At 40.5% G+C, this 141777-nt stretch overlaps 8 protein-coding genes and 1 pseudogene across 16 annotated transcripts; 2 read left to right on the top strand and 7 right to left on the bottom strand.

Moving 5' to 3' along the window:
* Positions 1 to 54792: 54792 nt before the first annotated feature.
* On the top strand, positions 54793 to 68407 carry LOC146572470 (calcium uniporter protein, mitochondrial-like). Of its 2 annotated transcripts, none has more exons than XM_085276672.1 (8): positions 54793 to 55119; positions 65033 to 65102; positions 65287 to 65454; positions 66413 to 66517; positions 66668 to 66828; positions 66976 to 67179; positions 67772 to 67888; positions 68117 to 68407. In XM_085276672.1, the coding sequence occupies exons 1-8, from the start codon at positions 55012 to 55014 to the stop codon at positions 68192 to 68194; spliced, it is 1011 nt and encodes a 336-aa protein (XP_085132798.1). In that variant the 5' UTR covers positions 54793 to 55011; the 3' UTR covers positions 68195 to 68407. The 2 variants fall into 2 exon arrangements, with proteins under 2 accessions (XP_085132798.1, XP_085132797.1); XM_085276671.1 differs by having other exon boundaries at positions 54794 to 55119; positions 65284 to 65454.
* A 125-nt stretch (positions 68408 to 68532) lies between these two features.
* On the bottom strand, positions 68533 to 75130 carry LOC146572469 (caspase-6-like). Its single transcript, XM_085276673.1, has 8 exons — positions 75037 to 75130; positions 74717 to 74761; positions 73109 to 73151; positions 72869 to 73012; positions 72190 to 72266; positions 71831 to 72006; positions 71272 to 71413; positions 68533 to 70797 (listed from the first exon to the last, which is right to left on the bottom strand). The coding sequence occupies exons 1-8, from the start codon at positions 75065 to 75067 to the stop codon at positions 70562 to 70564; spliced, it is 894 nt and encodes a 297-aa protein (XP_085132799.1). The 5' UTR covers positions 75068 to 75130; the 3' UTR covers positions 68533 to 70561.
* A 2172-nt stretch (positions 75131 to 77302) lies between these two features.
* On the bottom strand, positions 77303 to 81636 carry LOC146572468 (caspase-6-like; annotated as a pseudogene).
* Positions 81637 to 83718: 2082 nt separating this feature from the next.
* Positions 83719 to 89751, bottom strand: LOC146572467 (caspase-6-like). Its single transcript, XM_085276670.1, has 8 exons — positions 89504 to 89751; positions 89294 to 89336; positions 88517 to 88550; positions 88278 to 88421; positions 87593 to 87669; positions 87242 to 87417; positions 86667 to 86814; positions 83719 to 86233 (listed from the first exon to the last, which is right to left on the bottom strand). The coding sequence occupies exons 2-8, from the start codon at positions 89298 to 89300 to the stop codon at positions 85998 to 86000; spliced, it is 822 nt and encodes a 273-aa protein (XP_085132796.1). The 5' UTR covers positions 89301 to 89336; positions 89504 to 89751; the 3' UTR covers positions 83719 to 85997.
* A 2107-nt stretch (positions 89752 to 91858) lies between these two features.
* On the bottom strand, positions 91859 to 97994 carry pla2g12a (phospholipase A2, group XIIA). The gene is made up of 4 exons (XM_085276669.1): positions 97328 to 97994; positions 95528 to 95604; positions 94619 to 94784; positions 91859 to 92861 (listed from the first exon to the last, which is right to left on the bottom strand). The coding sequence occupies exons 1-4, from the start codon at positions 97545 to 97547 to the stop codon at positions 92743 to 92745; spliced, it is 582 nt and encodes a 193-aa protein (XP_085132795.1). The 5' UTR covers positions 97548 to 97994; the 3' UTR covers positions 91859 to 92742.
* A 1676-nt stretch (positions 97995 to 99670) lies between these two features.
* On the bottom strand, positions 99671 to 109017 carry dnajb14 (DnaJ heat shock protein family (Hsp40) member B14). The gene is made up of 8 exons (XM_085276668.1): positions 108836 to 109017; positions 105834 to 106008; positions 103249 to 103394; positions 102283 to 102471; positions 101943 to 102028; positions 101696 to 101805; positions 100959 to 101131; positions 99671 to 100871 (listed from the first exon to the last, which is right to left on the bottom strand). The coding sequence occupies exons 1-8, from the start codon at positions 108966 to 108968 to the stop codon at positions 100747 to 100749; spliced, it is 1137 nt and encodes a 378-aa protein (XP_085132794.1). The 5' UTR covers positions 108969 to 109017; the 3' UTR covers positions 99671 to 100746.
* A 1391-nt stretch (positions 109018 to 110408) lies between these two features.
* On the bottom strand, positions 110409 to 116895 carry LOC146572464 (tetratricopeptide repeat protein 39B-like). Of its 5 annotated transcripts, none has more exons than XM_085276665.1 (19): positions 116850 to 116895; positions 115817 to 115852; positions 115416 to 115447; positions 115129 to 115161; positions 114849 to 114980; positions 114682 to 114758; positions 113926 to 114055; positions 113702 to 113807; positions 113538 to 113603; positions 113262 to 113370; positions 113074 to 113141; positions 112926 to 112985; positions 112695 to 112856; positions 112506 to 112597; positions 112111 to 112231; positions 111912 to 112023; positions 111719 to 111836; positions 111012 to 111128; positions 110409 to 110710 (listed from the first exon to the last, which is right to left on the bottom strand). In XM_085276665.1, exons 1-19 carry the CDS (start codon positions 116850 to 116852, stop codon positions 110596 to 110598), a joined length of 1689 nt encoding a protein of 562 aa, XP_085132791.1. In that variant the 5' UTR covers positions 116853 to 116895; the 3' UTR covers positions 110409 to 110595. The 5 variants fall into 5 exon arrangements, with proteins under 5 accessions (XP_085132791.1, XP_085132788.1, XP_085132789.1 ...); XM_085276662.1 differs by having other exon boundaries at positions 115129 to 115245; positions 116850 to 116891; XM_085276663.1 differs by having other exon boundaries at positions 115129 to 115245; positions 115817 to 115887; positions 116850 to 116889.
* Positions 116896 to 118150: 1255 nt separating this feature from the next.
* On the top strand, positions 118151 to 126710 carry snapc3 (small nuclear RNA activating complex, polypeptide 3). The gene is made up of 9 exons (XM_085276661.1): positions 118151 to 118451; positions 119478 to 119561; positions 119659 to 119740; positions 119919 to 120023; positions 120134 to 120283; positions 120444 to 120526; positions 123836 to 123994; positions 125469 to 125576; positions 125676 to 126710. The coding sequence occupies exons 1-9, from the start codon at positions 118219 to 118221 to the stop codon at positions 125821 to 125823; spliced, it is 1152 nt and encodes a 383-aa protein (XP_085132787.1). The 5' UTR covers positions 118151 to 118218; the 3' UTR covers positions 125824 to 126710.
* Positions 126711 to 128268: 1558 nt separating this feature from the next.
* On the bottom strand, positions 128269 to 139644 carry psip1a (PC4 and SFRS1 interacting protein 1a). Of its 4 annotated transcripts, none has more exons than XM_085276659.1 (17): positions 139600 to 139644; positions 138866 to 138955; positions 138657 to 138733; positions 138166 to 138304; positions 137695 to 137784; positions 137254 to 137352; positions 136245 to 136304; positions 136047 to 136107; positions 135680 to 135773; positions 135299 to 135470; positions 135118 to 135197; positions 134964 to 135019; positions 134706 to 134776; positions 134079 to 134180; positions 133786 to 133987; positions 131066 to 131162; positions 128269 to 129208 (listed from the first exon to the last, which is right to left on the bottom strand). In XM_085276659.1, the coding sequence occupies exons 2-17, from the start codon at positions 138935 to 138937 to the stop codon at positions 129178 to 129180; spliced, it is 1503 nt and encodes a 500-aa protein (XP_085132785.1). In that variant the 5' UTR covers positions 138938 to 138955; positions 139600 to 139644; the 3' UTR covers positions 128269 to 129177. The 4 variants fall into 4 exon arrangements, with proteins under 4 accessions (XP_085132785.1, XP_085132784.1, XP_085132783.1 ...); XM_085276658.1 differs by lacking the exon at positions 139600 to 139644 and adding an exon at positions 139402 to 139514; XM_085276657.1 differs by lacking the exon at positions 139600 to 139644 and adding an exon at positions 139310 to 139468.
* Positions 139645 to 141777: the final 2133 nt, after the last annotated feature.

Below are 141777 nucleotides of genomic sequence, written 5' to 3'. Positions count from 1 at the left end.
TTTCTCTATAATGCCCTCCGCTATCTTGGTTTGATTGGTCACATGACTGCATCACATGACTAAAGTGTGTCATCGTTTTCGAAAAGTCTCCGGGTTCGCTGTCCAAACCGCGAATGTATCCGTTTTGGAGAGTGTTTTCAAAACGTTGCATTTTCCTTGACCGAAAACGCCATCTCAGGCTACGTCCACACGTACACGGGTATTTTTGAAAACGAAGATTTTCCGTTTTCGTTTATAAAAAAATCCCGTCCACACATAAAAGCCAAAAACGAAGGAAAACGCTGCTAGGAACATGCCAAAGCAACAGGTGGCGCTATATACCTAACCGTGCAGAAATGTTGGCCAATCAGAAGTCTAGAAACCTGGGTGGGAAAGCGTAAACAAAGATGGCACATAGAAGCAGAACTGAGTCGTATGTGTGGAGGGATGGTAACTGTGTGTATATATGTAAGCATTTAAACACTGCAGAGAGTAAAATTAACAGTATTTTGTCTAAGTCCGCCATTGTAGAAATTCATTTCACCGAAACAATAACGTGGCGCACAGTGTGACGTCAAAAAATGCGCACACCTTTGACACTGGGTTTTCTCCGTTTTCCTCGTCCACACATAAAAGCAAAAACTGAGTTTTTGAAAATATCCACCCTGGCAGGAGTTTTTAAAAATCTCCATTTTCAGTGACCGAAAACGCTGTTTAGGTGTGGACGAAAGGCGCAAATGCATAGAAAAATCTGCGTTTTCAAAAATACCCAGGTACGTGTGGTGGAGTGTGGACGTAGCCTCAGTGTGGACGGAAGGCCAAAACGGAGAGAAAAAGATGCGTTTTCAAACGAAAGCGTATTAGTGTGGACATGGCCTGAAGACGACCAAAATCTGGTGACTGTGCAGTCATCACTTCTAATCACCCCTGTTGTGCAAGCCAGGGCTGGTATGAGTAGAACCACTAGATAAATGTGAATTAAATAGTGTAAAATATGCAGTAAAGTATTTTCCCCTTTCCTGATTTCTTTCTTTTTCAGTTTCTTTTCTTTTCTTTTTTTTTTTTTTTTTGCATATTTGGCACACTTAAATATTTCAGAGCACAAAACAAATGCTAATGTTAGAAAAAGATAGCTTGAGTAAATACAAAATGCAATTTTTAAATGATGATTTCATTTATTACGTGGAAAAAATCTATTCAAACCTACCTGGCTCTATGTGAAAATATAAATTTGAATTAACCCATTTTAGATTATGAATTAACTGTGATTAACTACATTGTTTTGGAAAGGTGAATTAGAGTGGGATGCAAACGTTTGGGAAACCTTGTTAATAGTCATTATTTTCCTGTATAAATCGTTGGTTGTTACAATAAAAAAATGACAGTTAAATATATCATATAGGAGACACATACAGTGATATTTGAGAAGTGAAATGAAGTTTATTGGATTTACAGAAACTGTGCAATAATTGTTTAAACAAAATCACGCAGGTGCATAAATTTGGGCACCACAAAAAAAGAAATAAAATCAATATCTAGTAGATCCGCCTTTTGCAGAAGTTACAGCCTCTAAACGCTTCCTGTAGGGTCCAATGACAGTCTGGATTGAGGTTGAAGGTATTTTGGGCCATTCCTCTTTACAAAACATCTCTAGTTCATTCAGGTTTGATGGCTTCTGAGCATGGACAGCTCTCTTTAACTCACACCACAGATTTTCAATAATATTCAGGTCTGGGGACTGAGATTCCAGAACATTGTACTTGTTCTTCTGCATGAATGCCTTAGTGGATTTTGAGCAGTGTTTCGGGTCGTTGTCTTGTTGAAAGATCCAGCCCCGGCGCAGCTTCAGCTTTGTCACTGATTCCTGGACATTGGTCTCCAGAATCTGCAGATACTGAGTGGAATCCATGTGTCCCTCAACTTTGACAAGATTCCCAGTCCCTGCACTGGCCACGCAGCCCCACAGCATGATGGAACCACCACCATATTTTACTGTAGGTATCTACAGTGACTCCATCTGCTGCAAGATGATGTTGTAGGTCTTTGGTGCTGGTCTGTGGGTTGACTCTGACTTTTCTCACCATTTGTCGCTTCTGTCTATCCGAGATTTTTCTTGGTCTGCCACTTCGAGCCTTAACTTGAACTGAGCCTGTGGTCTTCCATTTTCTCAATATGTTCCTAACTGTGGAAACAGACAGCTTGAATCTCTGAGACAGCTTTCTGTATCCTTCCCCTAAACCATGATGGTGAACAATCTTTGTCTTCAGGTCATTTGAGAGTTGTTTTGAGACCCCCATGTTGCTACTCTTCAGAGAAAATTAAAAGAGGAGGGAAATTTACAATTAACCCCCTTAAATACTCTTTCTCATTATTGGATTCACCTGTGTTGGTAGGTAGGTCAGGGGTCACTGAGCTTACCAAGCCAATTTGGGTTCCAATAATTAGTTCTAAAGGTTTTGGAATCAATAAAATGACAACAGTGCCCAAATGTATGCACCTGCCTGATTTTGTTTAAACAATTATTGCACACTTTCTGTAAATCCAATAAACTTCATTTCACTTCTCAAATATCACTGTGTGTGTCTCCTATATGATATATTTAACTGACATTTTTTATTGTAACAACCAACAATTTATACAGGAAAATAATGACTATTAACAAGGTTGCCCAAACTTTTGCATCCCACTGTAAGTTTCAGTCCCTCAGGCCTAATTCCAGATGTGCTGAATAAAGACATCCTTAAATAGAACCAGTCTGGCAAAGTGAAATAGGTTAAAACATCTCAAAAAACAGCACATCGTGGCAACACCATTTCTAAGGCTTTGGGACTCCAGCGAATCACGAGGAGACCACTACCCACAAATGGAGGAAACTTTGAACAGTGGTGAACCTTCTCAGAAGCGGCCGGCCTACCAAATTTACTCCAACAGTGAGCACATTGACAATGCATCCAAGAGGTCACAAAAAACCCCAGAACAACATGTAAAGAACTGCAGGCCTCACTTCAGTTAAGGTCAGCCAACGAGAATGAGAATTAACAAAGACGGCCCTGATGGGAGAGTTCCAAGAAGAAGAAAAAATCGTCTGACTAAAAAGAACAAAAAGGCTTACTACAGTTACCAAGGCTTGTGATTAATTTGGTCACTTGCAGATTTTTATCTGAATGGGTGCCAATTTGTCTGCCATCACTTGCCAACTACTTCCACGTGTTGTGAAACTTGGAAAAAGTGCAACGCACATAGGAAAGGGCGACTGTTTACCTTCGAGGTAAAAGTGGTGCCTTTTTGAAATGTGTTGGTTGCAGTCGTAGGGCACCACTTTTTCTTTGAAGGTGAACAGTCTCCATTTCTAATAAAGAAAGTGTGGAAATTGGCCAGTTTGGAAACTGGCAGAAAGTGATTGCACACAAGTCAGCGTCTTCTATGCAAACTATACAAACTATAGGTGCGTGTGGCTACCTGCTAGTGGCCAAAGCAGTCACAGGGAAGTTTTTGGTGCAACACCATCTTTACCTTTGATTTCACCCCAGTGACAGCCAGCAACCACTTTCTAAATGGTTGGTAACATATTTTTCAAGCAACCCATGGTTACCAAGGAGGTTACTGACCAATCTCTAGACACGTGTGACTGATGGGAAAGAAGCAAAAGCATTTGCAGTATAGGGATGTTCCATAAACCAAGTGAGTAATGCTGTGTTCTCAAAGTGTATTAATTATTTTAAAAGCTCATATATTTAGTTGTTTGTTACCACTGTGACAGCTACCATTGCGGGCGATCGTGGCTCAACAGTTGGCAGTTCGTCTTGTAATCAGAAGGTTGCCGGTTTGAGCCCCGGCTCCGACAGTCTCGGTCCTTGTGTCCTTGGGCAAGACACTTCACCCGTTGCTTACTGGTGGTGGTCAGAGGGCCCGGTGGCGCCAGTGTCCGGCACCTCTGTCAGTGCGCCCCAGGGCAGCTGTGGCTACAATGTAGCATGCCATTACCAGTGTGTGAATGAATGGGTGAATGACTGAATGTAGTGCAAAGCACTTTGGGGTCCTTAGGGACTGAATAAACCGCTATACAAATACAGGCCATTTACCATATTGGTAACACAGTCTAGTTTCACCGTGTAGTATCAGTCACTTGTACTTTATATGTGCACTTGAATCAAATAGGAGTTGCTTGCAGCATCTGTCTGTTAAAATTTCCCATGAGGCTGTTTTCTAAGTGGTGTAAATATGCTGGTCAGTTAGCAACAAAGTAAAAACCAAGCCCAAATAAAGCTCCCGGTGGAAACACAATTTCCTAAAGGCTTAAGCGTCAACCCATACCCAAAGTCCTGCACCGTGATATTATCTGCTCTTACTGCAACCAAGATGACAGGTCTTTGATTTTAGCGTGAATGAGCTCTTCACTTGAGACATCAAACAGAACATAAAGCAATGGGGATTTGAGAGTGATAGAAACCCCATTGATCTTCCGCTTTCTTCTTAATTTATATTTAACCATTGGCTTGGCACCAAAAAAGATTGTGTTTATGGCCTCCTAAAATCCATCATTAATTTCTTAGTACTAAACCCAGGCCAAACAATGTCATAAATAATGTTAATCGCACATGAAACTGCATGATTTCACCGTCAACATTTCTTCAAACAGCACTGTATTTACCCCTGCTCCCGCAACAAGCTGTTGAGCCTTAAAGTCTTGCAAGTACACTGCATGTAGGAGAAGTAAGTGTCTGCATTGAATTGCATGAGCTTAAAATGGGAACTTGCTCAGATGCGTTTGGAAACTAATTGGTAGACAGAAAAACAGCAAACAGCTCTGGTGCAGGGAGCCGGGTCAAAGTAAATTCACACAACACAAACTCTGTTAAATAATATAGACTGCATATTCAGACGAGATGGTGTGTGTATGTGTGCGCGCGCACAATGGTAGTGGTAAATGAATTCATTAATTAAACAGTCTAGTCAAACAGAATTTTTCCTCAGACAGGAGGAAGAACGTGACTTTGAACTAAGTAAAGCCTCAAAAACTGTTGGCAGTATTTGGCTTTTTTTTCTCTCTGACTAAAAAAGGGTAGAACATGATTTGTTTATTTTAAAAATATATTATAATTTTCTTTAATTGAATATGCAAAGTGGCTAATAACATAGAACACAACAACAAACTTTGTTGCTCACTTTTTTAGGAGCTGGACAACTTTGAAGTACATTTCATTTTTATGAACTTGATAATATGCCCTGAAGTCTGGAGATCGAGCCCTCGTGGTTTCACCTGGATAAAAGTTTGTGATCACGGGTGATTGAGCCGACACGATGTCACTCTTCTCATGCTAAACTCATTTATTCTCTCACTTCTTTATATCTGTTTTGAAGCATTTCACTTTGTCAAAGCTTTTGAGGGTGTTTTGGATTTATTTATAGATTTTTTAAAAGAAATCCTATGTATTTGATGTATTTTATGATGCTGTCTTTACCTTCTCTGAAAACCACATCCTTTGGCCTTTCTTTCATGCTGCCTGTATTTTAGTTTGAACCCTATCTCGGGTGCCGACAAATGACAATTCGACATACTAACCTATTGTTTGCAGCATGAAGCAAAGAGAGGCTTATAGCTATGCTTTAGTTCTTTCTGTCTTTTAAAAATGATTTAAATACAATTATTTCTATCCCGTTTTTATGGCCTTTTAACCAAACCATTAAAAACAGCTCCAAACACTTTAAATGTGGTCAGATGGCAAGCTAGTTTATTATGAGGATGCTTCCACTTTTAGACTCTTGCCCTTGCACTCTAATGTATTTTGTGCATGTGTGTGTGTGTGTGTGTGTGTGTGTGTGTGTGTGTGTGTGTTTGTGTGTGCCTCTGTGCCTGTGCGAGATGTCAGATGTGTTAAATGAAGGGCAGCGAGTGAACCAAATCTGATGCGCCTGCTCTATAGATTTCCCAGTTTGGGAGCGGATTAGAAGTTGGAGAGCTGCACATCCACCCTTCTATCTCTGTCTAATTGGCATGTCATAATTGTAAGTCCACAAAGCCCTGTGATGTCTGGACATCGAATGTGTAAAACCAGGTGTCTTTACATCCCACTCTCTCCCAGTGATGAAATGTGCTGTTTGAGGCCTGCAATTTTAGTAGCTCTGGAAACCGAAAAACCTCAGATCAGGGTTACAATTCAACATAATCGATGACTATCATCACCCAGTAGCTCACTTTTTCCTTTTCCTTGAACTACAAGTGCTATGTACATGCAAAAAGATCTGAAGAAAAACCAACTGCAGGACTACAAACAAGCAGCAGAAGTGCAAAAAAAGTGGTATATGACTATAAAGGGTGCAACAAAACTTTCCAGGGAGTTTATGCTAGTTTCACATAAGTCATATTTTAGCTTGGTCTCAAGTGTAGCTTCATGAACATGATGAAATGGCCTTTTAAAGTACTCTCAGAGGACCCAACACTTCAAGGGCTTCTTAGAACCCGCACCACTGCCTTGTATCACCCCGGGAGAGGGAGAGAAAAGAGGGCCAAAGAGAAATAGAAAGAGAGCGCAAGAGACAGCGAGCAAGGAGGGAGAATACTCTAAAACCGAAATGCAAAAGAGTCAGAGGGGCTGAGATGAGCAGAGAAACGCTCACAGAGAAAAAGAAACTCGAAATGAAAGAGCACACAGCCCAAAAAACTTTTACTCTGAGCTGATCCTCAGATCAGATGAGATAAGAGCACAGTAAGTTCACTCTCTGCTTGCAGCTGAGTTCAGGCATTTCTTTTTCCAACTAACTGAATGTAGGACTAAAAGGAGGACCAGAGGAAGAAGAAGGCAAGAGCACTATGAGCGTGCCCACTAGCTTTTAGTCAGGAAGCCTAATGAGTTCCTGTGGGATGTGGGCTGCCTGTCAATCATCCTCATTCTTCTCCCAACACTTTGCCGTGTTGTGTCCTGCACATGCAGAACCAAGGGGCATGAAATAATTAAAGATGGCCAGCCAGCCGCAGTGTGACTTGGTTGTCTGGCAGGGGAAGGAAGTCACAGCGAGACTCGCTCGGGCGTGGGGAGGACATTTGAATTAGTTGGATTAAAGGTTCGGAAAACACTGTACCCGCTTTCACGACGATGACTCTTAAATGTGACAATGAGGTAATAGTGTTTCAGCATATTGCATAATGTCGCCGTGATCCCTCACTTATTGTGAAGGTGATGAAAGAAAAAAGTGGTGAGCAATGGATTCGGCGAATGATGAAAGGGAGCCCCCGCTGATAGGGCAGCTGTGAGCCTTTTTTTAAAGACAGGATTGAAGAAAATGAGAAGGAAAGGAGGCAGAAATGGATAGTGATTTTTTTTTTCCTAAAATAGGCCGTGAATCAAATTTTATGTCCTTAATGAAATATTTATCACTCTTCATCTATACAGTAAGCAAACATGTGCAGGGAGGGGTTGATTGCAGACCATGTAGTCAATTAACATTTCTGTACCATCTACATCTGGGTTTAACCTCCTTCTTCTTTTGGCTATAAATGGAAATAAAGAAACGCATAAATAGGAGAAGAGGGTACTGTGGGAGTGGGGAGCCAAAACAAAATGAGCCGTCCCTGAAACAAAACAAGAGGAGGATTTAGTATCATCTGCATGTGAATAGATCCTGCCTAACATAGGGAGCAGCAGTAAGGGCTTTATGTAATTGCAGATGAACAATGTCACAGAACCGGCAGATTGGGGGAGGGACAGCAGAGAGGGTTGCGTGATGTGAAACATCTTTATATTGGAAGCAGAGATGCAGCTGTATGACTCTGCAAATCTAAATTCAACTGTAATACCTTTAATATGGTCAAGGTGAAAGAAAACTGTGTGTATGGGCTGTAATAGAAAGGTTTGCAAGACTTAATTCATATTCATATTTGTCCATGCCCTCCAAATTAAAAGCCAGCAGTACAGCAAATTTTGTCCACATCTTACCAAAACTGTTAAAAATCTGTTTTCAAAATTAAAGCAAATATATGATCTTAAAAATCTGTCTGCTTTTGGAAAGTTAGAGCCTCTGTGTCCAAGCTTCTACTTTGCTTTCTCTGGCTCTCATCTTTTAACATGCTTCAGTCCCGTGTCATCGGAATTCATCTAAAAAAAAAAAAACCTGATTCCACAACACCGTTATTTTAACACTTTATAAAAGATGAATCTTTGTCTCGAATACAACAATTTTTATATTTAGATGAATCTTACAATAAAGTTTCAATTCAAATTCAGTCCAGACCCTGTAATAACATATTAACTGTTAACTTCATGTCACGGATGGTGCTTGCATGTGCACTTGCAGGTGTTGACGGACTTCACTGGCTGACTCTCAAAGAGGACTTTCATTGGGTTGTGATTTAGCAGATGCCGATGCTCTCCACAAGAGTTAGTGATAGTTACAAAGAAGATATTAACCCTCAATGATACAGTTCAAGAGACCAGTTAGCAGCCCTCTGGCAACCTCCAGTTGCTAGAGGAAAAAATATGTATTCTTGGAACAGGTGGTGAGTCAGTGCTGGTTGTGTGATGGGTGGATGGGTGAAATTTGTTGCAAAGAGGTTGCTGTACCGAAAAATTCCCTTGTGAGTGCTTGGTCATTACAGATTACCTCTGTCGCTCATTGGTTGGATGGAGGCTGCCAACTTGTCTGCAAACACTGGCCAACTACTCATCTAGTGGTAATGAAATGTGAAAACGTGCAATGCAAACCGAAATGGAGAATGTTTGCCTTCAAAGTAAAAGTCGCGCTTCACTGCTGTAACCAACACATGTCAAAAGGGACAACCTTTACTCTGTAGGGGAAAGTTCTCTGTTTCAAGTTTGTGTCATTCATTTTATAGTTTCATTACAGCTCGGCGAGTGTTTTCAGAAACTCCGTATCAGACATACAAAACATGGGCAGCTGTGTTAAAGGCGCAGCGACCAAGGAAACTGCAGGACAGTTCAACATTTTCTCCTTCTTTGCAGCCAGTTACACCTTGGAATTGCCAGCAGCCTCCAGCAACCATTGAGAAACAGATATTTTTCCAGAGTAACCTGTGGTTGTTAGAGTGCTCATTGATCAGTCTTTTGGCCTCTGTCTTGGAGCTTTAGCTATTGATCTCACAGCAACTGCCATCTACCACTAGCAACCACTGCCAACGATCAAGAAACACAGATTTCTCCCAGGTGTTGCTGGGGGTTGCCAGCTGGTTTCTAGGAATGCAACTGGGACCATAGTCTTCTCAGAGATTACAAGGTAAACATTAGAAGATTAATTTTATAAAGCAATTCACTACATATATGTTATTGTGAATATAGCATCCTATCCTAAAAACTCCCTGAAAAGCCTTCAGTACTGAAAGGGACATATTTTTCTGGACTCTCTTCATTGGCTCCTTGTTAAATCCATAACTGAATTTAAAATCTTTCTCCTCACATACAAGGTATTGAATAATCAGGCCCCATCTTAAGTTATAGACCTCATAGTGCTGTATCACCCCAATAGAGCACTTCATTCTCAGACTTCAGGCTTACTTGTGATTCCCAGGGTAACTAAAAGTAGAATGGGAGCCAGAGTCTTCAGCTTTCAGGGCCCTCTTCTGTGGAACCAGCTCCCAGTTCGGGTTTGTGAGACATTCCCCCTCTCTACTTTTAAGATTAGGCTTAAAACTTTCTTTTTGATAAATAATATAGTTAGGGCTGGATCATGTGACCCTGAATACTCCCGTAGTTATGCTGCAATAGGCCCAGGCTGCTGAGGGCCTCCCATGGTGCACGTTTCCTTTTCACTTAATTCTTTTTACCCGCTGCAGCACCCTGCATTAAATCATTAGTTATTATTAATCTTTGTCTCTCTTCCACAAAGAGAGTCTGTCCTGTCTTCCTCACCCTAACTGGTCGCCGCAGATGGCTCCTCCTCCCTGAGCCTGCTTGTGCCGGAGCTTTCTTCCTGTTAAAGAGAGTTTATCCTTCCCACTGTCACTAAGTGCTTGCTTATAGAGGGTTGTCTGATTGTTGAGGTTTACAGTATTATTTTAGGGTCTGTACCTTACAATATAAAGTGCCTTGAGGCAAATGTTGTTGTGATTTGGCTATATATAAATAAAACTGAATATGTGAGTAAGGCATATGTATGTGCATTATAAAATATATATTTTTAACAGCAGTGTGAGAATATTGGGGCACCCTGAACACGTGGGAGCAATAACGGAGTTTGTAAAGGGAACAGTCAGAAACAAGCAGAGATGCTTTGTTAGTTTAAGTTAGTCTTTTGGTGCACCACCAATCCACCCCAAACTCCTCCCTCTGTGAACTTAGTATCTCTACAACAGCATCATTCTGTTTCCTCCTTTACTTCAGAAGAATTCCTATACCCACTCGAGGGCCTTCTGAAGCAATGTGAATGTAAGCAAATTCTGAGACATTTCCTGAAAAACACGCTCTCATTTTACTGGTCCAAGGTGACATTTTCTTATTTTGTCCAAACAACAGCACAAAACAGTCACACAGGAGGGAGAATTTGAGCAACCCTTACAATCAAAGAGCAGGAATTAGTAGATGTTTGATATGTTTGCTTTACAAATAACTAAACAAGATATTTGTCCGATTGATTTTCTATCAGCGGCATAATTACTGCAGCCCAAAGTATAAACACACATAACTTTAGTCATGCTGTTTGCCTTGTAGCTTATTGTGATTAATCCACAAGCCTAGGCTTTGTGAACAGCCAGTGAGCCACCAAGGTTAATGGATGGCATTTTTTTTATTATTATTAATTTATTCCCCTTGCTAAAATTCCCAGCTGTTTGCTAACCTGCAGTTCATACCTCTTCAGGAGCCTTCACACAGAGTAAAAACACACACAATCCAAGGTTAATTGTTTGTCCATCTCTTGATAAAAACACTGTATTGTATCCTCTTTGGTTTGTGTAAAAAGCTGGCAGGGAAAGGAAGAGCTGTTTGTGCCAGGGGTGATAGGATGGGCACCGGCTCAGGGGACGGAGTGTGAGGGTGTAGAGTGCAGCCAAGGTTGACCTACGAGGCGGGGCAGGAGAATTGGCCCGGGATCTGAGGCTGTGGTGTGAGGACACTGGGGAGCCACTCTATCTGTGGGCATCGAGCCAGCTGTGATCTACTGCATTTCCCTGCCTGACAGGCCAGTGACTCTGCCGAGAGGAGAGAATATGAAGCTAACAACAACAAGTTAACAACGAGGAAAGAGGCAAAGAACAAGAGTTAGAATTTTTAAAAACCTTTTTCTGCCTTTAAAACTGAAATTTTCTGTTACTTCTATGTATCACACTTTTTCTAAATAATAATGATTCTTTAAAATGAAGAATTAAATCACTGGAATATTTTTAACCTCACTCCTTAAACATTTTAAAATCAAAATGAGCAGATTTTGGTGCTTGCAGGTTGATTGAATTGCCATATTGTACAAATATAATAGTTCACCCTCTTATAAGGTTCAGGGCAATTGATTTCTATAACCTGCTTGAAAGTAACCAGACAAACAGGTTGAAATATTGTGGAGTGAGTAGGTGGTCCGTACTTTGCCTTTGCAGGGTTTAAATCAGACTCTTTGACCATGACCTGAGGCCTAAAGACCGACTACCCAGTTTTTCCACCAACCTCTCCAAATGTTGTATGCCTTGCTAATCAGGATCAAGATAACTGCCACAGCTAGACCTTTTGTGCAGCAAATCTGCAGCAAATGTCTGTGGTTGTCCCTTCGTTCTTAAGCCACAGCTTTTTCCCTTTGTTTTCCAGTTGGTTTGTGGCGTTTTTCCTCTCCTGAATCAAAGGCATGGAGATAGTTGGGTGTTTGCGGCGTGATTTCAGCCTAAATAACTTTTCTTCATATCGCAAAAAAGAAAATGCTTTCAGTTGTTTGTTAACTAGCCTTATGCTTTTTGTGATACTGAAAGATTTGGGCTCTATTACGTGGCATGAGGGCATAACTTGTATAAAAACTGAGAATTTGGTTTTAAAAAAATCAAAAAAAAAGTTTTTCTTTTCTTTTTTCTATTTTGTCCACACAAGATGAAAGAAAACTGTTTCTACGTGTTAATATTTCATCCTTTGGTCGTCATTTTTAGCTGCATGACTATAGTGATCACAGTCATCATTCTTATATCCTTTTTTCCTTTTTTTTCTATTACGAAATCAAACTGCTACTGTAAACTCTCCATCCTTATAGAGAGAGCAGCATGATGAGTTAATGCAGCATGTTGTGTCCAGGCTCCTTGAGGCCGGGACATAACAGTATCGTCTACACTTTGTCTCTGTCACCCAAAGGAGTAGCTCTTAAATGCACTCCCAGTTACTGCAGCTCACATTATCAGTTCTGCTCAACCACCATCTGCCTTCTATTTTTCCCCTCCTTTTCTCCACTTTTCTCTCACTTTCCAATTTCCCCTCTCGGCTCTTTTGCCTTCTCTTCTCCCGTCATTTCCCCCCCCCGTTTCTCTATTTCTCTTCCCTTTCTCCTCGGCCTCTGCTGTCCCCAGGGGGTATGAGACAGGCTGGGAGATTCGCTGTATGTGCCGCTGTCATGGCCTGAGCTCCCTAGTTGAGGAGCCTTTGATGGTGTTGGGGATTATTCATCCTGCTCGTTGGGCCGTATTCGACTGTCACACAGCAGCAGCAGTAGCACATGCATGTACAGACATACATATAAAAATAACTGCAGCAATACTTCCTACTCAGGAATATTTACTTTTTCCATTGGTGCACTTTGATGTTGGCACTGCTGTTGTTAGTCATATATTTATAAAGTTATGATGTTGACTCTGAGCTCATGAAGTCAGTGCAGGCATCATTTACTTGGCGTTAAAGGTTAAACGATGGAAGCAAATGATTTATTTGTTTAAATTTCCTTTTTTTAAAGTAAAAAAACCAAACATTGTAAAAAATCTGGCAAATGCAAAATTAATTAACTGAAGCGGCACACTCTCATTTTAAAAGCAGTCCTAAACTGCACATGCTGCAAAACATCGTACATGTTCGTTATTTGCAAACCAGCATCTTATCACTTTGTAAAATTCAGTCACAGAGAGCGAGCTGCCAACTGCAAATGGGAGTCAAACTGACCCTCAGGTGAGCTGGAAATTATGCAGAAATCTCAGGCTAATGAGTACAATTATGATCGTGGGAAGAAAAACAAGGTGACATACTCTTTTAAAAAACAAATAACCTGTATCCATCTGCACTAGGTTGAATATTAAACGATACTTCTACCTTAAATCTAGACATGAGTATTAACAAAGTGTCTACATCCCAGTAGGTCTGCATATACTGTGAATGCGCTATGCTTTTAAGGTGCGGGTGGGAGGTGCTCCTTCAATGTGAGGAAAAAGAGAATAGTGACATTTTGCAGGATTAAAACTATTTATATTTAATGATGCGAAGCAACTGATGCACCACTGTGTGTGGTTAGGACTGTTGCCTCAGAGCAAGAAGGTTGTGGGTTCAAATCTACCCTGTGTGTGGAGTTCGGATGTTTTCCCTGTGCTTAGGTGGGTTCTTTGCGGGTATGGCTATCTGTTAGCTGGAGAACCTAAATTGGCCTTGTGAAGAGTGAATGGTCATCTGTCTCTGTTAGCCCTGCAACAGTATAGTGACCTGTCAAAGGTGTAAGCTTCCTTGCACCCTATGACGCCTCCAGCCCCTCAGATGGATATTCTGACATCTTTTGGACACAAATTAATCGAATAGATCCTATTACTTGCACTACATTGCCAAATGAAGAATCACACATGTCGCATTCATGTTTGCACAAATCTCGTGAAAATAAAAAAAAGTAAAGTTGCATTCAAATCCTGCGGGTTCTTGTCTAAACAGAATCTGCATCAGTACCTGCTGATTAAACCTGTTGCTTTTCTTTAGAATGATCATCTGTCAAGATGCTGCTCGTGTGAGGACTTTACAAAGAAAACAGGTGTGGTTGTTTTGACACACTTGGCTACGCTGCTTTGAGAAATGAATAGATCCTGATCACAAACTTTGCCGCACGCTGCCTTCAGTTGTTTGTCGGTGAGGGGAACCAAGCTAAGATTAACTTAATGTGCTGCCGCTCACGAAAAGGAGGGAGTTCAAATGTCAAGCGTGTGTCTGTGATTTGCTTTCTCTAATCCTTCCTTGAAATGTTTCGGGTGGTGCCTGCTCCTGTCTTGATGGTCACGTTACCTCTGAGTGTTGGTCAGAGGTTAATTTGCGCTGTGTGAACAGGTATGTACTGGTTTGAAGATGTGACTGTAACCAGAGCAAAATTCTCACCTCAACCAAACTCATGTGTGCCAATCTGAGTCTTTCTTTCTTTCTTTCTTTCTTTCTTTCTTTCTTTCTGGGTCCCTAGAGGAATTTGAGAGCATCTCCTTAATGATCCTGAATGGTGCTGCAGTGGCAGTATGTGGGCTGCTTGTGTGTGTAGGCGAAGGGAGATGGAGCAGCAGAGCTCCACAGCACCTCATTAGGCCCAGGACTCTCAAGCTGGAGCCACATTAAAGAGAAGCCATGCCTTTTAACATGTGCCGGCTGGTCTCCTCAGCTTGAGCAGCCCCCATCACATTTCAAATGCATCCATACATATACAAAATGTAATGGGAAGAGGGGCTCATTTAGTGCAGTTTGGGGAAATGGTGAGCTATCATTGCTGTTGTGACTTTTGTATTGCTGTGAGCTATTCATTAACACCATCACCAACACTGGTGGAAGGTTTCAGTCATCCTTGTTTTCAGTTTTACACAGTACTGTGCAAGTCTTGAGCCACCCCTCATTTCTTTATATTTTGCTAGGAAAATTGAAAGTATTTGCAGAGATTTACTGAAACATGTAACATAAATGGCACTTTGTTAAAAAAGTTTCTACATTTCCTCAGGAATCATTCTCCAGGCTTCTTAAAGGTTTTTAAAGCTCTTCTTTGGACTTTGGTTGCCTTTTAACCTGTTCTCTGTCACACCCTGTTGATGTCCAGGATCCGGAGAGGCTTGTCAATGTTCCACTGTGTGTGTTTTTTATTCAGGTATGCTTTTACTACACTGGCATTGTGTTTGGGCTCATTGTCGTGCTAAAAAAATGAGGTTTTTGCCAGACAGATGCTTTCTAGATGGTACTGCATGGTCGATTAACTCTGGTGGTTGTTTTCTGTGTTCATAATTCCATCAGTTTTTACAAGATTTCCAACACCGCTGGCTAAAATGCTGCTCGAAACCATAACAGAGCCTCTGCCGTGTTTTACAGATGGGTGTAGACACTCACAGATGTTTGGATTTATCACTCCATAAGACCTACTATCACTGATATTCAGTCCAGTTCTTATGTAACGTGGCGTACCTCAGCCTTGCCTGTTTTCCTTCTAAAGAATCATTTTCTGACATCCATCCTTGCACTGAGGCTATTTCTGATGAGGCTTGAACTGCCAGATGATCACGTCCAGTGTCAGGTCTTTGCTGTAGTTCTTTCTATTTCTTAAAGACGTGACATTGGGATACTGTTTGGAGCAGATACGTTTTTAGGCCTGCCACTTCATGTGTGGTCCTCCACTTGTCCTATTTCCTCACTTTTTTAAAGGATGCACTGTACACCATGCACATGTCAGCTAACAGATCTTTGGGAACCACCTTATTTTCGCAAACTTATTATTTTATGCCTGTCAAACTGTGTTTTCTTTGGCTTTTTCTTGTCAATTAAACTAAAGAAATCAGAACAAAAATGAGTGAAAATGAGTGAAAACTCTGGAAATGTCCAATGAAAAATGTTGAAGGACCTGGAGAACTATTGATCAAGACCACCTAAAAATTACAAGTCAGGCTCAATGAAAGCAAAATATAAAGTGAAGAGAAAACAAAAGCTCTTCTCTTTTTTCTGATTTACTGATATCTCGAGGAGCGGGTGTCTTCAATGATCTGTGACTGTGATCAAAGATATTCAGTGTCTGATGAGCTCAGAATAATCATTTTATTTCAAAATGTATTAAAACAAGAAGAAAAAGAAGAAGAAGTGTCACCAGGAAAACAATGATGGCAGCGATGGATCATCCTCAGATCTTGATTTTCAGCACAGACGCTCCCTTCACCAGCCAGGCAGGGATCACAAAAATCCACTAAAGCCCTCCACCTTTTCCCACACTTGACAGAAGCAGGGGAAGGTCCTTCTGTCTCTGTGAAGTTGGACTTTTGGAGGCTTCACCGGGTCAGCCTCTTTGTTATCGCTGTCATATTGATGAAGCACTCAGCTCGCAATTGGTTTCGCAGCCCGCCCATATTTTAAGTGGAAAACCCAGCTAAGAGGAGAGAGATTAAGTTGCTCTTAACTGCACAGAAAGAGTAAAAAGACTGTTTGCTAAGGATTGGTTTCCAAATTGCTGTGGGATTTTTTTTTTCCGCAATGCATGTGTTTGTTATCTGTGTTTACGATTCAGGCTGGCTTTGCTGTAAACAAGCAACCATGAAAGACAGCGAGAGAGACGCTTGGATGATATGATAAAATGCACATCTCTTTTAAGTGGTGGAATCAATATCCCGTATAATCACAAGCATGAGGGCATTAGAGAGCGATGTTCATCTCTGGTCGGTGAGGACGTACAGTGTGTCATGTTAATGCAGTTTAATTCAATTAGCACTCGCAGGGCGTGCCACAGAATCCCACGGGGAAATTTTGGTGATGGTGTGAAAAGTGAGTAGAGAGGAAGGATCACCAGTTTGAACATGATGACACGATGGTGAGCGTTCGGTGCCATAACAAAGCAACAAACTGAAAACTTTTAATTAAGAGTAAAACAAGGCTGGAGCGAAGAGTGAGAGCAGGCCTGAAAAATGCTTCTTCTTCTTCTTCTTTTTCTTTAGATGGGAGTAATAATTAATATCAGACTTGCAGCGTGTATGTGTTTTTCCCTGGCTGTCAAACAAAGGGCTCATTTTAAAGTTGAAGCTCAAGCAAATTTTGAAAAAAAAAGAAAAAAAAGCAGCTATTGTCGCCAGCCGACACGTTACAAAAATAAAAGCGTGCCACAAAGGAGCGCCCAAAGGTTCTCCCTCTCGAGCGAGTCCCCCCGTCACGAGTGACACAGGCAGTTATTTTCCTATTTTTACTGTATTTCATTTAAATTTCCACTCTGTGTCTTGGAAATGAATATTTGATCTTTTCCCCCTGAACCTGTCACTGATGGGCCTTTGAAGCTGGGAGACACTGCATTGTGTTTGTGACACTGCGGGATATACAGGAGAAAAAGATCAAACTCCTCTGCACAGAGAGAACATGAAAAGGTAAACACTGTGTCCTGGTGGTTTACCTGTTTAGAGACCCTCTTTGTTTCAAATGTTCTGACCACAAATGTTTGGGGGCAACAGTCTTGTTCAGTGTTTGCTTTTCTGGAAATGACTGTCTGCTTTAATGTTTTTTTTTCTTTTTTTTCTTCTTGTTTGGATTGTGTTTGTTCTGCGAATGCTGCTGCAGTTTGCAGAAAAAAAACTTTCCCTGTGTATTCTGTTCACTTTCTTAAGCTTAAGTTTTTCGTGCTTTTAAGGGCACGCGCATGCATGTTTGTGCTTGCATGTGTGTCTGTGTGGTGGCAGTAGCAGTAGCACTGGAGGTCTGTTGCAGGAGCAACTTTTGGAATTCCCCCTTACCTGAGATCAAATAGAAATAAAGATATATGGGCTCTCGCTGCTTTCCAATTAATACTTAACCTGAGATGAAACGTGTCAACAGCAGAGATGGGAACCAGCCAGAGGTTGAAAGAAAGTGTCAAAGACAGAGGGGGGGGGGGGGGGGGGGGGGTCTGGAATTAGCTGCGTTAGAAATCTGTGGATAGGCTCTCACGCCCATCGGGAACCAATGTAACAAAGTGCGGAGGAAATACAGAAGGTGTGCAGGAAAATTCTGGATTCTATGCTCCTAATTATAGGCCTATGTGGGGGAAAAAGAGAGAGGGAAAACATGATGAGCACGGTCTCATAGAAAAAGTGGAAATTGAGCAGCCTAGTTAGTCATAATTGGCTAATTTTGTTTGTAAGGTCATGATAGCACTTAAAGCCTCTCTGGATCCCTTCCCGCAGAAATGCAACATGCAACACAGGCAGCCCTTTTGTGTGCCAGCGAGCACTGATGTGCTTTCTGTTTCCATGCCAACTCACTTTCATCTTTCATCTTTCTTACCAGCTCATCCTACGCTTCAGATGAATTAGGTTTGTTACAAATTCTTTTGAAGTGCACAGACACACACGCACGTGCAGGCACGCACACACACACACACAACACCCCCTATACCACCCCACTTCAGCGAAACAAAACAAAAACACTGAGGAGCTACAAATGTAAGCCAGTAATCTTGCTCGTTTCGGCTCCTTGGCTAACCAATGGCACCACGGACAGGATATTTCCACTTCATTTCAATTTGGAATACGTCCCTTGCTCCTTCTACCTCTTGGCTTCCATTTTCTGCTGTTGTGAGCTGCTCTGTGCCACACAATTCATTTCCATTATGGAGACAGTCGCTGAGAGGGTTGCATTGTGGGTTAGTAATGATCTTCAATTACACTGATGCCAGTACCTAAGGGGTAAAAAGGAAGGTGGGGGTCTCTTAAGGATCAAAGGTTTGGACCTGAAGAGGACTTCTGTGTCCTTGCAGATGCATTTTCTCAAAATGCTCCGGTGAATTCTGCCTGCGGTCACAGAAAGGCAATTTCCAGGCCCTGGGCTGTATGTGTGTGTGTGTGTGTCAGGGAAAGAGGCGATGGAAAATCTGGTATCAGCTGGAGCCCCGGCCTTTGAGATATCAATGAGAAAATCATCAACTTTCCTTTCTTCTGCTCCTTGATTTTTAACCCTAATCTTGACCTCAGGTTGATTATTATCAAAGCCGCGTTCATTATTTTTTTATCTGCACAACGGATGTACTGACTGCACGAAAAGTGAAAGTAGGCGAGCAAGCAAGATGAAGCACTTTACACAGAGGATCACAAAGATTAAAGAGATGAATCAATAAATAACACAATTTATACACAAACTGACAAACAGATATATACTTGTCTGACTTTAAAGTCCACAGAATCAGGAAACATCAGGTGAGCAGGAAAAGTACTTTACCTCAAAAGCACCAATGCCATTACGACAAAAGTACAGTGACAAAGTTCAACGGAGCATTTTAATGCCTTTCAATTTGTTGTTTTAATCTTATAGGTCATATTTTTATTCGGCAACACTTTACACATCCTAAAATTGCAAGATTGTAATGCTTCTATAATAATTAGAAGTCTTTTAAAAAGGAACAGTGAATTTGATGGTTTTTTATCAACAGATATTAACCCATGCTTTATCCGAAGGCTTGTTTTTACACTTGTTAAAGTGCATATTTGCTCTGTATGCTACCTATCCAGCACCAAAGACAAAGCGGGAACTGAACCGAGTTAGATAGTGCTTTGCTCAGTATATTGTAGCGCTAAAGTTACTGCAAATATTAGATATTTATTAGATTGCCAGAAACACAACTTCAAATAAATATTAATGTTGCCCCACTAGATCTATAAAGCCGAACAACTTGCTTGCAGTTTTCCTGCAACTAACTTCAATCAATGGCAATGTTTTGTTCACATGTTTTGTCACCATAGTCAAGCAGACACATTAAATACTGTGTTAACATTAAAAACAATACTTCTCAAGTCACTTTATGATTATTGAAGACCCCATTTGGAGTAATTAGAGGGTACTTGTTGCTGTAGATTTACAGCACCATACCAGCAAATTCAGATACAACTGATCAAAAGTTCCTTTGAAACAGAGAAGTCATGGATAACAACTACATCAGCAATTAGAAGCCACATAACCAGGAACTTTATTTTGTGGTAATACACACAGGAAATGTCTCACGGTCCACTTTCCCACAATCATCGTTTTAATGTCAGTCTTTACTGTACACATCGATGTAATTTCTGACTACGACCATTTACACAGGACCAGAGCGGATATCCTATTTATCCTATTTATTGGATATTTCTTGAATCAAAACTAATTCTAAAAACAATCCTCGATATACCGTTTATGATACTGCGCAAAATTCTCACACCGTCCTTCTTTTCTTTGTATTTTGTGAGGAAAATGAAAAATACACGGAACCATTTATTAAAACACCTGCAAGCACAAGTGGAAATATAGTATATAAGACAAAAACAAGATGGTGCAAATTTAACAAGACTGCCTTCATTCGTCAATGCAGCCTGAACTCTCTTAATCAAGCTTTCTATTTCTTTAAGTAGTCTTCAGGAATATTTCTCCAGGCTTCTTGAAGGACATTCAAAGCTTTTCTTTGGGTGCTTCTGCCTTTTGTTCCATTTTCTGTCCAGGTGATCCCACACTGGTTCAGTAATGTTGAGGTTTGGGCTCTGGGGAGGCCGATCCATGACTGACAGTGTTCCTTCTTATGTTTTTCTATGCAGGTATAATTCTACTGCCTCTGCAGTGTGTTTGAGATCATTGTCATTCTAAAAAAAAAAATGAAGCTTTTACTAATCAGAGGCTTTCCAGATGGTATTACATGCAGTCTTGACAACATCCCTAATACTACAGCTCCAAACCATGACAGAGCCTCACTCCCTGTTGTCCATATCGTCTCACCACCTTCATACATACTGAGGACAGCCTGAACCAAAAATGTAAAACTTTTCCAAATGATTCTTCTCTCTGTAGCTGGGTTTTCAAGCCTGCCCCTTCACCTTTTGTCCTGCACTTCAGCAGCAACCTCAGATTTTTTAAGCACTCAGTTTACAGTTCTTTAGGAATCACCTGAGCCGTGCAAAAATACTCTTTTATATCTGTCAAAATGTGTTATCTTTGGCATGTTTTTTCTAGATTCAGCTAAAGAAACTGGAACAAAGCATATCTTTTTGCAAATGTCTAAGAATTTAAAAATTTGTCCTGTCTTCTTCCCCTCATTGCCAACTGGTTCTGAGGTTTCTTCCTATTAAAAGGGAGTTTTTCCTTCCCACTAAGTCCTTGCTCATATGGAGTCATCTGATCGCTGGGATTTTCTCTCTATTATCGTAGGCTCTTTACCTTGTAATATACAGCATGGTGAGTTGACTTTTGCTTTGATTTGGTGCTATATAAATAAAATGGAACATTGATTTTGTTCTCATGAAACTATCTATAGACACAACACTGGTTTGCCCTTTGAGTGACATATTTTCTTATGCTTAATGAATCATAAATCAGTATGAAGTGGTTTAGCAACAAAAAAATATTCCCCCAAAAATGCTCAGGTACAAGGTCTGGACCAGTGTCTAAGGAAAAGGAAAAAAATCTGAACGCCTATTTTGCAAGACCACTTTTTAAAATGACATGTCTGGTTTCTTGGAACCAAAATACAAAGACATTAGGGACAACTCAGGATTTTTGCATAGTAATATGTATAGTAAGCCCTTTCACCCTTTTTTCTCACATACTGAGCTTTTCCCCTTGCCTTCTCCCAACCTCAGCATCATGCTTCACACAGTTCATTTGAAGTTTTTTGACTCCAGAAAAGACGAAGAAATAAGGATTTTAAGACTGTTCAGATTTCTGTTCCTCACAGAGCAAAGAAGGTTCAAGCTTTGAGTTTTTCAGATCATTGCTAGGGCTAATTTCTTAATGAGCACAACGTGGGGAAATAAAGCAACTGAAGGAGAACGGATCAACAAACATTTCTACACTAAGAAAAAAACCCTCCGTCATTAACTTCATCAATCTGAAAGCAAACACTGCCATAACAGTGTGAATCCTGGTTGGGCTTATCGGCCTGAAATGCTTTTATGTGATTTCACTCTACCCATAATTCTCTGCATTTTAGCCTCTAATTATTTTTTGATTTAGAGCATACAGCCAACAAACGGACATGAGGGTAAATCATAAACGCGACAAAGGATAGATTAAAAAAACAAAAGCAAAAAGTCACAATGAAGCCACTGCCAAAGTACATCAAAACACACACAAAGAAGATGCGTGTAAACCAGAAAAATGCATGTAGACCCGGACCGACATCGTCTCATTTAACGCTCAATTATGCGTGGCAGTTTGTGACAAAAATTAGAGACACTAAAATTCCTTGGTCAGCCTTTCAAAACTGGGATGCTGTGGTAATTTACTTGATTGGAATACAATTTTGAGGTTCAATTAATTCCAAGCTGATTTGGAATACATTACGGGAAGACTGATTTATTTAGGTTAAGCTTCCATTGGTGCCTGGCGGAAGAGCAAGGAAGCTTTAACAGAATGATATTTCATAGTACACAAGTGAAAAATATTCAAGCCCCCTTGAAAAGGCGTTAAAGGAGCATGAAAGGAGCCAAGGGTGATACTACACCCCTACAACATTTGGTTAATTGGAGATTGGTCACGGGCTGTAATATTTGACTGTAATCTGAAAGGCCTGTGAAAGCAGGAGTGTGCAGTAAAAGAGAGAGAGAGCAAAAGAGAGAGAGAGAGAGAGATCAGCACAAGCTGTAAGAAGCAGCCAGTGATAAGATTAAACCCATTCACATCGTATAATGGAAAATGAGCAGCCCTGGCTCCTTTTTATCAGCCTCATTTCTTACGTCGTCTCTCCTCTGGGTTGTTTTCATGTAAATAACTAAATAAGAGAGTCGACAACACATGTGCAACAATACCCGTCCCCTTGCATAACACGCAGTAACACACGTTCACTATGGTTGGGACTACCAGGAGGAATCAGAGGTGGAGAAATAGCACATGAATATCAGCCCTGGCCTTATTTTCGCCCTGTTCCTCTGCGTAACCAAACTGACTCATTATGAACTTCAAAGACACAGATAGGAGTTTTAATTAAGAGAAATGCTAGGGAGCAGTGGAGATAAGTAACACCCCCACCCGCCCGCCCCCTACCCCCGATTCCCCCTTGCTCCCCATCCTTCCCTCCCCTTTCCCCCCACCTCTCCATGCAACCCACATCCCCACCTCTCAGCGCTCAGACATCATCATTAGGACGGTACAGAGGCTGCCGGTGCGCAGCAGCCAGCCATCATCCCACCGCATGAAACCAAAAGCGCCGTGTGGCTTCTGTGTGGTAATCCTCACATCACAGGTCCTTTGTACTAATGTGGAGTGACACTGTGCATGTTTCAGTGTGCGCATGCAAACATAAACACGGGATTATCTGGCACAAGCAGAAGCAGCAGCACCGGTGCTTTCACTGGAGTCAGTTGTGCTGTAAGTAGAACAGAACCAAGAGGTTTGGAAAAGTATGAAAGTGTGCACGTTCTATCTTTCTATTTTTTGTTGTTTTTTTGCCTTTTTCAGATTATATAACACTGGGAAGGTTATAGATCATCTGTAAAGCCTTTAACCGCAGAGAAATGCTGAGATCAGATCACATCTATTATTCAATATTAGTATCACAGGCTGGTCAACGTCCAACTGGATCACAGAGCTAAAACTACTGGCCTGTCACACATGAAGAAGTAATTGGAATTTCCCACTTCCAGCTTTTTAAATGTAAATATTTTATTGCGTATTGTCCCCAAAACCCTGTTTCTTTTCTTCAGAGTGTCACAGGGAGTCTGGAACCTTCACGCTGAACAGGTCACAGAGTCTGTCAAAGGTCTAACACAGTCCCAACAACCACACAAGCACTAGGAGAACGTACGACCATGCTATGCTATGAAGCGATGGTCATAACCACCAGGCCTTCCTTCATGGACCATCCATCCATCCATTCTCTGCCGCTTATCCTTTTCAGGGTCGCGGGGGGACACCCAGCTCTCTCAGGGCGAGAGGCAGGGTACACCCTGGACAGATCGCCAGTCTGTCTCAGAGCTAACACACAGACACACACAACCATTCACACCTACATTCACACCTATGGGCAATTTAGAGTTTCCAGTTAACCTATCCCCACTAACTGCATCTCTTTGGACTGTGTGAAGAAGCAAGAGTACCTGGAGAGAACCCACGCAAACATGGGGAGAACATGCAAACTCCACACAGAAACCCTGCCTGATGGTGGACCTGAACTCAGGACCTTCTTGCTGTGAGGCAACAGTGCTAACCACAAACAATTAATAAAAAAGATTAGCAGGTTAGAAGATTGCACGAATTACAATAATAATTACAATAGCCATCAATAATAATAATCACACAATACTCAGCCAAAAGTACAGCCTGTATGCAAAACAGCAGTATTTATTTTAGAGACTTTCAATGTTAATGATTTTTACAAAGTGATTAAGTGGCTTTGGACCAAACTAATTTAATATAATGATTTTGTTATAAAAGCTCCTGGTGCTGTTTCATCCTCTGGGAGCAGAAATCCAATGCAGAACTGCAGTTCCTTGAATGGCCACTTGAGGCTGGCTCAAATAGTGAGTCAATCCCCATAGTGAACGTTAACACAACCTGGCACAAAAAAGAAGAGAAAAGATCAACACTCTTGGTCTCTAAAGCTGTTTTTAAAAAAATAAAATTATTTCAGATTTATATATTGATCATACTGTGGTTTAAAGTTTACATTACTCACTGGTGGGAATAGCTAGACTTCACTTCTTTTTTTAATTGGACCTCTCAAACATGTGCGACATCTCAGTGACTCAAATGAGCTGAGGTTAAGCCAAGCGTACAGCTTCACGTTTCACCATCCACTCATCCCTGCTAGCAGCCAAACCCCTAAAAATGCACGACCTTAAAGCATACAACTGTACAACTGTACAGTGATTAGCATTCAGCTACAGATACCAAGGTTTTTTCTGACAAGTTGGCCATTTTAACATGGCAGTCTTTGGAGATTTTGGTGTCACTTCTTCAAACTGTAGTTTGTTTATATTCATTTTTTCAGCAAGACTTGTTTTGTGGATTCTGTCCCTTCACAGGTTCATTTTAAAAAAGTCAGTGAGTGAAACTATTACTCACTTGACAGATTAGTTGAGCGAGAACATAGTGAACCAGGTAACCATCCATGCAATTATCACTTTTTTTCCCTGTTTATCCAATTCACTGTTGCAGAGAGGCTGGAGCCTTTCCCAGCTTTCATAGGGTGAAAGGTGGGGTACAGCCTGGACAGAACGCCAGTCTATCTCAGGGCCAACAGCGAGACAGACATTCATTCACACTTACATCAACCATGAGGTCTGTACTTTAGGTTCTGTTGTGAGACATTTGTTGTTCAAACTTTCTGGCCATTCTTCTTAAGCTAAACGTTAAGGCGCCATCACAATCTGGAGGGGCTCATCAAAGCCCTTTCAAAACCCAGTGGATAATGTCAAGATGCATTGTCATCAAAGTAAAACTGAGGCAGTCTGACTGAGATAACCCTCAAAAAAACAACAACAAAAAACAGTAATCGCATTTTATAAAGTGACAGACTTTCCAACTTTTCAACAATGGATAGATGTGTATTTGCACTTTACGAGCAAAACTTTTTCCTGACCAACTAGGTCTGCTAAAACACAGCAGTCAGTAGGGAGGGAAATTAAAGTGCCATGACATTACTTGAAGTGTGTTATTACACTTAATTTGCAGATATTTAAAACTAATCACATCGCACTATCTACTATCTGCCCAGACAGGTGAGTGCTGCAATTGCTTATGTCTCTCCCAGGTGTATCCCCTCCTTGCTTGAGTAGACAGGGTGAGCTCTCAAGCCTCCCCCCCTCCCCAGGCCCGCTCTGTGGGGGAGATCAGTAGCAGCAGAGAGAAATCTGCTTCCCCGGGGGAAGGCCTGATGTTGGAGAGATTAATTGCAGACTACGGAGCTGCAGCATGCTGGGAGCACACATTGCTCGGAGGCTCAAATATATTCATCTCCATACACACAAACACAGACACACACACACACACACACACAAGCCCAGTCTCCCTGTCCTCCTCGCAGGCAGCATCCATCAGCATGTTGAATCCCAGATGAACATCAACCCTGCCCTCCTCCACCACCACCCCCGAGAGGCGCTGCTCCTTTGTCTCCAGGTAGCTCTGCTTGGCATTCGGCCCACTGCCTCCCGCTTTCATGTGGCCAAGGGAATTATCCTCCCTTTTGTGTGTGTTGGCGTGTATGGTTTGCACTAGAGTGTGACGCCTTCACAGGTACTAGCTTTCATATCTGTTTTCTGTTCTGGCAACAGGCCAGCAAGCCACCTGTGAGGTTGTTTTCCCAGAGGCCCCTAAGCAAGGCAGCGCCGTGGCTGAGTCTGCAGCCAGCCAACGATTACGAGAAGAGCAGTCAGAGGAGGGACACAACCCTTAGACTCTAGTTAGTGGTAAAGGGTTAGGAAGTGGTTTGCCATGTGTGTGCACTATGTGCATGTGCAAGTACAGTAAATCACAGAGATTTTTTTTATGTGTGCCCCTGAATCAAAACAAGTTTCCCCGTCTGCTCGTGCACGGCCGTGCGTTCGTGCTTCCCTCAAGTTTAGTTTTATTTGTACAAGGAGAAAAACTGAAGGTACAAACCCGCAGTGTGCTGCGCTGCTTATTTTGGGGAAACATAACAACTGGTATTTCCCACTCTTCAAAGAAAGCTGTATAATACTTGCTTCTGCTGTCTACTGAGTGTGCTTTGCGGAGATCCCCACCGTGAATCCAGCTTAAATGCTTTTCCATCCCGCAAACTCCTCGCTGAGTACTGCGGCTGAACAAACCTTGAAGATGGCTCTAGAGTCTCAGCTAACTTTTTACAACAGAGATCACCGATGGCTTTGTTGTGCAGTAGGATATGTGTGCTCATGCTTGTGTGTGTGTGTCAATAGTCTCTGATCAGGTGCATTTACTAACTAACTAACTGACTGACTGACTGACTGACTGACTGACTGACTGACTGACTGACTGTACACCATCTGCACCTGTTGGCCTGAAGAACTGATTCTGTGCTGTGTGTCTGCGCACATTTACAGCCTCTCCTTAATGGGCCAGTCCCGAAGCAGTGCAGGTATGTTTACGCTACAGCAGAATGAGCCTGCAGGATACACAGCAGGTGGCCTCCGTCTAGCAACTACAGCTGCATCCCACTTGTTGATACTAGGCCAGGGGTATTCCTCCGCTCTCACTCTAGACTCTCAAACTCCACAACCCTCCAAAGTGCGTGTGTCTACAGGAATAAATGCTGCCCCTAATGTGATGTGCAAAACTTAGATAAACAAAGACTAAATCTGTGCGTAGCTGAGATACAGCTGCATATCGTTTTTTTTTTTTGTTTTTATGTTAAATATATAAGCTTATTAGTACAGTAATTAGCCCTGTATGCGTCCTGTACAATTATATAACACCATGTTACTTTAATATTATCCTCCAAAAGGCACAAAACACCAATACAGTTGTTTTTTTGTACCAGACAGCTTTCCTTGAAAAAGTTGGGGATTTTAACATGGCATGCCTTACTAGTACTGGATTGGACTCCCATTTTTACCTTCAGGACTGCTTAAATTCCTCGTGACATAGGTAGAAGAAGGTGGTGGAAACATTCCTCACAGGTTTTGGTGGTATGATAGTCTCACACAGTTGTTACAGACTTGCTGGCTGCACGTACATATTGAACCTCCCATTCCACCACATTCCAAAGTAGAGTTCTGGTGACTTTGGAAGCCTTTTGAGTACAGTGAAGTCATCGTCATGTTCCAGAAACCAGTTTGAGTGATCTGAAGTGTGTGGCACGGCGTGTTATCCTTTTGGAAGCAGCCATCAGGAGAGATCATGAAGGGATGGACATAGTCTACATTCATACTCCAGTAGGCTGTGGTGTTTAAATGATGTTAATATTGGTACTAAGATCCCCAAAGGGCGCAAAAATAATATCCCCCACACCATTACACCACCAATAGCAGCCTCAGATGTTGATGTGAGGCTGAATGGATCCATGCTTCCATGTTATTTATGCCAAATTCTGACTCTATCATCTAAACGTTGGAGCAAATATCAAAACTCATCACAACATTTTTCCTGTTTTGGTAAGTCCATGTAAATTATAGCCACAATTTCTTGTCCTCAGCTGACAGGAGTGGCACACGTCATCAGAGTCCATCTGCTCCAAGGTTCCATGTGTGGTACATTCAGAGATACTCTTCTGCTTGCCTTGTTTGAAACAAATGGTTATTTGAGTAATTCTTGCCTTCATACCAGTTTGGAACAGTCTGGTCTTTCTCCTCTGACCTCGGGCATCAACAAGACATTTTCTGCAAGAAAACCACCGCTCAATAGATATTTTCTCTTATTCAGACCATTCTCTATAAACACTAGAGATGGTTGTGTGGGAAAATCCTAGAAAAGCCTGTCTGGCATCAACAACCATGCCACATTAAAGAAATCACCTTTCTTCTCCATTCTGATGCTCAGTTTGAACTTCGGCAGGTCATCCTGACCGTGTCTATATTCCTAACAAAAACAAACAGATTTGAAAGCATCAGTCTGGGTGTTTACATTATTTCCGATTCTGAACCGCTCCAGCGATACACACGCAAACTTATGTAATAATCCACAACATCTACACACATCTTTCACATCTGTCTGAACAAAGCAGAGTGGACTGCTTTTTTTAAATGAATATAGAAGACAAAATGAACAGGATCATAACCATCTGAGACGATTAAGATAAATTAAGCAAAACAATACTAAACGGATCAACACAGCACCTACTTCACAATATTTTATAATAGTTTGATTTAAAGAGGGGGGAAAATAATCAATTTTTAGATTCTGTAACCTCACATAGGATACGAAAAACTGGATACTTCATCACCTCAGTGCCTAAAGTCAATATTTCTTCCAAAATAGAAATCCATTCTCCCACCTACCCCTCCACCCCAAGCTCCCTTTGATGTGTGGGTGTCTGGGTCTTACATCAGACATCAGGGTCAAAGCCTGAAAAGGCAAGTCAATTTGCAGACAGACATCAGAAGGAGAGGCTTCTCCTGCACAGGTAGGGCCAAGAGAGCCAGAGCAGCAGCAGCAGCGCCGCAGCCTCCTCATCTGTCAAATTTGAATGGAACAGACAGCTTGGATAGCTCGGCTAAAACAGGTTCATTGTTGGGTTCGTTACACACATCGATTTTGCGAGCTAGAGTGCAAACAGTTCAGCGCACAGTCAGGAAGCAGTGGGCTGACTAAGGTGGTGTGTCCAGCAGCAGCCATAAAGGTTCACATGTCGGTACATCAAAGCACCTGGAGAGCGTGCTCCGACAGCCTGTAAACTGCTTCACGGTATTAGAAATTTGCCCGTGCACCTTTATCTTCACGGCTCTTAAAAAACATGGAGCTCATTCAGAGAGACGTGAGAAGGATGACAGGAAACGAGAGCTCACTCCACCAACAGCGGTTGGTCCAGAGTGACCGATTTCGAACTTGATGTACCGTATTACACAAATAAAGCAAATCTTGTTTACATGCCGGCGGGTGTATTGGAATTTGAGTTTGACCAAAGTTAAGATTGAACTTTTCTGTTTTGATCTGCATGAGGAGTATTCAAACCACTGTAAGCGGGGGGGAAAGAGAAGAAGAAAAAACACATATTTTACTTTGAATCGCAGTGAAGTCAGATGTAATATATGTCTTTGCATGAGGAGTTGTCAGACATCAAATAAATGTAGCAACTGGTAAAAAAAAAGACTTTGTTTTCAAATCAGCTTCAGTAGAGCGTTTTAATGTGAACCCCACAGGAGAGGTGGCTGCTTCGGAGAATGAATTGCTCCGACTGTTAAAGAATATTTAATTTCTTGACCAAAATGTGAAATGTGCACGCGCGGAAATCTCTGAGATGTTTGGCGAGATCAGATTTCTGTGCACAAGGAAAGCCAATTACACAGCACCAGTTAAACAGACCACATTTCTTATGGCTGCGTTCTTTCCAAACTCTGATTTGTCAACACACCCAAACTAACACTTGACAGACTGCCTGCATACATGTCTCATGTTTTTCTTCGTCGTGCCCAAGAAGCATTGATTTTATCGATCACAGCAAACTTCTTTCTTTTCTTTTTTTATGGCATTTTTTCCTCTGTGTAACCCAGATTACGCTATATTACAGGACAGAGCGATGCATCTACTTCCACTACTACTCTCCCTGCAACATTAAGGTCTGGCAGATTCCCATCAAATGCAAACACGGATGAAAGACGGAGGTGAAACACCTCGAACACAGGTCCTGTATTTGCCATTACATGCAGCAGAGTTCATTAAGCTGAGTATGTGAGGAGAGATAAAGGCTCCTGCGTTGGGGGATTTCCCCAAGCTCGCATACTGTCTGAACATGACTTCCAGGGTCTTTGAATGCTGTACAAATGCATGGCTGAGGGCGTACTCTCATCAGGCCTTAGATCCCAGATCCTGTCGTCTTTCCACACACAGATGGAAGTTAGTTCTCTTTTCTGTCTAGCTTTTTTTTTACTAGCATGCTAGTTAAATAGTACATACAGAGATTGAAATATGCCTTTGATAGGGATGAAAAATTGATTTATGGCCATACTTTTATCACCGCTCACTCATAGCCGACTGCCCCGAGCACTCTATCCTGTGGAGAGGTTTTTGGGGAGGAAACCACCTGCTTTGATTTATAACCCCCATGGATTGAAAGTTGTAGTCTGGAGTGAAGTGTGTGAAATCCCTGACATCTCTTCTAGGTTCAGTCACACTGCTGGACTCTGAGCAGTGCAGACCTGATGGTCTAAATTAGAGGTTATACTTGAGTATGGACTTGAATATGGAAAAATAATCTACAGCAGAGACACCTGGCAAGAGTTAAATGCAATATGCATGATCGACAGTAACATGGGGAAGATTGGGACCAGTGACATGCAACCAATACCCACAACCTGCATGACAAATTACCTTAAAGTCTACCGAATCACTGCTTTCATGTTTACGCCTGACTGTCGTTGCACTTTCCCCCACCCTGTTCACAAATATAATATGGCAGCAGAAATACAATGGCTCCATGCTTTATGCTTTATTAAGTCAACAGTTTGTAACAGAGAGCTGCACACTTCCTCCAGTTAAGCGCGCTGGCAATATCCCGACTGGCACTTCCGATACTCTGAGATCTGCATTGGAAATGCAGCTCGTCTCCTAGGGCCAGAGGCCCTCCTCCATTGTTTCACGGCTATCTTGACACCCACTCACCAGTATGGAGGCATGCCGCAATGAACCCTGGGATCTGTGATCCTGCCACCGATAGGCACAGCAGTGCCACAGATTCCATTAAGCTCCAAATTAAAGCAGGCACATCAAAGGGCCTGTGAGGAGGCAGCATGGAGATGTGACAGGGAGAGGGGGAACAAAAATGAGTGAGGGGAGAAAAAAGAAAAAAAAGAAGAAGAAGAAGAAGAAGAAGAAGCCTCATTTACGCAATCCCCGAACGTGACAGAGCCTAATCCAAATCAATATCTGTGAGTGGTGGAGTGTTGTTACAATGCTAGTGTGGAACATATTAGCGGAAGATGAAAGCATCGAAGTGGTTAGCTAGATAAAATTATGTCTTTTATATCATGAGAAATAATTGGAAAAATCTGGGAGAGCTGGCATACTTTTTTTTTCTTGCTAACATGCAAATGTTCTTATATGGGGAAGTAGAAGTAGTATCTTTCGTTGTCCCGGGAGTCATTTAACCTGACTGACAGCTATAAGAAGACTGTTTTCCCACTGCGTCCATCAAAATAAATCAACAGCATGTCAAACAGCATCAGTGGAAATCACTTGACTTGGAGACACACCCACGCTGTTTTTGACGGCTGGCAGAAACATTTATGCAACATTTCAAAGCTTTGTTGAGGACCTATAATGTAAATGTGACAGCTTTACTGTACATGTTTCCCATATCAGAAGCCTTTTCTTATTTTTTATTCCCAGTCTATATCTGAGAGGCTTTATCTGTGTCCTCATGCAGATGGCAGCATAAGGAAGACCACTGGGATCACACTGTCTCTACAGATAATCTCTATTTATTTTTCTGTCCAGGGTGGAAAATTTGCTACAAATCCCTCGGGTTTCTGTAAGTGTTTTATCACTGAGAGATTCTCCAGGAGATGGTACTGATGATTGGGAAGCGGTAAAAACTCTATGTGATGCCTTCCGCATAATTCCCAAGGCTTCTCCTGAGCCTCGACTGCTCAAACAAGGAGCCTCAGAGCTTGCTGTGAGCATCCCTCTGTAAGGTTCGAAAAGCAGAGGGGTGAAGAGGGGTTTTGGACAGCGGCGGTGGGGGTGGTGTTTGCGGCCCTACAGCAGTCTGCCTGATTACATCGCCACACAAGCGTGCCTTCAAAGCCTTCCCCTCCCCACCGCCCAGTTTGACCAGATAAGGGCCCCCTCACGCTGTGGTTCGGCTAGGGGACAGGAAGACACACGAAGGGGTCAACAGTAGTGCCATCTGCTCCTCGTGTACAGCAAATACTACACATCGACATCTGCACACCGCTGTACTGTCCAGACACGTACCCCACCCCACGATATGGCCTGACTCCTCAGAGTATAGCCTCGGTCACTAAATAGGCTTTATATTGAGGCCTGTACTTAGTAATACAAGTTTCACGAGGACACTGATTGAGACGGCATGTTGCTTCCATCATTTTATGCCTCACTCAAAAAGCAGAAGGCTGGGAGGCCCCGGCAGCAGCCTGGCGCATGCAGTGTTAATGATCTGTGTTAACGGTATGCTGATATGGGTCAGCTCCCATTCCTGTGTCACTAACAACAAGTGCCATGACAGTCACTGACAGCGGGCGCGGCACGCTGAGACGTCTCGTTGGGGTGCAATTTAATCTGCAAGCAACAATCCTAAAAATGGAGGATGGTGTATCATTTGCCTTGTGGCATTCTGGGAGAAGCATGCCAACCGCGACCCCACACAAAAACCGAGCACGCTGCCAGCCATAGCTCCCGACTGGTTCCACAACCTCTGTCTACACATCAAGCAGCATCAGCAGCTGTCACGGAGACCATATCGGGTTGCATGCAGGCAGCCAAGCCACTGCCTCCAGGTCTACTACTCTTTAAGGTGCCTTTTATAACAGCTTTTCATCTTTTTTTGTGTGCGTTTGTGTGTCTTTTCCTTCTATTCACTCTAGCATTCCTTTGTGTCATGAACAGGACGCTCACTCCCGGTGCTAACACATTATCAAGCCAATCAGGAGATAATGACTATCATCTGGATCTATGTTTAATTAAGCACTTTCCAGTGTGTTCTAACAGAAGCCTCCTATTTCTCCTACCCTCATCTTGCCACCACAAAAAAAAAGCAACTGTCTAATGACTTCACCTGAAAAGGTGTTTTCCACTGTTTGGTAGGTAAGACCTGAGGGAGTTAACAGCCAGGGCCCCCCACAATCAGAGATCGTTCTAAAAACTTCAATTACATCTGTGGCTCGAGCCATTTGACAAATGAACGGTTTACTTGCCAAGACAACAAAGGAGGGAGCGCTGGATACAGTCACCACGCTGGGTAATAAAACCGGGGAATATCAAAGTCTTTAGTCAGTTTAAAGACGAGCACGAATCTCTGCAGTGAGTGAAACTGCCATGTAGGGACTTGAAAGGGAGCCAATGAAAACAGAATCAGCTTTGCATAAAGAGAAAAGTTACACAATGGAGCCCGTAATACCTGGTCAAACAATCCTGTGACTGATGCTCTCGAGACAATGGAATAGTTCAAGAGAGAACCATGAGAAACATGGGACTCTGACCGAGCAGTCTATAGATGGAAGAGGGCTGCAGGCAGCGAGTGATTCACTCACTGGTAACCATGTTTTATTTGGAGAAAGGCTGGTTTATATTACAACTAATAGGAAACAAATTGCTTGAACATATAGTTCCCTAAAACTCTGGTATTCCCTACTCAAATACCCTTAGAGCGCATAACCTTTTCTGTTTGGTTTGGCAGGGAGAGATAATGACAAGCAAGATCGAGGGTTACTGGGCCCGTCTTCTCCTGACGTGGGCATGGGAACCTCCCCCCCCACCACCACCACCACCAAAATAATGAAGAAGTGACATAATAATCCACGAAACCACAAGGACACGAAGATGAAGAAGCACTAAACAGGGCCAGGCATATGGCTGCAAGAGAGAAGCGAGGGGACTGGAGGAGGAAAATCTTAGAGAAAAGACTGAGAGACTACAAACAGGCAGAGCAGAACAATGAGGCTCTTTCACTCTGCCTTAATGACGAAGGGAAGATGAGAGGGAAGAGGACAGATGAGGGTGAAGTGTCAACGTAGCTTCCACGGGCTCAAATTGTGGCGAGATGACTGAATCACAGTCAGACGTACATTTGTACAGGTTGTGTTGCATATCTTTGGATGTGGCTGCACCATGTAATGTGGCCGTGGACTAAAACGTAAGGCTCGACGACAAAGTTATAAGTGTGTATAAACGTACACACATGAGTACGTATGTCTGCGAGGGAGCATGTGTGTGCGTGCATATGGTGTAAGGGTGGGGCATTGAACAGAGGCCCCTCTAGTCCAGACTTGAAAAGGCATTCTTTCATCATTGCTAATCTCCCAAACATAAACATGAGAGCATCCACACAGTCTCTCTCTCAGGGCCAAAAGGGGTGACCCTCCCATGACTGGAGATGAGGGACTGCACGAGCGCAGGGCTGTGCGTGCTTCTGTCTGCCGGACTGTTTGTTTTAGGGGGAGATGCAGCCACTGTATCAATCAACATATCAGATTCATAACGGTTGTTTGTGAGCAGATTCTAAGAGCGTTTCTGCGTACGTGTGCGCTCCTGGGCGAATCAGACTCCAAACCACGTGAGACAGTTTCATCAACAAAACCATGTAGAACATAATTGCATGTGATTTCAACAGGAAAATTATGTCCAAAAGCATGTAATTCTCAGATATGGGGACACACAAAAAAAGGGAGAGATCTGATATCAGTGCCCGGCAATCCAGAAACCATATTCCAAGAAGCAGATTTGCCACTGAGCACGGACCAAAGAGGAAGAATCGGAAACTGTGTCATCTGGGAATAGCTGCCAGCCTTTCGATGGCACAGGGTCTCTCTCTATAGGGACACTCACTTTTACAGGCCCTGCACTGCTGGCATGAAATAAGCTCACGCGCATACATCCGAGCTTGCGTGCCGCACCGTTCCCCGTGCACATGCCAAATCTGTTTTTGCCGAGCATTTAAGAGATAAGGCCAGTGAGTTAATGCAGACATACTGCCATAATCCAGTTTGCCCCCCCCCCCACTTCTCACTCTCATCCACCCCCCATTCCTTCTCTTCTTTTGCAGCTTCTTTGCACTTCAGCTGCATATCTGTGACAGATTAGGGCAGATCACTGAGGATTACCTCCACCAGACGCAGCCTTCTACACGCTGACCATAGATGCCCCCACAACTGCCCCCCACAGGGAGAGGGTAAGAGTCAGGGAGCCAGAATAAGCTTCAGTGGCAAACGGCTTAATTTATTGATTACATGTTGGTATTTGTAACAAAGAGAGAGTGAGATCTGGTGAACGTTATATTTATTTGAGTCTCACATCCTGTGTGGAGTTAATATATCTGCTAGGAGGGTGCACGATGCCCCGGTACCTGTCATTCCTGTGGGATTCTGCTGTAGAGTGAATATAGGTCAGGCCTCATTTTCTGCTGTTATTTGCCTTTGATTGGTGGATTTTAAAAAAAAAAGGTGTCTGCAGTCCCGTTACTTGCTAATGATCTGCTTTTACTAAAAACACGAGGAGCGCTTAGTACCCAAAGCCAAATATCTGACAGAGGATTCATTACTTTTATTTTCTTTGTTCCATACTCAACAACTTCATTTTTGTGCACCGTATGTCTCAGCAACATCAGGTGGTTCATTTGGGTACTGCACGCTGGGGAGAGGGGGGGGGGGGGGGGGGTGAAGCGGTTTATCGCATGGATTTGATGTGAGCATGAGATAAAATGAAGCTGATATCATAACACTATAAAATGTTGTTTTGGGGGCAATCTTTTTTTAAAACGATCAACTTTTTAAATATGAAAGGCATTTAAAATGAGGGGGGTGGGGGAGGGGGGGGGGGGGGGGGGACTTTCTGCACAACTTTTGCAGTTGATCACTGTTCCAGTCAAGAGAGAATATTTTACCCACTTCCGTTAGAAGAGAGCCTGAGTAAATTAGTATCAGCTTTATCTTTCTCTGCCCGACTACAGCACTTCATGAGATCATCAATCTTGTTTATGATCAATAATATATGGATCTAATCAATATGTATATACATAATTTGTGTATATTATATTAGCTCAGCTTTTTATAATCAGGATTTTAATCATGTTCTTTGTAAAAAAAAAATCTATATTCTCAAAATAACTTCTACTAAATTGGACGAAACAGATCAAAGGGAATATTTCAGTGTTTTAACATTATAGAGGGATAAATTATTTTATGGGTAAAGTCAGATTTGGATTACAAGCACACTCCTCATCAGAGAATGATATTCAATTAGGGGAAAAAAAGAGCTTAAAATGCAAAATAATGAATAAAAAAAACAGTCAATCTCTATTTGCATGAATGAAAAACAAAAAGGTGTGTGTGTGTGTGTGTGTGTGTGTGTGTGTGTGTGTGTGTGTGTTTGGATGATGGAGCAGGTGTGTGCGAGATAGGCAGATAGGGGGGAGGGAGACTATGGTCGGGGTGGGGTGGGGTCGAGGGGGGTACTGAGACTCCACCTGGACTCAGAACAAGCGGGGGACCAACTGGGGACGCGGACACTACACAACACACACACACTACAAAGGGCTGGCGGGGCGAGGTGCACGAACGCCATAACACAGCCAAAGTCCCATTGTTCTATCCCCGTTTCATCTCTCCTCCTTCTCTCCAAATATTTGGAGGAACGCTCTGAATAACATACTGGTGCTGAGAATATTGCACTCTGTATATTGTTGAAAGGAACTCGGGCATTTGGAGTTTTTCGCTCTTCAAAGACGTTTGCTTTGTTTTGTTTGGGTTTTGTTTGCTCCTGTACTTGAATTGTGTACGGCGATTTCGTGGATATCTCATTGTTTCAGGATTTGAGATTGTTGGACAGAGAAGCGCCCACTGGCTCATTTATTTTTATTGCATGATGTGACTCATTGTAATTGCAAGACACTGGGAAGAAGAAGAAGAAGAAGAAGAAGAAAAAAAAGAAGAAGAAAAAAAAGAAAAAGCAGGCAGGAATGATGCAAAAAATAACAACTGGCTCCAGTTTCCCACTGCCACTACTGAGAAGCTGTTTGTGAGAGAAGTTTCATTCTCCTTCATCATTAGAGTTTCAATAAGACCGTTCCTATATAGACTTCCAGGGTGCTCATTTCCATACCCGAGCCAATGGGAAGTCGGTGATTAAAAATACAAGACCGCAGCTTTTGCGTCGAGTTCAAAAACACAGAGTTGAAAAAGTGTGGAGCTGAGCTATTAATCATGTGATCGGCGGGGGATGAGCGCCAATCTTGATGATGCAGGGTTACGGTGCACCGTCTTGTAGGGTTGTTTGATGGCCCTTTCTCGGGGAACCCAACACTGATTGGGCCCTGAGGGTGCCCTATGGCGCTGCCCTGTCGCTGGGGCATGACTGACAGCTCTAATGAAGCCTGCCATCGACGGGCAAGGGACCACTCAAGAGAAGGCTCCGAACTTCAATGGGCCCGTGTGACATCCAAAGAGTTTTGATTTCTCAGCAGTGGTGAGGGGGGTGAAAAAAAGAAGACCCCTTTGGGAGACAGCCAGCCTTGTCCTGCCTTTGAATACTCGTCCGTTTACCGTGTGTCAGTTCTCGGTGCTGGAGACACACAGAAGAGACATGAGGAGTGGGGGGTGGCTGTGGTGAATTTTTCATAAGCAAAGAGAGAGAAAAAATGGAGAAGGGGGCCCACAGTCCCATGAGATCAGATGCTGGATGCTGTCATGTAAATGTCTCTGTGCCAGTTTACAATTACAGAACAAAGTTTTGGTGATGTACTTAAAAAAAGAGAGTCATGTCAGATAGGATAGGAGTTTTTTTACACTTTAGTGAGGACGGATGGAGAAGTTTCGACTATCCGTGCTTCTCCCTCGCACGCAAACACATCCCTACACCCTGGCGATGGAGGGATGAGGAAGAGAAGTGGAACCTCAGAAGACTCATCCTCACTTTGTTCTATTATTCACCATCTCTGGCTTCAGAACTCTCTAGGATCTCCATGGGGTTACACTCTCTATCCTGATGGAAAGACTCCTGTACCGCTGAGAGGCTGTTTACTCTCCGGCTCCCAGCACCACTGCGTGCCGCTGGAGTATACAACCCGGTCCCTTCTCTACCAAGCTCACATCAGAGCCATCAAAAATAAATCAAAAACGGAGTGGCGCGAGCCATTTGTTAATGCGATGTTCGTTGGCGCTTTCTGAAACCACTTGCTGAATCAAGAAGCTTCATTTTAAAGAGTGGCAGCCCACTTTTAATCTCAGAGAGACGATGGCGATGGTGGCGATGATGATGATGATGATGATGATGATGACATCCTGGCAGTCATCGCCGAGACAATTTGCTGTGCTGCACGCTTCCTTTTGTTCCCTTCAATCAGCAGGAATCTTTACATCTTCACTCGCTGTGATACAATGAGATCTCAGAATGCTCATTTGTACCAGCATAAATAGTTATTTGAGAGATAAAAGCAAACATGTTTGTTTTTTTGTTTGTGTTTTCTTTTTTCCCCTCTTTTCAACTCCCCAAAGGCATTTATGAGTACTTTGGTAATAAGGACCAAAGAAGGATTTAGCTGAAGAAGAGGAGCAGAGGATGCTTTGATGTACTCTTAGATTAAGTGAAGGCTACAGCAATGTCTACAGAAATACACGCAGTGTATACACTGTGCTCAGCTAGACAGATTCCTCTCTGCTGGCCCTTCCTCTTTGGTCCCAAACCACCACAGCATGAAAGACAGTCTGTATGCTCAGTGGTAGCGGGAGACTTGTATGGACCTTGTCGACAGCTTCAGATGAACCATTCCCCTAAGAAATGCAAACTGGGGAGATTTTTTTTCCAACAAAAAAACAAACAAAAAACTTTTAAAAGCCTGGGTTCACAGTTGCTTTGATTTTTGATGTATTGCTCAGCTTAAAAGAGATTTAGCAACTAGGCAATGCTCAGAAGGCGAGCAAGCAACTTGACACAGCGCCAGTGTTTGAGTCAGAGGAAGAACGAGAGAGAATGATTTTGTAACCTGTTATGAAACAGTCAGCATCTTCAATTTTAGATACCATCTGCTAATTTAAACATTGGATTCAGTGTGATGAGATAGTCAGCCAGAGGGGCCAAACAGTCCAAATTCTAACCTTTTCATATTTTATATATTCTAATCACTCGCAAACTAGTTAGTAAGCAGAAAGCGAAAAGAACCGGCTGTTGGGGTTTTGGCCAGAGTGTGTGATTCGCAGTAATAATACACAGTAAGCTGGTTTACAAATCAGCAAGCAGACACTTTCTTAAGAAAACATTCCTTGGCACAGTGTGACTGCTATGATTCCCTCTACTGTATGCTGTGCAATTTGTATTTGCTTAGGGTGTTAATGAAAGCTTGCATGAATAATTTAACATAAACAAAGCATGTGATCTCAAATTAACTGCAGCTCTGCAAACAGGAGAAGCAGCAAAGCTGCATGTGGTAATGCTATGGTGATCAGAGGCTGACCTCTACTGGTCGTTTTTGCTGATGAATGCAAGATTATTCAGACAGAGTCAAAAGTAATGTGATGAAGACTGGAATAATGGATGCTGAAGAAAAGTCACACACTGTAAAATTTCGATTGACCGCCTTCGGTTGCAAGCATCATTTTGATAAGTTATGCAACGTCACAACCTGTGTGTAAAATCTTTTGCAGCTCTTCCCAAAGAGACTCAATGGGTTTAAGGTCTGGGTTCTGTGGTGGCCAATCCATAATGTCTCATTGTTCCTGAACCACTGTCACAGTTTGATCTCTGGCATAGTCATCTTACATCCATGCTAAAGGAGAAAAATCCACTGATGGAAAAACGTTATTATTCAGTGTTTTCAGGTAGTCAGCTGACCTCATTTTTTTGGCCATATAATTTTGTTGAACCAACTGACGAAAACCCAGATCACAGCAGTAGCCACTGTAGGCATGATGGACTGATGAAAGCCCTATGACCTGCTCCAGAGTCTAATCTTTAGACTCCTTAGTAAACCAAAGCCCTTTATTCCGTTTAGCCTCCATGAAAGCGCTCTTTTTAAGGCTACGCAGATGTTCCCTTTGTACTATACATGTGGAAAGGTATTTAAATTTACTATTAATGACCCTTCTAAAATGGAGTAATCTATTTTCTGCAACCACGGCATACATCTTCTAGTATAGTTGTTGCTGCTGGTTGTATCCATCCAGCCATCCAGCCATGTTCTTCCTCTTATCCAAGCTGGGATAGCTAGAGCGAGCTAGAGCCAACAGGATCAGAGGCCGGCTACAAGTAGAATACATGTGCTACTCCCTGGTAGATCATCTATCTGCAGTTCTACATTACTTGTTTCGAAGCAATATATCAATGCAAGTCTGTCAGTAAAAACACTTAGAATCTGCTTCTCACAAATTCTGAGGGCTGTTTAGCTAACAAATTCCTCAGTTTACAACAAAGAGTAATACATGCCTAAAAATGTTTATTTCCTTCCTATTATTTGCAAAGTATGCAAAAGTTGAGAACATTTGCAGCCATCCCTTTTGACAACAAAAAACAAACCTTTTTCCTTTTTTGTTGCCCTACAACTTCAGGAAAACCCGCTTCCCATTGCCTCCCTCCACCGTCACCACGCAGACATTTACACACCCGCCAGCACTGCCACCCCACCCCGCTCAATTAACACTGCGGCTCCAAGGGTGTGAATTATTTAGCGATGAATTATTAATAAATAATAACAAAAGGGCCCGGGGGAGACGCAGCCCGGTCAATTAGGGGAGAAGGGAAAAGTGAAGGCAGGCAGCGGGGGGTTGGAAGCAGGGGATCTGCAGCTGATCTGATCTGCGCCTCATCATTATCGCCGCCCGTCAGACGCAATTACCTCACTTCCATGCTCCCCGGCACTTCAAACAACAGCCCGTCCCTCTGACTCTGACAGCCCACCACTTTCTACCGCCTCTGTTCAGCCAACACACACACACACACGCAGATACACACACACAGAGTCCCGAAATGCATCACAAAGTTGAGTATTAGTTATAAGCTGTAACATGGCCACAAAAATGCATGAAAAGCTATAGCTCAACTTTTTAGATCAGTGAGTGTGTAAGGTGAACATTAAACTCACCTAACCCGACTATATTCATTTTTTTTTTTGGACACTTTATTTTAACAAGTACAGTTAAACATTTACAGTTAATGAGGTGCACTTGGACTTTATCCTGTATGACAACAATTAATTCCCAACACTATAAGGACTCTGACTAGGAGTTTGGTCCATACATTTTTGGATAGGTTAGGTTTTTTTGTTTGTAATTTTCCTCCGTACAACCCCACAGTAGACTGCAGACTTCCAGCTTTAATTCATAGGGGTTTAAAAAAAGTATTGCATTAGCTGTTTTGGAATTGCAGACATTTTTAGATGCTAACTGAGGTCTAGAATCCACGGACATCACCAAATTCTGTGTTTCTTTCCTTGGGTTAGAGCAGACTGCTGCATTATTGCTGTTTGTAGGTCTCTCTCTGTCTTCAGAAACTGAAAAGCATCCTCTGTTGGGCTGAGATCAAGTGACTGATTTAGCCACTGAACAATTTCTTTGCCTTGAGAAACTCTTGGGACACTTTTGCAGGATGCTCTGAGTCATTATTCATTTTACTGTGAAGCGCTGTCCAATCAGGTTTGCAGCATTGTGCTGAATCTGAACAGCATAGCTACAGAATTCACCCGGCTGCTTTTAGGAGCAGTCATATTGTCAATAAACACTAATGATCCCACTGTGTTTGATGTGGTTAACATTCCTTTCTTTCACCATACTTTTCTCTTCCCAAGGTTCTGGTACAAGTTAATCTTGTTTTTATCTGACCAAAGATTATTTCTTGCAACTGATCGTCCTCTTTTAGATGCTTTCTGGCAAAGTCTAAGCTGACTTTCCTGCCCTTGAGTGTAACTTTGCACCATGTTTTAAACCCTCTATATTTCTATTCATGATTCTTGATTGTTGACTTTGACAATGATATGCCTGTCTGCTCAAAAGTGTTCTTGACTTGGTTAGATGTTTTAAAGTGGTTTTTCAAAACCAAGGAAAGAATTTTTCAATTAGTTGTCTTCAGTGGTCTTTGAGGCCTTTTGTTGTTGCAGAGCTTAAAAAGGTACCAGACTATTAAGCTCCTAATTTCTCTCTGATAGGTTTATTGGGAGTTTCCAGCCTCATTATGGCATCCTTCATTTGCATTGACATATCTTTGGACCTCATATTGAGAGTTCCAGTGAAAAACTACCAAGTTCAACACTTTGAGTCAACTCAAGATCTTTTATCTGCTTAATTTGTCAAGGAATAATTAAAGAACACGCCTCACCTGGACACGAACCCACTGAAAATGAGGGACTGTGCATAAAAATCTCTGTAGTTCCTAGACTGTTCATGCAAAAGCAAAAAAACTGTACACTAATGTGAAGGTTACTTTCTTGTCTCCCATAGCAGTTCCCCTCCACATGTATATATAGTGTGCGCTTACCTGTGCTCGTCGTCAGTCCATCTGTGTTACCTCCCTACGTCACCCTGTGCTTCCTTCGTGTTTTCCTGTGTATTCCAGTTTCAGTTCTGTGCTGTTAGTTTTCCCAGTTTAGGTTTTTGCTTGGTTCCCATCCTCGCCAACTCCGTTGCTGTTTGTTTCACCAACCTTAAATAAAGCTCACTTGCACCTCAGCCGTGCCTGCACCTTGGGTCCTAATTTCCACACACCACACGGCTTGCCCCAGCAAACTGTGACACAGACAATACCAAACTTTACAATAGAAAATAGCAAATTTGTGTGTGGTCTGCGTATGAAGATGATTTATTTGCAGCTGTTGAAGTTATATAACAAGAATTAGTAGTTCTTGCTGTGTTTCCTATTTACATTGGAGATGGAAATGTATACTGATGTGTGATTTCATTTTTCTGCCAGTTTTATTAGTCGTGGTTGTGGGTCTTTGTCCCAGAGGTTTGGGTTTAGAATTTCAGTTTCTATTATTATGTCATTTTTTCTTTGACTCATAGTTTGTTATTGTTTATACACTTTAGTTTTCCTGGTTGGTTTGCTTATGTCTACATTCTCAGGCCTTTTTACTTTAGTTTAGTTATCTGGGTTCTGTTCCTGGTTATAGTTTCCAGCCTCCACTGTTTTCCTTTTTTCTCATTGTTAAGTCTCCGTCTCTGTGTTTGGAGTTTTCATATTTTGGTAGACTTTGGTGTCTTGTGCTTTGTATTTAATTGTACTTCTCTTGTTTCGCCTACCTCAGGTGTATTTAGTTCTCCAGCTGTGTCTCATTTGCATTCTCCCTCAACGTGTGTGAGTGTGTGTATTTAAAACCAACGGCCAGTGCATGTCTTTACCCGTCCCAGAGTGTTTCCTGTTTCCGTTCTCCTGTCTTCCCTGGACTTTGTTACCATTTAGGACTTGTTATTTGGACTGTTTCAGCCATTATTCATTAAAGATACTCTTTAAGCTTCAGCTCGCCTGCCGAGGTTTAAGTCTGCGTTTGAGATTTGCATCTATACCTCTAAACAACAACTAAACACTGAACTTAAACAAGCAGGACACATCCACACCAGTAGCTGGTGTTTTGCGCCTTTGGTATTCCTTCCATTTCCTTTCTGTGCCCTACTCATGTATTCAGCCATAGCCCCTTGTCTTGATCAAGTGCGGCTTTCCAGTTGTTAAAACCAGTTAAGGTAAAAACTACATCCCTCCCATTAACAGTGCTGCCATATTTCTGACAGGGGAAACAGAAGCATTAAAATTATCGGGGAACACTCCCTTCAAGGGTAACAAGGAAGTTACCCACTGTTTTGGTTTTGTTCAGGCATGTGCAGAGGGGGGGCTAGAGGGGCTTGAGCACCCGCCCCTTTCCTGATGGGTGCCCAAAGTGCCCTTTTGTTGAGGCAACTTTTTTTTTTAAATTATTATTATTATTTTTAATGTGTGTGTGCGTGCGGAGTCCTGTCTGTGCCCCTCAACAATAATATTTAACTATTAATCACAGTTTTGCTAAATAAAAGGATCTGGCTTGCATCAGTCACATGATCACATTTAACCAATGATCGCCCTTGACGGCAGAACGCGCTGGTTACGAGCCGGGAACGAGCTCACAAAGAGCACGCGCATTTGTTGCGGACCGGAGCTGTAGGAGAAACACAAGTTAACTCAGAGACACAGACTGATGCGACAAAACCAGTAAGTAGGTGTACAGCGTACACTGTAGTGTATATTTGAATCCTGTTTTGTACCTGCAGTTGGTTGTCAGACATTTCTCTTCTTAGAGACTGACTGGAAGTCCTCCTTATTCTATGTGCTAAAATAAATTAATATGTGAGTGAAGAAGAGATTTCAAATGAGAATTTGAAAATGACTGGTCTGTATCAGAGTAGATTGTTGCTCACCTGATCCAGCAGAAGACAGTGAGAAGTATTGAAACCAGCAGAGCTGCAGAACCTCCTGCAGCTGCTGGTGTCCATGTCCCTGTGATACTTTGGACAGTGAGAGTCTTTGGAGCAGAGCTGATATCTTTGTTGGTTTTCACAGCACAGGAGTAGCTTCCCGAATTCTCCCTGATAACTCGGTCTAGGATCAGATGTTTGTTCTGGTTCTCTCTCAGGGTCAGAGGTGGACTGTTCAAGTACCAAATGTAGTTTGTGTTGTCAGTCAGAGGACAGCTGGTACTACAATTCAGCGTGACTCTCTGACACTCTGTCACCACTGCAGGACTCATCTTCACTCTCAGCTCTGAAAATTGGTCAAAAAAAATCTTATCTTATGAAAAATCTGCTCTGGCTTGCACATGAAACATCGTTTTTGAAGGATTATTTACAAAACACTTTAATCCTCCTGTTCAGTGGGGAAACACATTTACTAAGAACAATTTGTGTAATATTACTCTGCGCTAATAATTACAATAACAATAAAAATATTTTTTCTGTAATTTTAAATATTTCTTACAATTTGAACCAAAAGTGCTGACAATTTTTTTTCTTTTCCTTTCACTTATTGCAGTAGGAGGACTTTATTCTTAAGTGGTTCGGACTAGCAAAACCCATTCAGTCAGTGTAAAGAAGTTTAACTACACATTTACACTACAATTATGAAATTCAGGTGTTCCAGCAGCAATGTGAAAGGTAGACAGTGCTAAAAATTCACGCTTTAAATCTCATTCTCCCTTGCAGACTCTCTTTCATGCAACCCACTTCTTCTTCATCTCCACATCACCCATGTCACCTAGAGTTGCATCTAAGCCTCGTCTTCATCATCACCAACATCCAGTGTTGGTCAAGTTACTTGAAAAAAGTAATCAGTAACTAACTACTGATTACTTCCCCAAAAAAGTAATCACGTTACTTTACTGATTACTTATTTTCAAAAGTAATTAATTACTTAGTTACTTAGTTACTTTTTAAAAACACGATTTACAACCTGAAGAGGTGATAAAGCGATAGCTCTTTCAGCCCAATTCTACTTTTTCTACATAATCCATCATACAAAATGTAATCAAATGGAAAAGTCTCTTTTTTTAACTTGTTTTATCAGTTTTAATCTTTTAACTTTATGCATCAAGCAAAAATTTAATTATATGCAACATTCTCTGAGTTGAATAAATGAGTTTAACATTTAAACCTATTTTCTGAACATTCCAGCACATAAAATAAAATATTTTTTTTGTTTACACTCACTCTTTCAAATAGATGCAAGTAAAACACAGCAGAACATAAATAAAGTCAAAGACTCAGCGGTCCTGTTGCTCTATTTTCACCTGTAAAGCAGGACTGCGGTAGGCGGAGGTTTACCCTGGTGCAGGTGTGCAGCGGTCAGTGGAAGGATACGGCAGTGTCTCTGCGAGTTTCCCATTACGTCGTTGCGCTCTCGGTGCTTGCTTGGAAGTTTAGGGGTTTTTTTCGCTGTAAAAAGAAGTTTTCTTCCCACTCACGATGGACGCTAATGTTTTTGTCACTTTTTATGGAATCAAACTCAAAGTAAGGTCAGTACTTCCACGCTGCACGCTCATACTCTCTCCCACAATCGAAATGTGATCCATTGTTGATCTGCACACAGCTGTTGTCACTAACGGCGCACTCGCTTACGCCACTGTCGTGAGACATTCTCGCAAAAAATCACGGTTTTAGTAACGCAGTAACGCAGCGTTCCTACGGGAAAGTAACGGTAATCTAATTACCGTTTTTGCAATAGTGTTCCCTTACGTTACTCGTTACTCGAAAAAAGTAATCAGATTACAAGTAACGCGTTACTGCACATCTCTGCCAACATCTAGACTCTGGGTCCTACCTTAAATCCTGTCACCACTGTCTTTTTGTTCTGCCGTGATGGATCATAGGAGACTAATTGCCAAATGGCTTAATTAATTTCTCAATAAATTATCTTCAGTTTTTCCAAATAGTGGCTCCTATAGAGCATGAATTTGTGGAATCTGCTGTATCTGCAACACTGAGTTGAATTCTGCTTTGGTGGCAGTTGTCTCATTTGCAGCTTCACTAAAACAGTAAAAATGTTCACAACTCTGTTATTTTATTGTTAATGTGAAATTACACTTGTTAGTTTTAAATGTGCATCTTGGTTTATTACCACTGAACTCTTCAGAAGAACATTTCATTACCAAACACTTAACAGATCTATACTATTTCAATCTTCTTTTCTAATGAGATCATCATAATTTTGTACTTTAATGAAGTTTAAAAATCTTATCATAGCAAAACAATTGAAAATATATTTTACTAACAGAGCATTTCCTGTTTGTAACTTATACAGCAATAACACTGAAGTCATTGCTTATGAGACAACTATTCGGATAATAAGCATACAATGAAAAGCATTTTGAACAACAAATAGTCAATATGACTTAACATCACATAATTGAGTCAGTGATATTTATTGTGGGTTTTTTGTATGTTGTTAAAAAAGGACACAGAAGGTGTGTCTTGTGGTAGAAAAAGAACATTCAAATGTGTTTTTGTTACACTCACTGCCAGAAGAGAGATAATAGTAATAAATGTAATTTACTTCTAGTCTCCTAATAAATGTAGACTAGAGAAATAGCAAATAATGTGACAGAGAGAGAGAGTGACACAGTAAGGCTCAGTGAAGCACATGTACACATTCTAACAGCTGTCAACAACTGACCATTTTTCTTCTGATTAGGTTGGCTGAGTTTCTGGTGACCTCTTCAGGTTGTACCCTGTCATGACAACCCTGAACTGGATAAGCAGTTGTTGAACACTCTCTCTCAAACTTTCACAGTAGAGTAAGTCTGTAAGTCTGTGTCTTCTGGAGTGACACCAGATGCTCCGTCAGAGCTGAAGCTGACAGCAGCATAATGAGAATACTCCTGTTTTCTAGGATGATTTGACTGTACGGTGGAATAAAGAGGAACCACATGCCTTTTTCTGAAGTGGACCCTGCTGTAGTGGGCTTCATCCTCCTCCTTTGGTTGTGATGGGATGTTTTCATACACAGGACCAGGACTGAGCTGATGAAGACAAACAGCATTGGATTATCCTGTGTCCAGTGTGGAGGAGCTGGACTACTTGGGGGGGAAAAAACTTTTGCACAATCTCACCGACTTGCTCCTGATGCTGCAGAGTCATCTTTCGGATGAAAGAGGAGTAAACAGTTGGTGGGCTTTGGAGGACTCTGTGGTCGGACGCGTAGCAGTTTCCGTACCAGACTGTGATACAGCTGGTAAGGACACTCTCTGTGGTGCCTCTGTAGAAGGTGTTAAGGATTGGTTCACATCACAGGTCCTCTGTGTCCTTGCACCAAAGTGCCAGCCGTTGCACCTCCTCTCTGTATGACTCATCATCATCGTCCCTGATGAGTCCCACCACCGTGGTGTCATCTGCAAACTTGTTAACGTGGTTTCTGTTGTGTGTTGTTCTTTATCAGCACACAGTTAATTTGTAATAAACTTTCAGTCATTCAAGTGTACAATGAACCATTTCCTCCTTGAAGTCACATTTTGATCTGGGCAGGGCAGATCCACTGATTAACCTTTGAGAGCAAAGATCTTGGTGTCTCCTCCGTTGACATCTTCAACACAAACTTTCATTAGCAAACAGATTTATTTTGCTGTTACTGTCTGCCTGATTTTTCATTAATCTGTCATTAATCACAGAAAAATAGAGATGTACTTTACTGTAAGATCTAATTTAAAATCAAAGTAATCTCTAAATTATGCAGTATCAATTTTGTCTATAAAATCATCTCTATTGACTCTTATGTAATATAATAACAAATAATGTAATAATTTTTGTCTCAGTGGTGACAAAGAATCTCCAGGCTGACTCCTGGTTTCTTATCATGTATCGTAATCCGCTGACACCTTTAACAGAAGCTTTCAGAATGGTTTATTGCCTTATTACTTACTACTATCTGCCTTTTTTGACTTTTATGTCCTTAAAAAGCGTTTATGTTGTTCCTATATTTTTTTAGTATGTATGTAGGATTTTATAGTACGGTTTTCTGTGATGGCAGGAGTTTTTCATCTTGTTTCAGTTGTGCAAAAAGGTCAGCTGGCATGACATTACATTTGGCGCCAGTATCCACTTTGAGCTCTATTGGTTTTCCATTGATATGCACAGTGGTGAATATGTAATTCTTGCACAGAAAACAGGGATTCACAGTGTCTATATCGATCCCATTCACAAAGAACATTTCCTCATCGCTGCTGGGCGCTTGCATTTCAATGTGGTTTACGGATCTCTTTTTAAATCCCCTTGTTTGTGATGACTTGCAGCATTTCTGGAAGTGATTCCATTTTTTGCATTTATGACATTGCTGGCCATATGCTGGGCATTGATCTCTTTTTGCCTCGTGGTTGCCCCCACAGTTGTTGCAGTTAGTTATTGTGTGAGCGAACTTTCAATTCAACTCAGTTTTATTTATATAGCGCCAAATCACAACAACAGTCGCCTCAAGGCGCTTTACATTGTAAGGTAGACCCTACAAAAACCCAACAATCAAATGATCCCCTATGAGCAAGCACTTTGGCGACAGTGGGAAGGAAAAACTTGTAACCGGAAGGTTGCCGGTTCAATCCCCAGCTCTGTCTGTCCTGGTCGTTGTGTCCTTGGGCAAGACACTTCACCTACCGCCTACTGGTGATGGCCAGAGGGGCCGATGGCGCGATATGGCAGCCTCGCTTCTGTCAGTCTGCCCCAGGACAGCTGTGGCTACAACTGTAGCTGCCTCCACCAGTGTGTGAATGTGAGAGTGAATGAATTGTAAAGCGCTTTGAGGGTCTCGAAAAGCGCTATATAAATGCAATCCATTATTATTATTAAAAACTCCCTTTTAATAGGAAGAAACCTCCAGCAGAACCAGGCCCAGGGTGGGGCGGCCATCTGCTGCGGGGTGAGAGAAGGAAGACAGGATAGAAGACATGCTGTGGAAGATAGAGATTAATAACAAGTACGATTCTATGCAGAGAGGTCTATTAACACATAGCGAGTGAAAAGGGTGACTGAAAAGGAAAAACTCAATGCATCATGGGACAAACGAGGATGTCTCTGATGAGCTCGTCTTTAAGCTGGCCAAATCCGCAACTGCCTGCCTTATTTTTCACGTCACTCATGTAAGACTATGTTCTTTCATCTGGTCGCTGGTTTCTGGTGTTAAACTTGTGCCTTTCCATAGTTATGTTTGTTTGAGGATTACACAGTTCGTGGAATTTGCGTTTGAGACATTCCGGGACTTCTCTCAATTTTGCTCCAGTCATTAATCGTCTGTGTTCCCCTTCCCCCGCGTACACGAAGGCACGCTCCCACTCGATATCTTCAGAGCTGGCCAGATTTACCAGGATGAACGCTCTAGTTCTGGCATCTTTATAGGAATGGGTAGCGGCTGTGAATATGTCGTATTCTTGCTCAAACACACGCCACTTTTCGGCAACTGAACACCAATGGTTCTGGTCTACGGAATCAGTCCGACATGGTCGTTGATGCTTAATAGCTTTCATTAAAAGAATTTCATCAAATTGATCATCGATTTCAGCCCAGAGCTTGTTGGTAAGCCTCGTGTAGATGGCTACAACTTCTTCCTGACTGATGACTGCGACTGATTTTTTTACCACTCGCTTAACCAGTTCTTCCATACACATTTCCAACAAAAATCTGTAATCTTTTTTCTGTTTTCTTTGTTGTCTATTAGAGTTCCAGGTTCGTCTTTTCGTGTTGTTTTGTGATTTTGTATTAAAATGTTTTTCCTGCCAATACAGCGGTAACAAGTGTGATTATGAATTTCTTCTTCTGTATTCGTCACAGGGCGTCAGGGGCTTTGCATTTTCTTTACGCTGTGAAATAGCAGCTGGCACAGTGATTTGATGCACCCACAAACTGATGCAACTGAATTAAATTCAGCTGTCATTATGATTTTTAAACTTATGGATGTAGGCTGTGTTGGAATTCTGCATGCAGCACAGACTGAGGCAAAACAGTCGGCCTACAGATGAAAAAAACTCACGTATGCAACTTGGTCTCTTGGAGAGAGAAAGAGCACTATATAGTGTATATAGTGTAGTATATAGTGTATATCTGTATAGATTAGCTCACTGTTAGTAAATCACACAAAGAACATCCACGTTTGTTGTTGTTAAAGCAAACGGACCAAAGCACATAGACCCGGGAACATGGTGAGTTGTCTGATGCTTCATCTGTAGTTCTTCAGTTTTAACAGCAGCTGGAGCTGAAAACTCCACTCAGCTGCTGTGTTTAACAAATGGCTCAGTCCTTTTTCCATTTATTCATAGGACTCTTTCCAAAAAATAGTGGAGGCTCAGAGAAGACCCCACTATTTTTATTCAGGAAACCAAACTTTTTATTTTAGGTTTTAAAGGCACAACACATAATGTCACATAATGTGACTACAAACTGCCAGATACTAGTTTAGGCTCTAGTAACTGGAGGGCTAATGTTTGAAACGGTTGTCAAAGGACAACTGTAGCTTATTTTGATAATCTGGTACAAGAGATTGTTGAATATGTTGTTGATATATTACTTTTGAGTCATTATTTTTAATGATCATCAGAACAGATGTTTTAGGTAGCTGATGAAAATAGTCATATTCACACGACTACCTTGATAATAATAATGATAACATAATTAAGTGTACTACTACTACTACTAATAATAATAATAATGATGATAACATTTTAAGAAAACAGCTTGGAAACATTCACTTCATCTTTTAGAAACAAGCTTCACACCATATCAGTGCTGACTGTGAGGATGGGAAACATACTATTCTTATAGTATGTTATATAATATAGGAGTTACTCTAAGCTAAGAACAATTTCCTTGGTGTTAAATTGCAGCTTCACTAAAGGTTAAGGGGGCAGTGCACAGCACTTTAAAATCCTCGGTGGAAACTTGATCTCAGCAAAGCTGCAAAAAAACTTCAAGAGCGAGAAACACAAAGGAGCACTGACTGTCACACACTTTGCTCCTAAATCATCAGACCACCGCCACACTGTTTATGGGGAGTCACACGTTTCATAAATGTCAAATGTTGCAGGAATTACACGAGTGATGCACACACTTCAGCTAAAGTATAAAAGAGAGGTATGCAAAAGCCTCCCCATCCACATCCTGTACATTTTTTACAGATATTAAAATACTTAAACTGACACAACTGTTTATTTTGGACTCGTTTTGGAGTCATTGTTTAAACTCTGAATCTGTCACAAACTCAGAATGCACACAATGTGTGAAAGTGATGTCAACAGACTATCTTACAGTCACAAAGACAGTCTCATTTTGCAGAAATTATGTTCCTTTTAGCGCCCACAAGATGGTGCCAAGTATCCATAAGATACAAACCTTCTGAGGAGTACACCAGTCCTGATATTCCACCTATCCAGGGCCGTGTTGCGGGGGCACCAGCCCAAGCAGAGAAGCCCAGACCTCCCTCTCCCCAGCCACCCCCTCCAGCTAGTCTGGGGGAACACCAAGGCGTTCCCAGGCCAGCCGAGAGATATAATCTCTCCAGTTTATAGCCTTGCTGTTAAAATATCTTCACTCTTCTTTCATCATTCTTCATAGTGGAAAAATGCTTTAAGGAGACAACAGCTCGTAGTTTAGAAGGGCATTCAAACATTAAATGAAGATAAAATGAAAGTCATAAATTACAATGTGTTAATTCCCGCTCGGTGATCACTTGGACTTTCAACGTTTTGTCATCACAGATATGGAATCACTCCATGCATCACCTCGCTATTAAATAATTAACTACTACATAATTCTCTGTGCAAGCAGATTTTGTTATTAAAGTGAAGCTTCTTTCAACGGCCCGAAGCACATTTGCCAACTCATTAGAAAATGAAACCTGGCTCATTTCCCCTGAATAACTTCATTCAGCGAGAGAGCCCTGCTGCAGTCTTAATCCACCAGCGTGTGGCCAAAACGAGAGCATAAATCTAGCAGCAGGTGACGGGTAACAGATGACCAGAAGAACAACAACAACTAAGCAGAAAACTTCACCGTAAACAGCATTCAATTTCACTGTGTGTGCTAATAAGGCAACAATTCCTTGCAGTTTGTCTGCAAAATCTTGGACAAATGCACATTTAAATCAAAGTAATCTGTCAGTAAAACAGCCTCAGTGGCCACAGGAGCATATCGATTTCATCTAGCCTTTCCGTCATGCATCTTCTCTCTGGGAGTATTGATGCCTCTCACCAGTCTTTAAAGACTCACCACTGTGGACTAAAGCAGATTGCATGAAGAAAGAATCTCTGACAAATGAAGAGTGGCTTTTAGGAATCACCCCCCCCCCCCCCCCCCCCCCTCTTAGTATAGAAGAGGGTCCATTGTGTTACTGTTTGATAAAATGCCACATAAATCTAGTAGAGAAGAAGACGCCACAATGTGCAGAACATAATTTTCAACTGTGCGCTCAAAGAAAGTCACTGTTGTCACGCTTCAAGGCCAGCAGGTTAAAAAGACAGCTCACACTGTGCTGATCAAGTGTTTGCCTTAACTATGGTATACTTAAATATTAATGAACAGGCTAATATAAGTGCATTTTTCCAGACTGGCATTTGGTCCAGTGTGTGGGGTACTTTAGAAAAATTAAATGCATACACAGTGGAGGTAAATATTTTAAACTCAGTGGTGATTAATGACAGTAATGTTCCATTGTTCCATTACCTTCAGCATTTATTACAGCTTTTCCCTAACTTAGTGTATTCCACCCCAGAAAAAAAGTTCAGATTCTTCAAGGCATGGAAAGCGAGACCTACAGGGCTGTGCTGAAGTGTGTAGCACTGGGATGTTGCCAGTTCCTGTGGGCTGCAGTGTGAGGTGTCTGTTGGTGGGGCCTGTTCCAGATCTGAGAGCTCAAAGGCTGTTTCATCCATTGTGTTTCGCCTCAGGGTCTCTGGACCTGTTCTCTAAACAGTCGCGCATTGTGGTGGAATGCTGCAGAATTATCCACCACGAATGCCAGGGCCCAAGGTTTCTCAAAAAAACTTTACATTGCCGCTTCACCTGTCAGTGCTTTTAATATTGTGGCTGACTGGAGTATTATAAATCACCGGATGGGAGTGTTCATGACAGATTTATCTGACCTGTCTGCTTTCAAGACCATTTGTCTCGATTATGCTCGCATTTTCTGTGACACAATACACCAGCCGTAGCACATACTTCGCTCTGGGGATGATACACAGAACGCAGTGTGAACATTTTTCATTGTGTGCACAGCTTCCTACTGCTTGCACTGCAGTAGATTATGGTCTATGAGCCCAACCTCACTGGACAGCAGGATACCTCTCTGCACAACACTCAATCTATTATTTTTATTGATTTATTAACTTTACTGGAGCTTCTTTGCATAAGTTCATATCACATCATACCTAATAGATCCATATCAAACCCTGTCCATATCAGGGATATCTACACTCACAGACACAGACTCAAATTGTTTGCCCAGAGCAATCAATTTGAAGTTATTGTCGCAACATTTTGACTAGTTGATTCTAATTTCTGTACAAGTAAACATTTTGGACTTATTACATGTAAATTAATAAAATAATAAGCATACACTTTGACTTACAGATAGCTTTTCCCCCCACAGTGGCAGAAAGAAGCTCGCATACAGAGCCAAACATTTAAAGAGCTGTCTTTAAATGCTTCAGCAGACTGAGGCCTGAATCTTTGGCTTACATGGATTTTGCACACAAATGCTGACCTCATAGATTGAAACTTCTGACATTATCCATCTTTGTATTTGAAAGAACAAAGAATTGCGCATCATTGACCTTTATGTCAGTGACACATATTTGTAAGTGCTCCCCCTGTTGGCTGACAGCTGAAATGCAGTCCTTGCTCATACGTAACACCGTGATTAGAAAGTTCGCTTTATCTCTAAGGGCCTATTTTAATGTGGGATCAGAGGAAATCGATTTGTGGGTGGAATGCTTAAAGTGGAGCTCTTGGCCTAGTTCACCCTTTGAAGTTATGAAGACTTCAAAGTGTAACGTTACAACGGCTCCAGCCCTAATAAGCCTCATATAAATTTGTTATTTTAGCGATCAGACCAACTCGTGATGATTCGTGAGAGGAGAGGGGGTGATGTTTGGGATGTCGGCTTACAGTCCCGTGAGCCTGGCAGGCGCATATGCTTCCCACTTGCTGTTTCACGCAAAACAGACCCAACAGAAAGAAAGAGGAGGGGTGGGGGACAAAGGAAGCGGAGTCTGGCAGAGAGCGCGCGGGTGTAGTCAGGAGGAAATGGTATGCAGCTCAGCCATAAGCCTGCTCTCTTCCTCCTCCTCCGGGTCCCGTAGCGATCCTCCTGTCTGTTGCTATACGCACAGACAGCAGCCCGTTTTAAAGTGAAACACGGAGCTCTGAGGTACTCGTCCTGGACCTCTCTCCTCCCGGCATGCCCCAGCGAGGCGGCTAAAAACGGTTACCGGCTGACGATGGCTTCGGTGCGGGCGGTGTGCAAAGTTGCGACGGGACTCGTGGGAAGTGTTCAGACCCTACGCTGCGGTCTCAGACCCGCTCGCCCGGTTACATTTCTACACCAGGTAAATAAACGCTGTACTCTGAGTCCCTCGTGGGCGTCACAGTGTAAAGTGTGCCGTGGCTTCCTGTTGAAGCACAAGACGCTGTTTTTGTCTCTATTTTGAGCGCTTCTCAAAAACTTTTTTTCGTTTTCCTGTCGTCTCTATGCCTGCGGAGCCTGTACAGAAGATCTGGGAGGATCGATCCAAATATCGAGGCTATCGATACAAAAGTGTCTGATCGATACTAGTGATAGGATCTATACTGTACTACTAGCTTCAGATTTATTGATTTATTAAGTGCTTTAAGGAGAGGTAGATTAAAATTTCAGGCTATTAAAAACTGTTTCAAAATATATGAAAAGCTGTTTTGGTATTTATTGTGGAAAGTAAAAATCACATTGATTTAGTGATCATTAAAATGTGTTCATAATTTGCAAATGGACAATGATTCGTCCCATAAGTCACGAGACACTGCTCACCCATACAAAACCTGCCATGATAGAGTAAAAGTATTGGTATCGGTATTGGCAATACTGGCCCTGTATTTACTTGGTATTGGACGTATAGCTGCATGCAGTCACCCATCAACAAACGTGTCCAGCCCACAGTCAGGAAATAGTGCAGCAGGGAAATGCTGCAGAAAGTGAAAACCCACGCTCCATCACAGCATCATCTTGAGATTTTATTTATTTATTTATTTTTTGTAGTGAAGCTTTTACTCACAGTTTTATTAAGGCACCAGTTCAGCCCACATCTTTTATCGCTCGCTGCATGAAATTGCTTTGGTCAGCTCAGCTGCAGGCAGGCAGATCTCAATTAGGGTGCCTCAAATCTGTGAGTGTGCAGGGAGAACAGTGCACACTGTTTTGTTTTTTTCTGTTTTGCTCGGTGCAATCAGAGCCTCCATAGATGGATGCTGAGATAGAGTTTGTTGGATTGGAAGAAAAAGGAAGCTGTCAGAGGGGCAGGATGCAGTGACTCACTCCTACAAGCCAGAATGACTAAGATGAGTTTTATTTTTAGACTGGACTGTATATAAAAGTGGAGCTTCAGTAAGCGAAATCCTTACAGCAACCCATGTTTCAGCAAAAAGAATACAATTCATATCGGCTGCAAAAAGAACAGAGTTAGTGTGTTTTATAAAGTCGTTTTCAGAATTTCTTTCCACTTTATTTGGCAGTTTAGAAGACAGGAAGTGAAACAATAAAGACTGGGAATGCTCTGCCACAAAGGTTTTGTGGTCTTTAACCTCCTCATTCTGTAGACCGGCCTATATTGAGCGATAGATAGATTTCAGTTAGACTATAAAATGTTCCGTTTCTCTGCTTTTTGTAATTTTCTTTCCCCAGCCAGAAACGTATCAACCTCAGAGGAGAATCTAAATTACATTACCTCCCAAAAACGGGCCATTCAGAGTGAAAGTGTCTTTTGTAAAGGAGCAGCTGGGCCACAGAATGTTTTTAATAGGAATGTAATGCACTTAGAAAAGCAGAGAGCATGGCTGCATGCAAATGTACAGATCTGGCTTTTAGAATCCACACAGCGAGTTGCCAATTTTTAATCAGATTCCTTCCAATGCAGTGTATCAGAGGACTTGATACACTGCATTGCAGGAGGCAGAGGTCACTCTGAAGATTGTACATGAGACAGCAGAAAGCTAGGTTCACATAAATCCTCAGTTCAAAACCACCGTGTAAGAGTACGTACAGCTACTAAGCACTGTGAGCAGCCTGTGGCCTAAGTTGCTCAGAATTCAGATATGATCTCTTTTGGGTGTCTATAGGGCGATATTCATATTCAAGCCACGTCTTTTATGAATTTGTAACACAAGCCTTTCCCTGTTGAGATTCCACTAGAGACAAAACATTCAATATCACCTTTTTGCAAAAGTTTCACCAAAGACGTGACAGGGAGTTAGGGCTTCTCCGTCACTGCTGTAATGCTATACAGGTAAACATATAACACAAGGATGTTTTAATTCTCAGGAGGCTGAGAGAAACCCGACTGGCCTGCAGGAAACTCAAGTGCTGCTCGCTGTTAGTTGTTTGCAGTTTCACACATTCAGATGAGAGAATCGATATATTAGCGTTGTTTCTGTGCATCCACAAAAGTGCTGAATCAATGGGGCTAAGCAGGATGAAAAAACGCAAAAGCATTAGTTTAGTGTATTGAATATGTGTTGAATGCTAAAATGAGACGTCAGGCTTTTGGGAGCATTTATAATACGGGTCTGTTTGAACAGCCCTTGAGGCGCAATGGCAGGACACATGATAAAGTCATCTGCAAGTGAGTTTGTTTGCAGCCTACTTCTAAAAAATGTTCTCCCGTTCCCGGTGAAATCCGCCGCTGCTCTGGCCGACTAGTTGAACAATCAGCATTTGGCGGATGCACAGTGTCATCCACGCTGAGCATCATGCAGTTGGGAATTTAGTAAAGGACACAACCGGGGTAGGATAAATTAGGCATAACTATTTGCTCATTTTTTTATTGTCTTGGCACTGGGCAGGCAAACACTGTAAAATCTAATTTGAAGAAGCCTGACAACCAAGTGTGGCCATGCCAGGTGCAGATACTTGTATTCATTAGGGCAACAAATAAAGTGACTGTTAATTGTAAGAAGGCTCAGCAGATATCAAGAACTGATCTCGTCATCTGTGGTCCAGCGTTGCTTAAAGAGGAAGCCGTTGCTCAATACAATAATGTGTAGAAAGAACAGTACTGTGGTTTGGTGAGAGTGCAGCGAGCTTTAGAACTCGTTTTCATGATGTGATGTCAGACAGCAAGTTTCCTAAGTTTACTTCTTAAGAGGGGGAAAATTACATGTTTATGCAAGGTGTCATCAGAGGTTATGCAACAGCACTTCTTCAGCTTGAAAAGGTGGGGCAGGGTGACCTGAGAGGAGTAAAGAAGTTGAGCTAATAGAAAAGTTTGAATTGGAAAATGATCAGATAATGAATGACAACAGGCCCTAGATAAATGAAGCAACAAAAAAAAAAAACGTGTAATTTTCATGTAATTTGTCTTTACGGACATGCCTCTCTTTGCGTAATTCGTGTGTGGAGTGAAACAGTAAACATGTTGTTACCATAAAAGCTTCCTAAACTGTGTTACGTCAAACATGAAAAGAGAGAGTCGTTGTCAGTGTCACTTTGAAACTTTTCTGTTAAGTAAAAAAAACTATCACAAATGTACAAAAATAACACATTTGCCATTACACTAATGCCCTTCCTCTGTGTTATGTTGGCTCGCCCATCAGCAACTGGTGGATTGCACATAGAACAACATAGAATTTATTAAGTAGATGGGCCACTGGCATCGATGCAGGCTCTAGTTTTATGGTTGGGGGAATTCTTTGTAACATATTGTACTTTTTGTTGCCTGTAGACCTACATAGTTTTTTATGTTTATATAGTAAACACAGTAAACACATTGACTTTACATATAATCAAATGTTTTAAATAAATCAAATTGACTGCAGTCATAAAGGTGTGCATATGGTCAGCAACAATACGCAGGAAGGCCGTAGCCTCAAAGTGCGTAAAGAAAATATCACCACACCATAACACCACCACCTCCATCATCCTGAACCATTGAAAGAGGGCAGGATGGATCCATGCTTTTATCATCTTTATGCCATATTCTGACCCTACCATCCAAATGCTGCAGCAGGCAACGTTATTCCAATCTGCAGCCAGTTTCCTGTTCTTAGCTGGCATGAGTTGCACTCGGCATGGTCTTCTGCTGCAGCAGCTCATCTGCTTCAAGGTTCCACGTTGTATTAATTCAGAGATGCTCTTCTGCTTACCATTGTTGTAACGAGGGGTTATTTGAGTTACTGTTGCCTTCCTGTCAGCAATCGGCACTCTGGCCATCAGCAGGGCTTTTTCTCTCAGAGAACTGCAGCTCACTGTATATTTACTCTTTCAGACCATTCTCTGTAAACATTAGAGATGGCTCATCAGCATTTTCAGAACTACTCAGACCAGCCCATCTGGCACCAACAACAATGCCACGTTCAAAGTCACTTAAACCACCTTTCTTCTCTGTTCTGATTCTGGGTTTGAACTTCAGCAGCTCAGCTTGACCACATCTACAGGCGTATCTAAAATTAGATAATAATAGTTCTCAGTTCAATCGATATTTTTACAATAGCATTAATACACATAAAGCTAAAAAAACATATTATTCCTAATCTGTGCCACAACAGTCGCTGATAAACTTAGAACAGATTTAAAGCACATCCAGTCAAAGGAACATTCCAGTAGCTCGCTTAATACCATGGTAATGGTGCCGCTGTCTTTACAGAAGCATGTGCACAGTGGGTGTGACGGTGTTGACCCTGCATTGTTATGGTCTTGTGATAACAGCCCATCAGAGCACTGCACTGTGTGTGATAAGTAGTGAAAGTTGCTCTGGTGTTTATAGTCACAAGTAAACTCCTCTTCAATCCTCGTGTAAATGAGGGCATTTTTCTCACTGAGGGTTTAATAAGTAAACTCATTATAGCTGATACTCATCTATATGGGCTGTTCTTGTCCTGTTGCGACCTTGTGATGAAGCATTGCTAAGCCATGTGTCACTAAAGTGTTAATGTGAATCACTCAGAGGGTTTTTTTGTATCGGCTTTGCGTTTGTTTTTCTGCTCCTTTTTAATCAACTTTTTTAGATCCGTCTGTTCTGGACCTTTGCGAACACCACATGAATTCCTTAATTTCTGCCCTCCTGTTTTTTTCCTCCTCCTCCATGTTTTTCAGTATTCAGCTCCTTCTCTGTGGCATTCAGGGTTGAAAGTTGTACCACTCTTTGCTGAGATAAGCTTGGGGAATGATGAGTTGCTTATAAATGTGGACGTTTGGACTGAGAGATGACTAACTGTAAGATTAAATGGGCTAAATGTGAGTACGTGCTCCGCCCTTTTTAGTGCAGTTGTACAGTGGTCGCAGATGGGAACCCTCTGCTTGTTGCGCCTTCCTTTTAAAGCTCACTTTGTATTTCCAGAAGCCATTTTTGATTTGGAGAAATTGGTTTTGTGTGTGTGCTGCTATTTGTCTAATAGTGTTACAAAACGTTTTATTCATTGTATTTGCATGAAACACAACCTCAGCCTCGTGTTCGTACAGCACACCAACCCCGCAGTCATCTTCTTCCCGCTTCCCACCTTCTCTTTGTTCTCTTAAGCGATCCGGATCATTAACTGAGTAGGAGAAGATAAATGGTTCAATGCAAATCATTTTCATGCCAGAGTGCTGGCTGTTCTCAATCATAATGGCAACACAGAGTAATTCAATTTCTCCTCCTGGCAGCCGTAGTTTATCACGCTTGCACATTTTTCTTTATGCCTCGGGTCATGCTGGGTAGACACTGTAAGTTATTCTCTTATGATTCCTTATGCGACGGCAAAAATCTCTTTCCCCTTTGCTTGGCAATATCAAATCTGTGGCCAGAGTGGGAGCCGATTCCTTTAGGAGGCCATAGCTCAGTTGTGACAGGATTGATAATGGAGGGAACTGATGGAAGACTGCAGGGAAAATGAGGCTGGCGATAGACGCCGATCATTATTGGAGCAGCAAGCCACAGCCTCTGCGTGAGGAAGGAGAGAGGCTGGCAGATTGTCACCATATTCCCAAGTTTTCACCGCCCGGCTTCTCTCTCCTCCTTCCCTGTTTGCATGACATAAATAAAAAATGCTTAGCTCACGGCGTAAATACACCTTCAGCTGATTGTTCTGTGAAAGAACAGTTGGATGAAACGATTCGGTGATGAGGGGCAGATGTGCAGTGATGTTCCCTGCAGCTCCAGGAATGTGTGAAGGACAATAGATAGACAACGACCACTCTGCGCTCTGAATATTGATGCGCTGCGTATCAGGGAAGTGTGTTTTGTTTTGATAAGAAGACAAATTTAGGCAATGGCAATTTCTGCCAAAGCAGAGAGCCCAATCGTTTCTCCGAGTCAGGCGTGTTTTGTGCCATGAGAGGCATTCGGTTAGCTGTTACTCATGTGTTTGTCATGTGTGGGCTTGTTCAGGCACTACAGTCTTCAACTTGCAGGATGGGATAACCAGTCATGTATGTGTGCTGCATAAGCTATGGGCGGGCCCGGCTGTTTGCACTAGAGTAGCTCAAGTAAAACTTGAGCTCAGTGAAAATGAAGCCAAAGTGGAAGTTTCAATCCTCATATGCCACCATGTTAACATGTCAAACTGTGCAGGAGAAATAAGCATGCTGATTGGGAGGTGGATGCCAGCACAGGCAGCTGTAGCTGATAACTGTTTGCCAATTTTAAACTCCATTAATTTGGGTCAGTGGAACTGAGAAATGTGTATTTGTTGATTGGTTGGCGAGTGTTTGCCGGAATTTGTGAGCAGCCACTGTGAAATTGATCGCTAAAGCCTCAGTCACACAGCCATAGAGACCAGTCACTGATCCCGTGACAGCTACAAATCATCATGGGACCTTCTGCTCAGCCGCTTACAATTTACTTAACAACTTTACGGTCCAGAGATATTTGGATATATATAATAATAATAATATGTTTGAACATAAATGTCTCAAAAACTGTTAAAGATAGCATAAACATGAACCAGGACCTGCAACTGAACACTAATGCAAAATGATATTTTTTTAAATTAAATTTTATATACAAAAATAAAGAAAATCTTCATTCAGCTTTCATGCTGGATTGAGCAAATATGTCAAGTTGTTCCACAGAAACAGAATATCAGTAGATAGTCTAACCCAAATAAAAAAGTTTCCAGATAGAACTGTAATTATAATTAAGAAGTAATTGTATTACATAAGTGCATGTTTTTCATTTCCCAGACAATCTTTGTAGGCATGCACAATGTCCTGGAAGAGCTGGAAAACTCAGGTTAAATTAGAATGACACTAACAGGCACTCTGTCCCAGTTACAGCTCTGATCCATTTTCTTTATGGTAAGAAAGGCCATGTGTTATTTCAGGCTTTTGGTTGTAATAGTTTTTGAGATATTCATGTTCAAACACTGCCTATTTCAAGGTGAAAATTGAAAATGCAAATAAAAACATTTGATTTGGGCCTCAGTTTTCAGTTTCAAACCCTACAATCTACTTTGGAGGTCATCTGTCACCCTGTAAATGTTGATCGGTTTGCTAGCATTCCCAAATTGTTCTTTAATGGTTTTTTTTCTTTGTAGCTGCCACAGGAAGGTAAGAGACAAACGAAGGTCAGTATTTATCATGCAGTGTGTTAGAGCCTATAATAACAGAGGGCTGAGAGCATGGCTTTGGAAGTGGACTATTATTCATTACACAGCCCTGAAGCTGTATTATCTGCCATGGTAGCCACATTGTGTTGATTTAAAAATGGGATTGGTAACGTGTGTACACAGAATATAAAATGCCTGTAGGCACTCAGCTGTTGAATTGTCTCCGGTCAGTGATCTCTCTCTCACACACACACACACACACACACACACCCATTCAGCAAACAGTCTGTCCTCGTCCTTAATGCTTAACTTCAGCTCTGCTGTTTTCACATTAGCAGATCACCGATGCGCAAAGAGTGCAAAAACCTTCGCTGCGCTCACACCGGCCGTTAAACCGCTTCTGGCCTGAACTGTTTGCTAATGCGAGTCTAGTGTTGAATGCATTTTATTTCAAGCACCTATCGTGTGTGTTGGCAGTGAATGCCTGCAACTCTCAGTTTAATGAAGCACAATGACTGTTGGAGCAGAGGTGGCAAGTAAAAGGTTTTCCTAGTCTGTTGTTAAATATGCTGGGAAGGTGTTTGGTGTCAGAGGTTAACTCTGTAGTGACAGAATAACTAGATTATTTCTGGCCACTTTGGATAACGTGGTTATGTTTTCTGGGATTAATGTGACTGGGAGAAAAGTCAAATTTGGCAGCGCCTGAAAACAGCACACAAAGCACTTATCAATATTAAATCTCTCTGGGTGTGTTGGGCCACTTGTTGTCGATCTATTTTCGCTTGTGAGCCCTTAAAACAAAGCTCTGTCCCTCACTGTAGGTTATGGCCTTAATGTGGACATACCCATACAGGCCCAAATGGTTACCTGTGGTTTAATGTGGACTGCCCTACAGCATGCTGTGTGGGTCTACCCGCAGTGTTTTCTGGGCGAGTTGTTAGCAGGGAAGCAAAAGTATGTTTTTAGCCTCTCAAATGTTGTATATTTGAACATTTAAAGGCTAAATAAGTGTGGTATTGTCTGAGGAAAGTCAAGAGTGGCAGAAAGGGTCGTGCGTGACATTTATGAGGACAGTGAGACAGTGCTGAGGTGTGCAGCAGGGGTGGGACTCCTTGTCTGCATTGGTGAAGGACAGGTTTACAGGTAAGGTCAGACAGGAGTCTCTGTGGACTATGATTTTCACAGCCAACATTATGATCTGTAGTGAGAGTAGGGAGCAAGTATACGATGGAGAGAGGAGGAATGAAAGTCAGGTTGTGCAGGGTGGAGACACAGTAAGAGAGGCAAGGATGAGGTGGTTCGGACGTGTGCAGAGGAGGGGTAGTGGATATGTTGTAGATGGTCTCTATAAGGGATGGAGGGGAGGCGCGCTGTAAATGGATATTTAACTTGTTACGGGCAAATTATAGTGAGGGAGTGTCAGGATCTCACGATGTTCCTGTTCATTCTACTAATTCGACGTCTTTTACAGTCCTGATAAGAAAGCTGAGACTTTGACACTACAGCTTATTCAGGTTGCCTTACCCAGTGCACTGCAGCTTTTAGACATTTTTCAGTGTGTGCTATCAGACAGAAGGCACCTTCATATTGGTTTCACCGCAAGTGTGGGCAGCCCTTAATTGCTCTCTATCTCTATCTGGAGCAACTCGAATTTGACTCATGGGACCAATTTGCTTCACTCTTGCTGTCCACATTTTTCTTCATTGTGTGATACATAACCGATACACAAGCCCTTGTATCCTGAGGTTTTAGGTAATTGTCAGTAACTTTTTAAAGCACTTTCACAGTTTGCTTGAACCACTGCGGTACTAAAAGTTTTAGGCTAAGCTTCAGCTTAAAGTGCGTGTTACTTATTGCTCGTTTAAAACGTTTTCCCTCTTAAAGCGCTCACTCCAAAGCTGCGTGAGAAACGGCACATCTGGTCTCTTCGTGTCTATGTTCCTGTGATAGGAGACTTGCCTGCCCCCTTCCTCTCATGAAAACGGACAGCTCCCTTGTTCTTCTTTAATGTAATATTGATTGACCAAACTCCCAGCTTGAAGGCCAAGGGATGGGAGAGTGTCTGCAGCATCACTGGGCATTAGTGGGATGAAGATGTATCCAAGCGGGAACCCTTCTGACTTTCTGAGTGTGCAGATTGTGGTCAGATTTAGTGCGCTTTAGTATTTAGTGTGTTAAATTATGCTTGCAACTTAAATACCTGCACTGTGTAGGCATACAAGCATGCATTAAAAAGACGGCAGAAGGACTACGCCCAGTGAATGCCAAGCGTAGGACAAAGAAGTACTCCTGCTGATTAGAATAATGAACTTCTCAGTGGATGTGTTCTCCATACTCAGGAGTCTGGGAGAAACCTGAGGTCTCACTGTGTGACAGTACGTCTCATATTTACAAATGCACTTGTTTTTCATTTAAGCATTTAATACCATTGTCACAAAAAGAATTAAAGTCATGCATCAGTTTGTTCCTTGTGACATAAAAGCATATTAGGAAGCCACGGTGTAATTAAGCACCACTGTGAACTGGCTTGTGGCAGAAGGTTTCCAAGTGCTTCTTTTTGGTTGTTTGGATGCTTCCTTTTAGTATTCCGTGGATCTGTTTACTCTCCAACATCTGCTGACATGACAGTTTGCCAAGGGCGGGGTTTGTGTGTCTGTGTGTGTGTCTGTGTGTAAGTGAGAACACAAAGAAAAAAACTGAGTCATTTCTTTCCTTTCATTCATTCTCCCTTCATATCCTTCTTTGCAGGTTCAGCACAGAAGGCCTCCACTTGGAAGTTATCCAGCTCTTTTCTACGCTACAAATGCTCCCTCTAGTGGTAATATGATGTTATTACATCCACACAATATTGAACTTTTATGTCACACGTGTGCACCTGGTTTGTGACTTTACTTGTGGGTGGTTAGACTGGCCTTATCTGTGCACATAATTGGAATAATAAATGCAAAGCTTAACACTTAAACTGTCCATACCCCACCCCCACCCCCTTCACTGTGCAGCAGCTGCATCTTTGAAGTACAAACATGGGCGTTTGGTTCTGGAAGTCCCCTTGCCATCCAGGAATGAGAAGTGTCTGTTTTTTTTAAGGCCCATGTTGATGAGCGTGGGCGACTTGATCGGCGATCTGCAGAAAGAGGACCCAGGAGCTACCGCCTCAGTTCTCTCTAAAGGTAAGACATGCTCAGTATGCAACAGGTGCAGTCGGTCTGGTTCGCCGGGTTGCGCACAAAAAGGATGAACAATAGCCAGTCAAGCAAGATGCCTCCACAATAATCATTTACTCATTTTCACATTTACACTGAGCAGTTATCAGTTAATCACCTTCCACTGCGAGTAACTGTGGCTGTTTGTAGTACAATAGGTCACGGTTCCCTGCCCTTTAAAACAGGGCGGTGTCTGTTTTATGATCTTGTAGCACAGATCATTGCTTTTAAAAGAAATTCATAAACCATGCGATTTTGGGGAATACTGCAGTGTATTTTACATGCAGATAGTCTTGCAAACCTCTGTGGCTCCTCAGTGAGCAGGAGGGAGTGGCACAAGGTTACACTGGTCTACACGATCTTCACACACCTGTGTCTCTCACCAAAGTTATGTGTTGCCTTGAGCGTGCCATGTTTTGACACAGTGGAGAAAAATAGGGCAATTTTCTGTAACAGTACTCCACGCTTCCTTTTCAAACTTCTAATCATTTTGTAGCCACTCACATCTGAGTTGGTATGGGAACCAGAGCGGTTAGGACGGGTATCTGATGCAGTCCTCCTTAAGTTACCTTAAGGGTAACTTGTGAAAAGTGTATTTTTCCATGAAGGAGACAGGTGAGGCAGGTTGTGGCAAAGATTTTTATCACTTTAGAAGACGGGACATGTTAGACCAGAGCAGCAGAGATTAGCAGATGACCTTTTTTCCACACAGCTCTCGTTCCCATACATGACCTGTAGTTATGCAGTGCTGAACTACATTCTTTAAGGTGTAAATTACTGACTTTGTCCATTACCGTGGGGTTTATTTGATAAACTTTTTGTTTCTTTCATGTTCTATTGAATTTGTTTGGTCCCTCTGCCAGCAAACCTTTTTTTTCACGGTATAAAAGATAAAGTTAATTCAGTTCAGCGCTTGCTTTGACAGATGGGGAGCGCATTGCCAACGGCACGCTGATCGATGCCCTGCTGGACAAGGACTTTCAGCTTGTCATCAACAATGCAGTTTATAATATCTGCGCTCCTGAAAGGGGTACATTTATCTCCATTCATAAATTCTCCATTTGGCAGTTTTCCAATTACACTTGATCCTGGTGATAAAATGTGGTTATTATCTTCCATTCTTCTCATATTTCACTTTTACTTTCTCCTCGTTGTCTGCCCTGTTGCGCCTCCGTTGCAGTGTGTGCATCTGCTGAGCACGCTATGGAGCTGGAGGACATGAAACATGTCGTGCACCTGCTGCACACGGCGCTCCACCAGCCCGAACACCAGCTGCTGAAGGAGAGGGAGCTCCTGGAGAAACTGGACAACCTCAAACAGGAGCTTTCTCCTCTGGAGAAGGTACTCGATGTGTTGCAACAACCACTCACCCATGAAATTACTTTATACCTTGTTATACTTGCTTGAAAGCTTCATTTAAAGGTAATGATGACATGTCAGCCTTAAAGACTTGGTAACCCATTTTTCTCTGCATTTTATTGGTGAAAGATGAAGGCAGACCTGTCCGGTAAAGCAGACTTCCAGACATCCAGGGCTCTGTATGTTGGCCTGGCGCTGCTGTCCGTGCAGGGCGGCGCCCTGGCCTGGCTCACCTGGTGGGTCTATTCGTGGGACGTCATGGAGCCCGTCACGTATTTCATCACCTACTCGACCAGCATGGCAGCTTTCGCCTACTATATCCTCACCAAACAGGTAAGACTCAGAGACACCTGACTGACTTCACCGTTTTCCTCTAGGTGTAGATGACAGGTGCTCCTCAGGCCATTTCACAAGTTGTTCCTTCAGACTTGGGCGTGCGATTTATTGTGGACTGTGAAAACAACATGGAAGCTACAATAAAGATGTCCTGTATTGCTCTGAAGGGGTGAAGGCTGTTTGTAGTGTAAATAAATATGGCTCAACTTGACTTCTTATCAGGGTAACTGACAACTAGCAGTTAGAACCTATTACTCAGCAAGTCACGTACCAGAACTTTCACTGACTTTCAAAATGCTTTTCCTTTTAAATATTCTGATCATTTCAAGATCACATTTTGGGAAATACATCAATTTTCTCTGCCCAGTTAATAGTCTGGAAAAAACCATAAAATCTAGCCTAACTCTCTAGACCCAAGAAATGATAATAACCTCCTTTAGAAGGCTGATCTTACACTTTAGATGTTAAAAAAAAATCTAAAGTGTTACAACAAAACAAATTTTAGTTACACCTAATGCTCATTTGTGTAAAATTGTCATGTGTGCAGATATATTTTTAAATAATTAACCTACTTTGTTCTCTCCTACAGGATTATGTATACCCAGACGCCCAGGACAGGCAGTTCCTGCGTTATTTTTATAAGGGGGCCAGGAAAAAGAGATTCAACGTGGAAAAATACAATGAACTCAAAGACAAGCTGGCCCAGGTTGGCTGACTGTTTTGTTTTACAATAAATGACTAAATAGTCAGAATCTTTGTTACTGAATGTGTTTTTTTTTTCTTAAACAAATCTACAAGGAACGGTTTTGGTTTTTTTATTATTAAAGGAAATATCAGCCAAAAATAAAAGCTCTGATAAATTGTTTTCAGAAACCTGTAAAAGGTATGAACAACTGCTTTTACAGTCTTTGATTTTCTGTTTTCTGCGTTTCAGGTGGAGGAAGACCTGAGGCGTCTGAGATATCCAACCCAACTCCAGCTACCAATTGAACAAATCCAGCCAAAGCCATAAATGAAGCCAAGCCATGAATGATGGTCCCTCAAACTTTAACACAGGAAAAACAAAACTAATTTTCCTGCTTTATTTTGATAATAGCATCTTTTTATCTCAAATCCATGAAATTGTTTTCTTTAAGTATTAATAATGATGCCAATTATATATCAAAAGAAAAAAAAATAGAACAAAAATTGACTGCTAATGAAATGAAATGTTTCCCAAACCTCATTTGAATCTGGTGTCTTTCTGGTCTGATTGTGTGATTGTGAAGCGCTTTGATTAAATCTGCATCGTGGCCGTTACAGGATTATTAAATAAAGAATGCAAACGCACTTTCTAACACAAATGCAATGAAGATTTTTATAAAACACCTTTTTATTGAGGGCAAGTAAAGTAACTAAAGTATGACCACAAACATACAGCATTGTTGTTTATTCTGGCGTATTCACCCACCCACGCCACACACACCCACGCCACACACAGTTTTAGGTCCAAAGTACAACTTTAAAGAACACACCCTCCTCCCTGAGGTACTTTTCACACTGGTATTGTCGTCTAGGTGCAAATATGCAGGAGTAAATGTACTATAAATTACTGACACATAAAGAACATGAAATCCCTTTGTAAAGCAGTAAGGCTTAAGGAAACACACTGTTTATGTAGTGCTTGGACAGTTTGTTAAAGTGTTGGCTACTTGAGGCTTATAGTGAGATAATGAAACTGATGAGTAGGAGCATTCCACCGGAAAATTCCAGCTAAGAACTAAGAAATTCCAGTTTTAAGTGGAATGCACTGCATGTCGCCTATTTCTGAAGATGAACTGGAAAATATTTGTCTGGCTGAAAAAAAAAATCCTCAAAAACCCGTGAAACAGACTCCCTGAGTTTTCAAGCTTCAAGGTGATAAGCTCTGTGTACAAGGCCGCTGTAAACTATGTGCTTTGAACTTGTTATAAAAGAAGGCAAACTGAACGCACTGCCGTGCAGTAAGGCATCGTTCTGTACTACTAAAGTTATTTCAGTAGTTTTACGAAGCAGCCAAAAAAGACTGATTCATAACCATCATGATTTGAATACAGATGGGTTGTAATCCACATGGACGGGGATAGAAAAAAATAACAGGAATACCAAATTTAACACAGCTACGCCATCAATGGCAGTATTTAAACGATGACAGTAGTTTTAATGTTGCCCGTTTTGGCAAATTTGTGGCCTTTTACACACCCCTGTCCCCCAGAACAAAACATCTCTGCTAGTTTTCCTCTGGCCTGTAGTGCCTTTTCTTCATTTCCAGCTCCAGGCATGTCTGCCTTCTCTTTTATATAATAAAATTAAATGTCAGTTGTCTCATTATGCTTAAAGGACTAAAACCACAAATCACATTTAAAAACTATTTTCTTTGTATGGAATTAAATCTGATCATCAAAAAAAATGTGTGGCCATCTGTCAGTGAAGCTCAGCCATTAACTTGAACATCCTGGCATTCCCACATGAACTCTTTTTAATACTCAGGAAATAATTCCTGAAAGTGGACATCTGAGAAATATATTTCTGGGTCCTTATGTTTTACGAGATAAGTGCCATTTAGTTGTGTTAAATTCAAGCAGAGTGGTCGTTTCAACAGCTGATATCACCAAACTCTGTAATTAATTCATTACTAACGCAGTCAAGATGGATAGACACAACTACAGGCCTGAGGTATATACAACTGATTTTCAGTTGGATGTTCTCTATAAACTCATTAGATCTTGTTATATTTTGTGTCATAAGCAGCTTAGTCAGACTGGCAACCTGTCCTGGGTGTGCCCTGCCTCTCGACCTATGGCAGCTGGCCCTGACAACCCTGAATTGGATAAACAGGAGAGGATGGATGGATGGATATTCAACTTAGTCAGAAGACAGCCACAGTTGTGCTCGCTAAGTAAAACAGCATCTCTATTTCCAACAACAGTTCAAATATCAGTTACTGTAGGGGTTGTTGGGTTAGACTCCATTATAATCCCAACTATTGGTTTGCATTCAGAGATAACTGGGAAAGTCTGACCAAGATTAAAGAGTTCATTTGTTTGTTTGTTTTAATCTTCTGGAAACCACGTTTTCACTGTTTAGTTATTTAAATTTTTGCCATAAGAACAACACTAATTCTTTGCCAAAGAAACATGTTTTACATATGACCCCCATAGAGCCTAACAGGCGCTGAATGAAGCAATAAACTGCATTAGATGGTCACTTTGCATGTGTTCATATTCAGATGGTGATGCAGAAAATTATATACATTTAGTCATAATCTGGTGCCAAGTGTAAATTCTGTTTAGAAGCCCTATCTAGTTAAAAAAAAAAACCCACATAAACCCGCTTATTGAAAGACTGAGGTGTGATAGTGTTACTTTTTTGGTCGGAAGTAAAGTTTCTTGGTGAGCATTGAAGCAAAACAAGGTACTTGCTTCTTCCCGATAGCGTGTAGGTCACGAGCTCTCAGAACACTCCTCATGGACACTTTTCTATTGACCAGCGTGAGTAACTCTGTGAATTCCAGGGTATCACCATGCTTTTGGAGCAATTCACACAGATCTTGGATATACCAGGAGCCATTGACAGTCTCCCGGTGTGAGTAATAACCTAAAAAATATTGAAAAGAAAAGTTAATATGGAAGGTGAAGAAAATGCAAATGGAAGAAGTATGGATTTTTAGAAAGCTATGAAATGTTAAATGCTTTACACCAGGATTTATAGTGGCTCAATTGTACTGTTTTATTAAGAAAAATAAACCTATTTAGGCACTGGTCCAGCTCTTGATCACCGATAAATGAGCTTAGACATATAAATACAAATACACAAACAGTGTATAACACTAGCTGGACAGTTTGTGACACTGTAATCATGTGTCACTGGTAGCCAAGTGGAGACATTTTAGCTTTATATTATTATTAATTATATTAAACAGAAGAAACTATTAGATGTATTTGAGGATACAATTATTCTAACATCACATATCTACCCTATGATTAAAAATACACTCAGTTCAGTGTCTTTGATATTTCCTCTGAGCCCAAATAAAAAGCAAAAGGTTCAGTCAAATCCCAGAAGACTCACCTTCAGCCACAGAATAGCACATGATGAAATCAGCCCCAGCAGGGAGCGTGTGTACGGCACTGGCATCCACAAACACCTCTACTTTGCTATCCACTGCATCAGCAGGGGTAACTGGATCGTCATGTTTTTCTCCTCGACATGCCTGGAGATGGATGGATGGCGCATTAAACTAAGGTAATGCAGCAAGTTAACATGCTCTAATACAGCGGTCTCCAACCTTTTTTGCGCCATGGACCGGTTTATGCCCGACAATATTTTCACGGACCGGCCTTTAAGGTGTCGCGGATAAATACAACAAAATAAAACTAGTACCGGTACCGAAAAAAAGAAGATTTATTCATAACACACGTGAAAAGACCCAGGAAAACCGAGTTAACGATAAAAACGATAACAAAATAACGCTGAAAACCGATAAAAACCCTGAAAACCATACATTTCACACCTGAGCCTCAACTCTCGCGGCCCTGTACCAAACGACTCACGGACCAGTAACGGTCCGAGGCCCGGGGGTCGGGGACCGCTGCTCTAATAGACTTGACTGATTTCGGCTAGTGTGTACCTGTATTACGAAGATCTTTGGCTTTCCAACAAGGTCCTGGCACTTGTCTCCCTTGAACTTGGACGTGATCTCCTGGATACTGATTTTTCCATCGTAGCAATAAACATGGTTATCCTCTCCGTGGCTCAGGAAGGCGAGGAAAAAGCAATCAGCATCTGAGTGATCTTCCTCCGCAGCTAGTGGGACAAAAAGTACTTGTTATACTTGCAGCTGTATGTTGGATTTGAGACAGATATGTTTGCAGGAGAGCAAAGAGTTATGGGAGAAATCAAACTACAGTGATGATTTTCTTGATGATTTTTATGTCCATCTTGGATGCATGCTGGTCATTTGAGAGTTACAAGTGATTATGTGGGTACCTTTGGCGATTTCATCTAGGACTGCCTCCTGCTTGTAGTTATCATAACACCTCACTTCAAAGTTTAGGTCCTTCAATCTGAACAGAAAGTGAAAATGAGTTGATTATTTTAACAGATCAAGGACCAAAAATAATTTTATTGTTCTTTATGAGCAATATAAATTCCTTAGACAAGGGTTTGTTTGGATCAGGATTGATTGGACCTTTTTCAGAGTCCTATAAATTTCAATGCCTCAATATTTCTGCTTCTGCAGACACTCCAAAGCATCAGCTATTACCACCCCAGGAGAGACGGTCATAGGATTCTTTCTAAAATCCAAAACCATCTCTTCAGTTGTTGATGCAGTGGGAATAACTTGGACCAGTGTGAAATCAACCTCTATAGGGCCACGATCACAGTCTGTAGTGGGGATTGTGATCAGGGTCATCACTATTCAGGAGAGAAACAATCACAGAGTTCTCTGTGAACTTAAAAATATAGCGCACATATTGTCCTGGTGCACCGCAGTGAAATAACTCAGCCTCAGGGCAATCCAACAGAGAACAGAATAACATTTAATAACCAGGAAAAAAACATTTGAAATTCTTACACGATATTACCACAGAATAGATCTAAACCTGCCATGAAAGCGTGGGCTAATGCAATTTCCTTTTCTTAAGCAGGTAGCTAGAAGTTGTACCTTTTCTCCAAATTGTAACGATCAGCATTGGTTCCATTTCTGTCATTCAAGCCCAGGCGCCAGAAGAAACGCTCCTGATTAAAGATGAGTGCAAGACCTCGTCGTTTGTTGCCCATCTTGTACTCCTCTGCAGGATCCAGGTAGCTGAATATCGAGTGAAAATTGGGCACATGAATACAGCGCAATAATCTAAGTGAGAATTTCAAGTAACAGCCACAAAACGTGGAAGTAAGAATTTACCTTCTGATGAAGGAGTCGGTCTCTGTTTGGTTTTCCGTGCATACTATTGAAAAGCACATGCATAAATAACCAGTGCAATAACTACAAAATAATAATGCTGTAGCAAGTCTTGCTTTATGCTTATCCAAGTTTTGCAACATGCCAGTGTTAATGATAAACATGATATTGGAAAGAAAGTAGTAACACATGTATGACAATATCCTACATCGTACTGTGCCAGTAACTACCTGCTTAATGCGCCAGTAAGAGTGTTAGAATAAACCGAGCACAGACGACAACCGTGATATTTTAAAATCTCAGTACTGCATCAATAATGCACTTGACAATATCATAGTTGTGTAATTGTTCCTTTTCTTCAGGCTGTCCTCACTAACTCCACACGCAAACGTCTTAAAATAATTAAGATGAATTTGACCATTAACATATTTCTAATATCCTGTTAATACAGGAAATTAGGTTTCTTAATATTGTAATTGAGAAACATTTTGTGTAGTGAAAATCAATTCAAGTCAATTCAATTTATACTTATAAATACTTATAAATATATTTATACATTTATTTATACAGAGCTAAATAACAACAACAGTTGCCTTAATGTGTTTTATACTGTGAGGACCCTACGGTATTCAGGAGAAAGCGTCAACAATCAAATTATCTTTTATGAGGAAGCACTTTTGAGTGGTGGGAAGGAAGAACTCCCTTGTAACAGAAAGAAACCTCCAGCAGAAACAGGCACAGGGAGGAGCCACCCTCAACCTCATCCTCCAACCATGCGGGAAAAGGAAAAAGAAAACACAGCAGAGGACTTATCCATAGCAGGATTTAGCTTTTCAGACTTTTGTTTTTGTTTAAGAGTACAGCTACAAGTGCTGCTAGTGTGGGGGTCAAGCAGCCATTGTTCCATCCGCTCAAAGTCCTGACAGCTGTCAATGGCTGAGTGACGGGTGGAGAAACATAGCAAAGGCTGCTAAAAGAACAAAGCCCAAGAGGAACAGCTCTATTCTCCACCCTACAGATACATAGGGCATAGTATTTGTGCAAATGAGGTAGAATGGGTGTATTTGAAGGTAAAAGGTTATTTGAGGTGACTGTTGTTGGTTCTATGTAAATAAACCTTTGTTAAAGTGAATCCGTGAGGGCGATTTGCTCATTTTTATTTCCATAACCTGGCTCTGAGGCAATCTTTACCATCACTTTAGATGTTTTGCTTTTGTTATTAGTTACTCACATATATAAATAAACTCACAGCTGAATACAAAACAAGCAAGCAACAAAAACTCTGGAAGTGCACCTGGAAGTCCAACACTGATAATTAGGAGAAAAAATGTTGGGTATAAAGCAGCCATAAAGCAGCTTCCTGACCTGGACTGAGGGGTACAGCTATGAAAGCGATAGTAAAAATCTTTGAGCTGATGATTAATCACACGCTGTTTTACATGCCCTGTTTGTTTCACCAGCCACCAAACATTACTTTTATTACATTGTTTGTACAATTTTACAGCTTTTAGTGTTTCACTTTTTGCTTTTGGTATGAGCAAGTACTTTGTCGTTCATGTTTTAAAAATTTTTTTTAGAATTTTTATATACTTCACGGTAGGAAATACTCACCTTGCTTGCTTTCACCTGTTGGTTTGCTGTCTGTGGCAACACTTCCTAAGAAAGTCAGAGAAGGAGGAGCAGTGAAGTCCCGACTTCATTGCTATTACATTAAAAAAAACTGATACACTTTGTACTAACGTGGTGACTGACGTAAAGAAACGCTTATAGTAAATGTGTGACAGCATTTATAATAGAGCATACCAAACAGTTTAAAATACATTGAGCTCAGGGTAGATCGAAACTTAGTAGCGTTGCACGTATTGTTCGGCTTTCAAATTAACAGGTCACCTGTCTGTTTCTAATTTTTTTTTTAAATGCAAATTTATTACCTCCGCAGTCGTCTTTTTGCTTGTCAGACATGTTCACGGTTCGTCTTTTTTTCGGACTAACGCCGTGAGAAGAAAACCTCACCGTCGTAGAGCCCACCCTAAAAAGAGTTTAGGGTGTGGTTCCGCCCACCGTAATCTCATTGGCTCGGATTTTCACCTATTGGCTCTCGCATCTGTCATTCAAAGATTTAAAGACTAGTATTTCCGTGTTTGCAACATTGCAACAAGTTCAGGCAACTACCAAATCACGAACAACGACAAGAGCATGAGAAGAAAGTAAAAGATTAAGTGGGCTAAAAGCCTAATCCAGATTTATGTTACGAGCCTCATCTCATACATGACTAAAAACATAAAGTACACTTCATTGTTCTTGAGACATTTAAAGGTCCACATATTTATAAACGAATGACAGGTAACAAATTAAAAAGATGCTTCTACAAGTCACAGCTTTACCATCGCATTCAGTTACATTCTGTGGAAGGGCAGGGGGGGATGTGCTAACACTGCCAACTCATCATATGTTCCGTTTTTCTCATGGTATAAGGAAGTGGATACTGACCGCCTTATTTTACTGTGTTTTGTAATAATGTCCTGTTTGGCAGTTTTAGGAGATATGGGGAAATTATATTGGAAATATGTTAAATGAAGCTCTGTTTCCCTCTGTTGGAAACGGTATGCATAACAACACATAATCACTTTCACGTCAATACACAAACACACATTATAATTTCCGATATTATCTTTAGACTACAGCAAAGTTCTATATCTTTATTCGTACAGTAATCATATGAAGATTGCATCATTTTCTGTGATGTAAGTTTCAGTAACACCTTTAATATTACTAATTACAATTAATTAAAACATTAATTGAAAAAAATATAAACTCAGCTCGAACACTGGGGAAACAAGGAAGAGGAACAATGGGCAAATTACTACACTATGACAAGTACAGGCATTACTAATGGCATGAAATGAATGTTTCCCCAAGTCTGTTTGAATTGGTTGTATTTTGAATGAATTTGTTTGGACAAATAAAGGATGCGCACACACTTTCTGTCACAAAAACAATGGAGATTTTTATTTAAAACAAAATTAACGATGGCAAAGCCATAACTAAAATCTCATTGGTTCACAAAGTATGACCAAAGTCTGTGTGCAATTTGGTGTATTTTCTTTTTTTCTTCACAGGGATCATGACTACAAGTGTTTTTGACTAGAGTAGAAAAAACACAGCCTCTTACTTTTCACGCTAGTGTGATCACTAAGGTGCAAATACACATTAGTACATGTACCATAAACTGCTGACAGGTCATTAATTCCATTCCTCAAGTAGTAAGCTTGAGGAAACACTCTGATTGTGAAGTGCTTGGACAAGTTGTAAGTGTTACTGGCACCCTGAGGCTTAGAGTGAGAAAAGTAAGAATGAAACTGATGAGTACAAAAACCAATTTTCTGATTGCTAAGCTATCACGTCATGTGCCTCTCATGATAAGTTGGGAAACAACTGGCTGTTGACACTAAGCAAACCAGATGCTAGTTGATCAGTTTCTCAGACACCATCTGTAGAAATGTGTGCCTCCTCTTTGACATAATGTAACTAAATGCCAGTTTGTGATGCCTAAATAGTAATATGAAGAATTACATTTAAAAACTATTTTAATTCTATGGAATTAAATCGGACAACCAAGAGAAAGATGCAGTTAGTTTCACTACAGCTCAGCTGGCTGGGACACCTTTAACTTGAACATCCCACCATCCTGCCACATGTTGATACATTCTTGCTTCTACAAACAGTTAAAGAGAAAACAGTTCCAAAATTAAACCGTTTCAGTATTTAGAACATCATTTCTGGAAAAAAACATTGCTGCTGGATTTACATTTCATTTAGTTCTGTTAAATTCAAGTAGCGAAACATTTCAACAGCTGATATCACCAAACTGTGTAACTAACAGCAAAGCAATCAAGTGGGGTAAAAAGCAGCCCAAATCTGAATTACATACAACTGTATAAAATCAGTACTTTAAGTGGCTGCTTACTCAGGAGACAGCTATAGTTGTAACCGTTAAGTAAAATAGCATAGATGTACCTCTATAATACATAGATAGTACATCTAGAGGATGTTCCCATGATTTTATAAGAACTCTGTCACTAGAAATATTGAGGATCCTAATTAGCGTTATAAAAGATCTTTTGTTTTCTGTGGTGAGATGTTGGTTTTAGTTAAAAAATATAAATCAGCTGATTTAAAGACTGAGGTGAGACATTGTTACTTTTTTGGTCGGAAGTAAAGTTTCTTAGTGAGCATTGAAGCAAAACAAGGCATTTGCTTTTTTTCCCAACAAGCTGTGGGTCACAGGATTTTGGAACGTTCCTCATCGACACTTTTCTGTTGACTAGTGTGAGTAATTCTGTGAATTCAAGGGAGTTGCCATATTTTCGGAGCATCTCACACAGAGCCTGAATGTACCAGGAGCCTTTCTTAGTCTCCCGGAAGGAGTAGTAACCTATCAAATGACAAAAACAGCAAAACATGGCAGGTGGTCTAGTGTGTTTATGATATATCAAATACTTTACACAGGGTTCATAAAGGGTCACTCATATGGTTAAAAAAAATCTGTCCAGCAATTTTTTCACTTCTCCTCTAAGCTGAAGGTTCAGTCTAATCCCAGAAGACTCACCTTCAGCTACAGAAGAGCATATTATAAAATCAGCCCCGGCGGGGAGGGTGCGTATGGCACAGGCATCTGCAAACACCTCCACTATGCCATCCACCGCATCAGCAGGGGTCACTGTAACACCTTCATCAAACAGTTTTCCACGGCATGCCTGGAGATTAAAGATGGACATTGGCATTAACTGGGTGCTGGACTTGATAATAAACATAAGACAGACTGACGACCTCACTTCCTCCGTTACATCCTCACCCATTGTCCTCAACACGGGCTCCCCTCGGGGATGTGTTTTGAGCCTCCTGCTGTACTCTCTACTCCCTTATAACTGCTCAGCCACATTCCCAAGCACCCACGTTGTCAAGTTTGTGGTGGAACTAATTTCCAGCAACTATGAGACAAAGTACAGGTTGCAGGAAGAACATCTGGAGGATTAGTGCCTCTCCATTAATGTTAAGAAAATGAAAGTGGCATTAATGAACTTTTAAAAGAAGCTGCTGAGAGCTCTCTTGCCCCTTATGGCGATCTCCAGCTTCAAGTTCCTGGGTATAAACATCAACAACGGCCTCACCTGAACACCAACTTCAGCAGGCTAATAAAGAAGCCCCACTTGTATCTACTGATGCTCTCCACAGTCCAGTTCAGTGGAGAGCATCCTCACACCTGTGAGTCGTGGAACCTGCTCTGCTGCTGATGGGAAGATTCTACGAGTGTGTGCAGAAACTCAGCAGCACCCTTTCTCTTATCAACTGAAGACATCAACATCAGTTCAGATGTATAAATTCTGCCACACATCAGAGACTTTTCATGTGTGTACCCACACACCACATTACACATTATGGTTTCTATCTTATGTTCATATTTGTACTCACATTTCACTTTCTTGCATTCTTACACTCACTGCTCTTTAAATTGTATTCTTTTTTTCATTGTGTTACTGAGTTTTGCTTGTTTTTGCAGTGCTGTTTCACCAGTACCTCATTACTTAGTGATTCTCATGCATCATCATTTTTTGGGATGACAATAACAGCAGGTTTACATAATCTGATGGACTTGACTGGGTTGTGTATTTTGCACCTGTATTATAAAGATCTTTGGCTTTCCAACAAGGTCCCGGCAGTTGTCTCCTTTGAACGTGGACATCATGTCCTGGATACTAATTTTTCCATCGTAGCAATAAACATGGTTATCCTCTCCGTGACTCAAGAAGGCGAGCAAAAAGCAATCAGCATCTGAGTGATCTTCCTCCGCAGCTGGTGGGACAACAAGTACTTGTTAAACTTGCGGCGAATTGTTGGGTTTGACACATATATCTTTGCAGCAGAGCAAAGAGTTATGGGAGAAGTCAAACTTCATGTACATCCTGGATGCATTCCATTTGAGAGTTACAAGTGATTGTGTGGGTACCTTTAGCGATTTCATCTAGGACATCCACCTGCTTGTAGTTATCATAACACCTCACTTCAAACTTTAGATCCTTCAATCTGAACAGAAAGTGAAAATGAGTTGATTAGTTTAACAGATCATCCATCAGTCTATTTAGAATCACCTCTTCACTACAGGACCGACATTATTCTCTACAGTGGGAATTTGTGAAAATATAGCACGTCAAATATTGGTTTTGGCACTAACTGGAGCACAAAGGTGAAATCAGCACCAAGGGGCTTGAGGAGAGACAATAACATTTCATTATCAGGAAAAATCTGTGGAAATTCTCACACATTTTTACCACAGAAAGGAGCTACAGCTGCTAAACAAGTGCTGGCATGTTCTTTAGCACAAAGCTGTGTCAAATACAGTGTTTCCCTTTCTTCAGTAGATAGCTGGGAATTGTACCTTTCCTTCAAGTTGTAACGATCAGCACTGGTTCCAACTCTGTCATTCAAGCCCAGGCGCCCGAAGAACTTCTCCTGATTAAAAATGAGAGCAAGAACTCGTCGTTTGTTACACATCTTGTACTCCTCTGCAGGATCCAAGGAGTTGATTTCAGAAAAAAAAGAGTAATGAATGCAGTGTGTCTGAGTGTTTGGTACCAGATTAAAGCGATAATTTCCAGCTAATAGCCAAAAAAGGTGGAAGTAAGAATTTACCTTCTGATGAAGGAGGTGTTCTCTGTTTGTTTCTCTTTGCATACTATTGAAAAACGAATTCATATTCATAAATAACCAGCGCAATAATTACAAAATAATAATAATACAGAGCCAAGTCCTGCTTTACAACTTATCTAAATATTGATGATTATGATTACCAATGATAACCATTGTATTGAAAAGAACATGGGACGGTATGGACATATTTGTGTATCACCAACCACCTACACACAAACACACACACACATTAAAATAATTGAGCTTGTTGTGACAGTTGTCATTACAGTATTAACAAAAAAAATGGCCAAAAATGCACAGAAATTATTCTACTTCTGTCTCAAATATGGTCATGCAGTTATTGTTCCATCCATTCAGAGTCCTGATAGCTGTTAACAGCTGGGTGATGCATGGTGAAAGATGGCAAAGGCTGCTAAAAGAATAGAGACAGAGAGGGACAGCTTTACTCTACAGATAATATACTGTAGGGTAGACTTAGGGTGGCATGGGTGTATTTGACAGAAGGAATTTCATTTGGTTCAGTTTTTGTTTCTGTTTCTAAAGTTCGTGCCATGGCTGAGCAGCCAGTGTGTTTAAGGAAACGAACCCAAATGCAGACACCGAAGGAGATGGAACTGAGCTGTAAACAAAAAGCGAGCCTTTTATTGTGGCTGATGACATAAATACACAGAATAAGGCAAAAGGCGAATGGGGGCAAAAACTAGACTAAAATCTAAACTGGGCAAACTAAACTGTGATTACTATCATTAAACTATGATAACTACTGACAGGAACATGATCCTGAGCAGGAACATGCAAATAACTATGATGAAAAACCAAGAACATGAACATGACCTGAGCAAACACATGAAAAACGTCTAACCTGATGTGAAGTGAAGGGAAGGAACACAGATGACATTGACCGAATGAAACACAGAGACTAAATACACAACTGGGGAAACAGCTGACACAAATGAACATAACAACATCACAGGGAAAGAGTAAAACTAAACACACTGAACAAAGAAACAAAATCAGGAAACACGGAGAGAAGTAGACATGACAACACAGGCTTGACAACATGAAACACAGACACGAAATACAAGTCATACTGACACAGAAGACAAGAACAGACTCACACAAGGGGACATAGATGAAAACTTAAACTAGAATAACATTCAACTAAATCCTAAATGATAATACTAACACAAGACTTAACATATTTTCAGTATAAGAAATGAAAAATACAAAATGAACATGCTGGGTCACAGGCCCAGCCCCTGACAGCACATTATCATGGTTATAGGCTCTACTTTGAACTGTGTGTTTCATATTTACTCCACACTCATACATATTTTAGTACAAAATGACAGGATGGTGGACAGAATACTGTGGACATCAACATTTGTTGAGATCCACCTTAAAAATCCAGCACAGGTAATTAGATCAATGTCACCCTATTTAATTTGAATTCAATGTTGACTTTGCCATAATAAAATAATACTTTTTTAAAATTTTGTAACTTTGCACTTTGTTTCACTTGTGCTTTGGTATGAACAAGTATTCTCTCTTCCATATTTCAAAATAAGTTTTCAGTTTATATAAATCACAGTCTGAAATACTCACCTGCCTTATTCTCAGTTTCTACTGTGTCTGTAGCAAAACTTAATGGGAAGGTCATAGAGAACCTGGCACCTGTTGTAGTAACATAGTGATTGCCTTAAGGAAATTAAAAAATTATTAAAGGTGTGACAGCACTTAAACAGGTCAGGTGTCTTTTTTTAAAATAAAGACAAAAATTGTAATTTGTTACCTCCACATTCGTCTTCGTCCCTGTTAGACATGTCCGCAGGTCACCTTGCCTTCGACTGACGCAGAGAGAAAAACACATTTATCTGGTCAAATCATCCTATAGAGGCATTTTGTAGCCCTGCCCCCAGCTGTCTTGTTGAATCTGAAGTATTGCCTTCCGTCAAGGATCTGAGTTGTCAGAAATCTCCACCCACGGTCATTCATTCATGTATGCGGATGATGAAAGGTTGCAGTGGTATCACTTTACCACAGATGTCTGTGTTTGGTGATGATTTTGCTACAGAGATGATTGTGAAAGTATAAGTTTATACTGAGCAAACTCAGTTAAGCAGTTTAGTAGCTCAGTGCTTACGATTTCCTACTACTTAAATATTTTTTATTTATTTTCTTCCTATGTTTGATCAACATAGGCTACTGACTGTGAACTACAATAATGGAGAAGTGTTCACAGTTTCAGCTGCTCGAGAGAAGAATGGTGATTGCAGTCCAAAGATTTGTAGATCAACCAGCTGATATACAGAAAGCACAAGATATCGTTGATAACAAATATAGCTGAACGTTAGACCAGCCTTTGTGTGTCCTACAGGAGCTTTCAAGAAATTATTAGGAGTGTAAACCAGACAAGGAGGTGGGAGATGTAGGCTATTTATTTATTTATGATGCTGAGGAGAAGGAAGTAATGTAGATAAGAAAGACTTTTTTGCCACAGTTAAAGATCACCTTTTATCAGTGCATCAGCAACCTTAGACCTGAATAACTAGATCAGGTTGAAAACAACCGTTAAAGTGTAGTGACACAGATTAAATGTAACGTGAATCACATAAGAATGATTATGTTGATTTAATAAACTGCTCTCTCAGTGCCTGCGATCATCCTCTACCAGCAAAGCCTAACTGCTGTTCTTCATCATGGGAGAAATCAAACGTCTGCTTATTGATCAGAAAATAAATATGGTTTTAAATATTAGTTTGATCAAGTTTATTTTGTTATGCATGTTCATGTCATGGATTGTAAACATCTCAGAGAGGAGACGTGCTTGCATCCCAACAAGGATCGCCTAGACAATCTGTAACACTGTGGGTGGACCAGTGTAAATATTAATAGCATCAATACCAACACTGGTACTGGTATGAGATTGATACTAGCACAAAGACTGTTACTTTGATTCTCTCCTCTAAGTTCAGTTTATTGCTCCCGTTCATTTGAAAACAGGTCTGTGCAAACACCCCTCCTCTCACGCTTTGCTCCGCCCCCTCCTCCATGCTCTGCTGTGTTTAGTTGACTGGCAGTCGTGTGACAGTACACAACCCATCTATGGAAAGCAGAATATTTACATCACCCAATGATAGGCAAATTTAGTTCTGTTTCACAGCAGCATTCAGGATGGTAGGTTGTTAGTCTCCCCTGAAAAACTAACCTTTGGAAAAGTCAAGAGGACACTTACCTTTTTACTATCGATCATGAATTCTTACTCAGTGTTTAAATCACAATAAAGACATGAAAAGTGTTTTTGTGGATGATTCAAGTTGTATAGATTTGTGACTTTGCTAAAGATTAAATCACAAGTTAGATTGTCCAATTATTATAATCTCAATCTAATGACAGACAGAACGAGCCTGTTGACTTCTTACTCAGTGCAAACACTGGGAAAAGAAGGAAGTAAAACACATAACATACTGGCTACTGGCATTTATCTCATACTGAGTATGACAAGCACGGACTGTTTCCCAGGTCACCTCAGTGGTTTCGACGTGGAAGACACTCATATTTTGAACACTTTGGTGGCATTTTGATTTATTTTGTAGTAATGTCTCCTTCCTGTTTTGCTGTTTGTATTTGATGTGGAGCACCTTGTGATTTTATCTTGCAAGGTGCTGTGAAAAGTAATAAAACTTACTTCTTTGCTGTAAATCAGTTTTGCTTTCATTTAACCTGCTTCTAAACCATTTCAGGACAAATAAGAGAATCCACACACACACACACACACACACGCGCGCGCACACACACACACACGCACGCACGCACGCACGCACGCACGCACGCACGCACGCACACACACACACACACACACTTAATGCAAGAAAACTAATAAAGTAATAAATTTTATTGAGGGCAAAGCAGTAAGTAAAATCCATAAAATCATTAAAGTAATGCAAAAAAATACACTGTCAATGTGTAAATGCAAATACACATTACAGAACAGAAATTCCCTTTTTTTAAGTAGTAAGCATCTCCAAATGATGCTGTCCCTCCTCGACTTTTAAAAGAGGTGTTACCTACAGTTGGTCCTTTGGTTCTTGAGCTGGTAAACCATAGTCTGATGTCAGGTGTTGTCCCTAAAGATTTTAAACATGCAGTAGTCAAACCCCTGATTAAAAAACCTGCTCTTAATCCTACGGTTATTGCAAATTACAGGCCTATCTCCAAACTACCTTTTCTTTCCAAAATTCTTGAAAAGGTAGTTTACAGCCAAATAATGGCCTTCCTGGAAAAGCAAAATGTTTTAGAGGTTTTCCAATCTGGTTTTAAACCCTTTCATAGCACTGAATCAGCCCTTTTAAAAGTTTTTAATGACATATTTTTAGTGACTGATGCTGGGGACTGTGTTGTTCTTGTGCTTTTAGATTTGACAGCTGCGTTTGATACCGTGGATCATGCCATTTTATTCTCTCATTTGGAGCACTGGGTGGGCATTAGGGGCACAGCACTGGAGTGGTTCAGGTCCTACTTGACGGGGCAAACTTTTTGTGTCAGCTTTGGTGACTATGTGTCGTCCTCCGCTCCCCTCTTGTGTGGTGTCCCACAGGGCTCAGTTCTAGGCCCCCTCCTCTTCTCTTTATATCTGCTTCCTCTTGGTTCTGTACTGAGAAAGCACGGCATTGCTTTCCACTTTTATGCTGATGACTGTCAGATCTATGTCCCTCTAAAGAAAAAAGGCAGATATCTTACACAGCCATTACTTCAGTGTCTCGATGACATTAAGGCTTGGATGTCTGTTAACTTTTTAAAATTCAATGATAAAAAGACAGAGGTGATGGTTTTTGGTAGCCCCACTGAGACCCCCAATGTGTATGTAGATTCCCTGGCACAGTATGTTAAGCCAACTGTCACAAACCTGGGGGTCAAAGTGGACTGTGATCTGAAGTTTGATAATCAAATTAAGGCAGTGGTAAAATCTAGCTTCTTTCACCTCAGGCAGCTGGCAAAAATAAAGCCAATTCTTTCACGGCAGCACTTTGAGACAGTGATCCACGCCTTTGTTAGCACTCGGCTGGATTACTGTAATGCACTTTATATTGGGGTCAGCGCATCATATATTAGCCATCTACAGAGGGTACAAAATGCCGCAGCTCGTCTTTTAACTGGCACTCGAAAGTTTGAGCACATTTCCCCTGTTTTAGTTTCACTTCACTGGCTGCCGATTTCTTTTAGGATTCATTTTAAAATTCTTTTATTTACTTTTAAAGCCCTCCATGGCCTAGCTCCATCTTATCTCTCTGAGCTGCTACAGCCTTATACACCCACTGCTCCTGAAGATACCTAGGACTGGGCGTAAACTTAGAGGAGATCGTGCTTTTGCTGTAGCAGCTCCCAAACTGTGGAACGAGCTTCCTTTAGAGATTAGACAGGCCAGTTCTTTATCTGTTTGTAAGTCACTCTTGAAAACCCACCTCTTTACCCTGGCCTTTGACACCACGTGAGATGTTGGTTTTTTATTTTTGTTGTTTTTAGGTGATTCGATGCTGTTTTATCTTGTTTTTGTTTTAACATAGGGCTGTTTTAATTTTATGTTTTATGTGTTTTATTTATTTATTTTGCTGTTTTCTGTTATTCTATTGTTTTAACTTATTTTCTGTACAGCACTTTGTTCCTGTGCTGGGTATTTTAAAGTGCTTTATAAATAAAATTGGACTGGATTGGATAAGCTTGAGGAAACACTGTGATTACGTAATGTTTAGACAGTTTGTTAATGTTACTGGATCCCTGAGGCTTACAGTGAGATATGTATGGATGAAACTAATGTGTACAAAAATCCTGATTTCGTTTCCTGATTGCTAAGCTGTCTCGTCTGAAAAATAACTGGCTCAAAGACAAAGTCGAAACTGACTCAACCGCCAAGACTCCCTGTCTTTTCAGTGGAAGGGTCCACTGTAAACTGTTCTGAACTTGATATAAAATAAGGCAAAATGAATGTATTTCTGTGCACTAAAGCATCATTCTGTTGCTTCTAGAGTCATTTCAGTACAGTAGTTTTACAAAGACTGTGGTTCATAATCAGCATGCAATTTTAAAGCAATTCAAGCACTAAAGCTTAAAAGTAATAAGGACACAGAACAACATAGTTGAACAACAAATATAAACCTGATCATTTTGAGACTGAGGTGTGTCATTGTTACTTTTTTGGTTGGAAGTAAAGTTTCTTGGTGAGCATTGAAGCAAAACAAGGCATTTGCTTCTTCCCGATAAATCTTGGTTGACATGGTGTTGGAATATTCCTCAGTGACACTTTTCTGTTGACCCGTGTGAGTAACTCTGTGAATTCCAGGCTATCACCATACTTTTGAAGCAGCTGACAGAGATCCTGGATATACCACGAACCGTTTTCCCTCTCCCGGAAGGAGTAGTAGCCTAACAAATAATGACAACAGCAAAACGGCAAAAATGAACATGGATGTCGAGGTAAAAGTAAAGAGGACAGATTTTCTGAGGGCTATGAAATATTTTATACCAGGATTTATTTAAGCTGACTCTTATGGTTTCACTTAAGAAATAAAATTCTATTGAAGCATTTGTTCAGTTTTTGCTCACTAATAAATGAGCTTACAAGCACATATAAACAAACAGTGTATAGCAAGAGTTGGATAGTTTGTGACACTGTAATGACGGTGACACACTCAGAGCATTACCAAAGCAGGGAAGATTTGTCAGAAGTCTAGCCTTTAAAATAATACTAACATCACATTTCTACCTTATGGAAAAAAACACTCTGCTTTGTGTCTTTGATATTTCCTCTCAGTCAAAATAAAAATAAAAAGGTTTAGTCAAATGCCAGAAGACTCACCCTGAGCCACAGAATAGCACATGATGAAATCAGCCCCAGCAGGGAGGGTCTGTATGGTGCTGGCATCCATGAACACCTTTTCTTCAGACTCCATCGTAGAAGCTTCGGTCACTGTAACTGACACATCATACTCTTTTCCGCGACATGCCTGGAGATGGGGGATGAACATTGGTTTCCAGTTGAATTAAATCAAATTAACTGGTTGTTGGACTTTCTGACAAACAGAAGACAGACTGACAGACTTCACTTCCTCCTACACCTCCTTCTCCATCATCTTCAACACTGGCTCTCCTCAGGGATGTGTTATAAGCCCCCTGCTGCACACTCTACTCTCTTATAAGTGCTCAGCCACAATGTCAAGTTTGCAGATGACACAGCAGTGGTGGAACTCATTTCTGGCACATATGAGTTTTGTTTACCCAACTCTCATCCCAAAGAATGCAACACAACAAAACATCCAGACTGAGACTCATGACTACGTTATGAGTTGGAATGACTGTAAACCTGTTGAATCTTTAAAAAATGGCTACACCAGGTTAATCTGATGGACTCGTATGGGTTTTTGTGTTTTGTACCTGTATTATGAAGATCTTTGGCTTTCCAACAAGGTCCGGGCACTTGTCCCCTTTGAACTTGGACGTGATCTCCTGGATACTGATTTTTCCATCGTGGCAATAAACGTGGTTATCATCTCCATGACTCAGGAAGGCGAGCAAAAAGCAATCAGCATCTGAGTGATCTTCCTCCGCAGCTGGTGGGACAACAAGTACTTGTTAAACTTGCAGCGAAAGTTGGATTTGACAAAGATATTTTTGCAGCAAAGCAACAAATTGAATTATGTAAGAACTCAAACTATGGTGATGATTTTCTTTGTCCATCTCGATGCATGCTGGTCATTTGAGAGAAACAAATGATTATGTGGGTACCTTTGGCGATTTCATCTAGGACTGCCTCCAGCTTGAGGTTATTGTGACATTTCACTTCAAAGTTTAGATCCTTCAGTCTGAACAGAAAGTGAAAATGAGTTGATTAGTTTAGCAGATCAATGGTCAAAATTTTTTTTATTGTTCTTTATTAGCAATATAAATTCCTTAGACAAGGATCTGCTCGGATCAGGATAGATTGGACCTTTTTCAGAGTCCTATAAATTTCAATGCCTCAATATTTCTGCTTCTGCAGACACTCCAAAGCATCAGCTATTACCACCCCAGGAGAGACGGTCATAGGATTCTTTCTAAAATCCACAACCATCTCTTCAGTTGTTGATGCAGTGGGAATAACTTGGACCAGTGTGAAATCACCTCTATAGGGCCACGATCACACTCTGTAGTGGGGATTGTGATCAGGGTCATCACTATTAAGAAGAAAAACAATCACCAAGTTCTCTGTGAACTTAAAAAAATATAGCATATGACATATTGTCTTTGGCACTCCCTGGGGCACAGAGGTAAAAGATTGCAGCCCTGGGGCGATACTAGTAAAGAAGAAAAATATTCAGTTTTACCACAAAAATGATCAACAACTCTAAACACGTGCTGGCATGCTCTTGAGCATGAAGCTGTGCCAAAAACAGGTTTCCTCATTCTTCAGCAGATAGCTAGAAGGTTGTACCTTTTCTCCAAGTTGTCACGATCAACATTGGTTCCACGCCTCTCAGACAGTTCCAGGCGCCAGAAGAAGTCTTTCTGGTTAAAAATGAGTGCAAGACCTCGTCGTTTGTTGCCCATCTGGTACTCCTCTGCACCATCCGAGGAGCTGATTTTAGAGTAAACAATTTGCAGTAAATGCAGGCAACATTCTCAGTGTCTGGTACCAGAATAAAGTAAGATTTTCCAGCTAATAGTGTTTACCTTTCAATGGTGACCTCATTCTGTCTTTGGTTCTCTGTGCACATTATCAAAAAGCACATTCGTAAATAACCAGTGCAAGAATTACAAAATAATAATGCAGTGTAATAATGCAAATCTTGCTTTACAGCTTATTTAAATACTGCAATATTCTTTTTTGTTAAACCATAGAGCTATAAGTGCTGCTAGTGCTGGGGTCAAGTAGCCATTTTTCCATACACTCAGAGTCCTGATAGTTGTCAATAGCTGGGTTACAGGCGGAGGAAGGTGGAGAAAGACTGTTGAAAGACCAGAAGCCGTGTGGAACAGCTCTATTCTCCACACCCATTCTGCAGAATGGGTGTGTCTGGCATTGAGGCAGAAATGTATTATACTAAGGTGTCTTGACATGAATGCTGCTGTCGCTCTATAAACTGTATATCTTCTGCGACACAGCAAAATCCAACCTCAATAACCTTCATGCAGCTATGATTTGTTTATTTTCTTTTTCTTTTTTTTTTAAATCCAGCACAGGTAATTAGGGGGAAACTGTTGGATATCCATTCATGCATATGAAGCACTTTTATAGATTTATGCAGGTCAGTTTCCTCAAGACATCAAGTCACTTTGAATGATATTTACTATAATTATTATCTGCATGACAGTCAAATCAAAAGGAAAGTTAAGTGGATGATTAAAGTCACCCTGTTGGCTTTGTTTTACAGTTTGTTTCACTTTTTCTTTGTAGGAATATTCTCTCTTCCCTATTTCAAAAGAAGCTTGTAGCATTGAAATGCTCACCTGTCATATTGTTAGTTTGTGGTCGTCTGTGTAGGAACACTTCCTGGGAAGGTCATAAAGAAACAAAAGTTTTCACTTTGTAAATGATACAACATGAGGCACCTGATTCAAAAGGTGACTGACCTGATCAAATTTAAGGCAAAGGTGTGACAGCACCTGTATGGGTCACACGTCTATTCTCAATTTAAAACAAAAATCTTAATCTGTTACCTGTACAATAGTCTCCTGCCCTGTTAGACCTTTCTTCCGACTGACACAGCGAGAAAAACATATTTGCCAGATTAAATCATGAATGAAGAACCAGGCTGTAGCCCCGCCCACCGGAATCTCATTGGATTGCAGCACTCTGTTCTGTGCTCCTACAGGGCAGGGGAGGTGTCTCTACTGCCAGCAGCAGATACCGACACAGAGGCTGCAACTCAACTGCCTGCTCAGACCCACAGTCAGTGTGACCTTTGAACAGCCTGTAATGACAAACTTCAGTTGACATTATAACGTTTGGTGCGTACGGGCTGCTCTGACAGCCAAACTTGCACTGCAGTATACATGTTGTACCCAGTTTCTCAAAAGCAAAGATTTCTTCAATCTTTGCTTTTGCTGTTTGGCCTAAAGAGGTTGGGTCATTACCGCCTTGCCTCATCCTGTCACGTGATCACCTGACACAACATGCGTTTCTTTCCGCTGTTGTTCTTGGTGGTTAAAGCCCACAGGAGCACCTGGCTGCAGCCAGACCCTTCTCGGTTAAAGGGAGCAGTTTGCAGCAGGTGTTCGTTTAAGCTGTAGTGCTACCGAGTGACCACAAGGAAGCGCTGTTTTCTTACCTAACTTTAAATATTGATATCAAAAGTGGAAAGTCAAACAGGAACGCTTTGTCAGTGTGTGTCAGGCTAATAGTATGTAAGATTGTTTAATGTGATGAGGTGAAAACTTGACAATCCTATCAGGAACCAATATGACGACAATATTCTCAGGAGTTTCTAGGAAGTCTCCCCTTCTTCACTTCCCCTAATGTAGTTTTTAATAAAATCATAAAGATGTCTTTCCAAATGTGCCCAAAGGAAAACGTTTTTTGTTGGAATAACTGAAAAAGTAAAATCCTCTTAATCAAGATATATATGATTTTAGGTTACAGTGTTTAACGTTTTTAGTTAATGAAAAATTGATTAATCTGAAAAATTTTAAATTGAATTTTTGTAATCAACTCATGGTTATTCTGCTTAAATAAAATTTCACTACTGCGAGCAAGGGTTTTTTTTGTACCTTTATTTAAACTGTTTATTTCCCATGTATAAAAATCATGCTACATCTAATTGATTTTCTCTTGTTATGTTTTAGTTAGACCAGAAAACCAGACTAAAAATATTTGAGCAGACAGTCTGGCATTTACCATCATAAAGCATTTACCATCACCATAAAGATGATGCCTTTATGAAAGCTGGAAAGAAACCCTACCCAAAATCAAAACTGAGGATCTAAGTCTTCTCTCTGTGGCCTACGACTGACAGTTACATATCAATCTGAACAAAGGGCTAAGGTTTACACAAGATCATCATCTACTCTGAAGAGACAAAACAGCTGACTATGCCAGAACTTGCAGTGCCCTGGGAAGAGGATATGGAAGAAGCAATTGAGCCAAAACATGCAAAGTACCAAGAGCCCATTGAGAAGAGACTGAAAGGGTCCTCTGTCAGCACAGCTCAAAAAGGCTGGGTATTTTGTATCAGGTTTTTTATTACAGGAGAGGCAAAGAAGATGGCCATTAAAACCATGAGTGAAGCTGGGTTTTGATTAAAAGGGCTGACCTGTGGGTGGTTTCTGCTGGGGCACAAGTCAGGGCTTGATCAACCTCAGCTGGGTCACCTGTGTAGGATGTCTGATGCAGGTTTTGGTCCATTTTGGAGTGTGGTTTGACATTCTGCATTCTTATATGAAATAAAATAATGAAACACACTCTCATCAATCACCGACTTGACAACCTCCAAGTCTGAGTTTTTTTGTCATTTTTTTTTAGGTATGGTGTAAATTAAAGCTCATTTGGGTTGATCTTTGCTATAAAAACTTCTCCAGGAATAGTTCTCCAGGCTTCTTGAAGGACATTTAAAGCTCTTCTTTGAATCTTGGTTGCTTTTTTGTTCTAATCTATGTCAAGATGATCCTACACTGCTTCAATAATATTGAGGTCCGGGCTCTGGGGAGGCCAATCCATGATTGATAGTCTTCCACTGTGTGTTTTTCTATGCAGGTATGCTTTTATTGAACTGGGACTTCTGGGACTCTTTTTGGGATCCTTGTCACGCTGAAAAATATAGCTAATGCCAGTAAGACACTTTCCAGTATTACATGGTAGATCAAAACATAATGGTACTTTTCTGCATTAAAGTATGGCTTCTTGACAGCCACCCTTCCTTCCACTGACACCATTTCTGATGAGGCTTTTGCAAACAGTAGATGGATCTGCTCCTGTGCAAATTCACTGGCCTCATCCAACATATATATAGATATGATTAAAACATGTCACCTTAGACACTTAAAGACTCATTTACTTAAAAACGATGGATAACAAGGTAACAGTTAAAGCACAACTATTTTTATTGCAAATTTAAAAGATGTTTCTACAAGTCACATCTGCACCAGTCAGCACTTCAGATACGGTAGAGATAAACATCAACTTAATCACAAGTTCTTGTTATTGTCACAGAAAAGGGAAATGTGCTGTGCTGTTTTCTTTTACAGTTCACTATTCGCTAATGACATCTTGAAAATTAAGCGATTTCAGGAAATCTAGACGAAGCTCTAGCAGGTTACTCAGGTTGTGATGAGTTTAAAAGAAATCGCTGAACTGATCTCTGGGGGTGGGTGAAACAAATAAAACAAACAAAAAAAAACCCCCAAAACAGCTCCATCTATTATAATTAAATAAAGTAACCAATAATGGTTTGGTACTGGAAGCGACATTTATATATACTTAATATATTTCTCATTGTCAACAAATGACATGTTTTAGGCAGGGAAAGCTGAACCGTACATTAATTTTAACAACAAAACAAAACTCATTATCCTTTTACAGCTGAGGGGTAAAAACAGTTTTTTTTCCCATTGAATTAAAACAGTTCAGTCAGAAGTGTTCAAACTGAACATGGTCACAGTCTTTTTTTAATGTAAACTTCTGAGGAAGTTATGCAGACTTCACAGAAATATAAAATAAACTGCTGGTTTAAAGGCAAACCACAGAAACCCTGAACAATATATATAAATAATCAATGACATAGGAAAGATATTAATTGTCCACTCTCCATCTAAAAAAGGAGGCAACAGACACAGATTAGTGCAAACCCAGTAGCTCTATCCCTGAGAACATCTAAGAAAGACAGAAAGTTTATTGCTAGCATCCTTCTGTATGTGTTGAGTTTCTGAAAGGGTCAGCTGACAGTCTCGTGGCTGTGGTGGCGTCACAGCTCAGTCTTTACTTCATACTGGCACACACACGACGCTCGCTGACTGTCCAGGTAAGGCTTACATCCCAAGTGCATAACTGCATCGAAAAGCAAAGTCACTGCTGACTCACATGCTGTAAAACAGGCAACACGAGAAATAATATGAACAGAAAAATCAGCTCACATCAATTCAAGCTCATTTATATAGCACCGAAGCGTAACAGCTGCCTCAAAGTGCTTTAAACTGTGGGGTAACAACTGTACAGCAAACACTTTATGATGGTCGGGAGTAAAAAAAAACTCCCTTTTAACAGAAAGAAACAGTGAGGTGCAGCCATCTCGAATGACTGGTTGTGGGTGAGAGGAGAGTGGAAAGAAAAGAGGAAGAAACAGGAGGAGAGAAGGCAAAAATGTAATGACATGCTGCGGTGGCATATAAACCTGTGGGGTTAAATAAAAGGAGATGAGTAGAGAAGAAGTGCTCACAGTGTATCACATTACATCCTGCAGGAGCCTGAACAGCAGCAAGGGATCCTGAAAGGGTGGTTCAGGGTCACCTGACCAAGCTTTACCACAGACTTTATCAAAAAGAAACTCTTTCAATCTAATCTTAAAACTAGAGAACGTGTCTGAGTTCCAAATTCAAACTGGGAGCTCTGCCTCTCATTCAACTTTTAGAAACTCTAGGAAAAACAAGTAAGCCTGCAGTCTGAGATAACACGATAGGACTTAGGGCCAAATATAATGACCTCAGTTTTGTCTTAATTTATAAGAAAAACACTACAGGACATCCAGGTGTTTAATACATCACTGGAGTTTAACTCATTGAATTTTTTTATCAGGCTTCATTTATAAATAAAGCTGGAGTCTGCACAGCACTGAAACTGTTTTCTAATAATACTGTCTCAGGGAAGCATGCATACTGGTAATATAAACAGAATCAGACTCAATACAGAACCTCGTAGAACTCCATGAATAACTTTTGTGTTCACAGACACAGCAGCGTAGGCTGCGATTAAGTGATTAATTATAGAATTAATCGCTGACTAAGGTCTTTCCCCTAGTCCTAAATATAGACAAAAAGACAGCAAAAATGATTTTTAGATCACCCCACTTACAAAACTCTTAATTTCTTCAGTTTATCAATAATAGAAGAATGACTGAACAGTGCCTTTTGCACCATTAACAACAGCTGGGTCTCAGAGGCTTTTCTCCATTTACACCTTTCCGCTACAGCTATAGTATGCATATTGCTAAAACTTTATTAATACTAAAACGACTGCTTCAAGTCATTCGGAATATTCATCATTCCTGTGCAGTATTATAGCATGTTTTATTACTTCCTGGAATAAAATGGTGAAAAAAGCAGGAAAAAGGCTTGAAAGGAACTTAGGATTGTAAAAGCTGAGTTGCTAACACCATGCCTCTGTTTAAATAAAGTGTCACGGGGTGACAGTGAGTCTGGCTAACTGGCTAATCTAAACAGATTGAAGCAGTGCACTTCCCCCTGTTTAAGATGTGTTTTATCACCTGTGTAACAAGCTGTGGGTGATTCACAGGTTCTTTAAAGTAACCTCCCAATTTTACTAACGTGGCACTCTTACAATCTTACAAGGCTGTAAGAGCGGCATGTTCAATAAAGCCAATCAAATCATAACACAAACAAGTGATTTAGAGAGCAAATATGTGTGTTGTAGTTGTAACAGATTTGTATTGTATGACATGCAAAACTACTCTATAATATGGTATGATATATTTGTTTTTTACTTGAGTTTCTATTCATTTCTATAAAGATCTCCAAACGTAGCACCTAAGCAAACTTAGTCCACAAAATCTGTTTGCCTTTTTGCACAACCTCTTAAAATTATTTCCTAAACCACTGCTCTCTTACCTTGGACAGTTTGGGCCAATCCCAGAGTCCTCTGCACATTCCTGCAGATTTTCTCCAGACAGACCTGGAACTCCTTATCACAGTCGTGTTTCTCCCGGCCACAGGTGTCATAGCAGCGGTCATGTTGGTTACAACATTTGGTCATGGACGGGATGCCAACGTCAAACTGGATGAACACATATCAGTTACTCAGCAGCTGTTGGTTATACACACGTTTTGGACTTGACTAGAGAAGGACACTACCAGAATGAGATGCACACTTCTGTAAATGTTATAGTACTGCAGTTCTGTGCTCTGTTGCTGAAGTTAATTCAATTAACTGTATTAATTAAGTTGATTAAACATGTTTCTACAGCCTTGTTCATCATCTACAGACCACTCCAGCAATATTCTGTTAGTTTCTGGTCTGACCCGCTGTGGTCAGAAACTTTTGGATTTCTGGTCAACTCTTTGTCCAGGAACTTTGAATTTTACTGTGAATATTTTCAAAGACTTCCTTGGATTTCAGCGTGTATTATGGTATCTTTTATACACTGGTGTTTGTGTCATATAGATTAAATTTGAAACACGTGTTCTTCTATCTCAAGGATTATTACATGACATTTATTAAGTGCATATTATGGTAACAAAATGCCAATTTTAGCCATTTAAGAATAAATGTACAGAATTGTAACGTGTGCAAAAAGTGAAGTGAATACTTTCTGAAGCAAATGTATCTGGAGCCAACACTGCCAATAATACTGACCTAAGCAGTTTAGCTACATTTTACACAAACTGCAGCTTGTACTATGGACTTGCGTGTCTATTTCTGTGTGTATACTCAATGTATTTAAATAAGACAAATAAAATGATATACAAAATGATGCCCTTCAGCATGCTGGATGCACATGGTAACACGCTTTGAACTACCTGAATTCCAAACAGGGGGGAACCACATCCGTTGGGCGGTGGATTTTTGTACCCGGGACGAGGCACCGGCTTGTACCCTTTGAGACAGGAGCAAAGTTGATAAGATTTCTTACTCTTCAACTATCTGTTATCTTGCAGTCAGAGGTTACATGTTTACAGATAATTAAAAAAGGCTAGCGGTGCCACAGATAGTGCTGTGCAAATGTCTTGAAACACCCCTCATTTCTTTATATTTTAATTTCAATAACCCAGACTTTCTTGTCATTTTTAAAGTGGTCTCGAGCAATAGTTCTCTGGCCTTTCTGAAAGTCTTTCAAAGGTCTTTCTGCTTTTTCATTCATCTTGAATCCAAGCCTTGGACCTGGCCATTTTCACCATTCACGCAAAAAAAAGGGTCTTAACTCAAAAAAAGAGCAAAAAAAGAGAAGCTTAACTTAGCAAAGAAGCACCAAATGAAAATGTATTTTTAGTCTCTTTGTTGCAAAAATACAACAGGCTTCTGTTCCCATTACTATAATTGAATCTGTTAAAATGCTAAAGATAACACAGCTTGACAAGCCTATGATTGTATTTTTATATCCATAAGTTGAATCCCAAAGAGCTATTAGCTAAAAACCAGTATGGCGTTCAGGGAATCCTTAAAAAAAAAAAATTGGGGAAACTCAACAAGTGCAGGACAGAAGAAGTAGTGGCACGCATGAAAAAGCCTCTCTACAGCTGATGTACAGTATCTTAAAAGTTTTAGCTATTTTTAAAGGACATAACTAACACAGGACCTGAGAGATACATCTTGCATCAGCTGACCATCTATTGTTTGCTGAAGCCTCATCTAAAACTGTCTCAGCTGAATAATGCCTGTCAAGAAGCCAATCTTAATTAAGGGAAACAGGAAGAAAAGGCTGTGGTATGCCAAGGTACACAAGACCTGGACTGAAAATTAGTGGGAACAGGTCTCGTGGAGTGAAAAATCCAAGTTTAAATGTTTTGGGTGTCAATACATACAGAGGTGGTCAGGAAAGAGGTACATCAGGGAGTGTCTACAACCATCAGTACAACAAACTGGAAGCTCTTTGAGGATGTTTTTCAGCCAGTGGTGTTGGGTCTTTTCGAAACTGATGGAAATATGCAGTAAATTGCCATCACATTTTGACCCACCATGCATTATAATCTGGAAAGCGTCTGATTGGCAATGCAGTACCAATTTAGTAAAGCATACCTGGTTAGAAAAACAAAGTGTAAAAAAATCAGTCATGGATTGACCTCCTCAGATCCCGGATGTCAAAATTATTGAAGCAGTGTGGGATCATCTTGAGAGAGAACAGAAGGAAAGGCCAACATCCAGAAAAGAGCTTTGAATGTCTTTCAAGAAGCCTGGACAAATATTCACAAAGACGACCCAAAGAAATTATAAGAAAACTTATCTAAGAGAGTTCAGGCTGTGTTCAAGAATAATGCAGGTGATACCAAATTATGTTTTTGCGTTGTATACTGCATTTCCATGTATGTTTGCACATGTTTCAATTCATTCATTTCTGCATTCATTTCTCATTCTTTTCATAAGAAAGTATGAAGAGATGAGGGTTGTTTGAGACTTCTACACAGGACTGAAGATGGTCGCGCCAACTATTAAATTAACGCAAACCCTTTTCAAGCTGATCTAAGAGAAAGTTGTGGCATAAATAATTAATTTACAAGCCTGACTAATAACAGGGAAATTCCTAAATTACACACTCTAGATGTCATAAACCCATTCTTAACTTGGAGAAAGAGCTTGAAAGCTGGAGTAATGACCTAGCTTACCATCACTACATCTGTAATGACACAGTCCGTCATCCCCACCAAACAAGTCCAGTGCTGCATTCAAGTACGTGTCAATCTTGTGGATCCCGTTGCGAATGGTTTTTAGAGTCATCCTCCAGTCTGGAGTCTCCGGCTCGTGATTGCTAGCAGACACTCGTGAAAAATATCCGCAACAGCAGAAACCCAACAGAAAGACACAGATGTAGCTGGGGTACTTCATGGTCTACTTATCGTCAGGGCCAAAAAGCAGCGTTTTCTTGCACATTGGTTTTGATTAATTCCTAAATACGTTGTCTTGATAGCATTTTAACTGTCACACTAGCTTGTTTTCATTCCGAAAACACATAGGTGGCATGAGCTATGATGTCGTTTCCGGGTTTGGTGGTGTCACGTGACCGCTGGTAAACAAATTATGGTGACGTTAAAAGAAAAAGTGCGCTGTCTATATTAGAAATGGGATTTACTCTTATTTGCCCTGTATGTCTACTGTACAAACTGAACTGGAATGACTGGCTGTTCGCTTTATAATTTCAAATAAAGTTTGAAAAAAAAATTAGTAATGGGATTTCCGGCTCTTTCGGCTGGACTCACTAAAAAGATCCGAATCTTCAGGTTGTTTTAATTAACAATATAAAATTATGCAGAAAAGGAATTACTAATGTAAAAAAAAAAAAAAAAAGTGGTTTTATTTATATATGTTTATATATAAATATATACGGTGGCCGCTAGAGACAAAGCGCGTACAAACTCCAAAGCACATATGATATATTCAAATAATTAAAAAAAAAAAAAGTTCATTTACCTGTTACTACCACACACCAAATCCGGTCGTTGGTACTTCGTGGCTTGTGTAGCCACTAGGTAACAAAAGCTCAACACTGCCCCTAGCATCCTGGGGCACTTCTGTTGTGTTTTGTGCATGCTTCGGAGTTTTTATGTGCTGCCTCTCTAGGGGCCATCATAAATATACTTTTATTTATTTACTCCACATAAAATGTAGTAAATAAATCATATAATACAAAAAAAAAAACCTATTTAAATTTCAAATTTTAACTATTAAAATTTTCAGCTTTTTCCTTTGAAACAAATTTAAAGTGAAACAACATAAAACACTGCAAACCACAACACAATTAAATATAAATATGAAAACAAAAGATGCAGCACATTCTCTGTCATATGGGCCTGCATGAATAAACTTTCTGAATCCTTTATCATCCGCAACCGAAAATAGTTGTGGATGATTACTATACCTTTCTAATGTGATGTTGTTGTCCCTGGCTCTCTTTCCCTCCTGCTCTGTTCCTACGATACTGCCCCTCCCCCCTCTTCCCAGTGCAAAGCACAAGGCTCGCTTGCGGAGTGAAGCGGAAAAAATTGGGAAAGAGAGGGTGAGAGAAAAAACAAAAAGAAAAAAAAAACCCCCATGGCTCCCAATAAAAAGCCGGCTCGCGTCGTTCACTTCAAAGAGTCGGCTCTAAGATCCGTTTCGTTCGCGACCGACACATCACTAGTCTGTATCGCCGTCTCTACTTCGTTCCAGAATCAACGTTCGAATTTATGTAATTTAAATGTTATAGAAATGTTAAAAATAATATTTTTTTTAACTATGTTTCGTAACGTACCTTCGCCTTACATCATCCATGGGTCACAGCAGACTGTAGTACCAACTACTGGTAGAAACTCTGCTATTACACATACTTCTGAAATAAAGTAAAATAAAATGCACTCAAGGGCTTAATATAATTAACTTTAAAAAAATCTTTTACATAATTATATGTGAAAAGTATACAAGAGCTCAGTGTGTTCTGCACAACACCTCAAACTTTTATGCAAGTAGCCTACACAGCAGAAGACCACACCAGGTGCCATTCCTGTCACATAAACACAGGAAACTGTGCCAACAATTTTCACAGGGTCACCAAAATAGGAAAAACATTGCCCGGTCTGATCAATCCAAATTTCTGCAGCAGCAGCATTTGGATGGTAGGGTCAAGAATTTAGCGTAAACAAAAGCATATATTATTACTATATTTTCTTTGCACTCCCTTAGTGCCAACTAAACACCACAGTTCAACTACCACAGCCTACCTGATTACCTGTTACAGACTGTGAAAATATTGGGAGCAACCAGATTGTAGCTAGTCTACATCTTTCACAGAACTAGGTCCAGTGCAAATCTGAGGTACCGGTCAAACGCCTGACTGGTTAAGCTTACTGTCAGTTGTAAAATACATATGTACAAAATTAACATTAACCATTAAATTATGTTAGGAAAAAAGTAGATCCATTAAAAGCACACACCACTTGATATATGAGAGGAGGTTTTTGTGTAATTTAAACCAACTTAATGGATACTTTATTGATCCCCATGGGGAAATTACTTGTTTTTCTCTGCATTTGACCCATTCACTCAGTGAAGCAGTGAGCAGCCCACTAAGCAGGCGCCCGGGGAGCAGTGTGTAGGGACGGTACCTTGCTCAGGGGTACCTCAGGGTAGCCGTTAAGTGGATTCGAACCGCCGAACTCTTCATCATAATTCAAAGACAGTTTCCTTCAGGATATGTTAATAATTTGATTTTATTTAAATGATCAGGCGAGCATTGAAGAAAAATCCTTTTCCTTCTATAGTTACTTAAATAACTGCATAAACTTTAAACATTCAAAAATGAAAATGTACAACCAGTTATGAGTAACAGTTTCACTGTCCGTTCATCTTTAGTTCCAACCAAAGTCACATATTAGACTGGACGATATAAAATGTTCTCTAGTAGCAAAGTCAGTGATGACTCTTCATGATCCAGGGATCTTCATCCACAGGTGGAGGTGAGTAAGGAGCCAAGACAAGCATTCGCTCTCTCTCTCTCTTTTTTTTCTTAAATGTGATTCTTGAAGAAACTGATTTGTGTGTGGGGACAACACCTCCAGGTGAACTTATTGTTTCCCATTTGATGTTTATGACAAGCAGATGATGCCAGAAGCAGCTTGTTGGTCTAACATTAATTTGCTTGTGCAGAATGCCTCTCAGGTTGTCACTACTCAAAGCGCACATGCCTTTTACAATCAAGTGTCCTTTTCTTTCCCATTTTAAGGAAAACACACTTAAATAAGAGTTGTTTTTTTTCTTTGTTTGTTTTTTTTTTTTTTTAAAGAAAAACATCTGAGACGTTCTATATTGTGTGTAGATTGGTCATTTACAACATAACAAGGCGATTCCAAGGGCCAAAGTGGAATGTGGAATGAGGAAGAAGAAAAGTTAGGAGGAGGATGAGAGTAGGAGGGGAGAAAAGCACAATAATAGAGCTAAATTATATCTTCAAGTGCCCTAAAGTTTGAAGACTCTTCATAAAAAAAAAAAATGAAAAAAAAAATGAACATACATATCTATTCATATAGATTTACAAGACCTAAAAGCATCCATTTCATCCACCTCTGAAGAGGTTATTTAGTCTGTCCAACTCCCTGCAGTTATCCATGGTCATGAGTTCTGCCTTCTTGCGCATTCGCTCATCCCGGTATACCTTAGCGGCGTAAAGCAGGTCTGTTTCTGGATGAGACGGGGGAAGAAACTGTGTCACATTTTTTCAAGAGCACAAACTATTCTGAGTGTGAATTTATAACTGTGGTTACTTACTCGTCTGTCTCTCCTTCCAACAATTATTTCTGACATTTGATACATAGTCCTCCTCTACATTTTTCTCAATTTGCTGCAGTGCTGAGCCCTTAAACTCTGACTTGAAATCTCTGGTGACGTAGTAGTCAACATGCAGGTTTTCTGTTTGCCTCTTTATGGTCTGACCTGTTGACCTGGAGGAGATGGGAGGCACAAGCTTAGGTAAAAAATTCTTAACAGCAGCAATTTCCACATATGGTGACACATTTTGTTTCAAAACTCTAAGAAGACCACAATGCAATATGAAAAAAATATGAAAACAAAAAGATGCACATTCTCTGTCATATGGGCCTGCATGAATAAACTTTCTGAATCCTTTATCATCCGCAACTGAAAATAGTTGTCCCTGGCTCTCTTTCCCTCCTGCTCTGTTCCTGCGCTACTGCGAGTGTCTCTACCCCCCCCCCCCCGCCTTCCCAGTGCAAAGCACAAGGCTCGGAAAAGTGAAGCGGAAAAGTGCGAAAGAGAGGGTGAGAGAAAGAAAAAAAAACAAAAAAAACAAAAAACAACAACCATATGGGCCCAGCTGTGCAAATTGCACAGTTGAACAAAATTTTCAAGAAAGCCTTCAAAAAGCTCAGATGAGCACAGAACATGTCTTACAAGACTACTCTTTGTGCTAAATTTTCCAAGTAATGCATGAAATTACACCTTATCATGTATAAAGGTGTCAGTAATGACAGAGTGTGTACACGTACGGTCTAGAATAGAGACTGTAGGGTGGAGGAGACACCATCATCTGGCTCAGCAATGACACCAAAATCAGGACCACGATGGGCATCAGCTGAATAAACATTGAAAAACCACCCTAGAGGCAAACAGAGTATGTTAAAATTAGTACAGAGCTTATAGAGCCATCAAGTGTCAACAAAAATTGTGATAACAGAAAAGTGTTAAAAAAGAATTCTAGAAATTTAAGACAGAAATTGTGAGCAGTCTACGTACATCTCCTCGTTCTTCTGTCCTCTCTTGCCTGTAATCCGTTTGATGGCTGTAACTTGTCCTGCCGTTGGTGAAAGTGTGTGCATTGGCTGCAGAATATTAAAATATCACAGCTGAGGTCAGACACAAGGGTATGACCTTTGTCACCAGGTACCCAAACAACCAGTCGGATTTTTAATATTTTGAACATTTTATGCAATTTTTTTACAAAATGACATTTCTCATGTCTCCCTTAACAGAAATCCATACCAATTAAAAAATATATTTTAAAAAAACAAAAATTTTTTTAGAACAAGTAATTCTTTCTGCATTTGTGTCCTTATGTGCTGATGCGCACACTTACAGGATGGGAAGCCGCCTCCAAAGAACATGTTAAAGAGGTCCTCAGGAGTGATGTCAGCCTCGAAGCCCCTGTGGAAGTCGAAGCCTGCGCCATGTGAGTGACTTGGGCTGCTCGGCTCCTCTCCTCCTGTCAGGTCATACTGCCGTCGTTTGTCTGCGTTGCTGAGTACTGCATATGCATTGCCAATCTCTAGAAAAGAGAGCAGAGTTAGTAGAATGGAGTTAGAAAATCTCTTCTTTTCCTTTTCTTCCTCAAAAATTTTTATATTTATTTAATTAATTTATTTTTTTTAAATATAGCACCAAATCACAGAAGCAGTTGCCTCAAGGCGCTTTATATTTTTGGTAAAGGAAAAAAAAATTAATGCAGAATATATTAGAGCAGCGGTCCCCAACCTTTTTTGCGCCACGGACCGGTTTATGCCCGACAATATTTTCACGGATCGGCCTTTAAGGTGTCGGGGATAAATACAACAAAATAAAACTAGTACCGGTACCGAAAAAAAGAAAATTTATTCATAACACACGTGAAAAGACCAAGGAAAACAGAGTAAATGATAAAAACGATAACAAAATAACGCTGACAACTGATAAAAACCCTGAAAACTATACATTTCACACCTGAGCCTCAACTCTCGCGGCCTGGTACCAAACAACTAACGACCAGTATCGGTCCGAGGCCCGGGGACCGCTGTATTAGAGTGCTTCATCATTTTTAAATATCACCTCAACATTTTAATCTCCCTGCTTATGCCCACTAGTTGAACTATGGTTTTGCAGTCTTTTTAGGAAATCTGCAGGAAATTCAGCTATCCTCTGCCACTTGTGTCCAGTGGGCAAAAGCAGGGAGGCTACAAAACTCATAGCAAGCAAGTCATTCCTGTGAACCAGAGGTCAGCTCTACACAACAAACAGTCCCCATCACACAATCAAAGTCACAATTCAAAGCAAAATATAACAAAGTTACTTTTAAAGGCCTCTGTTGCACCAGGTGCATGGTTTTTGTCTGGATGAAATTTGAGCGCTAGTTTCCTGTAGGCTTTTTTAAGCTCATCATCACCGGCTTCTTTGTTGACACCAAGCACTTCGTAGTAGTCTTTACACCGCTTTATTCTGAAAGACAGAAACAGAATGTGTGAATGGAATAAAAAGCTTTCAGATTCACATTCTTTTCCTGTCGCCTTCTGGCTGAAGCAAGAACATTTTGTCACTAAAATATTAATGGTCCTGGCCCCAATCGATCAGATGTGTGATATTTAACCACAACTGAACACCTGAGAGCACGAATAACCTTTTGATGCCACAGCAGTTAAGTTTCCATCCTTTGTAGATTCTACACACATCACTGATAAGGGCCTGGTGAGAATTCATCATTTACACTGTAAATATCTCAGCACTCAAAGCTTTTCATAAGCAGTCAAGCAAGATGAGGAATCCATCTTTTATACTTTGCATGTGTAATTGTGGGTACCATAATCAAAGACGACAAGCTAAACTGTTCTCAGTTTTGAAAAGATGCATTTTTGTGTTTCATATTCAGAAAACACATTTCTCTCCATCTGTGGCAGGAGCAGAGGTGGTGCTCTTTAACATGTTGCAGCACTGTGCTTCACACACAGGCAGAGAAATGCACAACTTTGAGTTCAGCTCTTATTTTCTGAGTCTGTTATGCATGTCAGCAGCCTAGCTGCCACACATCAGGTAAACCAAGTCATTCAAATGTAGGTTTGTGGCTAAATGTTTTGTGTGACTTTTTAACTGCAGGTGTGATGATAAAATTCATCTAAAATTGTGAGCAACTGAATTATTGTTACGCAGAAATTAAAATTTCCAGAATGCCTAAACTGGAAGGAGTGGGGCGGTAGTACCAGGACTGTTCAATTGTGGTAAAACACAATTTTGTGAAGTGGAAGAAAAACATTTTCTTTCTAATTATTTGGATCAGGACTTCATTCAATTAACTTTTCAAATTCAGGTGAATAAACTACACAAACAAACGATAAGTGAACTAAAACTTATAAAGACAGTCAAGGAGAAAATTGGGCCCAACTGATGTAGAATGTTTGACCAATACCAGCGCTGATATTTAGCCATTTAAAAAGTGAAAATTGTGATATATCAGACAACAGTTTTTTTCTTTCAAACGCAAGAAACATGAACTGATTTCCCTAACATTTGTTATGTGTTCCTTATTCATTTACAGTCTGCCTGACACCTCAGACTAAAACATTAGCTGGCTGTTCGGTTTGTGAAAACAAACATGTGTTGCCAGCAGGGAAGTTGCAGAGTGTCCTCTGGGTGACAAACTATGCAATGTGATCAGTCAGAATATGACCAAGAGGCCTGCTCATTTTTATTTTTATGTATTTGCTGTTTTTAAATGCCAATACAATAGCAAATATCTACTATAAGCTGATAATATCAGGCAAATATTATATCGGTCTTGCTCTTGTTTTAGCAGATGTGCTAACAGGCAAAATGAGAACATATAAATGATTTTATTCACATTTTTTTGTTTTAATTTACATAATAACACAAAAATAGTGCCCGACACCTAAATTCAATTTTATGCACAATTATTTGGAAAGTTACTTTATTTAAAATGTAGAAATATACGGTTGCATTTTGCTACTTTAGAATATTGATGGTGGCTGTGGCTAAATGGTAGAGCAGGTCACCTATGAGAAGGTTGGTGGTTCGATCCTGGTCTGCTCCAGTCTGCTTGCCAAATACTGGGCAAGCCTCCAATGCATTTATTAGAATATGAATGAGTGAGAATTTCATCCAGTCATCCAAGCAATTCATACTTGGATGACTGCTTAGAGTAGAAAAGCACTACGTAAGAACCAGAACAAAAAGAAAAGAGTAAAAGTAAATAAATTAACTGGATTTTAATAAAGTATATGATGAAATTCTCAAACCATGTTATAATTCAGGGGTCAACCTTCAGGATCAATAAAGTTTTATTGAATTGAATTACCAAGCTTACAAAACAGTGGAGTGGAACTACGGATGAACTACACAAATAAGACACCTTTAATATACACTAAGTGTACAACCCTTGTTTCTTTTTCCTAGAAACTATGATGCAATATTTAACTCACAGAAGTCTCCCAATGGATTTAACAGAAAAACACAAGGGAAAGAGTGGCTAAGTTTAACTGTAATACAAGCAGCATGTTTATCCTGGAAATAAACTCAACTTGCCATAAACATCTTTTGAGGATATGGGTAAATGTGCTATGCTTGCCTTTCTCTTTGTTTAGTTCTAATGTTCTAAAATTACCACATGTAAAGTTACCCAGTATCTAGTCCACACTGCTAAATACCGGCCTATTCCAATGGGAAACCTATCAAGATGTAGAAGTTCCCATAGCAATAGCCATGTGTGCACAACACTGCTGAGACTAGAGTGTCCTATCTGTTCTCCTCCATTTAACCAAGAAACACTGGTGCTGTCACAAAGCCAACTGCAGCAAAGCTGAAGAGCACAAAAATAGCCGACTGAAGTGGGACAGATTTTAGTGGAAAACGAAGCACAGCGAGTCTCACCTTTGCACGCCTTCAACCTGCTCTTTCGTGAAGCTTTTAGGCGGGTCACCTACTCCAGATCCTGGGTTCTCTTGTTCTGACTGAGTACCATTGGTTTCTGAGTTTTCCGCTGCTCTCCTGCGATATGTGCCATTACCTGCTGAGCTCCCATTCTTCATTAAAGCATCCAACAAAGCTGAAAGAAGAGGGAACAAAGACACGTTAAAAGACAGTAATGCTGTCTGGTGTATTACATTTCCACACTTTTAACAGACTTCCTATAGCTGAAATAATGCAAAGATAAAATATGAATGAAAGCCTTAATGCTGATTCTCAGCGCTATTAAATGGCAAATGGCCTGTATTTGTATAGCACTTTACTAGTCCCTAAGGACCCCAAAGCGCTTTACACAACCAGTCATCCACCCATTCACACACTGGTGATGGCAAGCTACATTGTAGCCACAGCCGCCCTGGGGCGCACCGACAGAGGCGAGGCGCCACCGGGCCCTCTGACCACCACCAGTAGGCAACGGGTGAAGTGTCTTGCCCAAGGACACAACGACCGAGACTGTCCAAGCCAGGGCTCGAACCGGCAACCTTCCAATTACAAGGCGAACTCCCAACTCTTGAGCCACTATTAATTCATGTAAATCAAATTTTATTTAAATGCATGTTATGTTTTTGCAAATCATGCATAATCCTCAACAGGACATGAACGCCAGACCTGGTGAGTGAAGTGCAAAGACGTGCAAACAAAGTAACACAGCAATATAGCACATCAATTATCTCCGACTCGGCAGCAGCATAAAAGTTTTCAATTGTTTATTAATGCATTATTCATTAACATTACTCAGGAAATGTAAGTGCAACTGTCCTCTAAATGGTGCAACATTCCCCATATTCGCCAAATTCCCACAGCCCTCTCGGCTACCAAATATGATGAAAACAGTGGATTCTTTAGTGTAATCTTTTGTTGAGCCAATACTTTAGTAATGTGCTTATATTTTGCAGCTCTGGAAATTCACAAATCTAATTTTACAGCTGCCAAAATTTAATCTGCCTACAGTGGTCATGGCTGAATATTAATAATACTGCATTTATATGCATTTTTAAAAGCAATATCCTCTCTAATGTGAATAGATGCACTACAGACAGGGTTGTAGCCATAACCCACACGAGATTAGTTCATGCTAAACAGCCACAAGCAAAGCTGCAGTAGCAATATCAGGGGACCTGACACATTGCTTTACCACATTAAGGTTAAACCTATCTACAAACTACATTTGCAGTGCTCATGAGACTGTAAACCCTCTACATGCAGCTCCGTCAGGCCTTCATTGTGAATACAAAAACATTTCACCAGCACAAATAATCCACGAATAATAATAATAATAATAATAATAATAATAATAAGTCCACCTTTTTAATAGAAATTCCTTGCATACTCAGGATTACTTCAGCCAGCAATTTTTAATCTTTATCAGTAATAACATCAGTGCGTGAGCAAGATAACAGCCAGGGACTTGAGTTCTAGACTCTGTCGACTCACCCTCAAACACAAAATCCACATTTTCCTAAACAGTATGGCTTTTATTCTTTAGCTGCACAGTTTAGAACTTCTAATTCATATTTTTCTTCATTATGCAATTTTATAATGTGTATTAAGTGTTAGCTACACATCTTTGTGATGATCTTCGCATTTTAGTGCACATCTTGTGCACCAACCAATTACTTTCATTACCGTTTTAAAGTTGTAATTTATTGTAACTTATATTTATTTCTCTAATGTGTTGCTTTGTCAATAAAGTCACAAAGTTAGATTTTTTTTTTATTCCCAAAAGCTGATGTCATCTGTTTTCAGAGGTTGTTTTAAACATCCAAAGATAAAGAAACTTTCAGCTGCTCCCTTATATTTTTAGCCTTTTTTTTTTATGCTGGATGTCTCCTTGTGGAATTGTGCCATGAGTGGGGGCTTTTTAATGTTAGACTACATGGCTAACAAGTAAAAGGCAGCAAGTTATCCAAGCTTCTTGTGGGCATCTTGAAAACTGCAGTGGTTAACACACACACACACACACACACACACACACACACACACACACACACACAGCTAATGCTGACAGTGTAGGAACACAGCTAGACACATTTCAACCAACGAGTTACAGTTTAAAAGCGGAGGAGTTACTAATTATCAGTGAGCAAGTTCCTCTATGTTGTTATGTAAGCACTCACAATGCTATATAATTAAGACTTTTTCTAAACTATAATCCAAAGCGGTCTCAATCTCATCCTTATTACTGGTTTACTGTCATCCCACAGACGGTCGTGTGTCCTAGATTAGCCTTCACTTCAAGCCTTTCCCTGGTCAATCACTCAATTAAAGGATTGACCGGGTGGCTGTGTGGCCTGGACAGCATATACACATCGTCCTACATTTCCAGCTTCGCTCTTGCCCCTAAATCCCCAGATACTTTAAAAATGTGTGCCGAAATGAAGTGAAAGTGAAATAACAGCTTAACAAATAAACGAAAACCAGCTTACTACTGAGATAAAACGTCACTAGTAGCGATAACTAGCCTGGGTCAAATTGAATGAATGGCTTGTTGGTGAATTGACGTTTCGTCATTTAGCTAAGACCTTTCATCAGTTAGAAGGCGTTATTTAAAAAACACGACGGGATAATAGTTAGTTATTAACTTAATGTGAACTATAAATTCCATTTTTTAACTGATAAGCCCAAAGGAAAGCGCAAGCTAGGTTAGCTGTCAGGCCACATCTTGGCTAATTTAAACGTGTGTTTCTAATGTTGCTGTGTATAAAACATAGCGCAGTTTTGAAAAACGTTAAGTAATCTGACAAACGTTTGACACTGTTACATACTATTCAACAGATGGCCTGTGACGAACCGATGTAACCAGATGTTAGCTACATGCTAACACTTACACAATATCAGCGGATGAGGAGCAGGTTGTTCCTTCGCTTGGTTAGCTAAACGTACAAGTCAGCCACAAACAGCCTTACCTTTGGCTTTGATAGTCGGATACAGCTTCTCTGCTTTGTTGAGAAACTTTAACGCTTTCTCCTTATCACCGGCTTCGAGAGCTTTTGTTGCTATATTTATACATTTTTCTGCTTCGTCTCTGTTCCCTTCCATCTTCTTTCCTCTTCCTCCCCCGGCAGTCAGCTGAGCACCTCATACCACGTGGTCAACGGCACTGACAGCAGCGCCAGTCAGAGGGTTACTGAGGCGTAAACCTCACAGAATATCACAGAGTATTTTTTTATTAGCATAACATGAATATTTTTGGATATCAATATTATATATACACAATTAACCACATTAAGGTTAATTAAAACAACATTAAAACTTTGTTGTTATACACAGTTGGTAGGGTCAGAATTTGACAATATGAAAACAAGTATCCATGCTGCCCTGTATCAAGTTTTCAGGCTGCGGCTGGTGGTGTGAAGGTATTAGCTATATTTTTTTGTTATGCTTTAGGCAGCTTAGTACCACCTGAGTATAATGTAAAAGCCACAGCCTGCCAGCAAACAGATGATCATGTTCATCCTTTTATGACCACAGTGTACACGTCTTCTGATGGCTGCTTCCAGCAGGATAACAAACCATGTGAGTTCAAATAGTCTCAAACTGCATTTTTGAATATGACATTGAATACACCTTAGTCAAACGGCTCCCACAGTCACCATCTAAATTTAAAGGGATTTAAATCTGGTGAATGTGAAAGCTGTAACCAGCTGTGTTAATGAGATTTAAATTAGTGCCGAAAAATGTGAGAAGACTTTAAACTTTCAGTCCTCATTTTTTATTATTTTTACACATGTAAACATACATTTTAAAAGAAGCATGCTCGGGTCACGTTAATATATATGGATCTATATGTATCTCTTTCCCCTCTTTCCTTCTTGTCCCTTTAGGGGTCGCCACAGCAAATCATTTTCCCCAACATCCTCTTCTGTCACGCCCACCCCCTGGCTGTCCTTCACTAGATCTAAGAATATTCTCTGTGGTCTTACCCTTTCTCTCCTGCCTGGCACCTCTATCATCAACACCCTTTGGCCAGCATATTTGTCCAAACAATCTCAGCCTTGCCTTACTTCATCAACCTCACCTGTACTTTTGTATAGATTATGCATGTGGGAATCGTGTATTTGATCAAAGGCCATTTCACCTTCAGTAATCAAATGCACAAACACAATGCTATTTTTCCACAGAAATCTTCACTTAACTCAATCTTACTGAGATTAAATTCTCTTTTTAAGAGGCCCGAGAAGAAACATTCACACAAGCAGCAGACAGGATTGTGAACATTATATTTATTCTGAAAATGCCAATCCCAGTACTTTGTTTCATCTGGCACTCAGCTGTACAGAAGGACCTTAGAGCATGGCTAAGCTGCAATCTGTGATACAGGCATGCTGTTTAAAATACCAGGTAAGCTGCAATCATAAAGGCAGGCTGGAGCCTTTGCTTGCTTGTTTCTCATTTAATTATAGACTAAATAGGTTATATTTTCATAAATATAATGACAACAAAAAATAAATAATTTGCAGATTTAGCATTACGACCAGGTGAAGTGAAGCACAGGCAGGGAGTGAACCCTTAATTTATTTGCAAGGTAAACCACAGCATGCTTTGGAAAAAACCACCAAGAGCAGAAGACCAAGGACCTTCAGAGTTGAAGGCAACAGACAATGAAACAGTAAACAATGTCAGGTTTAAAGCCCTTTTTCTGTCAAGTTTCATGTAATAGGATCTCTTAAGCTGCCGTGCGTGATGGTGGAAGTTTGGCTGCAAAGGAGCCCATGGTGTTGAGTGCTGCATGGATGCGGAAATGCAGCCTTGACTCCATGTTGTAGTCCTTGTAGTTCGTCCTGCAAAAAAATAAAAAGAGTCAGTAATATGTAACATGGCAGCAGGTTCTAGATGTTGCTAGAACAAACAGGTAGCCGTTGTGTTGCGTGTGTGGGTTTGTTTGGTTGACCGAAATTCAAAGTGTAATTACTTAAGCGACTGGTGAGTTAATATAGCAGACTTCCAGTCTAACTGGGCACTCAAAGTGCTTTAGATAACACGTCAAACTTAAAACATCTTTTTGAAATTTTGTCCATTGTTTTTAAGGTAACTTCAAAGTTTATTTGTATTCAAATTAAAAGACTGTTTGAAAAGACTTACATGACATTTTCCATTACAGCAATGGCCTTGTTGATTTCACCTTTCTGCTTGTGCAATAGGCCAAGCTCATACATGGTAAAGGGCACCAGATAGCTATCATGCTTGATGCCACCATCACTGAAAGAAACAAAACGAAACAAAAAAAAACAAAAGTCATTTCAGTCTGTCTGTTAAGAAGCATTATAAAAAGCAACAGCAGCAGCAAGATTTATTTTTAACACCACAGGGAGGTAAAATTGTCCAGATAAGATATTTATGCATCAATAATCAGTAATCAAGCAGAGAAATCGGCTTTATCATCAATTATTAAAACATTTGATTAAAATGTATTGCGCAATACATGTTATGCCAGTTGTGTTCGTCCTTTTTAAGAGTCAGGGAAGACTGGAAACATTTAAATGTTGTTAAAAGGTCAATGAGGAGTTAAAAAATGTAAATAATATGCCTGTTATTTATGCATTAACGCATCAGCACATCTACCATTCTGCCATTGATTTACTGTCATCCTTATTAACCTGCTCTCCCCTCCGATTCATCCCCAGTGCTGATTGGTTGCAGAAGACCCTAAGTGGGACATTAAACAGATCAGCTCTTGGAAAAGTAGTCTATTGAAGGGATTGTTGAAGTAAAAGTTTCTGCTGAGGACTTTCAGTAGACTCCCACTCGAATGCTTCTGGTGTATTGCAGTGACATCAAGACAAGCTCACCTGGAGATGACATGATTGAAGCAGATCTCAGCCTGGACCAGCCGTCCCAGACTTCTTAAGCACAGACCCTTCAGCAGCTGGACAACGCACTCATCGCCTGTGTGGTACTCTGATGGGTCTGCACATCACACAGTAAACTGTAAGCCTTGTGTCAGTATTAAAAAACACCCATTGATTAGAAAATTTTCCTCACTTGGATCATTTCTGAGCTGCTCTTCTGCTTTCTCTAAAGTTGACAGGATTCCTTCAGTCAGCTCGGGTTTTTTGCCTACTATTGTGAAGCCATTCCACACATACATCATTTCCTGCGGTAACAGATGATTGTTGCTTACAAATGCAAAAAAAAACAAAAAAAAAAAACACATCAGTTCACTGAGAGAACGTGTCCTCACCAAAGCAGGAACGACAAGTTTCACGGGGGTGGAAGAGGAGTATCTCTGGGCCTTCTTCGCTGCAAACTTCTCCGTTGGAATCGACTTCCCAGCAAATCTCAGCCTGAGGCCCTCCACCTGCCTTCAAACCACATTTCAGTGACTTTATTTATTGATACAAACTAAATAGTACTGTTAGTATACATCAGAAAGGCCAGCTCTGTTCTGGGATGCACCCTGGACCTAGTGCAGGTGGTGGGAGACAGAAGGACTCTGGCCAAAATAACTTCTGATGGACAGAGTCTCCCACCCCATGCATGTAAATGTTGCTGAGCTGCAGAGCTCCTTCAGTGACAGACTGCTGCATCCTAGATGCATGAAGGAGCGTTAGTGTATATGTAGTGTATATTGCACACCTGAATAATTCCACCACATTTTCATTGAACTTGTTCACTTCTTCCTCTGGCATCATGCTCAAGATGGCAGCTTTCTGAAATACATAGACTGCCTAGAAATGGGGAAAAGAAAGCAACAGAAAGGTTTCAATAGAGAAAAGAATCAGTAATGTGATTACAGGGTTAAAGAGATTTTGTCACATTAGATACCTGGGACCACTTGTTCTCCTTGCTGAGCAAGTTGGCGTATCGATAGGCCTCAAACCAGTTTTGTTCAAAGGAGTAGACCCACATCAGCTCCCAGTAGCACAGGTGGTGAATCTGACGCCACTCTTCCTGCGATGCAATACATGCCAAGAACTTCTCTTGGGCCTACACAGAGCAATAACTACATGAGAGAAAGTTCTATAAATACATACATTAGACATCATGAGTACTTACAAATGTGAAGTTTCCTTTGAGCACAGCAATCCTTGCACTGAAGAAATGCATTAAAGCCCCCTATAAAGGAAAAATGTCAGAGTTCTTACACTAAAAGGCATTAAAAGATTAATATTTGCACAAGTAGTAAGGTACACCCACAACTTACATTAGGAAACTTTTCACAGTAGGGTTTCAGCAGAGCCTCACATTCACTTAGGTTTACATCAGCAGTCCCTTAAAGAATCATTTTCACATTAATTAAAGTCAAATGAATGATAACTTTGGTATTATTTAAGATTAGACACGATTTTTGAATTTAGGAGAAGCAACAGCCCCAGCCTACAGTGTGCTCACCAAGTATCACTGTGATGTAGAGCTGAAACATCAGCAGAGTGAGGGTGCTGAGGATGGAGCGCAGGTTGTTGGTAGTTGCTCCCTCTCTCAACTCTGACAAACCCACTTCCTGTGAGACAGTTCAGTTCTTTTAACTGACAAAATATTAAGGACAGGACAACTTCTTTGGGGCGCTCCCATTTGGACTTGTCAACACAGATCACTGGCCTCCGTCTCACCCCATCCCCAGCTTCCACACTTATTGAGTTCTGTTGGTATGTATGTGGTCTCACCTACCCTGTCTCCAGAGAAGCCCAAAAACTCCATCAGTCTAAGGACTCTGGATGGAAGCAGAGACAGTATCTGGTAACAAAATATAAACCAAAAATAATATAACATTGTTACTAAATATATTAAATAAAACTTTTTGTAATATTTTGGAACAAATCTTATTTTTTCACCAGATTGAATGATCCAATTCCCATGCTGACCCCACCCCTAAAATGAATGTGTGTGCTTCTCTGTTTTTCCTCATCCTTTGTGACTTTTTCCATGGCCTGGCAATTCCTGGTTTGGAAAAACATTTACATTAATTCAAATAATAAAATATCTCTTTTTTAAAAAAAATTATAAAAATGTTTTTGGTGGCCATTTCTATTATAAACACCGCCTCCAAACCTCTTACTTGTAAAGCTGATAACTGTGTCGAATTTTCATCCCTCCTTTGATGAAGCCTATTATGCTTTCATCCAAGAACGTGAGGGCAGCTTTCTGCAGCAGGACTTCAGCATAGCACAGCTCTGCATGCATCTCTTCTGATAATGAGAAATGCAACATCATGTTATGTGTGGAAAAAAAAATTACAAATGTCTTGTTTTGTTTGTGTGTTTAATAAATGGCAGATAAGGTGACACAGCCATTAAAATGTCATGTTTCACCATGTTGATCAAATTCATTAATTCCCCAAGCTGTAAAGTCAAGTCAACTTTATTTGTCAATTCTGCCACATGTACAGGACATACACAGAATAGAAATTGCGTTACTCTCAAACCCTAGTGATTAGAAAAATGCAAATAAAATAATTAAAAAGTAAAAATTTAAATAAATACAATACAATTTTACGTATAACAAAAAAAAAAGCTATGCAATATACAATATACAATATTCAAGTAAGAAGGCATAGTGGTGCAAAATAGGCAAATAGTGCAAATGGGGATTTAGTAGTGTACGGTAAGAGATAGTGTAACAACAAAGTCTTATGAGGTCCAATGCTTAAGCAGTCCAATGCTCCACAAAGTGACTGGAGCAGGCCAGTGAGTGCGTCAGAGAGTGAGTGTGTGTGTGTGTGTGACAGAGTTCAGTGAGACCGTGGTGGAGAAGAGGGGAGAGGGGGGCAGAATCGGGAGGGAGGGAAAGTCAGCAGATACAGTAATTCACTCGCCTTCTGTCAGATTGTCAGCTGGTTGTCTGTACCAAAGGTTAGCCAAGCTTTCCATTAGTCCCGTTTTCTTCCGAAATCTAAAGTTGTTAAGAAACTGATTTTTAACAACCCAAAGAGATCCTAAAACTTTACACCTTATCAAATGGTCATTCTAATTATTGGGATACCTCTGGCAGACCTGCAAGGCTTCTCTCAGTGATGTCATGGCAGCATCCATGTCCTTTGCATCAAAAGTCACAGCGGCCTGCATCACCAGAATGCTACTGTAGCCCATCGCATGGTACATGCTTTCACTCTTCCTAGAGGATAGGAAGGCAGCAAAATGTGGGGATTTTTTTGCAAATCCACAGTAAAAATACAACCTGTATCCAAATACCGTCATAAAGTTCCAATACATGAACAAATTAAAGGGGACATAGTCAGGTTGTTAGAGCAACAGTGACTTACCAGGGTTTTAAAAGAGCCAGTGCATCGGCAAACCTGTTGTTCAGGAAGAAATTGAGGGCAGTGAAGCATTCTTTCAATGCTGTCTCCAAAGCCATTTTAGGCAATTCTTCAGGCAATCTGAATAATAATATTTTTTTTTTCAAAGAGTCAAGAATATTCAAAATCAAAATAACAAAAACCAAATGATGGAGCCAGTCTAAAGAATTTTGTTCCATAACTCTGAAATATGAAGGATAAATGCATTAGAACTCTTACAATAAGCATATTCATCGCATGATGTCACTTACATTGCATCCTCATTGGGCTGCTTCAAACCCACCTGAAAACAATCAGAGACACTTGAAATCAAAGCTGCCAAAATGTGTAAGTTAGCTTTTTTTTTTTTAATTCATTTCAGTTCAGTTCTCACTGAGCTGATATTCAGTGTGTTGATTAACCTGCACAGTAAAGCCCTTTGCCACAGCATCTTAAACAAATGAAACTATCCAGAGTTTTCTTCAAGGCTTTTTGGTACTGGGTTTACTGGGTGTTATTATTTTGAAATCATGTAACTTTAATATTTCAAAGTAACATGCAAAATAAAACTTATAATAAAAGCACTTAAGCCAGAAACAACCATTGAAATTCACTCACCTTTAAAAGCTCGCCTCTTTCATTACATTACTTTAGAGAAACTGAGGGAACCTACCTGTTGTAGTGAATTGTCTTCACCCTCCATTTGATGCTTGAGTTAAATAAAAAAGCAGTTAAACCAAGTCACTGAAAAATAAAAGGTCTGATATTTTTCCCTGTAGCAACAAGTCAACAAGTCTTGACACTGACTCCAAGCGCAGACTAACGGTAGTTTGCCATTTATAAGGTAAGACGTTGGGTGTGGCCTGGATTTTTAGGACCAGCCCACAAATTTGCCTCAAAGCATTGCAATGCCGAGATCTTTAATTTTTCTCCATAAAAGCACTTCTCTTCCTACACTGAAAGGCGTGACATTAGACATTTTACATTAAATGTACTGCTATATTTTCCTGGACATTCAGCGAATGAATGTCTCAACTTTTGCCCTGACAATCAGCCCCAGTTTGACTTTGTTATATAACAATAGATGAGCGATAATAGATAAATGAATCTGAGCGAAAATGGTAACCCAAAGAAAAGATGAAAAGGAGATAGTCAAGTACAACTTATCTCAAAACTGTACCAAGTGCATGGGAATGGGAGGCGGAGAACCCGAGGAAAACATTTTCCCATACAAAAGACTATGTCATCGAGGGGTACATCCCTCCAGCTGTTCCCCATGCAGCTGATGTGGCGTAAATGCGCTGTGGCGGTACGCAGGGTGTTTTACTTGGAACGGGTTACAATTTCTGATTATCTGCATACATGTGACGTCCCTGCATAACTAAATCACTTCCTTTTTTCCTCCTAATTTCTCATGCTGCGCTACACTGTGACAAAGTGAGTGAGCTGTCAGGAGACTTTTCTACTCACCACTTGTCTAATAAGTGTCAACATTTTATACCAAAGCACATTCTCTACATGTACATTTGCTATGCTTAGCTATGGCCAAAGTAACATTGCTTTACTTACTATACCGTTTTTGTTCCCCCCCCCAAGCATTACGTTGCAGTCAGAATCAAACAGTCAGCAGATTAAAACAAATATTCAATAATATATTGCTTTATATTTTATTATGTAGCAGATTTAACCCATTTGTTCATACTTACCATTCTTTCTTTGTTTTGCGTTACCAGAAGGTCTTACAGGTGTGGGGAAAGGGGTCTGCCTAGCAGTCCCTGACTTTTAAAGTGCTGATGATGTCACGTGTCACACCCCCAGGCTAAACCAAGAGGAGGGGTTTTTTTTCCATAGCAATGTTTTCTTTTGCTTGTCTCTTGGATTATGGAGTGATTTGTCGAGAATATTTTCTTATATAGAGCCATTTAACTGTTTAAATGGGTTAATCAGGAGAGCAGTGAGCCTTTTGTGATTCTCTGCTATTTGTGTTGTGTTTTAGATTCAGCAGCTTAAGCTAGTGGTACAGGCTAGACAAATTGAAGGTGAATTGACAGTCCTATATATAGTCAGTCTCATGTTGGTTCAGATAAGGGAGGAAAGGTGAGTGCTGTTGTGCAGTTTGTGGCGGTTTTGGGTTTTGGGTTTTGGGTTTTAGGTTTTAGGTTTTAGGTTTTAGGTTTTAGGTTTTAGTTATCAGTTATCGTGAGTTAGTTTGGAATGGTTTGGTTTAAGTTCCACGTTATGGAGGTAACTGTAAATAAACTGCTTATCTTTGGGAACTTAAAATGTTTGCTGAGTCTGCTTACCAACCAGCTTCCTTGACTCTTAAGCCAGACTACTTCACACACATTCATTCAAGCTTCAGCGAATCAATCTAATGAGGTATTACAGCATACTAGAAGAGCAGTTCATGGATGATTTAGTAAGAAAGAAAGAAAGGAGGCCTAAATAGCCTCATTCACTATTGTCATTTAACATAAATAGTCTGTTTTAATACAAATTTAGCTTTAGCCTTTCCTCAATTTTTGTTGTACTGACATTCTTGTCCACAACAGGACTGTAATACCATGTGTGTATATATATATATATATAAAAAAAAAAATACATTAGAGGGGGGAAAAAAGCAAGTACAATAGATGTAGATACAGAAGGGTGCAGAAGTCTTGAGCTACCCCTTGAGGCTTTATATTGTGATGTAGGACAGAGGTGCAGCAATTTGCTGAAACATGCACAAACACATGGAAATACAGTATATGAGACAAAAATTGAACCAAAAATGTAGTATTTTGAGCCTTTACCACCAGTGTCCAAACCCTGGAGGACTAATGCTGAAGATCACTTTTAATAATTACAACAAAGTCCGGCTCCTCGGACGCAACACACAAATTAATGAGGGGTGGCTCAAGGATTTTGCACAGTACTATATAATATATGAAACAGATGTTTGGAAAGCTGTTTGTTGGTTTTCTTTTGTCCAATATTTTTCCCGTTTGCCTAATCATACAAGGTCTAAACGGCACTGTAGCGCTGAAACTACATATCCCAAGATTCTCGGCGCACTTTTGGGTTCTGGGAAACATGGCGGCGTCCGAGCAGACGACAGATGCAAACGTGAACATCCCGGAGTACGAATATCCCGATGTTAATACAAAACCATTTCATATAGGCTCTTTTAAAAAGGAGTGGCTGAGCAGACTGAAGCCAAGCGACTACTCGTATGAGGAGGCGGATGAGGACGCATTTCTTGCTAACTTTGCCGAAGAGATGGGGGTCGGTGCGGAAACCATGGCTGAACTTAAGACTGTGTGCAGGTAGTCGAGATCAACATTTGATAAACATTTAGACCAGGCATGTGCACCATAATAATGTTAATGGTAATTAAGTTCAGTTGCAGTAATTGTAATGGTAAACTGATATTAAGAATACTAGTTAAATTACATAATGAGGTGTAATAGCTGATAGCTGAATCTAGTTTGTCCCAAAACTGGTAGTAAACACACCAAACGTGGAAGAGGTCTGTAACACTTACTTGTATAACTATGAATTAAGAGTTACAGAGTGTCCCAATGTGCGGCAGAAACATAAACTACCGTAAAATACAACAAAAACCACCATGTGGTCAAACATAGAGGGAAAACAACTGCAAAGGTTGGCGTAAAGACACTGAAATATAGAACAACGTACATGTTACGTTCAAGTAAGTCGTGTAAAAATGTCAATTAAAACTGAAGCTTTTTAGGTTATGGGGTTAAGTCAGTTGTAATTATAAATAGATCCATGTTTCCCTGATTAGTTGTATAGTTTGTAAAATCTTTATTATAATTTCCATAAAAACTAAATGATGTTTTATTTTTTGTTTTTTATCCAGTTAACAAAACGTTATTAGTTCTTCTTTAAAGAAATGAATGCCAGCTTTAACAGTGTGAAAATATAAACTCCTTCCACAGTCTGTAAACTAAACAGAGATGGGCCGATTTATCGGCTGTTATCCTTTTTTTGGTGACTAAAATGACATTTATTAATGACAGTGGGTGATGTTTATTTTTTGTGTCTCATGACATTTGTGGTCACTGGAAGGTTGCTTTTAAAATAAATGATTATTTCAAACGTTGATTTCAGTCCAGGAGTTTCACAGTAGGCTCGTTAATTAGTGCAAACTCCGGAACAAGAATTGAGCTGCAAGTAAAACGATGGCCGTTATGAAACAAAACGTCAAAGAAAAAAAGTCCTGTCGATTCTGATACTCGCATGACTCTCACCTGATAACTCTGTGAAGATGATCTGTTCTTTTTACCAAAGACAGTCAAATGACTTTGTTTTTTTTCTTTCTTTTGAAGTGTTGATTCGCTTCGATGTCATCCTGAAGATCAGCAGCCTGACACAGAAGTTGTACCTCCAGATCCCACATTAAGAACACTAGTGTATGACCTTACTTCAGTTCATACAAATGAAAAATGCGATTGATCAGTATCGTAATGCAATTTTAAATGTGACTTGCTTCTTTTCTTTTTAATACAGGCAAAGAAAGAAGAGGCAAGACCACAGAGCTTCTCTTAAAAAGATTAAAAAGAACAGACATGACCTCTATGCAGATGAACTGGTGGGTGAATTTAGTTAGGGACTGAGATTACATAATTAACCTTTGCATTTACTGTTCGCTCTAAAGTAGGTGTTTATTATTATCCCCTGGGGCTTCTTGACAGGTTCCCAGACATTTTTAGTTTTCTCTTTCATCTTGTATCTAAACGTGAGGCTTGGTTCTCTCTCTTATTTTTCAGGAGCGCCTAACCATTGGCAGGAAACCAGAAACGGTGACTGACATGGTTCCCGAAGGAGAGATCATTCTAACCATCAATGTCTACTACCCAGCTGTGTTCGACAAAGTAAGGGTTACATTTTTTGTTTCTTTTGTCATAAAACTGTTTTTTTTTTTTTTTTTTAAAAGCCACTGTGTTGTAGTTGAATACTATATTTAATGGCGCATTTCCTGCAGTTTAACTACATCAGACCCCACATGACTCTCCTGATGACGGGTTCCCACAGCTTGGCAGAGCTCAGGGATGCTGTTTGCTGCGTCAGTGACTTGCAAGTGTGTGGAGAGTTCAGCAACACGCCTGACGTAGCTCCAGAATTCATCAGCAAGGTAAATACAGGACCCGAACAGAATAATATTGCTGTGCTCCGTATCTAAATGTAACTGTTTCTGTACATTTAGTGTGACTGGACTCTCATACATGTATGTATATATTTAAAAATGCATCTGTTGTAAGCTAGAGAAAAATATTTTATGTGCTCTTTTTCAGGATCATTACAAGTCAGCTTTCTTCTTCTTTGAAGGAGTTTTCTACAATGACATGCGGTTTCCCGAGTGCCAGGACATCAGCTCGTAAGTACCTCCTTCTTTAGGAAGCTTTAAAGATTATGCATTTCTTAACCAGGACCTTTACAACAGTTGAAGGCAGCAGGCCTAAATCTGTAGAAGGCTGGTATTTTATTTATTCGGGCGATCGTAGCTCAAGAGTTGGGAGGCCGCCTGGTAATCGGAAGGTTGCCGGTTCAAGCCGCGGTTCCGACAGTCTCGGTCGTTGTGTCCTTGGGCAAGAAGCTTCACCCGTTGCCTACTGGTGGTGGTCAGAGGGCCCGGTGGCACCAGTGTCCGGCAGCCTCGCCTCTGTCAGTGCGCCCCAGGGTGGCTGTGGCTACAATGTAGCTTGCCATCACCAGTGGGTGAATGTGTGTGTGAATGGGTGGATGACTGGTTGTGTAAAGCGCTTTGGGGTCCTTAGGGACTAGTGAAGCGCTAAATAAATACAGGCCATTTGCCATTTTACCTTATTTATTTATTTGACCAAAGAAAGTGGTCAAGTAATTGTAAACAAGACTAACTCTGACATTTTCATTTGTTCATGTTGCTTTGACTTTTGTCTTGGGTTGATTGTGACAAAGCAAGCAATGACTCACTCAATAGGCAGTTTAAAGAGAGATCATTGAGTTTATTATTTATTGCAATCTGCTCTTATTTGGAGAGTAGAACATCTTTTTATTTCACCTGCACAGGGCTGCCAGTCAAAACAGTTATCAACTGCACTCATGTGTCTCCTCTGAAAATGAAATGCAACACGAGTGAATGAATTGCAAACGTAATAAAGCTGACCTAGGAAAAAATGTATCATAGTTTAACACGCAAGCTTCCCTGACATGGCCCCCTCAAGGTGCTTAACTTGAACAAATTTAGCGCAATCGTTTCATATTAACAGTCCTGACTCCACAGTGGCTGAAAACCCTTAACTTCTTAACAAGGCTTTCATTTCAAAACACTTGCAGGCATATATGCAAGCAATCGCTAGATTGGATTGTTTTTTTTCAATTATTCATTCGTCTGTATGTCCAGTCAACCATTTTCTTGTCCAAATCGAGGTTGCGGGAGGTTGGCAGCCTGTCATAGGGTGAGAGGACAGGGTTGACAGTCTGTCACTAAGACAGACACTTAACCAGAATAGCCATTTTAACCTAACATGCCTCTATTTGGACTGTGGGAGGAAGACAAAGAACCTGCACAGGCAGAAGTAAAACCTCCACACACACGGTGGGAATCAATGCTAACTTCTTCTGTGCCACCTTAAATTTGTTCTCAGTTTTTATTTGAGTAAATTGTAAAAGCGGTTAAAGTCTTAAAGTACAGTTTTAGGTCCAAAATTCAAAATTACTCTTGAGCCTTTGAAAATGGGAGACTTTGTATAAAAATTACTGTAATTCCTAAATAGTTAATAGAATATATTTATTCAGCTCCTTGAGTTAAAGCTGAAAGTCTGCACTTCGCTCACATCTGCATTGTGCATTGGTGCAGAGGCAAAAATACCAAAAATTAGGTTACTGCCCAAAACCTTATGGACCTACATGTCTGGAAAGAATTCCAAACAATAAAGTTATTAGATCTGTTTAAGTAATGTTTAATAACTCTACAGTGCTCAGCAGTTTGCAAACTGTGTCTAAGGAGTGACCTGGGCTTGGAGCTGAGAGCCGTAGAAAGGTTAGTAAAATGAAATGGAATAAAATATCTAAATGTTGGCTTTGTGCAGGATTTCTATGAATACCAGGTCTATTCAAGAGTTCTATTTAATGATTTGTTAAATAACTTGAAACGCTCAAATAATCACTGTGATATCTGCAGCTTATGAAAGCAGATAAAGATAGAAGCTTGAAGAGTGTACTTAGTCTGACCGTTGCAAACTGTTCACATTTATAAAACGTAGACCTGTCACAGTAAATAAAGACAACAGTTTTAGCAGATTTGATATTTTTTGTGTCTTTATTCATTGGATTGCAACCTACAGTCGTATCGATACAGTCATCTGTTTCCTAGAGACATAAATCCAGTTGAAGTAATCGATGAGGACGTAATCTCCAGAAATGCTCAGCCCTTTAAAGTGCATGTTGGTCTGTTGTGTAGCATTCTCATGAAGCTTGTTAAAGAGCAGAAGCTAACTGTAGATCTACTTTAGTTTAAGGTCACAAAGCGTTGTGATCTACACCTCAGCACACACTAAGCACTTTATCGCATTGCCCAACAGCAACTTCCCAGCTGATCATCTCAGATCTGACAGAGGATAGTTCTACTTAATAGGTCCTTCTTGATTTGTGCCTCCTCCCAAGATCCAATCAGGAACATTTTTTTCTGGTATAATTTTTAAATTAGAAAACTTTTTAAGCTCGGTCCTTCAGTTTTGTTTGTTGGCTCTGTGAATATTTACTCAGGAGTGTAGTTCAAGTTAACATCGAATATAGATATTTGAATGTCGGCTTGCTGACAGCAGATTTGGGGGCCTGTAAAAAGCACAGTTTTACAGTTAGAATAGAATTAGACTGAGATTTTCCAAATGTTTTTTGTTTTATGTTAGAAATCCATTAAAAATCCACAGTTTTGCATAATTTATCTTTCCCCTGGTATTTCTTTTTCAGGCTAATCTGTTGTGGTGAGGTACTGAAAGGACTCGTCATCTGATATTTGCTGTGCTTTTAATAAATCCATCACTGACATAAGCGCTCTTTTAACTATTTAATTTGTAAAAATGTGTACACACACACACACACACGTAGGAAAATATTTAGTATACACATCCAGAAATGCATACACTATTATATATTGTACATATATTTATTAGTTTCAGGTTGGCCATTCTTGTATTTTGCTCGTTTGTGTTGTGTTTGCACATCTCTGTTGCTTGTGGGGCTCGCACACAAGAATTTCACTCGCATGTGCTGTGCCAGTGTGCCTGCACATGTGATGTGACAATAAAAGTGATTTGATTTGATTTGTGCAAAATTATGTATCATTCTGTGAAATAACCATGGAACTCATGTAAAAAATATACGTCAAATATTATATTTTAATTTTTAACTCAGCTCACTTTTTAAAATCTTTCTATTATTATCATTATTATCATTATTTTCTATTTCACTTATTTTACTTTATTATATTTACTCTGATTTCAGCTTTATTTCTACCCTAATACAATTGTTTTGTTGTGTTTTCTTTTTTAAGCTACAAACTATTCTTTGCTTTCATAGATACTGTTTGTTAAACATTTGCTGTGTTTAACTTAATCTTTAACTATTATAAAAAGGGGATTTGCCAACTTCTGGATGAATAACAGACATCTTTTCTCATCTTATCTCCTCTTGCTTTATGATGCAGGACTACAATTGAATGGGCTAAGTCCCATAACTTCCCATCCTACAGCCAGGCCAAGATGGAGGATACACTTTTGGAGGATCTGAAAGTCAAAGTGGGATTCCCGTATCTCTACTGTCACCAGGGCGACTGCGAACATCTGGTCATCATCACAGATGTTAGGTTAGTGCTACTCATTGTCTAGTTCTGCGATTCAACTTCTTTACAGAGCCCACTCCAACTCTTGCTCAGTTTTGGTTATTACTATATATCACTATTACTATAACTATTACAACCTCAAATAACATTTATGTCATATTCTGTGTGTTGCTGTCAATTCAAACAAATTACAGAGAGACTGCGTTATACACCTGCACCTCTGTTCAGCAACAGTTGAATAACAGCTGTCTTTAAGATGAATTAGTACAGTAATAATGAAACTAGGCCCCCTGAAGTTTAAATAACTGATTAACTGGTTTAATTTCATGCTTCTAGCAGTACTGTTGGCTCTACCAGGACGGAGGCTTAGGAAGCTTACTGAACCACTACATAAAATCAAGAAGGATTTAGCCCACTGTGTCCTGTGAACATTAAATGGATAGATATCAGCTGAATAGCTCAAGGTGAAAGAGTTTGATTATTAACATTTACCTGGTTCTTTTCTAACATCTCGCTCTGTAACAAGGGATAACAGGAATTAGTAATATTTATTGGCTATTAGCAAAAATTTCAACCAACAGGAGACCCTACATATAAAAAAGGCTACAGTTCCTAAACAGTGCAAGATTTTTGTTGAACCCCATGCATTAAAGCTGAAAGTGTGAATGGCAATCACAGGCAGATGCAGAGAGGCAGATAACTGACACCTTCAGCCAATTTAGAATAAACAGTTCACCTAACAATACACACCTTGGTGCACACCATGATTCCAGGTTCAACCAGGAACTATTCTTTACTTGCTTTAATGGATGCTCTTTCATTACAACAAAGTCATTTTTATTTCTTTTTATTGCTGTTGTGCAAACATGAAACACACACGTGCAATAAACTCGAGTTTTCTATTTGTGTCCAGTGAGCAACTTAAAACCTGAACATTTCAGCTGTCGATAATACGGCCAAGTCAAAGTTGAAAAGTTCGAGCTAAAATCATCGAAATGTTTATCTTCTGTTAGTCCGGTAATGCATTAATAGTTTCCGGCTCTTGTTTGGTGGAGTTCACAGTAAAGTACATCCAGATAATCACACAACCAAATAAGCATGCAGCCAAACAGGGTCATTTTAGCTTATCTCTGCTCCTCATGAATAAGATGCTTGGTATGAATAAGAAATACTCATGCCTATCTGGTTTGAGTTAATGTCAAACCCTGTGCTTAATAAACCGTAAAGTAATAAACTGATTACTACTGCAGTACAGGAGGTGGATTTGTCAGCTGCAGCAATCCCATCTGACAATGAGATGCATTGTCAGACGAGATTTAACATTTCTCACAAGACTAACGGATGCGTAGTTATCTTCGAGCTTATGTAGCGTTGGCGTAAGCAGGCCGACCGCACATGAAAGCAGCTCCTGATATCATGAATGTGAGACAAATCTGTGTCCCTACCGCTCAGAGCCTGTGAGAATGTCGTCTTCTTCCCTGCTCTTTACCCATTACAGACTGGCCCACAAGAACGACTGTCTAGACAAGAATCTGTACCCACTGCTCACGCACAAGCACAGAGTCCTCACCCAGAAGTGTGCTGTCTGCCATGTTTTCATCGGAAGGTGAGGAGACATCAGGGCGCTGCATAAACAACGGAAGCTTTGTGTTATTATTTTTATTTTATTTTTTTTAAAGGCTGATCACGTATCTCGTCTTTCTAGATGGTATACCACCAACGACCAGTTTGCTCCGAGTGACCCATGTCTCTTCTGTGACAAATGCTTTCGTATGATGCACTACGACGCTCAAGGCAATAAACTGGGAGAATTCTTGGCCTATCCCTATGTGGACCGGGGTGCCTTTAATTAATGGTTCTCATGACTTATTGCTGTATAATACAGTTACATGGTTTATATTTCAGAAGGAAATGGTCTGATACTTGCAACGTCATCAAAACTGTTTTTTTTTTTTTTTGTTTTTTTTTTTTTTTTTTTTTAGGGTTTGATTTTCCTCTTTGAGCTAAACAGTAACATTTACTGATAAACAGTTCAGTTGACAGCAGCACGGTCAGTTTAATGTTTAGCATACTTGTGTGTGGGTTTGTCTTTTTTTTTTTTTTTTTTTTTTTTTTTTGTGTGTGTGTGTGTAAAGTTATTGATTTTTAAATGCACAAAACAGCTTTTTGATTGAATTCATTAAAAGTAACCGAGTTGTTATGTTTGATTGGTGGACATTTATACAGCTTGTTTAACTCATTTTGATGTACTTCAAATCAATGAGGGTGACACGGAACAGAAACTCGACCTTAGTGAGATGACAATTTTAAAAGGCTGTCTATTTGTCACCTTTATACTGTACTGTGCAAAAGTCTTGAGCCGCCCCCCTTTTCTTTCTCATTTCCATTTGGTATTTTGTTTCCAGTTAGTCAAACTTTTTTATTTTTCAAGTGGTCTTGAGCAAAGCTTTGTCCAGGCTTTGTGAAAGTGATTCAGTGTTCTCTGGGCTAGTCATTGTACAGACTAGACCCCCGCCCCCACCTGAGTAGTCTGCATGAAGGATTTGCACCTTTTCACAATGGGTTTTTTTTGCGTAAGTCCTAGTAAATCATTTTTGTGTATGTTGTGTATGTGTATTATGTGTGATGCAATACGGCAGCGCTACTAAAGCAGTTAGTTATGGCATGGTAATTTATGGAATATGCTGTGAACTACATAACTAGCCAATTAAAGGCTAAAAGCAAAGTTGTCACCAAGTAATTAGAATACTGGTCATATTTTTGTGTATTGCTGCAGCTTTTCAAGTATTAACTTGGTGCGTTTGGCAACACCTAGGGGGGAAAAATGGTAATATTAAGGCTGCCTGTTTATTTAAGGGAGAGGAAGAATACATTATTGTACATAATAATATCATAGATGATAGATTAAATAAATAGATTTTAGGTAGATGCTTGTGCATTCTTAAAGTCTTGAATTTTACTGAATATGACATCTCTAACAAGTTAATTTGTTCACATTTCCACATCTTAATTTTTAAGTGAAATGTTTTGGGGTTTTTTGAGTTTATACACTATATGCATATAAGGTAACCTCCTTTTGCATTATTTTTGTGTGCTGCATTTTTCTTTGTTTTAGCAAAAAGAGGAACAACGGTACCGGTATTTAAATCAACCTAGGATGATTTGTTTTAATTTTCACATGGCGTTACTGAGGTGATGCAAAGTGAAACATGCATTCTTTTTTTTGCTAATGTGCTGGAAAAGCTTGAAAATGGACATTGAAAGTGCTTAAAAAGTGCTTGAATTTGATGCTGAAAAAGGTGTCGTAAGTCCTTAGAAAACAGACAAACTCCAGCACATACCTGATACAGAACCCGAGTGATGCATCTGGATTAAGGCTAATCTATTGTTCACTGAAACCATCAGAAATGGCCTCAGTGGAAAAGCAGCTGTCAAGAAGGCATCCTTAAGAGAAAAAGGTAGAGGTATGCTAAACTGCACAATAACTGGACTGAAATTCAGTGTCATGTACGTATCATGTACGGAGGTACATTGACGGAGGTAAGTCTTTCAGTAGGACAATGATCCCAAACACTGCTAAAGCAGTAAAAAACATACCTGGACTGAAAAACAATGGAAAACTATCGGTCATGGATTGGCCTCCCCAGAGCCCAGACCTCAGAACTATTCCTGAAGACTACTTAAAGAAATTAGATAAATGCTTGCCTAAGAGAGTTCAGGCTTTGTTGAAGAATAAAGGTAACTAAACCTAAACTATTGACTTTAGGGTTGTTGGAATTTTAAGAACTTTTTGCCTTATATCCTCCTGAGAACTGAGGAAAAAACAATCTTCCCATTGAACTTTTTGTGATTTCCCTTCTCTGGAGCTAAAGGAGTCCACCCAAACACATGAGATATCAATGGAACACCCTGTATGTCCTCCATTTAGTACATCAGGACTTAGTAGGGTTGCTCAAATAAGTCAACAATGGGCTGGGAGGTCAGTTCCTTGAGCCTTAATATACAAATTCTCATGACCATTGATTAAAGCCCAGATGAACAGAATCAATGTTTGGGGATTCTCAGGAGGATATACTATTCCTTCATGTATTTTTGTACACATTTGAATAAATCACTGCAGTTTTGTCCCATTTTTCTAGCAACAATATTAAGAAATGAAGGATGGCTCAAGACTTTTACACAGTACTTCTAAGCTTTTGATGAAGCCTTTCGGCTTTGAGTGACTCTTACAAACACAAACACAGTCAAACACAATCAGCTAACACATCCATTGGTTTACCAAGAAAAAAAGCGCACAATCCAAGTTCAACATGTTTATTTGATTTTTCTTTTTTTAAATGGCAGCAACAGAACAACAATAACCGCTATGGTTAAACAGGCAAAAAAAAAAAAAATTAAGAAAAATCCAGATGACAGAAAGTGGACTAATCTTTGTTTAATATTATCACACAATATCTGTGCTATCAGCTTTAAAAACTACAGTTGTACTACAGCTACCACTTTGTTATTGGATGCTGAAACAGGTCATCAGACAGGCACAAAAATACTCTTATTTACATCTATGTAAAAAACAAAAACAGAAAAACCTAAAACAGGCGCTGACTAGAAATTAAAGCATTTTCTTGGCTAGAAACTTTGGCAATCTCCACAATTATGTTTTCGTGCATCTGAAGTGGACATGTATGAAACACGCTTTACAGAGTTAACACATCTACTGCTATTAGACATTTTCAAGGTGCTTCTACCTACAGATAATCGTCTGTATTTCCCATAATTGAGGCTAAGATCCACCTGTCGAATCAGTAAATGCTCCAACAATCAAAACCATCTCCACCAGCTGAACCACCCCCCCCCCCCCACCTCCCCTAGATGGTTCCCGCACTAACTCTCTCCCATCCTCGTTAAAGTTTGACAAACTCAAGGTTGCAGATTTACAAGTCGTGTCACTACTCAAACAGATGCATCTAAGCAGAAGGTGTCTAGAAGTTAAAGATTACAGACAGCATAAAAATAAAATATATGCACTCAGTCGCGATCCTGGAGTTGGGCTGATGAAAGCTTTCAGCAGCAGCAATGCAGAAAAACAACAACAAATCAATTAAACTGGTAACCAGTGGTTGTCATCAGTCACAAACTGGGCACGAGATCTCACGTGATCAGCCCAGTTTTACAGCAGCAAATCTCCCTTCTTCAGGCCTGCAAGACACTCAAGTGGACTCCTCCTGAGTTTTCGGGGCACTACAGTCCAAAATAAAGAATAAAGGGATAAAGGTTAAAACAGTTCATTAAAAAATAGTGAGGATAAAGTCTTGATATTTTATATTTACTCATTTATTTTTAGTAAAAATCCTTGGAAGACCAAACGTTATCCTTCTAACATGTATGGCTCATGTAGCACTTGTGCACAATCAATGGAAACTAAAATCATCAACCCTTGTGAAGGCTAGATTCAAAATCATACATGTGCCTGGGGATGCTGTTTGTTGTTTCTTCTCTCAAACACCATCATAAAGTTCGCGGATGACACCACAGTGGTTGGACTCATCTCAAGGGGGGATGAGTCGGACTACAGAGATGAGGTCAACAGACTGACTGAGTGGTGTTCAGTTAACAACCTCCAACTGAACACCACGAAAACTAAAGAACTTATCTTGGACTTGAGGAAGGGCAGAGCAGACCCGGCCCCACTTTACATTCACGGGAACTGTGCAGAGAGGGTACACTCCATGAGGTTTCTGGGCGTGCAGATCTCTGATGACCTCTCCTGGACTGCAAATACTACGGCGGTGGTTAAAAAGGCCCAGCAGCGTCTCCACTTTCTGAGAGTGCTCAGGAGGAACAACCTGGAGGAGAGGCTGCTGGTGACATTTTACAGAGCCACCATAGAGAGCATCCTAACGTACGGCATAACAACATGGTATGCAGGGTGCTCAGCTGCGAACAGGAAAGTACTGCAGAGGGTCATCAACACAGCCCAGAAGATCACTGGCTGCTCTCTGCCCAGCCTGGAGGTCACTGCAAACTCTCGGTACCTCAGCAGAGCTGGCAATATCATCAAGGACCACTCTCACCCCAGCAACCAACTGTTTGAACTATTACCGTCAGGCCGACGGTACAGGTCACATAAAACCAGGACAAACAGATTCAGGGATAGCTTCTTTCCCAGAGCTACCACCGTAGTAAATAAGCACAAAAACAATTGAACCTATTCCATACCGTCACTGTCATTATATTATGCTGCTATTCATACTGTCATTATATTAATGCTGCTATCCTGTATATATTGTACATACTATTGTTTGAGTACTTACGATTGTTTTTTTGTACTTTTTATATTTTACATTTATATTTATTATTGAAACTTGCACCAAGGGAGTGGCACTCCAATTTCGTTGTACTCTGTACAATGACAATAAAGGCTATTCTATTCTATTTTCCAGTGCACCTGTATTTAATTTGCACCAAAGCAGATGAAATCACAGTGCTTGATCCTTCCTAACTGGACAGACTGAAATCCCTGCAGTTTAACTGACTCTGTGTTAGACTGTGATGATCAAGAGCTACAGTGTATTTGAGAAACTGAATTTCAATGTTATATTTTACTAATGCTCTTTATTTAAAAAAACAAAAACAAAACAGAAACATAGGAACAGAAGTTCCAGTCCCCTTTAACATCAAATCTCTTAAATATTTGAATGCATTTTCAAATGCCTACTTTAAGTCATGAGCAGGAGGCAAGGGCCTTGATTCTGTTAATGGAAGTAAGAAAACTTTATCAAATCAGCACATAACAAAATAAGCTCTAAAGGCTTTATTTCCTTCATTGATTTTGTGACTTGTATGAACCTCAAAGACGAGGTGGGAGTGGGCAGGTATCACACAGCACCTTCCAGGATGACCTTTTGTATAATAGACCAAGAGGGGGAAAAAGTTAACAACCCACATGTGTGGCACTGCCCTGAAAACTATGTATACATTATGAATTGGAGTTATATAACCAGCACTAATGGGTTCAACTGATTTACACTGACAGTTTCTGTTGAGGCCATCAAGCATGCAGGAGGATCACAATCAAGCTTGTGTTCTCAAAGCTACCTTTGATTCTCTCCTGCTGAAGCATCTTCGGGAAGCCTCTCTCTCTCCATCTCCTGCTTCTTCTCGTCGGGGCCGACATCACCATTTGTCACTTTGTCTGTTCGGCAGAGACGCACAGGCTGAGTCAAACAGAGTCATCGCTGCACAACCTGAGCCATGACAGGAGCATGTGATGGCACATGACCGGTCAGGATCTTACAAAAATAAATACGATTTTCTATCCATTTGACATGCTATGCACTTTAAAAAAAAGACCTTTCATAAAAGGCACACATTTTGATAGTAGTACTGTATTTTCAAGCAAGGATGCGGTAATTAAGGTTAGTTTTTCTGGAAAGGATGCAAACCACACTGATCCTGTGACGTCCCCCTGGGAAGGGGAGAAGAAGCTGATAGCAGAGGATCACTGTTTCTGTTTACTGGTATTTATAAGTGTGTTAGAAGTTCAAAATGAATTTAAAATAATGAGCAGAAAGTCCTAGATGCAACTTTATCCCATTTCTGTTACTGTATTCCCTTGCAGTCATCAAAATAGCTTATAGGTATCTTATTTCCATATACCAGTTACCATCATCACTAGCTTGTGCCCAGGGCTCAGTCACGCCCTTAAAGGCTGAATACGTAGTAAGCGCAAACCTTCTGCTTAACGTAATGGAAAGAGATCTGTGTTGCCTTAACTGACAGAAAACTGACATTTTCTGTTATTTCTGCCATTTCCACACAATTTGATAAAAACTTTCTCCTACTCACCGTTATAAGAATAAAATCCATCAGACAACATACTGTATATAAAGGATGGATGCAGCTACCATGACTACACCTACTGGTTAGTGACATTGTCTTGGGAAACCCTGATCTGAGTTCTTTAGCCTTTGCCATCTTAGTGTTTTAAAAGCATATGTCACAAGTATCTGAGGGACACTGCACACTCTCCAACTAGCAATCTTGTTTCATTCTTGTTCTAAAGTTCAGTGGGGGACCATAATTTCCTAAATGACTGTCACATTGTAATAAACAAGATTCCAAACCAGGGACTAAAATCATCTCATCGGGGCAGTCATTAGTCATTGAGAATGGGAGGCGAGGGTTGTTTTCCTTGAAGCCAGAGGACTCGGCTCCTGGTGGCCAGCAAATGCAGGTTTAAGGCACCTGCACAGAGACTTCACTTTTCAGACCTTTTACATACCATCTGTATCAACCCATAATAAATGTGCATTACTTTCTGTAGAAACATGCTTTTTAGCATCTGTGCCTGTTTGCCAGTCTGGCATATTTTGGTAAATGAAAACAGGTCAAAATATCTTCATATCACTCTGTAACTTTATCATTGTATGCACTGCACCTCTGTTTAGGAATCAGTGATGTTCTTGATTTATTGTGAAATGTTCCATCCAGGAGCTGTGTGTGGTGCTCCGCAGCAGGGAAACAGATCTGCATCATCAGTCCTAAAGAATCATTACAATCCTGCAAATCACTGGATGGAGAGCAGCCATCATATTGGGCTATTTGGCTCGACTTGACTCGGTTTTGGTCGTTTTTCATGACAACCGAGCACCACCTAATATCCGTGGGGTTGTTATATCAGCTGACAGTCCCGTGATGTCATTTGCAAGAACGCCAAAACAAAGGGGGACGTCAAGGCGATGGTATACCGGCTGCTCAGTTTATGGCTTTTTGTCAGACTCGAGGACCACAGTGGTGTTTTTTTATGACACCATTTCCCCTCATGTTGATTTTCATGTGGGAGAAACTCTTGTGATTTATTGAGTAATTTATTGAGTTGACTAGCCAATCAGTGGTGTGCAGTCTGTTGACATCACATTTTCAGATCACTGTGAACTCTGGCTGAGTAGGTAGTAAAAAAGTGCCTGGTAGCAGGTACTATCACCTACTGGAAAACGCCCCGAAAAACCAAGTCGAGGCGTGCATGGATAAGACCTCCAATTAAGGTAAACTTTTATTGGCACCAGTCAAGTGGAAAACCTCTCTCACTGAGCTCACATGCTGCAGTTATACCAGCTTTAATACCAATGTCTGCATTGACAGTTAATGTGGTGAGGAGCTGTTAAACCACAGTGAGTCGTTGACTCTTTGACTCACTCATAAACCTTTGATCGGCTCCCCTGAACTACAAAGACAGAACCCTAAATAACTGACACCTCAGGCAGATTTTCTAATACAATGTCAGTGGCATAATACAGGAAAAAATATACAAGCTCCAAGGACCATATATAAAGCTTCCAAGTACAAGGAGCTGCTGGTGTCAAAGTTCTTAGAATTATATTTCAACAGAATCCCTCAAGATTAAGATTATAATCTGATAAAGATCAAAGTTATTCACAAAACACATACCCCTTATGAAAGCTCTTAGATAAAATGGTAGTTCTTAAACAGAGCACAAAAGTAAGAGAAATATGCTCCAAGGGAAGACAGTTAGTGAAATGTTAGATCATGTATTGATAATGTTTGTGGTCTATCTTAAAAAGCTGTGCTCATCTCCCACCCAGCACAACAAGGCTAAAATACAAAAATGAAACACACACAACCATGGTAGCATTCACAAAGTCCAGGAATGGCTGCAATCACAACATAATAAGATTGTCTCTGCTTTGATGCAACATTTTTGCAAAATACATTTTGCAAGTGTCCAAAAATATATAGGCCCATGCATGCTAAACAGCTACTGTAAAGGTAGAAAGAAAGAATGTGATGATCTGTACCCGAATTATTTTCTTTGGCTTGTTCAACCCTCTTCAGCGCTCCTTTCTTTGCTTCTTCGTGCTGCCGTTGTTCAGCTAAAGATTTGTTCAGCACCTGGCTGAGCACACAGTCACCCTCTCCAACCAGAAACATGCTCTTAAACTTATTGTACAACATGGTGGCCTTGTCCATGATATCCTGGCTTGCTTTGAATCTGCGAATCTAGGACATGAACAAATAAGGAAGGCATTACCACTCATGAAATAACGCTGATGCAGAATGCATCCAAAATAAGACTCCTTCATGCTGTTACCTTTTTGAGCGTGGCGATGAGTTCGCTGTGTTTCTGCAGATGCTGGGTTGTGACCTGAAGGGCACCAATCTCATCTAATGCATCCAGACACTTCTTCACATCCTAGTGACAAGAGACAGGGAAAAATACAGATCACATGGAAAAAATACAGATTTTTAGAAGATACACCTATGGTATCAATTTGAGGTGATGCCAATACCACATCAGCATTATAATGAGGGGTAAAAATAGGAGGAAAAATGCCAGTTATGTTTTCCCACAGCCCAGTTAAAACTGAGTGAACTAAAGTAAAAGCTCATGTGCAGATCTGAGCCCCGACGGACTGAATAATGCAAGGAGCGCATTAACAAGGATGGAGTAGCAGGCTTATTCTTAACCTTAAGGTACCCACATAAGAGTCCAAGCATTCTGGCATAATTTAAACAGTGCAATAAAACCACAATGAGAAAAGTATGCGTCTATGGGTAAATACTATTTTAGTCTTTGATGGATCCTTTAGATGAAGCATTGACGGGTTTAACACCTTTTGTCTTCATCAGCTCAGTGCAGGAGAACACTGATTCATAAAGTTGTCAGAAGAGAAATGTGGACTGAGTAACATGTAAGATTTGAGTGACGTGAACTTACAGGGTTGTCAATTTTCAGTGAAATTTTGATTTCACTGTGCAGTCTCTGCAGTTTCAAGTCAGTTGACATTTCTAAGTGAAGAAAGAAAAGGGAAGAAAACATGATTATTCTTAAATAACTACTTTTAAAAAACTTTACTGAAATATAAATAAAAAATATTTTGATTGGTCACTAAAATCTTTTTGCACCTACAATTGACTTTTAGCTTGCCACAAAAATATGAATATATATGTTTTTTGTTTTGACCGCCAAAATTACCTTTTTTCTTGGCTCCTGTCCTCTCTTCATTTTTCTTCTCTTCATCTCTACCTGGTCTACGAGATAGCAATAAATGCAACATGTCATAACTCTATCCAGGATTACATTTTATCATTTGCTCTGAGCTTCTGATGACTACTGTGTATAAACGTACTCTCTCAATTCATCAGCTTTCCGCCGCCGCACATCTTTGTCCACATCTGCATTTTGCTGTTTCTTTCTGCCTTTATTTTTCTGAGATTAAGAGAGATTAAGGTACTCAAAAGCATGTTTTTATGACACCTCTTTCAGAAACAATGATGGCAGTGGGAGAGTCTAATTGCATAGATACTTGCCTCTTCATCGTCAGAGCCAGAGGAACTGTCATCCTTGGACTTCTTCTTCTTAGCTTCAGGCTCCTTTACTTCTGTGTCCTTTCCTTCCTTCTTCCTCCTCTTCTCTTCCTCTCCACTTTGGGTCTTGTCCTCTGTTGTCCTCTTTCGCTTTTTGTCTGACTCTCCAATCTCCCTAAATAAAAAAGAAAGAGAAAAATGCCGTTTTTATACTGCTGGGCCGATTTGGCTTTTAACATTCCAGTGAAATCGGGGTTTCAGGATCTGGCCCTTATGCAGGCTGAAGAGCATCAAAGAGCCACTGCAGAAACTGTGCAAAGAAAGCATGAAGCTTCTGTGTCTGCGTGAATTTTGTACGGTGTCTGTTGATAATCATGTAGTTACATTTCACTGCCGGAGCCTTGCTGTTCCTGCTGCTGAAGCAAAAGCAACTTCTCACTCTTGGGCTTCCTGCCTCTTCGCTTAGGGCCTTCTCCACCTAATCACATGAATGGAGACACACAGACGCACGATTCATTTTGATCATATGCAGAAGTTATGAAGGACAGCTGTCCAGTCCTATAATAATGCATTGTTAACAGTTGCCAGTAACTTTAATGTATATATCATACAGGCTACAAGCTGTAATGGGTATATTCCCACCTCGTTCCTGTGTATTAGATGTATTGTCATGAATATGAGCTTCTGATTTATTAACTTCTCATTGCTCCTACGTGATTATCATACCAGCACCACAAAACAAACAGCCTACCGGTGGGACTAACAGGACTTGCTGGTACATCATCTTTGTCATTCTCCTGGTCAGCATCACTCTGAAATTCAGGAAGAAATAAAATAATTTAAAAACAAAGTACTAAAGACCAATTAATAAACAAAAACAAAAAAAACTATAATTTATTGTTATTATACTTTTTCTTTTAAACTAAACAAATTAATAGCCAGTGCCAACCTTTTTCTTTCTTCCTCGCTTGGGTTTAGGTACATCTGGTGATTCTTTCTGAGCAGAGTCCTAAAATTATTGACACATCCAGTTATTTTAATCAGAACGCACATCAAATTTGAGCTTTCTTTGTTATCTCATTAACATAAGAAGGAAAGCTGTAGCAGTAAGAGAATGAGCAGGTAAATGTCCTCCCCGATTTAAAAAAAAAAAAAAAAAAAGAAAGCATCAATCTGTCTTTGACTTTGGTGGTGGTTGTGATGGTAGTGGGGGAGGGGGTGTCAGTGGCACCATCTAGGGTATACCTGAAATACTACACTCTGTTGGGGTATGAAAACTTCAGTATGAATCAGTATTTATTAAAGAAATAGGACAACTTGTGAGCAGTCACAGCAGGAAGAATGTCATAGTAAAATAATGTATTTTAATTTAATTTAATTATGAGTCCTGACTTACCTTTCTCCAAGGTACACAGAAAGCCATGCAAAATAAAATACCATTAACTGATTGAAAACAGTACTTGTGCATTATATGGATAGGAAAAAGCAGGAAATGCAAAGCGCTGCAGCAGGACGTCAGAGGTGGAAAGAGACGAAGAAGAAATTACACTTTTGTGTTTTCTTTATAGCCGCACACAGAACTGGGTCTTGAATGAAGACAGATTAGATCTACAGCCATTTCCACTGGTAGCTTTGACCTTACCTGAGCTTATTATTATTATTATTTCATCTAGTGAAAACAAACAGACTGCTTTCTTAGAAACCTATCAGTTTCTAAATCAGCGATCACCTCAAAATCATTAAAAACAGCAAAACCCACACCAGGCTCTCCAATCGAAACGTCCAGCACCGGGGAAGTTTTGTGGCCAACGACAAGAATTTTGAGTCAAACAGGAAAACAAACAAACAAACCAAAAACTCGACCAATTAAATAAAAGCACCAGGTGTCACATGCTTTTCCCAAGGAGAACAGAATAACCTGCACCGCTTTAGGGCGTCACAACATGCAAAGTACGTACATCCTGGTCCTGATGACCCTGCTCAGAGATCAGAGACCCTTCCTCCTCCTCCTCCTCCTCCTCATTCTCATTCTCCTGCTCAGCCTCACTTCCTGGAACCTGAATGCACCCAAGACACAGCATAGGACGCAGCGTGGTGGGGTGAACGAGTCTTAAAAGGGAGAAAAGTTAGCGAGTATTCTTCTGCTGCACACACACACAACTGTTGGCATAAAAGCCTCTGAAGCAGTTATCAAAGAATAGCAAATAATCTGTGAAGCTTTGGCTGCAGTCATATGGTTTTCATCATAAAGAAGGCAAGAGGAAGACTTGAGGGCTAGCAAAAAAACAAATAAATAAACAAAAGGATAGAAGCTGGTGACACAGGGACAAACGAGCAGAAGGTGAGTGCAGTGAAGTGAAATACAGTCTGCAGAGGGGGATCTGAAGAGAAAAACTTACTTTGGCTTTGATCACCTTGACATCTGCATCCTCTTCTCCTTCTGGACTGCTGTCTGAATCCTTCTCACCAAAAGACTGAGGGGGAACCGGCTTCAAATACAAACAAAAAGGAATTTGGTTAAATTAAACTGGGCAAAAGAAACACAAGACGAACAGGGCTCAGAAGTAGCTGTGCACATTCAGTAATGTCAGATGATCCGAACAGGGCGGCAGGAAACAGGTAATTTCTTTGAAGTTAAACAAATATGACCCAAACTATTCCTGTAAACAAACCATACTTGAGTTTTTAGGTAGCTAAAGGCTAAATGCTCTGAATGCAAACTGGTGCCCACTTATGTTTGTCAGCAAAACAGAAAGCCGGGCAACAAGTTTTATAATGTATATTCAATCCCAATGCCCTGATGTCTGCAGGACAAATACTGGGACAGGTTTTGGAGAAGACAAAAAAGAAAAGAAAAGAGGAGGATATACCTTGGGTGCAGTAAGCTCCACTTTTGGGTTGTTCTCAATCTCCCACAATCCTTCATTGAATCCTTTTCTCTTGTTAGGCTTGGCATACTTCTCTTTGTTAGGGAGGTATGGAAAAATGTCTTTGGGGCCAAGAAATGCACTGCAGAAAAAGATGTTTGTATATTTAATACTTTTTTTGCTGTGTAGTATAAAGTCCGGTGAGTACATGCACTGCTAGGACTGACAGGTCTCTAAAAATTTTTTAAAAAATAACAAAATGTACTTCCATAACCACTGAAGTCACCTTCCGGTCATTCCAATGACTCATAAATACAATGAAAATGTCACATGTATCCTTCTACAGTTTTGAGTCAGCGTCATGTGAAACCTCTGTAAAGATCTTCAACAAGTTTACCCAGTTGAATCTCTTCAGATCACTCAGACCAAATGAAACATGCAGAACACCGTAAGTACATCAAACTGAAGGAGGTGTCAAGCTGCCTGTTACTAACGTTTCATGGGTGCCAAAGAAGAAAATAGGAAACTTGACGTTGGATGGCTTCACTGCACCATCGGGTACTTCATCGATCTGGCAAAGACATAAGAAAAAGCAGGTGTTTGCTTACAGCTGTAAATGGTAGTGGCTTATTTGCCTGGGTGCTTGTTTGCACACGATCTGCCTTATTTGTATGTCTTTCCACAATATAAGCATCGCACTTACTCTTGCAGGCCAGTGTGGATAACCCTTCATCTTGGCAAAAATCAGATCGCCAGGTTTCCAATCTCGAGTCATGTTGGACGTATCACCAAGCTGGAAAAATCAGTAAATTTAATCTTGCATCAATATAATGTACCACATTGTGATGCGTCTTCTCACCAATGGGAAACCCTCATTCAATGCCCCTCCCCTAACCACAACCAACATCCTCTGGAGTCCGGAGTTCATTCAAATATGACAGTCACGTTTGCTGTGATAAAACAGCCGTATATTATATGGATTTGTTTGATGTGTTCATGCTAATCTTATCACTGGCTAAAACAAGTGAAAGCCCGGTGTATTAACACGCGCGAGCGATGCAAGCAAAGCGAAACGCTTCGTCAACAAACACACACGCTAGCTAGCGTTTAGCCATTAATTGCTAACAAAACAGCTTCTTCCACTGACCTCTAGCGTTTAGAGACTTCCGCGGGGAAGCAGGCTATTTGCTGCGGTTCGAAAAATCGATAGTATATCAGAATTGTTAATAAGAAAACAACCTGCTCTTTTCCTTTTCCGCACACTCGGATGCACGTTTTCCGCTCCCGCGCAGGACGTCAATAGACTGTACCAATACAGTGCAGTTCGGGGGGAGTCGATTTTAATTAAAAGCCACTACCTGGGTTTTTCTCTGTGTATCAAATCGAGCTCAACCCATTACAATAATTAAATAAACGCCAAATGCTTGTGATGATTACCTGGAGTCTTGTGCAGCATGTATTTGAGGGGTAATAACGCTAGTACCCAGTTGGGATGGATGCAGCTTTAGTAGGCGTTAACGTCTGCGCATGCGCTTTTATATAAAAGCTTAAACCGATAAGAGCTGACGCTCAAAGTTGTAACTATGGAAACTTATAAGGGTCGGACTAAGGAAAGATACAAGAATTCTAAACATTTACATTCAGTGTTAATTCTGATCCAACAGTCTGATCGCTCAGTACATGTTCCTGGGACATGAGAGTCAGAGTGGGAGGTCGGCAGCTGGTCCTGATGCTGCGGATGCCATCTATCTCTCATACAGGGATGGCATATTTTAATCTTATTTTTAATGCAATATTACCTGAGAGACAAAAAAGGCCTTTAATTTTCTCATTTTATTGTAAACCAGCATCACGAGGTGCAAAAGCCTGTGCTTGATGTGGTAATCACTTGGAATATGATGGCTGACGTCCCGACTCAATTTGGTTTGTATTTAGTGACATCTAGTGGACAAATCTAGGTATAACACATTGACTGAACGCAGTCCTGAGTTTGTAATTATTACAGTAAAATACTTATGTGTGGTCTTCATTTTATTACACTCCCATGAAAAAAATTTCGGTTCCTGGTATTATGAGGAGTTCAATACTACAGTGCATATTGCAAACTACCAATGGACACTGGAATCTCTTTTTTAGAGTTTCAAGCTCATCTGTTTTACTAACTAATCTTAGAGTTATAACTGCTATTTTCTTATCAGTTGATGCCCAGATTGTTCTCTTAATTGATTAGTTAGCTGCTTAAATCTCCTTATTAATTTCGTGGCTCTTAATGCAAGTCTTCAGATGTGCTCTGTCTGACCAAAAGCTTCTGAAATTAGTTTTTGGACCTCACTATTATACAAAGGCAGTTTAATTAAGAGTGATAAAACACTGGAGAGTAGCATATTTACCTATTTCTAAAGTTGGCTACAGGCAATATTCACAGACACAGACATATATAAAACACACTCATATGACTATATAAATGTAGCCTATTATTGCATCAGCTTTTCTCACAAATGTAAATATTCTCTTCTTTGTTCCTCCATGTTTTATATACAGGCTGAAATGTACTGTAGGAAAAGTTATCAAACTAATAAAAATATCTTTCCATAAGTCATCCACAAGGCTCTGAAGCACTTTATACTACTATAAGACCTCAAATGTTGTAGGTAAATGAAGGTGACCTTAGCACTTGTGGCCATACAGATACACAAGTGTACATAAATCTAAGTGTGTGTGCTTGTGTGTATTATCAAGACAATAGAAGATGCTGATAGTTGAAGGACAGATGCACCAGCCACTTAGTCCCAGAGAGGGGGATAAGTGAGAAGAGGAGGCCAGTGTGGGCCAGAGGAGGGTGGATGAGAAAAAAGGAGAAGAGAACGAGGTGGAACCCAGGTCCATGCCCAGGAATAACTCACAGGAGCTACCAGGCCCCCTGCCCAGCCTGTGAGGTGAGAGACCTTAGAGTTGGATCCCAGCCAGCTTAGTGGGGTTCCTGCTTAGACACACGGCTATGGCAGAGGCCCGGGGATGAAGGTATAGAGAGATGACAAGATGTGTGCATGTGCATGGACGTGAATGTGTATCCTTCACCCTGCCAGACGAGGAGTTGGCAGAACATCCCAACCCACTTTGTCTCTGAGGGCCACAAAGTCCTGCAATCCTTCCTCACTCATTTGTTAACCTGCCTCTCTTCTTCGCGGCGTCCTCGCTCATGCTGAGGGAAGCTACTTTATATATGACCACTGCCATTCAAAATCACCTCCCTACATTAGTGCCGTCCTCTGGACCGCCATGACAATGAGACAGCCTAGAAAGGAGACAGCTGGACTTCATGGAAGCTGTGCAGCATTTAGAGCCACAGAGCTGCCACAGACAAATGGAGCTGCTTAACTAGCACACACAGACACCAAAAAGGTAAAAGTCTGACTCTCAGGTGAGCTCTGATGTTAGGGCACTTTATGTTAGTTTTCCAAATAAAGGAAGCAGGTGTTCAGAAAGGTTCCCTGCAAAGAAAAACAAAGTCCATGAAGCCTTACCTTATATTAAGCAGTGCAATCGCAACCATGGAAAAAAGAACACTTTGTTCTATTATGAGTTAACTGTGTTTCCAACTGTGTTGGAAAAAAC

This window comes from Mchenga conophoros, linkage group LG6 (genome assembly GCF_057382185.1).
Source record: "Mchenga conophoros isolate Kocher_MC1m ecotype Shallow Benthic linkage group LG6, M_conophoros_male_GT1.1, whole genome shotgun sequence".
Taxonomy (NCBI): Eukaryota; Metazoa; Chordata; class Actinopteri; order Cichliformes; family Cichlidae; genus Mchenga; species Mchenga conophoros.
This window is presented reverse-complemented; position numbering and strand designations above follow the sequence as displayed.

What these genes read in the sequence shown, in the direction of transcription:
- LOC146572470 (XM_085276671.1), top strand. Translation starts at nt 55,012, where the DNA reads ATGGCTTCGGTGCGGGCGGTGTGCAAAGTTGCGACGGGACTCGTGGGA. An exon ending in AGCTTTCTCCTCTGGAGAAG is followed by an intron (nt 66,829 to 66,975) that starts GTACTCGATGTG and finishes TATTGGTGAAAG; the next exon opens with ATGAAGGCAGACCTGTCCGG. An exon ending in TCAAAGACAAGCTGGCCCAG is followed by an intron (nt 67,889 to 68,116) that starts GTTGGCTGACTG and finishes TCTGCGTTTCAG; the next exon opens with GTGGAGGAAGACCTGAGGCG.
- LOC146572469 (XM_085276673.1), bottom strand. Translation starts at nt 75,067, where the DNA reads ATGTCTGACAAGCAAAAAGACGACTGCGGAG. An exon ending in ACCGACTCCTTCATCAGAAG is followed by an intron (nt 73,013 to 73,108) that starts GTAAATTCTTAC and finishes CTCGATATTCAG; the next exon opens with CTACCTGGATCCTGCAGAGG. An exon ending in CGTTACAATTTGGAGAAAAG is followed by an intron (nt 72,267 to 72,868) that starts GTACAACTTCTA and finishes CTTTCTGTTCAG; the next exon opens with ATTGAAGGACCTAAACTTTG.
- LOC146572467 (XM_085276670.1), bottom strand. An exon ending in AATGAGGTCACCATTGAAAG is followed by an intron (nt 88,422 to 88,516) that starts GTAAACACTATT and finishes CTCTAAAATCAG; the next exon opens with CTCCTCGGATGGTGCAGAGG. An exon ending in CCTAGATGAAATCGCCAAAG is followed by an intron (nt 87,418 to 87,592) that starts GTACCCACATAA and finishes TTGTCCCACCAG; the next exon opens with CTGCGGAGGAAGATCACTCA.
- pla2g12a (XM_085276669.1), bottom strand. Translation starts at nt 97,547, where the DNA reads ATGAAGTACCCCAGCTACATCTGTGTCTTTCTGTTGGGTTTCTGCTGT. An exon ending in TCATTACAGATGTAGTGATG is followed by an intron (nt 95,605 to 97,327) that starts GTAAGCTAGGTC and finishes CCTGTCTCAAAG; the next exon opens with GGTACAAGCCGGTGCCTCGT. An exon ending in ATTGGCCCAAACTGTCCAAG is followed by an intron (nt 92,862 to 94,618) that starts GTAAGAGAGCAG and finishes CCTGTTTTACAG; the next exon opens with CATGTGAGTCAGCAGTGACT.
- dnajb14 (XM_085276668.1), bottom strand. Translation starts at nt 108,968, where the DNA reads ATGGAAGGGAACAGAGACGAAGCAGAAAAATGTATAAATATAGCAACA. An exon ending in CAGGTTGAAGGCGTGCAAAG is followed by an intron (nt 103,395 to 105,833) that starts GTGAGACTCGCT and finishes TCTGTCTTTCAG; the next exon opens with AATAAAGCGGTGTAAAGACT. An exon ending in TACAGTCTCTATTCTAGACC is followed by an intron (nt 101,132 to 101,695) that starts GTACGTGTACAC and finishes CATCTCCTCCAG; the next exon opens with GTCAACAGGTCAGACCATAA.
- LOC146572464 (XM_085276662.1), bottom strand. An exon ending in CTGGCTCTTTTAAAACCCTG is followed by an intron (nt 114,981 to 115,128) that starts GTAAGTCACTGT and finishes CCTATCCTCTAG; the next exon opens with GAAGAGTGAAAGCATGTACC. An exon ending in TCAAAGGAAACTTCACATTT is followed by an intron (nt 112,857 to 112,925) that starts GTAAGTACTCAT and finishes TGCTCTGTGTAG; the next exon opens with GCCCAAGAGAAGTTCTTGGC.
- snapc3 (XM_085276661.1), top strand. Translation starts at nt 118,219, where the DNA reads ATGGCGGCGTCCGAGCAGACGACAGATGCAAACGTGAACATCCCGGAG. An exon ending in GTCATCATCACAGATGTTAG is followed by an intron (nt 123,995 to 125,468) that starts GTTAGTGCTACT and finishes TACCCATTACAG; the next exon opens with ACTGGCCCACAAGAACGACT. An exon ending in TGCCATGTTTTCATCGGAAG is followed by an intron (nt 125,577 to 125,675) that starts GTGAGGAGACAT and finishes TCGTCTTTCTAG; the next exon opens with ATGGTATACCACCAACGACC.
- psip1a (XM_085276659.1), bottom strand. Translation starts at nt 138,937, where the DNA reads ATGACTCGAGATTGGAAACCTGGCGATCTGATTTTTGCCAAGATGAAG. An exon ending in TCAAGGTGATCAAAGCCAAA is followed by an intron (nt 137,353 to 137,694) that starts GTAAGTTTTTCT and finishes GGGTGCATTCAG; the next exon opens with GTTCCAGGAAGTGAGGCTGA. An exon ending in AAAGCTGATGAATTGAGAGA is followed by an intron (nt 135,020 to 135,117) that starts GTACGTTTATAC and finishes GCTATCTCGTAG; the next exon opens with ACCAGGTAGAGATGAAGAGA.